Here is a 128,158-nt window from a genome sequence, read left to right on the forward strand (position 1 = left end):
ACATTTTTTAAAAAGAGAAATTAAAGTTTATTCAAAAAGTAGAAAAAAAAACCAAAATTTATATGATATAGTAAAACAGTACTAAGAAATGTAAAGCAATACATGCCTATATAAAAATATTTTAAAATTTCAAAAACAGTCTGACATTGCAACTGGAGGACCTAGGATAACAGGAACAGACTAATTTGAGTATTATTAGAGATAGAGAAGTGATAAATATCAGAATATATAAGTGAAATATTAAAAATGTTAAAATATTGATTAATGAAGCAATATAGTGCTTTATAAAAAAGATAAGCAAAACCACAGCAAGAGAGGGAGAGAGAATATAAATACAGTCAGAGATCAAAAGGAAACATTACAACAGACACTACAAAAATGTGAATAATTTTCTGGGGATGTAGCTCAGTGGTGCAGTGCCTTCCAGGCAAGGGCAAGGTCCTGAGTTCCATCCCTGGTAAGTTACTCTTTTTCTTCTATTTCCATGCTTTCATGTGGTGTGTCAGTTTTCTGTCACTGTAAAAAAAATGCCTGAGAAAAATAACTTCAAAAGAAGAAATATTTATGGGGGCCCTCAGTCTCAGAGGTTTCAGTCCATAGCTGCTTTGTTCCATAGTTTCTTCACCTGCGGTTGGACATAGTCCAAAGAGGACGCAGGGCGTAGTGGAGCAAAACTACTGGCTTCATAGCAGCCAGGGTGCAGAGAGGAGAGCTAAAAAACATTTTTAATCACACCTCATAATCTGGATCTCAAACTAAGGTGCTGTAAACCCCATTGCCAAATACTATGTTTTGGGGGTACATGTGTTTTTCTCGGGGTTTTTCATTGGAGCCGCTGCCCTCATCCTTTTCCCTGTTTTGCATCTTTCCCTGCCAGGCTGTGTTTGTTTATCAGGGAAGCCTTTTGATTTGCCGCCAGAATTTCTTCACCTTCACAGACAGCCACTGTGCTCACAGCCATGAATAGGTCAGGGAGGAACATTCCGACTGCTCAGGCTTAAAACAACGCTGAGATCTACAAGTGAAGGAAATTAAACTAACAGAAGCCGAGCGAGAGCTGAGCGGCCTGTCAGACACCTGGAAAGGACTGCAAGTTCTGACTTTCCAGGGGGTGTGGGGGGACCCACAGTCAGGGGCACTGCCTGCCTTCCATTGGTCCGTCAGGGACCCCCGAAGGACCTCCCCTGCCCCTGCTCCTCCTGTGAGGCCCTCTTCACGACCTTGGAGCTGGTGAAAATCGCCCTTTCTAGATGGCGGCACACAGTGTGGGACAGAGGCGGCGTCCGTACTCAGGGTTCTGTGTTACTTCTCCAAAGAGGCCTCCTCTGCTCTCGTAATCCTGTCTAAACGAGGCTTCGCTTTTATACCCGAACTTCTTTCTTAGTGGACGTCTAAGGTTTTAGTCATGTTCATCCTTTTCCATGGCTCTTGACTGTTTTATCCCCCTTTGGAGTAAAATGTCCATCTGAGACCTCTGAGAAGCAGTCTCTAAATAACTTCTGAATTTTTAAGGTTTTTTCTTTAATTTAAAAAATTCTAAAGATTATTTGATACCAGGTACCAACTTAAAATACGAGATATTGTAAGTTTTAGAAATGAGGGTTTAAAATCACTTTCCTGACAGTTTCTAAAATGTTAATATGCTAAACAAAATAAGAAAAGTCTTGGTAAAAATTTGACTTTCATAGATATTTGATAACAGTAGTAGTGCATGTATGCATCATCTTTTTAGTGTACATAAATCAGATTGTATCCTCTGGATTGTCTGCTCCTTATATTTTTTGCTTTATCCTGTGTCTGGGAATTTTTCCATGTAAGCATCTACTGCCCACCTACCTGGTACATTGTATTGTATTTGTTATTTGTTTAACCTTGCTCATGCCGGTGGACACTGAGATTGTGTTCTAACCATCTTTCTAGTATTACGAACAACACAACCTGATATGCTTTCACAAAAAGGGGTTGTTATATTCCACCGATAAAACTAGAATTTCCAGTCAAAATATGTGTGTACTTTTAATAATGTGTAACTTTGCCCTTGTGTTTCTTGACCTACAAAGTATTTGGGAGATTTTCAGACTTTCTATGGGAAGTAACTGATTAAAGATTCCAAACAAGATAAAGGACTGGAACCTAGAAGTGTCACTCAGCAGGAGAAGGTAAGGTGCGGTCTTAATGGAGGAAAGAATAGAATATAGGCAAACCTGCAACATGTATCCCCATTTAACTGTTGACTTACTGAACACAAACATGCCACACCTTTGATGGCTGTCTGTTGTGGCGCCTGCGGTGGATGTTTCCACGGAGGGAGTTGTCATGGGGGATAGGCAGGGCGCAGAGCGAGGCGGCACATTGTCAGTGGAGGCCTGACCTCGGCGAGGAGACTCTGTGATTCTGTTTTGTGCACACCGTGTCATTTCCTCTCTGAAGGCTTCCTGACCTGCTCCGGACTCGCTGTCCTGTGGAAACTGGCCCTTCACTGTTGTCAGAGGCAAGGTTTGGAACCTTGGCCGCGGCTCCTATGTTTATGGGGTGTTGCTGCTGTGGGGCCAGCTGTTGCCATGTGTTGACAGCTGACAAAATCTCACGCCTTTTTTTCTTTTTGTGATTGTAGGGCAGAAGTGAGATAAAATGTTTTCATTTCCCCACCCTGAAGTTATGCACGCCAGGCTATTGAGTTAGCAGGGTGGAGACGGGTGTTTTGCCCATCAGAATAAAAGGTTAAGAGTCATACTGGATTCCAAAATACTTCACATTGGTGTCAAGATCCAAAGGGAAGTAAGGTAAAAGTGGTTTTGATCAGTTACTGGTGTTTCTTTGGAAGTACTGGTGATTAAATCAGGATTCTTCTTTAGAGCAGAATTCTGCGATTCTTTGTGATTATGTAGGTCCCATTTTGACTTCCAGATGACAATAAAATCGGAAGGCTAGAGTACAGAGTTATCCAGTCTTTTCTCAATCAGATAAATGCTCAGACCCAGGGTCAAAGCTTGGGCTAAAAATAGTTAGCTGGATATATCACTTGTCTTTATAAAGGACCCCTCTACTTTAACACCTGTGAAAGAAAAAAGCCAAAATCCTGAAGATACAAGCTTGCCTTCTACATTCTTTTTCTGATTGTTGCAACACGTTCATGCATACATTTGAAGCAGCATCTGGTCAGTATCGTCAGCATCGCTGCCTGGGACTATTACACCTTCCGGTTGTTCTCCTGCAGGTTTCTGGTCTCCTGCAGTAGGCTAGAGGTTCTCCACCCTCCTGAGAGTACTGTCCTGACTTGGTGGCAGCGATTAAGCGGGTTTCGATTTAATAAACCAACCAGTCTTCTTCTGCAATCCTGATGGGGATTAGTGCTGTATCTGGGCTTCGCATGGAAGCGTTTGGCCCCAAAGCCTTGTACTGAGGACCACTGCAATTGCCCACTTGGTGTTCGGCGGCCAGGCACCTATTGAAAGATCTTAAAAATGATCAGCCAGGCCGGGCATGGTGGCACACGCCTGTCATCCCAGCACTCAGGAGGCTGAGGCAGGAGGATCTGTGAGTTGGAGATCAACCTGGGCTACATAGTGAATTCCAGGTCAGTCTCAGCTACATAGTGAGACCCTGTCTCAAAAAACAAAAACAAAAACAAAACAAAACAAAACAAGAAAAGTAATCAGCTTAAAATATATGTGCTCATTTAAAAACAAACAGTGCAGATTGTATAGATCTGTAATACGAAATAGGCTCCCCCTCCCCGTGGACGCACCCCCCAAACTGTGCGTTGCGCATTCGGGGACCACATGGCAAGTGACCAGTGGGAGGAAACAGGCTCCCCGCCCCGGGCAGTGGCCCCAGCTGATCAAGGCTGTGGTGTGGTTCCCCCGTTCCCTGCTGCATTAGAGCTGCGCGGCTGAAGAGAACAGAAATGCCCATGCCCCTTCCACGCCGCACCTTCTCCGTGCCTGTTCCGTCGGACCAAGAGTGGGCTGGGGGTGGAGGAGCCCCCCAGTGTCGTCCCAGCGAGAGCAGGCTCGCGCGCGCGTCGTCTCCTGCCCTCCGCAAGCAGTGGGCCCCCTCGGCTGGTCGGGGGCTCCAGCTGTAGAATAAGCTGATCGGAGCCTGCTGCTCTTCCGGGCAGCGGCCTCCCCCGCAGGCGTCCTCCGGTCTGTGCGGGCTGCCTCCCGTGGAGCCGGGTCGGCAGGAGACCAGCCTGGCGGAGCAGGTGTCGGAGTCGGGACACGAGGCCTGGGTAGCGTGGGGTCTGGAAGTGGCAGTGAGAGGCGGGCAGCGAGGGTGCGCCCCCCGGAGAATGAGTGAAGGCTAAAGCGGTCCCACATTGAGGGTATCCCAGATAAATAGCAGTAATAGCAACAAATCGCAGTAGAAAGTAAAAATAAACAATAACATTTACTGAGCACCTGTGTGCCGGAGGCTTGCCACTAACCGAATGCCTCACGTTGCTTATAAAATTCACAGAACTGGTGCGTCTATCGGCTATCACGGGCCGCGCGCGTTTCAGATGAAGAAGTACTTGCCCCGTCGTAAGACCAGCGAGGGATCGAGCTGTGGCCAGAGCTTCACAAGCACAGATTCTGCTTGGTGACTTTGACTCATTGGTAGTGGCTGGGGTGGTGGAGAACTCGGTCTAACCGGAAATGGGACAGCTTAGCCCAGCGATCCCAGGGCATGAGAAGCCCTGGGCTCCAGTGTAAGCTGCGTGCATGCTGGCTGCTTTGCAGTCTCAAGAGGTGACTTAGGGGAAGAGGATGTTTCCTCGTCTTCATGTACGAGATGTGATTGGGAGCCGTGGTGAATATTCAAAGTTTATGAAATGTGTTACTGTAGAAGAGGTGCTGCCGTCATCCTCCTTCAGAGCTCCTCCCCCATGCTGAGCACCTGTCCCTTCTTCCTGCCACTTTCTGAAGCAGTCCGGGAAGTGCTCTTTCAAGAGTGTCTTTAGCAGATGCCTTGCTGCCCCGGATCCGTTCAAACATTGAGTGGCCCTGGTCATTTTGACTGTGGGGAGAAGCCAGAAGTCACGTGGTGCCAGGTCTGGCAATGGGGGGATGAGGACACAGCCTAGTGTTTTTATGCGCTGCCTTCCTGTCAGATGGCACAAAAATGATAGGATAAATGTGTTTGAGTCTACGAGAAGTATTGTGAAGGGAATTATGGCACCATCTTTTCACTGTCATACTTTATTTAAGTCTAAACATTCAACTTTGTTTCAAACTGTGCAGTGGCTGCGATGCACCAGGGACAGGCAGTGGCTTCCCACCCATAACAGTCCTTCCCGCAGCTGAGCAGCCTCGCCCTGCAGCCACACTGAGACCCCACAGCAGTGCGCCTTTCCCCCAGACACACGGCCCAATGGCTGGCACTCATGGTGTCCCCAGAATGTGCCACTGTCCTCTATCCTGTCCTGAGTCAGCCCTCACTGTTCCGAGGCTCACACCCAGATATGGGACGAGAACGTGTGCTGCACGCTCATTGTCGGCATCACTGTGGGCGACCCTGGCCCCAGACCCTGAGTTCTGCATTCCTCTGATTGAGCTCCCACACCCTGACCCTCACTGTGTCTATTGGAGCCCATTCTCAATCAGCTCGTACTTACTTGGAGAGACATATGTCTGAATTTATGGAGTGCACTTTAAATGAACTGGTTAAGCATGGTCGGTGTGCCTCGAGAGGCACTTCCTGCAGAGCAAGACCTGACTACTAAGAATGTTTCCATTGGAATTGTTGGTAAAGACTTAGAGTTCGCAATCTATGGTGATGATGATGATGATGTGTATCCATTCCTGGAAGGTCTTGAAGAAAGACCACAGAGAAAGGCACAGCCTGCACAGCCTGCTGATGAACCAATGGAACATTAATAAGCCAGTCTCTATGTGTATCATCAAATGTGTAAGAATGCAGGAACACATACTGATGAGAGTAATCTAAACTGTGAACCAAAAGCTGCAGTGTCTTAGGAACTAGTCCACATGCTTTTTCCAACCAACCTCTCTGAAACCCTATAATGAATTGCATTTTTCTTTAAGGGGGACTGTATAATCAGGCTGTGAATGCTTGTTTTCCCCTCACTTTGATGACTCCCCACACTACTGCCATCGGTCAGAATTGGGGTATTGGTTTTAGTCACCCTAGCACTTAAAACCGTGCCGATAAATATTTAACAATTGAAATGACAAATTCTCTTGTTAATAGGTTAGAAATAGGGGGTGAGCTACAATGATTTTCTAGACCCGGAAGATGAACGGGGAATAACTGTTCCAAAGGTGCTTTGTGTGGATCTCCTCCAGTCCCTCACAGAGCTCACAGGGCAGCAGCAGTCATAGCAGAGAGCCAGTTCTCTGGACAGCATGGTTTCTGGGTATGGTGGTCTGGAACCACTGGAGAAGAGGCTCTATAAGATGTACTTGACAATTCAGAAAAATCATAGATCTGGGGTTAATGAGCAAAGGAGTATATTTTGGAAGTGTTTTATTTGTGGCTTTCCTTATTTTTGGTTTCTACAAATCATTGACACCTTCCTCACTGGTATATGAAAAGCATCTAACCAATGTAATAAGTAGTTCACCAGCTCTATCTAGGACTGGATGCATTTTATACCCACAGGGAATTTTTGCACAAAATTTTATTCAGATTTCTACTGAGAATTAGATATTGTGTGTTATGTCTGTCACAATGCTTTGAGCAGCATATAATAGCAAAATTCTAAATGGCTTATGTAGTAAGGAAGGTTTATTGTCTAAAAAGTAAGTGGTGTAGGCTGGGGATTTAGCTCAATGGAACCATGCCTGCCTTGCAAGCTCAAGGTCCTGAGTTCAATCCCCAGTACCAAAGAAAAAAAGTGATGATGTGGTGAGGTTGCTGAAAGATTGGTTCATTCATCAGCCCACACACTGTCAGCCATTTTGTTCCCCTTGAGTTGGCCGAGGATATTCCCTTGGGGTTGCAAGATGGCTGTTAGTTTTCAGACCATACACAGCGAAGGGCTCAGAAACCCCAAACCCCTAGCTGCCCTCTCATGTCACGTTGACAAAAATTGGTCATGTGCCCACCCTAAGAAATCACTGGTAAGGAAAATAGGAGTATTAAACTGGCCTGGATATTTAAGGTTTACTCATAACTAGAGATAAGATGAGTTTCCTTAGAATCAAGTTGGAAGAGCCTTAGGATTCTCTCAACATGAAGAAGGCAAAAGGACCTTGGCTCAAGAATGGGTAACTAACTGTATCTGCTTTGAATGCTCAGCAGAAACTCAACCTCCATCTTTCCATATTACGTTGCATATCAAATCAGAGTGTCCGTGGTGCAATATCTTAATTTTGTGATTTGGGCGACTTTTTACATTAAAATTTAGCCATAATCTAGTAAAGAAAATACAAAACAGGAAACTTGAATAAGAATGAAACATCTCTGTCATTCTGTTTTACCAGTGAAAGCCAACTCCCTGTCCCCAAGTTAGAACAACTGATTTACTGCAAAGGCTTAGGTCTTTCTGTGCTGCTCAGATGTGTGTCTCTGTGACAAATATCTGTGGTGAATCAACTTGTAAGGGAGAAATATTTAATTTGGCTCATGTTTCACTCCATGGTTTCTGGGCCTTGTTCCTTCGGGCCTGTGGTGGCACAGAACATCATGGCTGGCGTCCATGGTGGGATGCTCTGTTCAGCATGGTGGCTGGGAAGCAGAGAGAGGGAGAGACAGAGCCCTGAGATCCCTTTCACAGTCGCTCCCTCAGCGGCGCACCTTTCTTCCACTAGGCCCACTTTCCAAAGCTTCCGCCACCTCCCAGTAGCGCCTCAGACTGTCGACCAGGCGTGTACCACATGGCCTAGAGTTCCACTCAGGATCTGAATATAGCATTCCTCTAGAAGCCGTTCATTTCAGATAAGAAAGTAAAAAAGGAGTCAGCCTGGGAGTACACCACAGAACAAAAGCTCTACGCCCACAGAATATTTCATTTCAAAGGCTCTGAGGCGGAAAACTGAAAATATCCAGAAGGGCTGGAGTGGCTGGCACATGGTGAGTAGAAGGAACATGGCAAGGAGAGTGGAGACAGGTGAATTTGCAGGTCCTTCAGAGCCTTGCAGGTACTGGAAAGGAATTAGGGATTCCATTCTAGGAGGAGGGAAACCACTGAAGCATTAAACAGGGTCCACTGTAAGGTAACAATAACACTATATCGAAAAGGCAACAGTATTTCTTGTCTTTTCTTTTCTTTTTTTTGGTACCGGAGATCAAACTCAGAACCTCGCACTTGCCAGGCAGGTGATGTGCCACTGAGCTAAATCCCTGACCCTATAACATGTTCTACTTCATGTAGAACTCACGGTTTTAGAGAAGCTATTTACCAGAGTCCCAATTTAACAGACGGTTGCCAAGAAGTGAACTTCACCACTTTGATTCTATGCAAAGTTGACCAGTTGTTCTAGTTGGTAGACAGATTTCATGGACAGGTCAAGCTAGTGGACTGATTTATCTTAGGGAAACTCTTAAGGCATTTTAAATAAAAGAATGTCTCTGTGTTTTCTCTTTGAAGAGCAGAAGAAAGCTCCATTTCCCATCGGGGTGAGGCTGCCCCTTAACTCCGCCGTGGCTCACTCATTTATTTCTAAATGACTTCTAGAAGTGATGCTGCTTTGGGGCATTGAGAGGCTGAGCAGGCCCATCTCCAGCATGGTGCCAGCCAGCTCCTCCCGGGGCTCCGGTGGCTGGCGTTCTCTGGGCGCACACTCACGAGGTTCTCTCTGCAATGGGATCTGCGTGGGCCCATCGCTGAGTCCTTCACATTTCATTTGCATTACTGAGCCGACATGTTCTAGAGCGCTCTCGCTGTCTTAGCAGGAGATTGGGGGGGGGCTTGTATATAGTATAAGGTTTGCTTTTGGGGGAGTTCCCTTGTCACAGTATTTGTGGAGCCCCAAGCCTCTGGAGGCCAGTGTGTTGGGAGACAGCGTTGAGCAGTGTGAGTCCGTGGTTCTGGAGCGTGCTGAGGTGAACACTTCCGAGAGGAGGCTCTGGCAGGAGGTGGCGTAGAGCTAAGCCATAAGGACCTCTGCCTGGCCCAGTGAGACAGAGGGTACAGCATTCCGGAAGGGGTGAGAGTCCGGCTACAGGAGCCCAGTGCAAGGAAGGCGACAGCTGGCTTCAACAGGTGAATGGGTTTACAGGGAGGAGAGGAGAGCTATGGGCTTGGAGAGTGACTGGACAGAGGGCAGAACTGAGATGCTTCCGAGTGGGCAGCTCCCCGGTGAAGAGTTAAGGTGGAACACAAAGCTCACAGCCTGGTGGGTCTTGCCCTGGACCCGTGCCCCTCCTCGTGACCCCGTCCTGGTGAAGGGTGAGTGTGTCATGCGTGGTCTTCAGAACAAGGCACTGAGAACTGGGTTTCCTCTTGTTCACAGGTCACATGAAGATGGTTCAGTTAAATATGAATTACTGTGATTCTTCTGTGCCTGTTGCTGGCCGATGATCAAGCCCACTCTTCTAAGTGTGGTTAACACCGGAGGAGAAATGACTTCCCTAACCGTTGTTATCTTTTCTCTCTTTGACATGAAGTATTTTCGGTGCTCTTCGAACTGGTGCTTACATGGTGTACATTCTGATGACCAAAGGCCTGAAGCAGTCAGTGTGTGACCAGGGTTTCTACAACGGGCCCGTCAGCAAGTTCTGGGCGTACGCATTTGTGCTAAGCAAAGCGCCAGAGCTAGGTGAGTGTCTCCTCCCCGCTCCTCCCAACCACCACTCCGTGTTCATTTAAAAGTGCATGAAGCAGTAGCTTGCAGGTCTTACAGTGTTGGTTGCAGGAAGTTATAATTAATGCACTTAGGGTTTGCCCTCTCCTTTTCTCCCTCCCACCCTTATAAATAACTGTGCACTGTGGGTAATAACAGCAGAGTTTACAGAGCATGCTGATTTCCAAGCGCTGCCACAGATGCACTGCCGGGGTTTATAAAATGAACGCGGCCCTCTGCTAAGCTTCTTTAACAGCTGTGCTAATAGTAGAGCAACCCGGCTATTTCCAAGTCCTATGTCTAAGCCTGCTTTCACCCTTAGAGCTGAGATTCAGATCAGCAAATTGAGCTTTCGTTTCGGTGTCCTTGTGTTCTCATTATCAAAGGCTAATTGTGAGTTTCTGCACTGTTTAACCATCAGTGATGCTGGCCCTGAGGAAAGGCATTGTAGTTCACCTTCTCACAGTTAACATAAAGATTCTGACTGAATGTGCCTGTAGATTTCTAGGGATTTTCACAGCCAGTGCCACTGCAGGACATGATTCCCAACTGCTGTGTTTGTCAGCAGCCAGCTGCCTCCAGTAGCCAGCAGTTGGCTTGACAGTTGTCATCCCAGGTCAAAGTCAAGAGCAGAGGAGCAGCAGAAAACTTCTTCTAAAACCTCTAGTGGCTGAGTGTGGTGGCGTCCACTTATAGTCCAGAACTTGGGGGGCTGAGGGAGAGGCGCATCATGAGTTTGGAGGAGCTGGACTGCGTGGAGAGGTGCAAGGCTTTCCTGAGAGGGGACCGTGGGTGACTTGTGTGGGGCCATCACACGTGGCATCTTTGACAACAGTCTTGGATTAAAACGCACTAGTGCAGATTCATTTATCCAGTGAGTGTATTTATTTACATTAAACTCTGCCGTGGGCCAGACAATTCAGTGGCTGCTTTACCGACAAGAATTTTATAATGTGAATTGCTTTGGATTGGGCTTCCAGAAGCTATTTTATTGTTCTGAGACCAGTAGGCACAAAGTCTTAGGCTAGAGAAATAATTTTCAAACTTGGACATACAGACAGTTCTTCAAAAGCTGTGGGTGTGCTTTTAGGGATTAGCTAATTATCTGAGAATATTGTCATTTTGTATCGTCACTTGTAGATAAAAAAGAGATTTTTCTTGCTAGGCATATTTCTTTTATAGTGACCTGTTTTTAAAAAATCAGATTCATGCATTTTCTGAATCAGAATTCTTATTCTAAAAGTTGGTTTGAGAGAATGTGAGCTTACAATTCTTTTTTTTTTTTTTTTTAATCACTGAGTTTATTGGTACATTTTAGGTACACAGTACAGTTACATTCATCATTGGGATCTTGTACCTTTACATGCCAGGTCTTGGTTCTCACTTTTTCCCCGTCCCTAGTAAACTTACATTCTTCACACCTGGGGTTTTGTGACTTTTTCTCCAGATACCTACACCACTAAAATTTGAGACTTCTTCAGGTTTGGAACCTTGCCCCCTGCCTTTCTTTTATGCTATCTAATAAGTATCCTTACACAGAGGGAACCCCTCTCCAATCTTTTTGATCCTGGACTGGCTACAGATATTTGAATGTCATAAATGCATGGAAGTCGTGATTTCTCTTAAACGCCAACCCTGAACACTTTTTCACCTTTTACTATGTTCACCAAAATCTGTGTAAAGTCAGACATAATGCCTTATTTCTGGCCCTTAAGCCACAGTTGCAGAGAAATTGCCGAAGGCTTTTCTGGGTTGTGAGAGGATCCTTGGGCTGTGTTCTGTGCTCCACTCACTTGTATTCGAGGGACTTGAGATTAAAAACAGTCCTGCCTGGGCCAGGGATGTAGTCCAGTGGCACCGCACCTGCCTCTCAAGCACAAGGTCCTGAGTTCGATCCCTGGTACCAAAAGAAAGAAAAGAACAGTCCTGCCTGCCTGTCTGCCTGAAGTGAGCAGCTTCCCTTGCCCGATGGCCACTGCTGCCCTGTGCTCCAGATGAAGTCTGAGGTGCATTAGAATGGCGCACAGAGCTGGGGCCCCTGGAGGGAAACTGGTGGTGTAGGCCCTGCGGCTCAGGCTCTGCTTGGGCTGGTCCTGGGTGCCGAGCCTCCACTCACGGGTGTTCACTCAGTCCAGGGCGCCCCCACACTGCCCTCTGCCCAGGCCCATGCAGCTGTCTCGTCCCCTCGCCCAGGTCCACGGCTGGGGCCCCCAGCACTGGTTTGCACTGGCGCAGCCTCCGTCTCCTCCAGGCATGTTTGGCAGTGGTTTGCAGACGACCCAGTAAACTATCCCTTCTTAGCAGCACCGAGGTGCTGAGGCGGTAGCCTTGGGCAGAAATACTGGAAGAAAATACCCTTATCTCGACAGTTTTCGATGATGCTAGATTCTTTATGGGGGCATTTTCATGTCTTGAGTACCTTTTTACATTTAAAAATACGACGTGCAGTCCTCCAGATCATTGTAGAGCTCGAGATGCAGGGACCTTGTGGGGAGGTTGCTGAGCCGGAGCACCGGTCACGTTCACGTGGAGTCTCCACGGCCCGGCCCAGCCCTTGTCTTGTGCATGTTGCCTTGGGTGCCTCTGCATGCATTTGGGGGTACAATTCCTTCCCACTTTCTGGTTGCTACCATTTAATTTAAAAGAGACTTAACCATTTAAATTCCTCAGAACTGAGTTTTAGGTCCCAGGTTCTGCCTTTCAATGTTCTAAAATGCTGGACTCTCTTATACAATGCCAGAGAGAAAAGATCTTATGAGGAAAAAGGACACTTCTCCCCATATATGCAGCAATGAAACTGTGCTGTTTTCCCCCAAATCACACCCACAGTTGCACTAAACTCTTTTTAATTGCAGTAAAATGCATACGTTTACACCCTTGTGCAGCCGTCATACTTCCCGACTCCCCCAAGTGAAACTCTACCCCTTAAACTGTTCGCTCCGCTGGTGTTTCACTAAGCTCTTCACCAAATCAAGAAGGGGTCTGTTCCACAGAGAACAGAGAGCTTGCTTCAGTGACTTTCAGGACTGCTGTCTCCTAGAGCGAGGGGAGGAAGAGGGCCCCACTCTGCTTTGGTGCCTGCTATTGGGATGGCTTTAAAACCCGCTGAGACAGGTTTGCGGCAGGCGCTCCGGCGAACTGCCCAGCTGTCTGTGGCCTGCCACACTCTCAGGGTGGGCGCCCCACGTCTCCTGGTGGTCCCAAGTGCCTGGGAGGTCCTCATGCCCATGGGCGCCCTGCAGCTGCGGAGAGTCTGCATGACAGGTGCAGGCAGGAGGCACAGACCGGGAGGGGCGCTGCCACGTGTAGACCCCACACCCCACGGCAGCCACCTCAGGACTGGAAGCGGCTGGGTGCAGGTGACAGTGAGCGAGGTGTGGTGATCACGACCCAGGAGCTAGGTGAGCCCGTGACGCGACTGGACCCTCCCTTTGTGAGTCAGTCCTGTCTGTGCTTGGCCGGACTGTGTCCCTCGGTGCCAGCTGGATGGACCCTGGGCCAAGGGAGCGTGGTTGGCTGGCATCAGATGCACAGTCCTGGGATAGTTACATTGCTTCCGGCTGGCTATGGGCACCGACGGTCGTGCTGGGAGTGGTTTCTGCACACGAGCTTCCCAGCTGTAGCTCTCGGCTGTGGCCCGAGACCCAGACCCGGCCCCAGGAGCCAGGAGCGATCGGTCCCCTTCCCGGGGAACCACGTTCCTCTGAGCCGTCATCCCCGGAACAGGCCGTGTGGCTGCGGCGTCCCTGCTGGGAAGTGCTCCTCTTTGTCCTCCGTCCACCGCCTGGCACACTTGTTCCAAAACAGCCAAGTGGGTCCAGGTTAGTTCTGCCCTTGGGGTCTTAGGACACACCTTGTCTGTCCCCATGGCTGCAGCCCCGTGCCCACCCCAGGAAGGTGCAGAGCAGTGCTTGGCGCCAGACCTGCGAGTCCCACCTCCGTGCACAGAAGCCGTTCGTTCTTCACTATGCTCTTGAACAGAAGTGACGGTGGGGTTGAATTAAATCTAAAGGATTAGGCTGAAATGCTTTTTACTTTATGGCAAATAACTTTGTTACAACGTGTTGGAATATTGTACTGGATTTAGATTTTAGTTGATGCTCAGTCATAAAAGATCTCAATTATGAATGACTATATTTGTTTTGTTTTGTTTTTTGGTACCGGGGATTGAACTCGGGACCTTGCAGTTGTGAGGCAGGCAGGGTGCCACTGAGCTAAATCCCCAGCCCTCTGTATTTGTTTTGAACGTAAAATCTGACTCCTGCTTCTTCTTTCCACTGAGAACAAAGGTCGGCTGGAATTGCTGTGTGCATCTCCCCCGGCAGAGGGAAGGAGGCACAGAGCAGCATCACCTCAGAAATCCGGGGTCTTTGCTCAGTGCCTAGGTAGCCCGGTGAACTCTAGGAAGTAGACCCCAGGCCTCCTGGTGGAGGTTTTGGCCCTGAAATGTACACACAAGAATGACCATCATCATCTGGCTGTCAGCCTGCTGACATTTATAGACATAATAAAAACCAGGGCCCTCACAGGGAGAAGAGGGTTTCAGTGGATGTTTTAGAACAGGTACAGAACGGTAACAATTGATGGCTTTGCTAGTCTATCCTAAACAAATATGAAGTAATAATATTTAATAATTCAGGAGGGAACTGAACTAATAATCCCAGGGAATGGAGGGGCAGCCTGTGTTGACCATGCTCAGCGTCAGAACCGTAGCAGTCTTCCGGACCAGAGCTCTGCCCTTTCCTGGTGTCACAATTTGAGGCCGTCCACTAAGCAAGAGATGAGACAAGTACTAGCTCCCTTTGTGCTTAACCAGATGTCAGAGCAAGAAAAGGACCTTCTAGTTCTTGTTATGTGGAAAGTAGTCAAGTTTGAATTCACCAAGGAGGGCGAGGGAGGCTGGTTTTTCCTGTGCCTGCTACGAGAGATGGGAGCGAGCCGGAAGCGTTCACCTATGGGACGTGGTTTCCAGTGTCTCGTCCCTCTTTGTCTTCCCGGCTCACGGAATGGGTGAATTTGTTACTGGGCCTGTTCTGTGTCCATTTTTACATGGATATTCTGTATTTTTTAGAATCGAGGCAGAATATCCTTGCTGGCGTAAAAGCATCCACCTACCAGAGCACAACTCTAGTTTCTGTTATATACATTCCCAACCTCTGCTTCTTCACAGATGAGTTGTTAGGAAAGCTTTTGGTAGATCCTGGAGAGCTTTCTTACACTTAATTCCGCAGAACAAAAGCTGTTACTTTCTGTTTTTCCTCGCTTGGTTTGTTGACAGTGAGTCATTCCCCTACCTCTTCTCAGAAAATGTGCGCAGGATCATTTCTGTTCTCCCTTTTCCATCATTGTCTTCTGTTTGAATTTTGCTTTCTTACTGCCTAACTTTAAGAGCTTCAAATTTTCTGATATCCCAGAGGTACACATGTGAGGGGTGCACTTTGTCACGGACTGAAGGAAAGTTACAGTTCTACGACTCCGAGACAGAACATTTTGCCGGGCACTTGAATTCCTACTCTAGCCTGTTTAATTCATTTGATACATTCAAAATTGGGGCCAATTCCCCAGCCTTCATTTTTTTTTTTTTTATTTGGGGGGAGGCAAATTCTCCCTACAGTGCACGAACTGGCCTTAGACTTGTGATGGTCCTGCCTCAGCCCTCTGAGTAGGTGGGATTCACACCAGTCTTTGGACTGGTAAATGATCTGAGGCGTTTCCCAACCACTCTGGGTGATAACTTCCTGAGGTGTGCAGTTGAACTGAAAAGTGGGCAGTATCCCAAAAGTGACGTGCGTTGCTTGCTTACCATGTACGAAGAGAGCACATTGATTATCCTGTCAAATCTTCAGTGATCCAAGCCACTGTTGTTCATTATTCCCGTTTTATAAATGAGGAAACTAGAAAGCTACAAGGACAGGAGGCAGCTGACCCAAGGTCGGAGAGCAGGAAGCACCAGTGCAGCACTCTGGCCCTCTGCCGCCCCAGCTCCATCCGTCCCGCTCTGAGAACTGCTGTGTGACGGAGGCTCATCTGCCTTCTCTTCTCCCTTGTCCTGCAGGAGACACGATCTTCATCATTCTGAGGAAGCAGAAGCTGATCTTCCTACACTGGTACCACCACATCACTGTGCTCCTGTACTCCTGGTACTCCTACAAGGACATGGTGGCCGGAGGGGGTTGGTTTATGACCATGAACTACGGCGTGCACGCTGTCATGTACTCCTACTACGCCCTGCGGGCCGCGGGCTTCCGGGTGTCCCGAAAGTTCGCCATGTTCATCACCCTGTCCCAGATCACGCAGATGTTGATGGGCTGTGTCATTAACTACCTGGTCTTCTACTGGATGCAGCAGGACCAGTGTCACTCTCACTTCCAGAACATCTTCTGGTCCTCACTCATGTACCTCAGCTACCTTGTGCTCTTCTGCCATTTCTTCTTCGAGGCCTACATCGGCAAAATGAGGAAGAGCACCAAGGCTGAGTAGTGTGGAACTGAGGAGCAAGCCATAGCTCAGGGTCATCAAGAAAACTAACAGACAAAAGAACATGGCACAAGGAATCACACATGGTGCAGCTAAAACAAAACAAAACGGAACATAAGAGCAGACACAAACCCCGAGGCAGCTTAGGGATAATTAGGCCGACCTGACCCAGTAAGTTTATGATCCTTTGTGGGTGAGGACTCACTGAGGCGCCCCCGTCTCCAAGCACCGCTCTGGAAGACCCCACTCCCACCCCTTACCTGTCCGCTCTCTAAGACGAGCCACAGCGCGGAGAGCCGAGGCAGGAGATGCGGGAGGCAGGAACGGCTGTTAGCACTGCAGGACCACGTTTCTCTAAGGATGGAATTTCACTTTAAAGGCTGTGCGAACACATGCGTGCACACACACACTCACACACGATCCTTTCTAATCCCTTTCAACGCAAAATCAGAGCCAGTAGCAAAGACAGTGACGGAAGAGACACAGGGTCTGTATCTAGAACAATACTTCTGAAGAATTTCACGCCTGTTAAAAGGTTAGCTATTGGAGCTGTATGAGAGGTGTCTTAATCATTTTTTATTTCGTCTAGAAAATGGATTCATAAGTCCCCCTTGCCTCACAGGCTGGTGAGTCTGCCAAAACCACATGGGCTCCAGTACTTTTCCAGGGCAGTGGACACAGCCGGAGCATTCCTGTAACCCGCCTCTGACGTAAGATGGGAGGAGCATTGGTGTAATCACTCGTCCCAGACGTGCACAGAAGCGCACATGGAAGTGAGCAGGTGGAGGCTGCCTGAGGACCTGGACGGGACCACGCTGTCCTGGCACGCTCGGCCGCCTGGGCTGGGGAAGGCAAGCAGTGGGAGGGCACGCAGCAGACAGTACGTGCGCCCTGTCCTGTGCAACTTCACAGGCTCGCCATTCCTGATGCAGCCCCGTGGGACGTCTGTGTTTTCTGTATTTTTCTGAATTTCAAAAAGAAGTGTTTGTGTGTGTGTGTGTGTGTGTGTGTGTGTGTGTGTGTGTGCCCGCGTGCCCGCATGCAGCACCTGCCCCTCCCCAGCAGTGGAGAGACTGCAACCAACCCTCCCGGCCAGTCGGGCTGAAGACGGGGAAAGCCCGGTAGACCAGCCCTTCAAATTTTAAACCATATCAGACACCCATTCTTTGGCCAAATAAGAAGATTCCTTCCTGCTTCAAGTGAACTTCAAGAAAAATTTTAAAAAGGGACTTTTGCTCTGGAACTCAATCAATCGATTAAGAGCCATATTTTAAAAAAAACAAGCTAGATTATATTATCTATAATATTTCAGTCCTCCACAAGCCAAATAAATGTGTCAATGTTACTAGTATTTCAAAGAAGCAATTATGTAAAGTGTTCAGTGTGATACATAGTATTCTAATTGGGTAAGTAGGTTAATGATTAGGCAAATAGATGAAAAGACTACGGGCTTCTACTCTGCGTAGATCACACGTGCACACAGGTGGGGTTCAGTGAACCCCAGAGCCCAAATGCATAGGAACACATTTTCTGGCTAGCAGAAACTGTTTATCTTTATTTTGAGAGTGTACAACAAAAGGGATTTTTCAAATTATTTTTATATTTTAGCTTTCATTGTGCTGTCCTTCACGAAACACAGCGGCTCTGCTTTTCTGTCCAAGACGGCAAGAGCTTCATCAATATCTTGTTCATGTGTGGAATTTAAAAAATAAAGTTCTGTTCTGTGTGAACGGCTTGAGCCGTAAATAGTCCACGCAGACCGTGCAGTAACTCGAGAGGACAGGGACAGCTGTGGGAGGGCCGGTCACCTCCAGCCACACGGTCTGCATCGCAGTGCCCCCATGGGGTCCCACAGATGTGCTGTTACAGCGGCAAAGGCTGGACCTGACCTGCGGGTGAGTCCTGCTGCCACCATCAGATTCTTGGGGTGCAGAGTTCCTTTGAGTTTTATGGATCTCTGTTATTGCAATAAGCTTTCCCCCCTTATTTGTGGAAAATGAACAGAATAGTTAAAATGAAGAGAGGGCCATGTATCAGTTGGCTTGAGTTAATCGAGGGATCAGTTCGAGGCTCACCTGGTTGATTGAGTTTAATTATTCAATGCAGTGATTTCTCACAGTGTGCAGGTTAGAGCAGGGAGATCAGCATGAACCTGAAAAGACTCCAAAGTGATACTTCCAGGGCCGGGAGTGTAGTCAGTGGCACAGTACCTGCCCGGTAAAATGATGCTTGCAAAAAGCACTTTCATGCTTGTGTTCATTTGTAAAATGACTTAGAGTTGTGTTTACACATTGGATGTCTAATAGTTTTTAATTAGTTAACTATATCTGAAGGCATTTCCAATGTGTATCATGGGAGGAAGAAACAACATTTTTTTAAAAAAGTCTCGCATTGAAGGTTCTGTAACACAGTTTTTAACATCTTGGCTTCGCTGCTGTAATTATATGAAGATCGAGGCTGGCCCAGATCTGAGGCTGGCCCATGACCAATCTGAAACCTACCAGAAAGCTGACTGCCACACAGATCCCTGCTGTCGGGTAACATTCCAGAAAACCTTGGGCTGGCAGGTTTTTATAGCTGCCCCACTATGCCGCAATAGGTTGTCTTTCTATTAGAGATTTTCCATTGCATTCCAATCCCAGTAAGGTGAAAACATCATTCCTGGATCAAGTAAAATCCTTGATTTCCTATATACATAGATAGAAAATTTTGTGCACTGAGCTTAAACTGAAATGCATGAGTTTGCAAAGAAATTCAGTGAGAAATGCCCTCCTCACACTGCAGGGGGCTTTATCTGGACCATCCAGTGTTGCTTAGGAGAAAAGAACAACTGCTATTATTATTTATTTATTGTATTTATAGCCAATGCTGGGCCAAAGTACCAAATTGAAATCGTAGGTTAAGGTTACTATGCCAGGTAATTTATTCCCATTTTTTTCTAATCATACACACTACAGAAGTGAGGAATGGGGAGAACACACGCATATGTGTTGTGAGAAGAATGCTCTACCTGGAGAGGCCTGTTAGGGAATCCTTGTGGATTTCTGTTGAAGTGAATATAAGAACATGCACCTAGGAGAACACTTCTTGGAAGGAGGCGTCAGATTTGTTTTTTCGTCACATGGTGTCATAAAGCACCAAGCCGCGTACTGGGGTAGAAGGTTCCAAAAGTCTGGGCTCTTCCCAGACTGCAGAGTTCCTGGGAGAGGTGACATGCTCAGGTTGGTGGCACCATGTGTGTCCCAGTGAGTCAGCTGAACACACTCTGAGGGCTTTGTTTGCAGTTTGGACAATGATTCTTTAATGGCCTTGCTGGGATGGCCAAGCACAGAGTCCAGGGAGCTGCTAGGAGGGTGGAAAAAAACAAATGGGCTCGGCCTCCTCCCAGAGTTCTGAGCATTTGGGTCCCGTGATCATGGCCATGCTCATCGGCTTACACACTTACTTCCCTGGAAGAGTTTCCGTCCTGAAGAGTGACACTGAGTACACTGTGAGGCAGGCCTGGACTTTCCAGTAGGAAACGTACGTTTCTGCAGTCTTTCTGTCTTCGGTAATAAATATTTTGCTATTGACTTGGGATGACGGTAGAGCTCATTCCCACAGCTCCTCAGACGTCCTCTGTCCCCTTTATGTTTACAAACATCACCTGGTTCTTTGTGCCTCAGACTCATTGCCAGCAGGGAGGAACTTTGCTAAGAATGCCCCGGGGCATTTGACCTGTCCTGTGTGTGTGAAGGGACAGCTGAGGGTGCAAGGGTGGACAGCGAGTACGATGTGCTCAGTCTCAGCTGTGTAGTCCCATGGTGACAGCTGTGGCCACAGATACCTAGCTGAAGAGCCCAGATCCATGCACCGGAGGTGGTTCTTAAGATCACTGTCCTCCCCTCATTCTCTGGAAATCAGGGCTCCTGGAAGAGAGGGAAGCCCCTGGTCTCCTTGTGTTTGTTACCGACTGACAGCTGTTCTGGCAGTGTGGGGGACAGGGACAGCACACTCGGGTGTGGGAGGGCACAGAGCTGCACCTTGATTTCAGGTCAGGTAGGGAAGTCTCTCAGTCAGATCCCTATCACTTGAACTCCACACCAACAGCTGCACCGTCGTAACCTTCCAGAAGCAGCCGGTTCCATCACAGAAGCCAGTTCCCTGAATCGGGGTCCGATGACATGAGCAGCCCATTGCAAGGTCCTGACGTGTTGGAATTTAGGTGCTGCTGTTCTGCTGAAGTGTGGAGGCTCTTGGGACTTTTCCTCCCAGTGGACAGAAATGAAGCCTGCATAGGAAGTCAGGCAGTGCTTCCTGTCCTGTGGTCACGACCATTTCAGACTAGTCTGCTGTTCTGGGGGTGTCCAGGCTGCTTCCAGCACCCTGAGAACCGCCGGACTAGCGCCGAGGCCCCAAGTCTGTTCAGAGAGAGACCCGCCCAGCACAGCCTCGCAGAGCAGATCCCGGCTGTGTTGGAAATGTTATTTTCAAGTGCTTATCTCACAACATGAAAAGAAATATTTTTTTGGTGTATCAAGATTAAAAATAAAATCAGAACTTTTGATTTGAAATCAAATGGTGCCTCTGGCTTTTTTCATCACATATTCTGGGAGCTCCCACGGAGACACTCAGAGTGGCGGGCAGCTCGGACCCCTCGGGAGCATTGTGAAGTTCCTGTGCTCACCGCCTGCATGCACACAGACCTTTGGTGCCCTGGCAGGGATGACGTGGGCCACAAGCCTTAGAAGCAACTCAAGGAGTTGCCTGCACCTACTGGTCACATGCTCCCTGGTCCCAAAGTGATCTGGCTTCAGATCCAGCCAATACATCTGGTGGGGGCTTTTGAGGTTGGGGGGCTTACGTCACTCTCAGTGGCCCTTTGGAACCCCCAGACAGGCACCATAGTGCCTACCAAACCCAGGAACCCGGGGCATGGTTTCCCACAGCCAAGTGATATCTTTCTGCATCATCTGCAAATACTCTGTTAAGATGGAAATGTTTATTCCGTTTGCAATCTGCTTAACATTCACTCAGGGTAAAATGGGAGGGGGTCCATGCTGCACACAAAATATTTTTATTAACTGCAAAAAAGTGGGAGGAGGGGTCTAAGGCTTAGCAAGTGTTTCTGTTTTGGTGCTGAAGTCCCAGAAGCATACAAGTGACTGCCAGCTGTGTGGCCTCCGGTACATGTCTCAGGACTGAAGCTTCAGACGTGATTAAAACAGGCAAGGAAAACATGCAAACCCTTGTATCACAGTCTCACTTACAAAGATCCAAGGCCAAGAAGTATGTGGTGTGATTAAAAAGTAAGATGAATGTTTAAATTTTAAAAACATCATAGTGGAAGACATTGCTTGAATCTCTCCCCTACCCCAAAGGCTCCGCTCGCTGAGAACACACATCCTGCCCTTCTTGTCACTCTCCTAGGTCCTCTTGGGAGTGTCCTGTCCTGGCTGCCTTGATGTCACAAATCAGTTCAAAATGTTGACCTTTCATAGTCATTATGACTTTGGGGAAGAGCCAGAAGTCACGTGGCGCCAGAAGCAGCGGAAGGCTAGGTGTCAGCTGGAATGCAGCTTTCCGTGGGACAGCACTCAGCGGTGTTCACGGTGTTTTTCGTCACACCTTGTAGAACTACACGAGAGGTCTTTCAGAACTGCTTCAGAAAGTGGCAAAGGTGATGGGTTGAGTGCAGTCAGGCGATTTCTGAGGGGGATTAATGCTGTGTGTCTCACTGTAATGGTGTTTAGAGATTTAAAAATCCACTATTATTTTGATTGGTGAATTGAGGCCATTAACATTGATGATATGGGTTGATATCCTTGTCATGTTATTTTCCTGTTACTGGCTTTTTAATTTTTTTCTCTTCTCCCTTTAATTTCTTGCCTTGCCTGCTGGGTTTGCTCATGGAGTCATCCACTGTTATTGCGATCATGCCTCATATCATGCAGCAGCCTTCCCAGGAAAGAAAGCAGGAATAAGATCAGAATGCTGGCACTCCAGTGATGGCACTCTTGGCTGTTTGAGTTTTGTTTTTGTTTGGATTGTTTATTTATTTAATTTTGGTACCAGGCTCAAATTCAGGCCCTTGCACTTGTGAAGCAGGTGGCGGAACCACTGAGCTAAATCCCAGCCCTGGATATTTTTTTAGAATGAGTAAAGTTAATGGGGTGTCCTAAACCCATAATCAGAACAGACGCAGCAAGTCTCTTGTCAGACAGTTGAAATAACTAGCAGGGTTCCTCTCAGGTCTACCAGGAGCTGATTACATTCCAGGCCTCAGAGATCTAGGGCAGGATTCTGTAATTTCCAGACACCTCTTCCTAAACCGGTCTGGGAGACAAGTGAGCAAGATTTCCACTGTGTGTGTTACCCTTCAGCCCCCACAAAAATGACAGCTCAAATTCACCTGTGTGTAACATGTCACTGAGAGGTACAGGCACAGCGAGTGATGCCCTGAGACAGGCAGTTGGGCCCCACTGTGATCTGAAGGGGCCATTGTCTACCATCATTCTGTCTTGCTATAGTTTGGATCTGAGTGTGCCCCAGAGGCCCGTGGTTCCCCGCCCATGGCACTGGTGGGAGGCCCTTAGGTCACTGGGGGTTGGTCCTTGAAGGGCCTGTGAGAGCCTGGCCTGTTCTTTATGTGTGTTTCTTCTTAGCCTTGGGGTGAATGTTTTTGCTTCACCGTGAGCTCCTGTGGCCTCAGCACACATCCAAAGCAACGGGGCCAACCAGCCATGGACTGGTCCTTCCAAGACTGAGTCCAAACGAACCTTTGTCTTTATGAGTTGGTCGTCTCGGGTATTTGTTACAGTAGCAGAAAGCTGACTAAGACACCTTTTATAGTTTTATGTCTTTTTATACCCTCTGGTTTTCCTTGTTTTTCACTGAATAGTTGAAGGAAGGCCCCTTTGGAATTTTGCCACATTTACCCATGCATTGCAGAGTATGTAGTTATATGAAAAGGATCACCTACGTGCACACCAGCTGAAGAGTCCCCTCACGCTGCACGCCCCTTCCCTCTCCCTGCTGGATTTGGAATCTGGTGTTTTCAGCTCCCCAGGGTGGAAACTGTGTGCTACACTCAGGGCTTCACACACAGCGTCCTTTTCCATTGACTACACTAACTCTTTCGTGCTAGAGGGGGACTCTTGTCCTGAGTGTTTCTCTCCTGTTTTATTTATGAAAACTCCAGTGAGTGTTTCTTAAAGCAGCCAGTATCTACGAAAAGAAAGAAAACAGTGTTCATGGTGCCTGTGCTGAGCATAACGAGAAAACACCAGAACCCTTTGCAAGTGAGCACTTCCTCTCCAAACTCGAAGTGGCTCTAATTTCAGCTGAGTTTAAAATAATAAAATTGAAAGAACATAAATAAAAGCTCAGAACTTCCAGACTGACTCAGGCGGCCCAGCCAGCTCAGGTAGCCTGACTTTCCCGGGTGCCGCCAGCCTGTGGGGGGAGTTTTGACCTGGGCGCGGGACTCGTGCTGCACTGCCTGAGATCTGGCCAGGTCTTTGCATCTGTTTCTGGACATGGCCAGGAGAGAGGCCAGGCTCTGCAGCTGCACCCCACTGGTCCCTGAGATCCCTGTCACAGGACCAGGTCCAGCTGCTCCCACTTCTCAGGCTCATGTCCCTCTGCTCTGCGGTGGGTGACACACCTGTCCCTGGGAGACGCTCTGTGAAAGGCTGGCCCAACTCCACTAGGGACCCTGACTCATATCCAGGGCGAGGGACAGAGTGGGGTCTGTCTTCTCTGCCTCGTATGAGACAAGGCTCTTCCAGGCAGATGGGCTTCTGTGGCCACCACAGCAGTGCCCAGGCTGCCCGGCCGTAGTTGAGACCAGCAGGGATTGAGTTCCTTTTCTGGAAGCCCTGCTGTCCTGCAGGCTCCCCTCACCCACCCTCATCATAGGTGCAGACATCTTTGAGAACCACAGCTCAGCCCAGGCACCCAGTAACCTAGGCCAAGAGGTGGGACTCCAGCTGCAGGCTGGAGTCAAGCTCTGCCTGGCCCCACCAAGCTCCAGCCCTTGCCTGGTGCAGCCAGCCCTGTCAGACGTGCAGAACCTGAAAGCAGACCCAGGGAGCTTTGTACAGCTCTAGCGAGGATCAGACAGGGTCCTCTGGAGAGGTGTTCAGAGGCACTGACAGTCCGACTCCGAGTGGTCACCATAACAGTTGCTGATCTGGAAGAAGCTGAAGGTGTGCTTTTGGCACGGAGTCGGCACGACCGTGGCTCCCATCTGAGGACACAAGATTGGGAACGAAAATGGAATTCTTGGTGGCGGCTCCACACTGGATGTGTTAGGATGTGGCCGTGTAGGTGAGAGTGGGAATGGTACTGTATGAAAAGAAACGGAGGGGTTTGATTATCTGCTGCACTCAGAAGGGAAAATCCACATGGGCTTCAGAGAGGCCGGCGTTCTGCTCCGTGAGCATGGGAGGCGAGGCCGATGGCTGACAGATACTGGATAAGAAGGCCTGGCTCTAAGGCAGACCCTGGCCCTGGGCATCACAGTCACAGACCTGGCAAGAGGGGAGCCGCTGCACCCGCACCTGCCCAGAACCCTCCTCCTCCGAAGGACAAGGCCTGGCACTGGAAGGCAACTGTGGCAGCCCCTCGGGGTTCAAGGAGGCACCATGCAGAGCTCCCTATGTGTTTTTCTCCAATGTGTTGGCACCTACTTTGATAATAACTGCTATCATTCTGTCATATCTTCCATATACATTAAAATTGTTTTGCTTTTTTTCTCTCTCTTTTGGTACTGGGGATCAAACATTGGACCTTGCACTTGTGGAGCAGGAAGTGGCACCACTGAGCTAAATCCCTGGCCCTAAAATTATTTTGCTTTTTGAAAATGTGCTCTTCATCAACTAAGGCGATCTGGGCACCCAGAAGTGTCATTTATGTAGATGGTGTAGATAAGCCCTTGATTCTTTGTTTAAGTTACCAACTTGCGGGATATTAATTTGATGCTCCAGCTGCCTCTGGCAGTGGGAGGCTTGAGGGTTCCTTTCTTTCAGTCTCCCCTTTTCTCGCTGCTTATGGCCATGGATTTCTCTGGACCCAGGACGGCCGCTGATGCAGTTACTGTTCTTTGCAGTCCGCCCGGCCCCTCTGGCGGGGCGAGGCCTCCACACAGCGGCCGTGTTGCTCTCTCGTGTCGTGGGGCTCCTTGTCCTCGGCGCCGCACCGCAGCCCCGCCTCCCCTTCCGCTTTGCAGGCTCAGACCCCGAACCGACCATTTCCCAAGAAATGGCTTCTTTCCTTCCTTCCTTTTCTTCTTCATGTCTTTTTTTATTTTTTTCCTTTTTGGTGTTTTGAGAGAGGGTCTTGCTATGAACTCTGGGCATTCATCCTGCACTCTCCCTATTCAGTTCCTGCATGACCATTTGATCCCCATTTAACAAGCACACGTTTAACTGTGCAGAGCATTAGGTACGTGTAAACCTTAAGGCATCTAATCATGTTCTTTGACTGTTACAGAAGCTACTCAAGGCTTCAAAGAAATTGTACACAGACCCCCACGAGTGTCCTCCAATAATAATGACAGGTATTTAATTAAATTTCAGTTAAGTAATTAAAAAGAAGTGTTCTGATCGTAATTTTGATATTTCATCCACATAAAAACGTGTATGGGTTAACCAGAGAGATAATGCCTTAGCCAGCACAAATATTTGTTTATTTACTCAGTCAAGAAATACGTGCCTGGAAATCAGAGGCACACATATTTTTAACCTGTAGCTGAGATTTTAAATGAATTTCTACAATAAGAAACTTCTGGGGATTGCAGATCACTCACAGTTGAGCTGCTCCACAGTCAGAGGTTTGAGGATGCACCAGGAGCCATACACAGCCGGAGAGTGAGGTGGAGCAGCCTGTCTCCCCAGACGTCGTCCCCGGTCTGTGGCCCTTTGCAGTTGACGGTCCCTCCTGCCTTACTCTGCTTTGTGCTGGGTCGTCAGGCTATGAATCCGCTTTCTTCTTTGTGGCTGCGGCTTGTTATTGTGGCCCCCGACCGGCCCCGCCACCTCCTTGCCCAGCGTCCTTTGTAGGAGAGTGAGCGGGGGCCAGAGGTGCTCTTCCCTAGGGCTCGGCGGCTGAAGAGCCCCAGAGGTTTCCAGGTGAGCACCTGTCGCCAGGCTGTTCCCTTGCACCGTTACTGTCCCAGGTTCATGGATCTCTCACTACTTCAGTGTGGAGCGCCTGCTGCGGAAGGGGCTCCGTCTCAGGAAGCCAGTGCTCTGGCCTCCCTGCGAGCCCTTCTCTCCCCCGTCCTGTGTGACCTGAGCCGGGGCCCGGCCCTATTCAGCCTCGCTGTCCTCATGATCTCTAAGGTCAACAGGACCCCTACTCTTCTCCCCGACTCTTCCCATGAATCGCATGGGCCAGAGGCAGCTGGACGTCAGGTCCCAGCTGCTTTCTTCGTTTGGCTCTTTGAGGCTGGTAGACTCAAAGGAAATTGAGTGGGGACTTCACGAAAGGTGAGCAAAGCAACAGTGAGTGAAGACCTACAGATCACCACCACCAACTTGACATTTCCAAGGTAGGTGGGCTGTGAAACATTTGATGGAATTCGTCAAAAAACAATCCAGTTCTTCATTGACTTTGCCGGGGTGCTGCCTGGCTTTGGAATACGTTGCATGAGGTGATCCCACCTTGCTCTTGGTTTTCCTGGAAGGTGTACAGAGAAGCAGCTCAGAGCATGTTCTCCGGAGTGGAACCAGAGATGCCTTCCTCTCCGGCTAACCTGCTGTGTGGCCATGGGCGACTTACTTGGCATCTCTTTGCCTCACTTTCTTTACCTGTTAAATAAGGTAAGAGCACTCTGCTCTTAAGTAGGTTTCCTCCACAGGCCTGCTGCCTTCTCCATGAACATTAGGAGCCACAATTCCTGACCCAAACTGAGAAAGTTCAGTTCCTCTCCCCCTACCTCCAGCCCCTTTGTCACCTACACCTAGAAGCCCGGGAGCCACTCCATCTGTCACTGCTGAGTGGCAGTGGGAGGGACAGTGACCTCCCCAAAGCATCTAAGAGAGAAGCCATAATGTCCGTGTATTTCTCAGATGCTCTCTTCCTCTGCGTACCTATCCAGCTGCACATCCACCGAGCCTGCGCTTGGCCACGATCGCTCTCCTGAGAGCTGTTCGAAGTCTCTGTCTCCTGGCAGAAGAAGCAATCTCCACTTCGCATTTCCTTCCCCTAAAAGGTCTCAACAACCATCTTGGTCTAAGAAATGTACATGAAAGCTGAAACATGTAAGCCCTTCCCCTTTGACAAGATACCTCAACTGCTGCCTCTTGACCACAGGCCTCTGTAGGATTTACTTCCAATGTTCATAACCAACGACTTGAACCAAGATCAACCATTTCCTGTCCCCGGGATACCTGCAAGGCTCATGATATTTACATCAGAAAAATGTAAAAATGAGTTCCCCTGAATGCAAAATTTCCCCAAATTCCTTCACATATGCTGAACATGGGGGGAAAAACTTTTACCTTCAAAAGGCACTTTTTTCCCTCTTTTCTAACTGAGGACCAGCCACAGAAGACTGCATCTATAAAAATATGCCCAAGACTTGCTTGCTTGTAAATTATAATTAGTCCAACAGATCACTCTGGAAGTTTCCCTGAAGCATTCAGAAAAACAATTCTAAGGTTCGTACATGAAATGATTGAGGACAAAGGATTTTTCTACACCAGCCTTTAGTTAATTCTGATTTGTGTGTTCAAGCATGTATTTCTGAACATTTAAAATAGTATATTGAATCTCAGCTTGCTGTAAGCAGGACACACTAGATTAATCTAGATTAATTCATCAGCTTGGAAATCCTTGCTTAGGTTATAGCTGACCAAAAAAAAAAAAAAAGAATTCTTACCTCAGAAGCCAACAGATGTTGCTCTTAAGCGAGCAGTGTTGGGTACCACCAGGCAGCCTTTAGCAGGGTGGCAAGAGAACAGTGCTACAAATAGGTCTTTATTAACAGCTTTTAATAAAGTCACTTGCATTCTCCTTTCCAATGAACAGGCTTCCTGCTTTCCACAGTTTAACATCAAGGAAAACAAGACCTTTTTTGGATTCAAAAACATCTCCGGTTTTACAAGCACCCCTGGAAAGAAACTTTCCTGTTGCGGGGCAGGCGCCCTGCCGGGTTCTGCTGGTCTCTCCAGGGACAGCTGCCACACCTGGGCTGAAAATGGCATCGCGGAGAGGGCTCAGCCTCTGCGAGGTGGGAGGGGCGGCCAGTGCTGACCACAAGTGCTTACTGACCAGGCCCAGCCCAAGTCCACCAGCTTCTGCTCTGGGTGATCCCCTGGGGCAGGCAGCAGTGTGCAGGGGAAACCCCCTGTTCAGTCGGCACACCAACCCCACCTCTGCCCTCCACGGTCCGCTCCTCTAGAAACCCAACTACAGCCAGTGCGGCCCCTGTCCGGAGCGGTGCCGAGGGGCCTGCAGGACGGCCAGGCACCTGCTGAAAGCCCCAGCCCTGGAAGACTGTGGGCTCTGGCGCCGGCACGCTGAGTGCAGAGGCCTTGCTGTGCCTGCAGTGAGCAGGGTGGACGGTGGGGACAGAGGAGCTGAAGGCCTGGGCACTGATGACCAGGGGGCAGCAACCGCGGATCAGGGCAGACAGCTTGAGGCCGAGCAGGAAGGCACCCTGCAACTTACCGTGTCCTCGCCTCTTGGCAGGGATCCAGGCAGGCACCCCCGATACCTCCCAGGCGTGCCTGCAAGGTGCCCCCCACTTCTCCAGGCCGCACAGGTCCACAGTGCCTGACCAGGGCCCTGACCCCCAGAGTGGGAGCCAGCCTGCTGCTGAAAGGGCTCCCTCGGGAGTCCCTCTGCTCTGTTCTGCCAACTTGGTGTGCTCGGGACTGTTTCTGGGTCCCAAACTGTCCAGGCAACAGGATTTACACAGACCCTGCTTTCCTGTTCTCCACAGAAGCTCCACTGCCTCTCACCCCTGCCCTGGAAGGTCCATGTTCGTGTCCTGCTACTCTCCCGGCCTTCTGCTTGGAAAGATCACTTTACACAATCATTTTGCCTTTTAAATTTTCCGAAGTGATTTCCTGCCTTTCATTTCTAATATTTCTATTCATGCACCCATTTCAACCTGGCCATTTGTTGCTATGTAATTTCTGTTTGACTTGCTCTCTCTTTTATTTATTCATTCATGTCCAAACTTCTGATTCTTCAGACTGTCCTCCAGGACACCTGTGATTACCTGCTGTTTGTGTGTGAGACTGTAGTGATCAGTTATTTGTTGTATACTTATGAAATGGCACACGAGATAAGGAACGTGGAAACTCTCATGATCTCTTTTATTGGGAAACATCATTTCTACTAAAATTCTTATGTGCTATTAGCTCAGAGACTGTTTATTCACCAGTCACCTGGTGTAAATGCATTATTCCATGGTCTTCACATGACGCTGCGAGGGAGTCAATACCGTGTTTTGCAGTAAGAGAAAATGAGAAAAGGAGATCATACAACCCTGTATTCAGTGCAATGCACCCAGTAATGGCCAAGTCGGGAAATAATCTTTATTGAGTCCAGTCCCAAGCTCCTGCTCTAATTACCATGCAGTGTGTGCCTTAGAGACATTGGCTTATTCTGGAACAGACCCTCAAATCTCAGTAGTAGCTTAAGGCTTTAATGAAGTTTGGAAAGCCACCTACTTCACAAAGCAGTTGCACAGCTCTGGTTACTATTTTCCAACACATACACAGTACGTTTATAATATACTGGAATAAAGAAAATCACCAGCAACTTTCTTTTATATTCTGTCTTTACTGACCTGCTTTTCAGTTTTAACCCTAAATTCCTCAGCCTCCCTTTTTTTGTAATCAAAGCTACAAGGGGGCTGGGGATGTAGCTCAGTGGCACCGCGCCTGCCTCACAAGAGTAAGGTCCTGAGTTTGATCCTGAGTACCAAAAACATAAAACAAAAACTACAAGAGATAATGAAATGAACTCATGTATATAGAGAGCCGCTTAAGGGAACCATCATTTAGTTTTGTATAAAACGTGTCTCCCGTGAAACCTGTCAGTGAGGTGGCTCCGACAGCTTCCAGAGTCCGGTCTCCTGCTGTGGCTGACTCCACTCAGCCCAGCCCGGGGCCCCAGCCCACAGCTCCAGCTGCGCCTGCCTCAGCCTCTGTCCTCCTTCCTGCTCCATTCCAGTGCCTTTGGTTCGTCCCCGCAGAGCCACTCCGCGTCTCTGTGCCTTCAGCTTCTCCTGCTCACGGGCCGCCCCCCACTGCCAGCTCGTGTCGTGTTCAGGGAGTCTGTCCTGGCCCGGGAGTAAGGGTTGACTGCAGTGTCTCACACTTTAACGCGGCCCTGGAGCTCAGCATTCATCTCCCCAGGTGGACCGAGAGCCCTGTCAGGTGGCCGCGTTTCACAGCCGGTGCTCCATACAGGCCCTGCGACATAGAGGAGGCTCAGTGGTTTTTGACTGAGTTGAATATAAAAACTAATGAACAGGGGCAGCCCACTTTCCGGTCCCCCTTCTGTCTCTCTTAGAAGCTTTCTCTCCGTAAAACTGTCCTACTCTAAAACACAACAACAACGAAACTAATGAATAAACCAAGTGAGAGGAGAATGGCCCATGGCCGGAAAATGTCTGCAGACCTCACAGGTCAGTTTTGCTGCCTTTTACACACAGGAGGTGGGATCTGAACAACAGGTGTTTCCGAAGGCCCCGCCCACATCTCACAGGGTAGCGCTCTCTTCGCCACTGTCCTCATTTCTTAGAAATGAGATGTTTACCCTTTAAATAAATAGGCGTTTACATGTTTTTAGAAATGATTGCACAAAAGACATCAATCCCCCGCAGTCTGCCCCTCGGTTTGCACTCTCACACCGTCCCTCTTGCCGCTGTCTGGGCAGCTGTGGAACTTCCTCCTCGAGTGTATTTAGCTGTGGCTGCCTTGATGTCCTGGATAGATGCAGAACGCCGACCTTTCACAGTCATGGACTCTGGGAAGACACGGACCCCGTGAAAGGGGGGTGAGGGCACAGCGCGTGGTTTTCTTTTGACAGAGACAGCCATCGACTTCTGCTTCGCGAGGCTGGTTGTACAGTACAGTGGGGTTCAGCTCCGGTACAGTAAAGGCCCAAGGTCACGCACCCTTGGCAAGCACGCCAGTTCTGCTCTCAACCCTACAGCTGTGCCCTAATGAGTCCTGAACATTCCAACGTGTGGTGTATTTTCAGCCCCCCCTCCACAGCGTGCGCACACGCATGCACACACGCACACACGCGCACACGCACACACACACCTCGCTCCCCTGCCCACCCTAAGCCCCAAGCCCCTCGTCTTTGCCAAGCTTCTCTCGTCTCCATGCCGGGCCATGTGCACTTGGAAAGACAGCGTGGGGAAGAGCTCCTGCAGGGAGCTGAAGCCCTCGGGCTTAACCCGTGACACCTTTCAAGCACTGCCCATCATCCGGGAGCACGCGCAATCCCCTGAACCTCAACTCGCTCAGTGTCTGTAATTACTCCTGGAGACACATGAGACGTTCACAAGAATAAGTGCAATCACCCAGTTTTGCAACAGGAAGACACATTTAATGGTAATGTGATTAGGAAGTCGCTACAGATGTGGTAATCTTGAGCTTTGCTCCCCTGAAACCAGATAATTAAAAGGCCCCTTTTCAAGTGGCCAGAGCCAGCTGAAAGCAGGTGATGGTATCACTCGTGCAGGGGGCTTGGTCCAGGAGTAGGAGTGGGGCTGTTACCAGAGGTGCTAGGCAGAGTCCTGGGACCCGGCAGCACAGCGGGGGCAGACCGTGAGAGGAGGAGGAAGCCAGTCTGTCTGTCTCTGTGTCTCCTCCCACCAGGGCCCGGGCAACACCCGCGGGCAAGTCCCTGCTGCCCCCACCCCGTGCTCCTCTCAGCCCACAGGGCCAGTTGGGCCTAAACACGCACGACCTCTTCGGTTCCCACAGCCACTGTACTGTAAACTGATTGGCATCATTTCACTCCACACCCACCTCTGGGAGTTTCATAACCCTGGCTCTGCTGGTATCTCTGCGTAATGGGCGCCATCCACCTACGGAAGTTTCAGTGGAGCAAACGTTCACACAAACACTCTGAGCCCCTGGAACTTAATTCAGGGAAACTCTCTTGTGAAAAACAAAAACAAAAAAGTACCTCAATTATTTTTAAAAAAATGCGGTCATCAGGATTCTCAGTTATAAGGGGCAGAAACTGAACTCAAGTTGCAGTGAAGGAGTCCATGGCCAGGAAAGTCAGCACCACACAGCTGGGGCCAGCAGACAGTGGGAGCAGACGTCCTGCTCTTCCCCCCAGCCCTGCTCGCCACTGGGGGACGAAGGGTGACTCCCAGAAATGGCTGCATCGTGTCTTCTCGGCAAGGCAGCTCCTGCAGGAAGCAAGGGGTTGCTCTTTTCAGCAGCAACAGTTTGGCATCTTTATTCCGAAGGGATCAGGTGTTCACCTGTGGATCAGTCCACGGGAATAGAGGGATGGGGGCTGCTGATTGGCCACACCCAGGCCACGTAGCCAAGAGACAGGGTCAGAATCTGAACGACTATTGCCAAAAGACAGCAGCTGCTGAGGGGAGAGTGTCAGCAAGCCGGGCCCGTGCTGAGCAGCTGCAGGTCCTCTTGCTTTCTAGAGGGGTCCACTCCCCTGGTTCATTGTGCAGTTGGCTGTGTTGGTGCTGCCTAGTGCCCCTGTAACAGTGGTGGCTCCGAACCTGTGGCACACAGGCCACAGCTGGCACACAGAGCCCTGGGTCACCAGGAGCGCCTCTCCCAGCATCACCCCGGAGCAGGCACTTGGGCTTAGCAGCAGCGTTGGAGCTTCATGGTGACTAAGTGGGTTTGAGTTGCAGTCTGGGCACTGGGTCTCTACACGGTTCACCACCACTGCCCTACAGCAAGAATAAAGTAATTCGCCCCTGTGTGGTACACTCCTTCGGTGATTTGGCTTTTTGGTTGTTGTTTTGGGGGTTTGTGTGTATGGATGTTTATGTTTTTTGCAAAACTAGGGATTAAGCCTAGGGCCTTCACACTGAGCTACATCCCCAGACCTTTTCATTATTTTTCTAGATATGTTCTAAGTTGCTAAATTGCCCAAGCTGTGCTCAAACTTGCGATCCTCCCGCCTCAGCCTCCCAGGCAGGTGTCACCACACTGGGGCATCTCTCAGCGTCTCCTCATGTGCCCCTCATGAGTCCATATGAAGTAGATACTATTATTGTCCACACTGCATACACAAGGAAACTGAGGCGAACAGGGCAGGGCCGGTGAGCAGTGCATCCAAGGCTGCGGCCCACGGGCTGCCCAGGATGGCGGTTATCGGCCTGGCTGCCATTTTCTTTGTTTCAGGTCCACACAATTAAACTGGTCGGAGCGTGATCTCAAAGGCGGGGCTGGGGGCTGAAATCCTTTTCTCCCCAGGCCCACATGTGCCAAATGAAATGTGCAGGAGGCCGTGTCCTGGGATGAAGTCCCACCAGCATGGCCCCAAGTTGAGTCTTGGGCACCTAGAGCGCTGGTGACGGGAGGCCCTGCAGCCACCCACACAGCGCGCGGGGCTGTGCTGCACTTCTGTTCTGTAAATGCCATGCATTTTGTTGGTGGTGAGCGTTTCCCCAGAACCTGTGCTCGGTCCGCCTGGCTCACAAATCATTTTCTTTTTGCTTTGCTTTTAAGTCACATAAACACTGCCTGACATAACTGGTCTGAGGGATTTTCCTCCAAGTCACCGAACCCTCAGCTGAGAGCTCAGTGACTGTAGCGAGCGACGGTAATGAGAACATTTCTTCCGTATTTTCCCGTGTGCATTTTTTTCTTGATCCGAACAGAGAGCATGTGAAAAATGACCTCCTCTGTAAAAACTTTCTTCAAATCTCATACAGACAGAACACATTCACTAACTTTGCTGTATCCACACACTCCCTCAGTTATTACTGAGAGAAAATTACAATGAAAGTTTAAATTTTTAAAAATTTAATTACAGTAAAAGACACATGACTACGAATCCCCCGCAGAATCCTACTCCTTCTTTCAGACCCTCATCCCATGGTCCTCTCCGCTGCCTGCAGCAGCTCTGGAGTCCTCTTTCCTGAGGGTCTCTAGTTGCACTGTTGTGGCTGCCTTGATGTCCTAATTTGATCAAAACGTAGACCTTTTGGGATCATTTTCTCTTTGGGGAGGAGCCAGAGTCACACTGTGTCAGATCTGGTGAATGAGGTGGCTGAGAACACAGCATCATAGTTTTAGGAGCCGCCTTTTCATCAGACGGCACTCGGCAGCGCATTCACTGTGTTTTTGATCAAATGTTGTAAAGACACCGAAGAAGACTTTCAAAACTACTTCAGAAAGTGGCAGGAGCGATGCCATAAGAGTGTTCGAAGCAAGCGGGAATATTGTGAGGGGACTAATGGCAATGCGTCTTTTATTACAATAAATTTTATTTAAACTTTCACCGTGTATGGTATTTGGATCGTGTCATCGGCTTACCTGGTGTTTTAACTTCACCATAATTGATTCACCCTTTGCCTGACCGTGCAGTGACGGATTCGATGTGATAGTGATGTTTTTCTAAATGATATTAAAAACGAAATACCTGGAAAGTGCAAATGAAGTGTAATGAGGTGCCTCTGACACTGTCAAAATGAGTGACTTAGCCTGACCCCGAGGCATCCAGCCCTTCCCGGAATTACTGGCCAAAGTGCAACATGATGCAGTCATTTCAGGAAAAATTATTTGTGCCTCTCATAAAATTTTAAAATACACCTCTCCTAAGACCCAGTAGTCACAGTCACAGCTGACAAAGAAAATATATTTACACGAAAAGACTTGTACAAGAACATTCATAGAAGCTTTATTCCTAGGAGCTAAACACTGGAAACGGGCTGAGAACGTACAGAGGCTGGGCCGCCATCACACCCGGGAGGTACTCAGCGGAAAGAGGTGGGTCGCGGGCGTGAGGAATGGGGAGGGCGGGAGGTCGCTGAGTGGAAGCAGGCGTCCCCAAAGTGACCCTTGGGGCTCCACTCCCGTGCGGCTCGGCTCCGGAGCAGGCAAACCTGCGGTGGGAGGTCAGAGGCGAGGTGGGGCTGGGGCTGAAGAAGGGAGCCGGGAGCTCTTCTTGGGAGAGGACAGTATTCTGTAGTTTTGATAGGAGTTGGGCTTAAACAGTGCGTGTATCCATTTTGCCAAACTGAGTAAGTTCCTTATTGGAAAAAAGATCTATGAACAAATACTGAACTCTCATTAACGATTTCCGTGCTAAGAATTTGGGGGAAATGCTAGGTCATCTGCAGTGTGCTGTGAAATGCATTCAAAGTAGGATGGATTAAGGGCTGGATCCAAGGAGGAGGGAAGGTTGGATAAATGACAGAGCATAAAATGCCGACAGTGGAGTCTAGGGTGTTCGCTGTAAAATGCTTTCTGCTTGGCCGTATTTTGAAAATTCTCATAATAAAATGTTTCATCAAAAATAACCGCCTGCCCATTTCCACGCACTGTGGTACGGGGACCGCAAAATGCGTGCTGACCATCGGCGATGCCCTCCGCAGCTGCCGCGGACGCCTGCCTCTCTCCACACCTCCCTCGAGCTGCCAAAGAACCCTGTCCTGGCTCCACATAAGCCTAGGAAGCAGGAGGAAAATTTCGTGGTTTAGGGTTATGTCTGGCTCTCAGCTTTTCATGTCAAAAATCATACATTTTCTCCAGTTTGTCTCAGTTCCAAGCTTTTCTGCAACAAAGGCACAACGGACTGCCGTCTGTCAATGGGCTCTGCTCCTGTTTGGGAAAGTTGCTTAAGGAAAGAGAAAGGCTGGCTTTCTGGAGGCCTTGGTCATCACGCAAGTACGACTCTAATTTAAGGGCAGGGTGGGAAAAATCAAATCCAACATTTATGGAACTTGCGGTTTCCAAAGTGCTGCTCTGTGCCTGTAGCATGGGAGGCCGTTAATGTCCATGGAAAGGGTCCATCGTAGTTTGCTGTTACCGTGTGTTTGAATCTGGTGACAACCCAAATCCACAGTGATTTGCACCAAAGTATTTTTTTCTGACAAATGAGTGATTGTCAGTCATAAGATGTGACTATCCGTCCTAAATGGGGACAGACTGAGAAATCTAGGAAAAACAGAGCGAGCAATATAAAGCAAATTACAACAGCAGACTTGGAGCACAGACCGGATAAACAGAATGAAAAACCTCAGCAGTGGCAATTACTATCTTGGCCCAGGAAAAAATGCCCTAAAGACGAATATTTAGCAGTCTAGGAGATTTCGAACAGCTATCAGCATAGATTAAGTCTGTGGAAGAAAACACAAACTGGCACAGAAGCTTGTGACTTGCTATGGTATCCAAAAAATTCAATGCTCATCAAATACACAAATCTCTCTAATTAGCCAAATATAATTCGTATTCCTGGAACTCTAATTCAAATGCAAGCTTCCATTCTACAAACTATACCATTAAAATTAATAAATAGCTGCTTAGGGAAAACCCACCGTGTTGTTTGCGAGATCATCTGGCATCACATCTAAACAGAGTGGGAGTCAGGACTCTGTGTGCTTGGTGCTCTTCCGGTCACCTGTACAGCGGGTAGGATTTACCAACCACCTGGGGACTATCTACTTTCTGAAAAGCTAGTGATAATAAATTTAAATGTTTTTGAAAAATGAGAATGGTACAAAAAGAAAAATTATCAAGTGAATATTAAGATAAGAGAAATATCTGCTCCAAAACTGCCCGATAAGGGAATAAACCGAACTTCTGGGGCTTTACTAAATAGATACAAATGACGGATACTGTCGTTAAAACCAATAGAAAGGAAGACGAAGAAAAGCGCAGCGGTTCCCGCGGCTTCACACCCTCGGCCTTGACTTGCACCATCTGGCAAAAGCCGGACCTTGGGGAGCAGCGAGGAAGGATCGGATTGCCCCACGCACGGCCAGGCTCCCCCCAGCGCAGCGGCGCAGATCCTCATAGACTCGCGCAGGACTCGTCCTTTTGCTTTCCATGGGCTTTGCAACCCGATCTTTAAAGTGGCCGCCCGGAGCGTGAACTTCCCCAGTCATCTCTGGGAGCACTTGACTTTCTCTGCGTCCAGATCGAATCCACCCCCTGCGGCCGTGCCTCCTAAGGGGACGCAGTGAAGAGGTGGGAAGAAGCCAAGCGTTTGAGAAAATGGATGTGCCGGGATGCTGAGTACCGCGAGACCGCCTGCAACCCCACAAGGGGTCCAGTTAAAAAAAAAAAAACTAGGACCAGTTAAAAAACATCAGGAGCAACTCTAACAATCCACGGCACAGGCACAAGAGGTGCTGCAGGGTTCCTTCCAAAGCCTGTCCGCTAGCGCCGCTTCTCTCCCTTCCCCAGATGCCTCCCTGCCAGGGAGCCCCTCACTACACCCTGCTGCAAACACTCCCATCCCTAGAAACCATCCGCAAAGCCTTGGAGTCAGCTGGAAGCAGGAAAAGAGAACAGGAAAAGAGACCCGGGAGCAAAAGCACGACGCTGCCGTTGCTCCCCACGTTCTCAGCGCACCAAGGACATTGGCATCCTGCCTGGTATGTGCAGTGTGTTCTGTCTGGACTTCTGCGTGTCCCCGTAAATGTCAGAGGCACAACTTGGAAATGACAGTCACACACCAGAGGAAGGACCCTGAGCTCACCTAGAGGCCTGTGCAGAAGGCCCTGCGACCATTCTGAGCGCAGATCCCACCTCGGTGCAGGCCGCTGTGAGCCAAGTCCGGAGCTGGCACAGATAAAGGACCCAGGATGAAGTATTTCTTCTGCGGGGTGCTGAGAGCAAGGCTTTCCTTTCTTTCAAAGTTTCGCTGCCACGAGACAGCCGAATTCAAAACACAAAGACCTGTTTTAAGAGGATAATTCATATTTGGTTCTCTCTTCTGAAATATTGTGACAGGCACAAGGCTCACACAAACACTCGGTTAACTTCACAGTGTGGACGGGGGTTAGAGGAAAGCACAACCATGCCAGTCATGTTGGGAAATGGCCATCTTTCCCACCTCAAAGATAGCACTAGTGCAAGATGCACACATTTCGGTTTCCAGCATTTATGTAAAGCTGATTGATTGGGGTTTTTAGTGAGCCCCACTGTAGGCCTGTGTTAGCATCCTGAGCTATCCAGTCTACCCCAGCACTCACCAGAAGGACCAAGCCCGACGGCCATGTTCATGTCAAGCACACGTGTGCCCTGCCAGTGGCCAACCACCGGGGTCAACCTGGATCCAGGGTGAGCAAAGCCAAAGACTAAGCCGAGGGAATAAAGCTCCCTTTCCCAGAAACGGGAAATTGGAAAGTTGGAAACTGGATCAGATGCCCCTGATTCATTTACTACTCAAAGGTGATCCATACACCAGCAGCACAGCTAGGAATTGTTAAAAATCTTGATTCCCCGTGCTCAATACACTGAACCGTTATTTTAATTCTAATAAGATCATCCCTGCCCCATGATTCTGTGGACATTAAAGTCTGAGATACTGGGAAGAAAAATGAAAGGTTACAGAAAGTTCGGGGCAGACTGGAGCCCTGGTGAGCCAAAGTCACAGGAAAACATGAAATTCGTGGAAAGACCACTTTGCTTTGAGAAGAGGGAGGGCAGGGCAGCCCCTCAGAGACAAGAAGCCCCAGGACGAGGTGCTGAGGAAGCAGACCCAGCTCCGGTGAGGGCCCATGTTTACGTTCCTATCACTCCTCAGGGCCGCGAGCTCCAGTGGGTTTGGGGCTGATCTTTATGATGACCTTTGTGCATCATGTAATTTCTATCAAACTTTAAAAAGCCTGGAAAGTTCAGTGTAAAAGAGGAAATAAACTGTTTAAATAAAAAAGTTCCAAAGATTTGGACCATATCTGGAGTCTGGGGTTCGGTGAACTCCTCACTTTTCAGAGGATGCTGCCACCTTGGAACTGGACGCCATGACCCCTTTGCTGCAGTGTCTGAAGGGCAAGGAAGAACGGGCAGCAGAGGCAGGGAGAGCGTCGGGACTTTGGAAGAAGGCTCTCTGGAAACAGGCTTTGAAATAAGGGGGTGCTATCTGAAATATTTGAAGAAATGGCCAGAGCTGGCCCAGGGGATGGCTATGTAGCCCAGTGTAAGAAAGAATTTCCGCACAACTCCAGGGCACCTCAGCTGCCTTTGGAAGGACCAAGCTCCCTGTGCCTGCAAGGGCAAGCGAGCTGAAGTCAAAGGACCCTCTTCAGAAATGAGGGAGAGGAACCAGCCAGCTTCACGAGGTGGCCCTCAGAGTGGCTGCCTGAGACCTTAGAGCCTGGGCCAGCTTGGCAAAGTCTCCACTCTCTTCTGGACACCAGTGAGTAATGAAGTCCAGATTCTCCCATTGCCTTATGCTCCGAAAACTTTGATGATTTTACAAATATTTGAACAAGAAGATGGTAACAATTCTATGGAATAAAAGGTTGCTTGGAGCCCAAGAAAAATGGAAAGAAATCTAAGATTTTGGAATTAAAAGTGAACAAAGTCGGTCTGAGGTTTATACCATAGTAAAATGTTCTTCAAGGCTGGGAACCTCGAAGACAGATTGTGCAAGTTTCTGCTTCCTACCACCTGGGATCTTGGTTTTCTTTTTAAATTCCTCAAAGTCATCCCTCTTTGGCCACGAATACAGGAAGTACAGACAGCTTCAGTATAATTTCCATCTCAGCACAAACATATGCACTGCTCTGTGAATCTGCTTGCTTCATAATTTAGCAAACTGAAGAGATCCCATAAGGGTTTGAAAAAGCAGCCTTGAAAACTGAAAGTTATGGGGAACACCCGCCCCAATGCCAAAGGTCTGCTTAAATTAATGAAGAGGTAAAAATACAGATGACAGAAAATCAGACCAGCAAAATGTGAGTGCTCCTTTTCATCATAATTATGAAAACCAGTTTTATCATCCCCATCAAAGTAAGTTCTTACACAATTCCAAGTGCTGATTTTTAATGTATTCTATTTTACCCCTTGGGCTTATACAGCCCTTCTTTCCTTAGAGCTTGCTCTTCTTTTTCTTGTACTTCCCAAGCCCTCACCGCCCTCCCGCCCGCCCTGGGGCTGGCTGAACTGTGGGGAAGTCCCTGCCCACAAGTGTCTTGTGCCTCATTGCTCTGTGGACTGTGTGCAGCAGACGCAGCCCCAAACCAGTGAATGCAAGGAATGTGAATCATTCTGCTTGGGAGCCCATGAACTGCTCAGCAGAGCACAGGGATAACTTATTTGTGTGGCCTTTTTCTTTTTTTTTTCTGAGAAGAGAGCTCGTCTTCATTGTCCAGCCCCAAGAGCCGCACGGCCCCGTCCTTTGTAAAACATGAGGAGCACATGTTTCTGTTACCTCCCACCGCTCTGACAGACGTCAGATTCGTGAGTGAAGCCATTCAGAATATATATTTACAAGAGTTTGAGGGGATTACCGCCTGGCTGTGAGCATAAGGCATGTGTAACTGTAGCACATAAGATAAAAACCTCTCTAAGGACAAAGTGTCTATGTACATCTATCAACACACTACAAGAAGACGGATACAAATACGCCTAACAGCTCACTATTACTTCAGATATACATAGCAATAGTTCTCTGAGCAAAGTTCACAATAAACCAATACGGCTTATACTGTGTAGTACAGGAGCATCTGAGGTGCCTACAGACCGTTTGGTATACTTTAGTAATTCCCTCCTGAACTCTACAGGGCATCTCCAGCTGCCCTGAAGACTATGGGGAACGTAATCTACGGAAATAGCAGACGTCCACCTTCTAAGTCATGGGGAACTTGGTCCCAGAGGGGGACGAGTCCCGCCTCAGCCTCCCCAGGTGATTCTGCTCCGTCGCTCCCCCGGCCGCTGTTCTTCGTGAGGCCGACATCCTCGGGGCCCCAGGGTCCCAGGATGAGGGTGCGACCCTGGGTGGTAAGCCTGGATCTCCTCACACTCTGCTCAGGTCAGCCTGAGGTTCCAGTCCATGCAGCAGATGAACTGGGGAATCTTGTTGAGCGCAGAGGAAGAGCAGCTGTGTAGTTCAGGCTCCTGGCTGTCCTCCACCGTGCTGTAGGCCAGGCAGAGCGCCATGAAGGAGTGGGTCCTCCAGTGCTACCAGGGGAAGAGGCTGGCCTGGCTGAAGTAGGCGATGACCATGGCCAGGAGGCTCCTGTCAGAGCCCTTTGGGTTTACGTCCCAGGCCAGGAATCCTCTGATGTCAGGGTCCTCGAGCAGCCTGGTGAAGGCCTCATGGTGCTCAGGCAGCACCGAGAACACCCTTAGTCTTCCTCTTGAGGCCACAGGGCTTCTCCACAACACCTATGTGGGCCAGAGGCACAGGGCCTAGCAGTCACGATGGTACCTGCTGCCCTTTCCCACAGGCACAGGATCCTCCCTCCACCTCTTGGAGGTGGGAGCCTAATGTCTTGCGGGCTACATCCATGCGCCTGGAAAGCCCCTTCCTCATCCTTCTTAGCCCCCGGTGATCACTCCCTCCCCCACTCAGGCCCACAGGACTGAAGTGAGAGGCTGGGGTTTCCCCCAGGGCTGTCACAACCCCTAGGGACTCTCCTGCTCCATCTCTGATTCTGAATTTTCAAGTGAGGCATCCTTTTACTTCTTCTGGACAGGTCATGGAGGTGGGAAGAGGGGTGCTAGACTAGGGACCCCATTGAAGAGGCCCAGCAGGTCCTCCTGCAGCTCCTCCTCAGAACCTGAAGGCCCATCTCTCTCTGCTTCTGAGCACAGACCTGAGGCAGCAGGTGGGGCGGTAGCAGGAGGATGGAAGGCTGGGAGAGTCTCCAGCGGAAGCCAGGAAACAATGCCATCGGTAAAGGCGAAGACTGGAGCTGCTCCAAAGAAGCAGAAGTGAAAAGTGAGCCTGACTTCTTCCTTTCCCTCAATCCTCCTAGGGTGGAGATGAAGTGTAGTTTTACTTGTGCCTGTGGGGAATTACTGAAGACACAAGACCCACCCTGGGGCCTATACCTATAATCCAGCACTCAGGAGGATGAGGCAGGAGGATCACCTTGGGCCAACCTGGGCTTTGTAGTGAGTTGAAGGCCAGTCAGCCTGAGCCATGTACTGAGATGAAGGAAGTAAGGAAGGAAAGCAAGGAAAAGGCAAAGAAAAAAAGGAGACCCAGCCTAGATGTGTCTGACAGCAACCAGCGAGCTTCCTGCCTGCATGAAATAGAAGGGATAAAGAAGGAAGGTTAATTTCTGTTTTTCTGGAGCAGCTCCAGTCTTCACCCTCAACACGGGCATCATCTCCCGGCTTCCATCACGGACACTCAGTCTCCTGATATCGACTCCCAGGGGATGCAAAAGTGAGCTCCGGGCCTTCAACTGGATCCTTCGTATCTCCAGTGCACACAGCCCTTTTGCACCTTTCCACAACTAACAGTGTGGGCAGCCAATCCAAGCCAATCTGTTTGTCTGTTTGAGACAGGGCCTCACTATGTAGTTCCAACTGGATTTGAACTATGTAGCTCAGGCTGGCCTCAAACCTGTGGTAATCCTCCTGCCTCAGCCTCCAGAGCATGCTGGTTTCAAAAGTATGAGCCACCATGCCTGGCTAAGCCAATCTTGTAAATCTTTACATACATATATATCTTGCATTAAATCTGACAAATCTGATTGGGGCACTAGGAGTGACTCTAGAGAAGAACTGTAAAGATGGATTTTTTGAATGGCTTAGTGGTTCTTGTAGTTGGCTTTCTAATTTGGTGAGACCTACAGATGCCCTGGCCTTTCCTTCTGAGGTGATTATTAATTTGCCACCTTTAACCGTCTGAACTAGATCTGTGATTATATAGCAAAGTAGAACTAGGTAATGGTATGCAATACATAAGCCCTCGATGTGGTGACTTTACCTTAAGGGGAGAAGATTTAGAATGGATTAGGGGGGAAATAGAGAAATAGAAGAAGACATTAGAAGCACGGCCAAAGGACAAAGGGAGATCACACAAACTTTGGGAAACTGGTGAAGAAGACAGGAGGGAAAGAAAAAAATAAAAACAAGAACAGAACAACAAAGAAAGTAGAAACTGTGGTCACACTCACTTGTAAAAATAAGAAGAATCAAAATAAAAGAGAACAAGAACAGAAACCAAAAAAGAGGAAAAAAAGAAAAAGAAAAAGATGTCCAATTCAAGGCTTGTCTCTGCTGTCACTGGTAGAAGGCATAGGCAGACAGGTCCAGGTCCCTGTTGTTTAATCCCAGCACTGATGTAAGGTGGGTGCTGGGTAATCCCAGCCAGCCTGCACCTTTACTTCCACCGAAGTTCAGGCTGGTCTCTGGCTATGAGGCTGGGACCCGGGTTTGTCGAGTCTGCCATGGTCTGTGCGCCTCCTGCAGCTTGAAGTCTGATTCTTGACTTGGACTCGGCACCCTCACCGAAATACAGAGTCACTAGATGGAGCCGGTGTACAGCTGTTCCGAGTTCTGAGCTCAGCCGGTCCCTCTCCAAGATGGCTACCGGCCAATCGCCCTCTCCTGGGTGACATCTGAACCCTGATAACTCACCAGCTGCTGCAGTCCGCTCTGTCCACTGCTCCGTTCCACTGGTGTGCTTCCCCACGGAGGCCTCGGGGGTTACCAGTAGTCACCCCGTGTCTGCAGGTTTGACCTGCCCCTTCCACACCATGAGTCCGGACTCTGGAACAAAGCCCCACCCGCCTTGTCCGTCTTTTCCATTGACGTCTCTCTCTCTCTCTCAGCCCTCCCTGTGGACTTCAATTCTCCATTCAGATGCTTCCTGGGCCCCAGGAACCCACTTCCCTCCTTCTCCTCCTCAGTCTGCTGTATCCCAGTGTCAGGACACCAAGTCCTGGAGCTCTGCTGCTCACCACTCTGCCATCTCTCTCTTCCTTCCTTTGGCCTCTATGAGACTGTGAGAAATACCGATACAATAGTTTTTGGTGGGGACTCGTTAAAAACCCAGTGTAGATCCATTTGATCATTCTAATTCAACTTGTGATATGGAAGAAATGTAGTGACTTCATATATGATACTTTGGAATATTTTTGGCAGAGTGGGAAATATAGTGAGGCTTGCTGGTTGCTCTTTGCATGTCTGGACCTATTGTGTTCTTTTTGCTCTTCTTCTCACACATAGCACACAGCAAAGTGAAAATAATGTATGAGTAGTCGGCAGAGAGGCAGCTCTAACACCCCCAAGTACGAACACTGCCAGTCCTGAGAAGCCATGGGGCACTGGTCCTGAAAGCCTCGTCCGGTGCCAAAGATAAAGACTACCCAGTCGGTTTGCCAGTGACTCCCTTGCTTGGCATTATCATTTTACCACCTACATCTGCACCATCAGCAATATATTTGCTTTTATAAACCTTACATAAGAAATATAAAAGTTGCCTTTTTTTTCCTGTTTTAAACCAGATTAAACACTTTTCCAGTTTAACCCATTTTCATGTGTGTAGGCTTAACTTACTTTAATTACCATGCAGTATTCCACATTAAAATAGGCCTCCACATTTATTATTCAAGTCACCATTAATAAATATGTGTGTGGTTCCCAGTTCTGGATATTAGGAACTTTCTTCTTTACACATTGAGTTAACCAGGCATGAGAATTTTTCTAGGATGTCTATCTCAGATTAGAAAGCCTAGGGTGTAAAATCCGAACATGTTCGGCTGAACCAGGTAATACCAAAGTGTGTCAATTAGTACCCCACCAGCAGAGGGGAAGAGCATAGACAGTCCTTGTTCTTACTGAAACCTGGACATAGCTAACTTTAAAATTTTTGCCATTGGCTGGGTGTGAAGTGGCATCTCCTTGTGGCCTCATTTGGTGTTGTCCTGATGACTTGTGTATATTCATTATTCATTTATATCTACCATGAAAAAGATGACTGATAATTTGGTATTTATGTTTCTTCTTCTACTCATTTTTCTATTGTATTGTTTCTTTTGAAAAAAATCTTATAGTTTTATCTTCATTGTGGCATATTTTTAGGTGCAAAAGTTCCTGGCTTTTAATGATAATTTATTGATATTTTCATTTTCTTCCTTACCCCAAAGTTATTAAAATGCACTCAAATTCTTCGCAGAGGTTTACAGTTTTACCTCCTAAATCTAAATTTAAATTTGTATTTATGTACTACATGAAGAATCTGTTTCCTTCTTTACTGAATAGATAACCAGAGCCAGGGAGGTAGCTCAGTGGCACTGCACCTTCCTGGCAAGTGTAAGGTCCTGAGTTCAATTCCCAGTACCGAAACAAAACAAAGCAGAATAGATAACCAATCCTCTCAGCTGTATTTCTTAATAATGCACTTGTTCCATGGAATTATATTCCTCAATCCCCTTTCGAGATTCTCCATATGGGTCTTTTAAATTTTATTCATCTGTCTGTCCTGCAATAATGCCACACTTTGTAGTTACTATTGCTTTATAATAATTTCTGAAATCAGATAAATCAAGTCCTCCTATTTAATTCTTCACAAGTAACTTTCAGTTGTTCATATTCACTTGTATTTGCCTACATATTGGCTCTTTCAGTTGTTTTTCATCTTTTGCTATACTTTAATGATTCTGGTCAGGATCATTTTTACTTGTACCTGCAGAAAAATTCCATTCAGTATCTGTATTTGTGCAGATGCTTCACTGTTTTTAGGTTTTTATTATTAGTGTCTTTGTTTCACTTTCACTTTTGAATATTTTTGTTAAATGTAGAATTCTTGTTCTTTCAATATCTTAAACATATTATTTCTAGTTTTCTCTAGATTCATATCAATCAATCAGTAATTTCTTATTGTTGTACATTTGAAAGTAATATTGCTTATTTCTAACTGCCTTAGTATTTTTCTTCTTTTACCCATATTTATTGTTTGGTTTTAAAGCAGTTCTTAAAACTTGTCAATTTTTATTTTTAGTATTCTTACACATTATCTCTTCAAATACTGCCTTTACCCCCATTCTTTTGTTTTTCCTTTTAGAATTAAAAACACGTTAGAAGCAATTAAAATATATATTAGATTTGTCACATAATGATGTTTTTTCTGTATTTCCAATCCATTTTGTCTTTATGCCTCAATATAGATGTTTTCTAATGATCTATTTTCTAGTAATTTTTTCTTCAGCAGTGTTTAGTGTGATGTTGCCAATTATCTAAATTCTTAGTTTTAATTATTGTATTTTGCAGTTATTTTTAAAGTCTTAAATTTTAAAATGTGTGCTACTAGTGAGTAAACCCAAGGCCTTTGCACTAAGCTACACACCCTAGCCCTTTTTATTTTTGAGATAGAGTCTCAATAAATCACTAAGTTGCTCAAGAGAGAGTGCTGAAATTCTTTTGTTGTTGTTGTTTCTTTTGTTTGTTTGTTTGTTTGTTTTTTGAGACACGGTCTTACTATATAGTTGAGATTGACCTGGAACTCACTATGTAGCCCAGGCTGGTCTCAAACTCACAGCGACTGTCCTGCCTTAGCCCCCCGAGTGCTGGGATTATAGGTGTGTGCCACCATGCCTGGCTCTAAAATTATTTTTCTCACTCTTTAGTGTGTATTCCTCAATATGCACATCTAAATTATTTAGAAACCTATGTCTCATAAATTGGGTAAATGGCTCTCCAACAGGCCTGCTTTTCTGACCTGCTTTAAATTTATTTCTCTTATTCTTTTGGCTAATTGTTTTCTTCCCCTGCATTGCCTGGTAATTTTTAATGGAATGCCAGATGTTGTGTGTAAAACTTTGGAGAAAGCCAGGTGTGGTGGTGCATGCCTATAATCCCAGCACTTGGGAGGCTGAGGCAGGAGGTTTTCCTCAAGTTTGAGGCCAGCCTGGACCACACAGTGAGTTCAAGACCAGCCTGAACTACCCAGAAAGACTCTGTCTCTTAAAGCAAACAAAACAAAACAAAATAAGCTTTGGAGAAATAATCAGAGATTCTGAATGATATTATATTCCTCCAGAAGGGATTCACTTTTGCTGGCAGCAAAATTAAATTAGAGCCAGATCAACTTAATCCTATTTTGGAATGTGTTAATTGCATCTATGTCTCATTGTGAGGACAAGACCATCTCCATACAGCTTGCTTAGGGTGTAGCTCTTCAAAGATCTTATGTGAAAGCTTGGCTAAATTTGCAAGGTTACTCGTCTTCTGCAGGAAATAAATTCTAAATGTTGTCTCCTGGCCATGCAGGATGTCAAAAGCTTTATACAGCTTCTCTTCCCTATTAGTGCAATTCTCTGCGCGTCCTTTTCACCTGTTGTTTACAGATTAGCAAATGCTTAAGGAGAAAAGTGATACAGATTCACCTCTGCAGTCTCAATTCTTTCTCACCGAGAACTTAGCCCCTCAAGTCGTCAGTGCCTTCGTAGCTATCTGATCTCTTCAAGCAGATTTTGTTTGTATTTATCAAATATTTCTAATTATTGTTAGCAGAGATTTTCTGATAAATGTAGACTTATACAACACATTTTTTCTGCCAAGTTTTAAAATTAAAAAGTAGGATCTTTATTAAAATATTAAATTTGTATCTCTGGGAAAAATTGACGACGTTATAGTATTGAGATTTCCTATTCATGAACATGGTATATCTTCTTTTAGGTGACCTAAAATGTCTTTTCGTTTTAAATTTTTTCTGTAATGGACTTGGACACATGATACGTTTATTCCTGGTTACTTCACATTTATATTACTATTATAACTGATACATTTCCACTACATTTTCTAGTCAGTATTACTGATATAATTATTTTGTGTTACTTCTTATAATTTATAACTATTTTGCATTTTCAGTAGGCACCCATAGCATCTGAAAATAATGAGAGTGTAATTTCTTTATTTTTACCCTTAAATATTTTAAATATCTACAGGATGAACTTCCGGAAAAACAATCACAGTCTACCTACTTGGCATAGTACAATGTACCGTGTGGTGTTTCCCTGGCTGGTAGTTACGGAAATCCTGCTGAGTTCCCAGGACAGAGCCCTGCTTCCAGCTGCCTGGGACTGAAGAGCTCATGCTGAAAAAATGCAGAGAAGGGTCTCTCACCTCAGGACTTCACCAGAAGAACAAAGTAAAAGAAGCACAGGAAAACACAGAACTGTGCCTGTCACAGCTACTTAGAGTGAATAGTTTTCACCCAGTTTGCTTATTTTCTTCGGATGGCATATGTTTAAGGATTTATTATGTGGCACCACTATCAACTACCATACAATAATAATTTATTCACATGAAAAGGGAATTAGTCAGAAATCAAAGCTAATAGGTAGAACTGAAACCATGTGGATTAAAATAATTCAGTTTAGTAAGATTCCTGATGTGTCCAAGAGAGGGCCAAAAGCTCATTTCATACGGAGTAAGTGGCATTTATTCAAGCAGAATTCAATCAAGCATTGTATATAATAAGACAATGAGAGTTAGGAAATAAAATATTTAGTCTGGAAAAATGTAAATAAGACATCTTATATGAAAATGCTCTTTTAAAACTTAGATTGGTTTTTTTTGTTTGTTTGTTTTGTTTTGTTTTTTTGAGAAAGGGTCTCACTACATAGTTGAGACTGACCTGGAACTCACATGTAGACCAGGCTAGTCTCAAACTCACAGCAATCCCTCCTACCTCACCCTGCCAAGTGCTGGGATTACAGGCATGTGCCACCACACTCGGCCCATAAATTTAAATATTTAAATAAAGGAGAACATCTCTGATGGAGATTTGAAGATGCAAAGAAGGAAGACATCTCTTCAGGTGATGTATTGAGTAAAGAACACAAAGTGAGTTTTGTCTCTAATCTGCCCAGAGAGCTGTCAAGGAAGTCTGGCCGAGGACTTAAAATGGCCTCAGTCTAGGGTATTGGTCACTAAAAAGCTCAAAGGAAATGGCTTCTCAGCTTCAAAGATAACAATATGTTTTGTTACTGTGGTTTCATTTATTTGGTTATCACTAAAAACCTAAAAGAGACACTGAAATACCAAAATGTAACACAAACCCTTAAGGCTTGAAAAATGCTCACTCTTGGAGGAAAGAGAATTTCACACTCAAGGAAAGAGAAATTAGGGGAAAATATCACTACTGTTTTTTCTGAGGTCGGTTCACTCATCAGAAAAAAAAGATGGGTCTTCTGATCTTCTGGATATCAACTGCAAATTAAAATAAAACTACCAAAACAATCAAAATTAGCTGAAAGAAAGGTGTCCCATGGAATGAATTAATTACCTAATAACCACAAACCTAAAGTCATCTAAGCTATCACCACACCTTTACCAAAATTTCTATCATGTACCCACTTGAAAACCTGTGCTTCAGTTCTTTTCCACTTGGATTTCTAGTATAACCAAAGCCCCAGGAGTTGAGGAGAAATGAAAGAGAAGGATAAGCAAAGGGTCTAGTTCATACCTAAACCGAACCACCCCAAGCCCCAAATGACTCAAACTCTGTATCAGGTGGGTTGGTTATCTGTAGTAACAATATTCTGGCTGCAAGGAAAATATTTACTTAGAATATTATGTGAAATTTCCTTTTACAAAGTTATACTTTTCAATTTTTTTAAAAAAGTAACAGTATGTTATGGTTTGTGTCTAGATGTTGCCAAAGCCTCGTGCAGAGGAGGTGGGACTCTTTCTCAGAGGAGGCTGAATCTGGAATGTGTGATGCTGGGGTTCAGGGCCTGTGGTTATTAAACCACTACCCATGAGTGATCGGCTTGGCCCCGCCCTCATCCGGGTAGTCTCGATGAGATAAAAGGGGCAGAAAGATGCTGGGAATGCTTGTTACCTCTGCTGCCTTGTGCAGGCCGTGTCGATCCTTCTCTGCCAGGCCTGTTTGCCATCCCCTCCTTGCAGCCAGCTTTCTATGGACTGAGCCTCTGTGAACTGTGAGCCACATAAACACCCTCCATGCCAACTTTTGGTGTTGGGCATTCTGTCTCAGCAAGGAGAGGAAAGTAACTAACACGCAGGACAAGCGTGGCAAGTCATGTTGGTTTAGCTCTAACACCCCCTTGGACTGTCCAAGTGTGCAATAAAATGTTGGCATTTATACTGACTTTATTTAAATAATTAGGTGAAACATTGTTATCCATAAGGAAAATAAATCAGGCGATTTATTTACAATCTCATATTTAAACATACGTGAAACTTCTGTGCAAACACACAAAGGAGAATTTACCACATTCCCTGTGAATGCTGAGAGAGAAGGGGCAATAATGACTAAGAAATACGAGGTTTAGGGAAATATTTTTAAAATTAAATGTTTTCATTTGAGGATTTTAAAATACACAAAAAAGTAATCTAATTTTGAAGAAATCGGGCTCTAGGTTACCATACTGTTTATCAATTTATCACAACTCTTTCAAAAAATTATGAGCATGAATGACCGCAGTGAAAAATCAAATGGCTACAAGGTGTTTCAGCAACAACTGTAATATTCCAACCAGTTTTTGAGACTGAGCTAAAAGTTCTCTTGATTCAGATGGAAGAAATTACTCTATCATTGGCCAAACCAGTGTGAATGCTTGCTTTAACCCCAGATTCTTCTGAGGCTGCAGCAAAAAAAACCCAAAAAAGCCCAAATCTCCCTGTACAACAAGCAGCGTGCAGAGCACAGCCGCCTCGTGCTGCCTCTGCGCTCATTGGAGGTTCTGCAGTGGGGGTGCTCGAAAGAAGAAATGAAGCACAGCTATGTGTCCCTCTCCGGCCACTGCATGGGTGATCACCCTTAGAGACTGCAGATCCAGAATCTGCAGCATTCTTCTAGTTTTGAGAGAAAAGACACTGTCCACTGCAGCTTGTTCTTGGCCTTCCTTCTAATTCCAGGTGTCACAGAGCTGGTGAGGTGGAGCTGGGCTCTTGGCTGGCATCATGGGTCAGCTGACTGGAGAGGTCCGGGCTCCTGAACCCCCACAGCGAGCGGCTTTGCCACATAGGAGGGGAGAGGAAAGCTTCGCTCCGTGACCTGGGGACCAGGTCCCTTACTGCTGGACAGTGGGACCCAGCAGCCTTGCTCCGTGCCCATTTCATATATGTGAGGCTCCTGTCTGCACCAAGTCAACTGAGCTGACCCTACAGAAACAGAATTTCCAGTAGTCACACTCATCACTAAGTCCCGCAAAGAGACTGATGATGGTGTCCACAGCACAAGCCTAAAAGAAGAGACACAAAAGGAACTGTTTCCTAAGCTATTCTGAACCGAGTTTTTAAAAACTGAGATAGTCTTGGTTGGCTGAGATGATTCCAAGAACTCTGTGACCCGACCTTGCTCTGGAGTGCTCTGTGCACTTCTGATGTCCCCACCTGGATCACAGACGATCTGGGAGCAGCTCTGGCTTTAAACGCACTGGTACTCCTTTCTCCCAGCATGGTCCTCTGCCCTTCGTGCCAGCTGACATGGGCAAAGGTCGACAGAGATGGCTTTGTGGATCTTCTGCTACAACTGTTTCCAAGGTTTTCCAGGAGCAGAGAAGGGACGGGCTCAGAGCTGAGGCTGACCTCAGCCTCCTTTTCGCTCTACCTCCTGGACCAATGTTTTGGAGTTCACAGCATTTAGAAGACAGCCAGATGTGATCCGAGAAGTACCACTGGTTACAGGGACTCAACGGAGTGGCCCCCAGAAAATGGATCAAATTATAATAGAGTGAACAAAAAAGCAGACATTCAAGCCGGGCACAGTGGTACACTCCAGGAGTCCCAGCCCTCGGGGGACTGAGGGAGGAGGAGCCCAAGTTCAAGGGCAGCCTGGACCACATAGTAAGACCTTGTCTCAAAAAAGTGGACATTTTAATCTATCCCGGAGAGGCAGGCTAACAATAATAAGTCCTAGTTTTTTTCTGAGTGTAAACACGTTCCCGTCAAATCACTGTTCTATTGATGGGCTGGAAGTTATACGTATCTCTATTAAAAGTACCTTTATTAAGAAAAAAGAATATGCTTTTAGCTGCTCAAGGAAAAGTAACTATAAGGTATCTTGTGACTTTCTAGTAGTGCCACCAGTAATACCAAAAACCCGAGCAACTTCTGAAAAATACTAAATTATTTATTTATTCAGGCAAGAGATAAGCTGTTATTTTAATGGTTTCTTTTGTTAGCAGAGGAACTGTTTTTATTGGCTTACAGATTCTCTACGCCTTTCCAAAGGATTATGACACAAAGCTTGTTCCAAAACCCCCTCCAGGCTGTAAAAAAGAACAGTCATGCCAGAGGCCCAAGCCCAAGAGATTTACTGTAATACAACTCCTGGAAAGTCTTCTATCAAAGGATATTTAACTCTATTTCTACCTGAGAAAGACTGAGTTCCCAAGCAGCCCGAGAACCTGGGTTGATTTTATGTTTCTTTGGTGGTGGTGGCCTGGCTGGACTTCACAGACAGCCTGGGATCTGGCTGAGGCCCAGCCCCTGTAAGGCATGAAACTCTGAAATCCCCAGGACAACCCCCAGATCAACCTATATCCACAGGAACACTTCCCACTAGAACAGGGACACGCTTTCTCAGAGCCACTTATAAACTCCATGTACAGAACTGTATCTATGTAAATCCCAGCCCCAAGAAAGACTTACTCCTCCTAATCAAAAAGAAGTTGCCAGTGTGTACTTGCTCAAAATGATCTAGCAGACTGCTTGCTGTATTACTAAAGTTCTGAGTGAACATGGTGTTAGGATTTAGATCAGAAATGTCCCCCGAAGTCTGTAGGGTTTTTGGAAGGTGGTGAGATCATGGGATTCCATACAAGACTTTGCTGGGTTAGTCCACTGATGAGGTTGGAGCTGTGTAGTTAGGGTTGAGGCCCAGTGGGAGGAGGTGGGTCGTCGTGGGGCCATGACCTGGAAGGGTGCATTCTTGTCCCTGGGCTCCTCCCTTCTTTCAACTCTGCTTTCTGGCTGCTGTGGGGTGAACAGCTTTCTTCCACTCTGCCATTTTTGCCTTGGTATCGGCCCACCATGGACTAAATTCTCTGAAACCATGAGCCAAAATACACCTCCCTTCGTCTAAGTTGTGGGTGTCCTGTATTTTGTCCCAGCATCAGGAAAATGACTTTACACATGGGGTCCTTATATATATAGAAATGCAGCTCAAATCTGTCTCTCCAATGCTCTGTGGCATTTCAGTACAGCCCAGCTGCCCACAAGCTTATACAGTTTTGTTTTTGTGGTGAGATGAAATTTCTCACTGGAAAACACTCAGGATCCAGATAAAAATAACCACTTACCAAGCTCCAGACAAGAAAACTGGCCAACATCTGCCATCTGACCACTCTTGCCAGGTGTAGAGTGACTCACAGTCCTGAAGTTTTGCTCTTCCTTTAGGACCACAAACTGCAGAAAAGAGAAGGGAGAGGAGGTATTGTTATAATTCACAAGTCATTTCAGTAAGCATTAACCATGGTCTGTGTTCATCCCACAGATGATGAAAGTTGGGAAAAAGCCTAATGAAAGATTCCATTTTCAATTAGAAATCTTAAGTTACTTTCTACTAAAGCAGTTAGGAAATGTGGGGGGAAGTACTGGGGGTCGAACTCAGGGACTTTGCAGTGAGCCACATACCCAAACCCCTTCTGCATTTTTCACTTTGCGATGGGTGTCACCAAGATGCTAAGTTGCCCAGGCTGGGCTTGAACGTGCTATCCTCCTGCCTCCCAGAGTGCTGGGCTTACAAGCATGGATCACCAGTCCTGGCTATTACCAATATTTTTTACTGCAGAATCTATTCTAATTCTAGACTCCTAACCCTGGGGCCATAGAGCCCTGGGTGCTGCCATTTTGCTATAAGCTGTGCAAGAACCCACTGAATATTCTGAGCACTGCCCGTTGGCCTGGCTGTAGCAGCATATGTATCTGCTGCAACTTTACACACACACACACACACACACACACACACACACACAGAGTGTATGTATAGTTCATTTAAATGTACTATCAACTTCTGAGTAATGTGAGGTCAAAAGTAAATACTAATAACTGATGGTGTGAGTACTATTCGATAGGGCCCATGAAATATTTTCTTGTGGATAAACAGCATCAGAACCAAAATTCTACAAGGGAGGCCCAGAAAACACCTCTCTTCAGTCAACAAAATGATTGCCTTGGTCACGGTTTGCACCGCTGTCCAAGGCTGCCATGGCGCTCGTGGTGCAGGCTGGGCAGTCGCTGGCCCACCTCAGGCCAGGTTAGGTATTAAAACAGGCCAGCAATAAAAGGCAAGAACAGAGGTGCCGCGTGTTCCAGGACGGAGCCCTCCCTGGTCGATCAGTAACCCAAGCAGGGCTGCCCCCAGCCAGGAGAGACCGCGCTCCACTGGCTCCCAACAGGGCCCAGTGCTCGGTAACAATGTGTGGAAAAGCAGTTAGGAAGGAAAAAGCCTCTCTGCCCACGCTTCCCACTGAGACAGGCACAGGAAGGGGAGATGCATGCGGGGATAACTAGGCAGAGGGACAGCTGCGTGGGAGTGGGAAGGCGACTCTCGGGAACACGCGTGCTCGTCTTCTCCTCTCCCAGTCACCAGTCACCAGTCTCTCCTCACTGACAGCCTCCCTGCGTACACACATTGCAGTCAGTACAGGTCCTGCTGGCCGGGGGCGCAGGCCCATCCTTTCCAGCTCAAATGAACTCTGCTCTGCCCGAAACACATGGGCTGCAGAGCTCTGGGCAGCTGATGGAACCAGAGTTGTTTCTGCTGCTTTTCTCCCAGTCTGGGTGGTCAGCCCTCCCCCACTGCCCCAGGATCTGCAGCAGCAGCTGGCGAGGGGACAGTTACCATGGCCGGGTGGACGCGGCCCAGCAGCCGGGCTTCCTGACACAGCTGCTGGCCAGCAGGCTGCTCAAGACAGCGGCCAGTGCCTTTGGTGTTTTTTAATGACACACAGATTGTGTTTCCTTCCTCCCCATTATTTAAAGGAGATGGGTTAAACTTGGAATCCAAAACCCACGTGAAATACCTCGCAGGCTGTCAAGTGCAACGTGGGGATTTAAAATCTAGCCACGAGGCTTCAGAGACCTGAGCACACTGGGTAGCTCGGTCCTCCCAGAGTCGCACACTTGGAGAATGCACAGGCTAACGGTGCTTAGAGCCTTTCCATGCTGCGCCCTTGTACCAAGAGGATGCTGAGGCCACGCAGAACTGAGAGGTGTGGCTGGGACTCACGTTTCTACTTCATGTCCATCCACATGCTCACACCTGAATGCCTGCGGCACTCACCTGTCAGGACAGGTGAACACCTGCACTCAGGAGAGCCAGTCTGGGAAGGGAGGTGAGGAGGAGCTGGAAACAGTGCGTGGAGTTTCACACACTGCCCTGGCCGCCGAGACCTTTTCCTAACAGCACTTCCCAAGGCTTCAGTCCTCACAGGGCCTGCCACCCATGCCATCCACCGTGAGTGACGCCAACAGCACACATGGACCAGCCAAGAGCACTAACAGCGTCCAGAGAGCCCATGCTGTCCCCGGCTGCACTCTAGTGCTTGGCACACTGGTCACTGCCCTGGGTGACCCATGAAGAATCTTGAATTTCAGTCCTACTATGCCCACTGGAAAGCACTTAGGTCTGGTGGATCATACACAGGATAGCCAGTCAATCTGACTCTGGGTTAAAACCTGGGCTTCAATTATAAGATGAATTAAACTTTCTGTATTTTTGTTAAATCTGGCAACCATATGCCAGGGATTTAGCTCAGTGGCACCACACCCACCTCACAAGCACAAGGTCCTGAGTTCGATCCCCGGTATCAAAAAAGAAAAAAAAAATCTGGCAGCCATGTTGTTACTAAAGTTTATGGACATAAACTATGTGTGGGAAAAGAAAAAGTAAGAAAACCAGAAGCATAATTTGGAGTTTTTAAGATACCCATCTGAAAAGAATCATTTAAAAATAGGGAAAAACATCATACAACACATTTAAAAACACCTGAGTTACAGGACACAGGTGCATGATGGAAAATAGCTGCCTACATTTCGGCGCCACTAACTGTGGTGCCATTTTAACCCAACAGACTCCCTAATGGAGGACACAGCTCCCCCATGTGCCACCCAGGACCTCCTGCTCGTGTGCTGTGGCTAACAGAGTCAGTACCCCGGCTGGGAGCTGTGACCAATTCCAGTCACTCTGGACTCTGTGAAGAATGACCAAAAAAAGAACCAGGATTCATGTCAAGCCCGTTCCTAGCTCCCTGTACTTCGGTCACATTACCCAAGGTTGGGGGCCGGCAGACACCCCAGCCTCGCCGTTGGCTGGTCGCGTACTGCTCACGTCTCCGTGCGACTCCTCATATGGATTCTTCGCGTTTTTCAGTGCCAGCTTCTTCATCCTGAGATTAAAGCCGAGATCTGAGACCATCTCAGAATAAAACAAAGCACTCAGCTCACCCACGGATGGTCGGGGACGACTATCTTAGCATAAACCCATCAGGAGCACAGTACACATGCAGTTAGACACAAATGTGGTGAATGTTGAACTGAAAAAGACACTGCCACGAGCCCTGACAGTCGTCCCACTCCCCTCAAACACACGCATCCCACTGTTCCTGCCACTTTTTAAAGCAGCTCCGGCAGTGCTCTTTCGTGAGTGTCTTTACGAGGTGCAATCAAAACTGCTGAGTCACGGGAGCTTGTTTGGCGGTTCCAGCAGAGGCGCACAGCTCCTCGTACCCCCCGAATGAGGCGGTCCTCCTCTATGGGGGTGGTCACACTCTTTGCCGAGTGCACAGCTTCAGGAGGGACGCACATGGAGCGGCAAGGGAGGAAGGGGACACCGCCGAGCCAGCCAGGTCAGCCAGAACAACCCTGGCGATCAGTGGGGCGACAGATGTCGCAGCCAGATCACCCTCACATCCCCAAATTGTTGAATTATGAATTGTTGAAGAGTGAATGCCAGCCAAGGGACAGGCAGGCTTGTAAAAACACGATGCTGTGTCCTCACCCACCTCAGTCACCAGTTCTGGCACTGTGGGACTTCTGGCTCTTCCCAAAGTCAAAATGACCACAAAAGGTCAACATTTTGAATCAATTCAGTACACTGAGGCAGCTACCACAGCACAATAAAGACACTCAGGAAAGAGAACTCCCAGAACTGCTGCAGAAAAGTGGCAAGAACTATGGGATAAGTGTGTTTGAACCAGGGACAGAGAGGAGTATTTTGAGGGGCATCCATGGTAATATGTTGTCCAGTGTAATACGTTTTTAAACTTTAAACAGTCACCGTATTTTTTAATCACACCATGAGCTGAAAATGTACAATCAGATTCTAGAGCTCCTGCTCTCAACCACTGCACTAGGATGCGTCAGGCCCTTGGGCAAGAGCAGCTTGCCTGACATATGGAATCTTCTAGAACATGAGACTGCTGGTCCGGGAGGGCCTCTGCAGTGTGGGTGAGTGAGGCTGAGTTTTATCTACAGGTGGCAGAGGGTGCACCACATAATGCCAGAGAACCTGGACCTATGAGGGAGGGCGTCTCAGGTTCTCAGCCATAAAATGATGCTTTGAGCCAAGTCCAGAAAGTCACCTTCAGCCCCTGAATTCTGTGACTCTCAGATGCAGTACAGCATGGGCCATGACAGCACACAGAATGTTTTGCAGTACTGATGGGGCACTGATCGTCCTACCCTTTAAGGAAACGGAAGGTGAGTGCTGCAGTGCCCGTAGGCAGAGCGTTAGTTCTTAAAAATCACGCGTGTGTTACTGACCCAGAGTTTTAAACTGTTAACGTTAAATTACTGAAGACACAAAACCGAAGGACTGCAGACTTCCTTCCCAGTTAGGGAAGGCAGCAATTTTCTTTACCAAAAGGTGATGTTTTGTGGACAATGAACTCAACCGAAGCTGTGAAAATTTGTGGCTCCGAGGCTGGGGGACGAGCCTGCGACTGCCCAGAGAATGTGGGGTAGAAAATCGCTGTGCTGTGACAGCCGCACCCTGCAGGCGTGGGAACCAAGCCGGAACAGACTTTGACGCCTGGAGCATGGACATCCTGGTCTTTTAGAAAAGCTGTTGCTCCATCTTTCAGTGTAGCAAGTGAAGAGATGAAGTTCAGCCCAAGGAGCCAGCTAAACCCTCCCCTGGCTGGGGCAGGCTGAGACAAGAGCCGAACACACGGATGGGTGGAGGGTCACCTGTAGCAGCGTGCCCCCCACAGCCCCAGCAGCAGTAGCACGACCAGCGCCACCACACAAACGGCCACCACCGTGATGTCCCGCTGCTGCCTATGGCCGGCGTGGCGCAGCTCCCACCATCGCAGGTCTCGGTGCTGGCAGCGCTCCCCGACGTAGCCAAGGACACAGCTGTGACGACACAGACAGAAGTCATGAGGAATCCTGGCCCGATGCTGGGTGTCCCGCAGCCTGGACTTCCACCCTGGCTGTCCGCCTGCTTGGGCAGGGCACCTGCACGCCACCTCTGGAGGGCACTGCAGCACGCGGATCGAGGCTCAGTTTCACCTGAGCCAAAGTCCTGGGAGCCCCTCTTAGAGCCAACACAAATAGTTCAGCCCTAAGCGAGAGTGCTGGGAATAAATGTTGGGCCAGACTGTGACAAGCACAGATCGAAGCAAAGAAGAACCCGAAGGCAGAGTCCTCCGCTGCACACTGGCAGTGAAAGGAGAACTCAGGTGGCTGAACAGGAAGCACAGCCGGGCCGCGGATGGGACACCCTCCCCTTTCTAAATCTCCACTGGCCCTGGAGAAGACTTGCCGACAGCGATGCATGAGAATTTGCCTGTTTTCTTCAAGGGGGAAAAACAATATGGGAGAAAAATGTGACCCTCAGTAACAAACGAGTTACTGTCCAATTTCAGACTGCTGCCAGAATTAGCGATGACCCATCCACAGTTCAACCTTCAAAGTGCTTTAAACAATGCTGCCATCTGCTGGGAATGCTCATTTCCAGGAGTGAATGGGACTCCTGCTAAACAACTGCACCCCAGTATTTACGAGAGCATCAGTTCGAAACACATCCGTTATGAGTCCCTTCTGTGGCTCTGGACCCAATGTCACCCACCCATGCTCCCACATCACCGAAAGGCTTCTGGGTGGAAAAACCCAGACAGAACTCCAGGAGGTCTGCATTCCAACCCTTGGCCCACTTTCACTGCCTCCAGAGCTGGGAAGCCACTTTCAGAGTCGGGAAAGAGAGGAAGCAGCCCTTAAGGACCCCGCGGGTCTGACATCATGCTAGGTAGGCAATTTCACTGCTGGGTTTTTTAAATACATATTTTGGGGTTTTTTCAGTACTGTGGGTGGAACTCAGGCCCTTCACATTGAGCTACATACCTAGCCTTATTTTTTTAATTAATTAATTATTTGTTTGTTTGTTTGTTTATCTTGAGGCACGGCCTCCCTAAGTCACCAAGTTGTCCAGGCTGGGCTCAAACTTGTGCTCCTCCTGCCTCAACCTCCCAGAGTGCTGGAATCACAGGCATGCACCACCATGCCTGGCTTACTCATTTTATTTTTGATGGCAGGTCCCCATTTACAGGTGAGAGGACAAGGCCACACAGCTAAGCAGTGACAAGTGTGAGTCAAGTGGTTCTCCCATGTTATTGCAGGTTTCCGGGGCACGGCCTCAGTTCTCACTGTCTGGGTCACAGCCAAGCAGCACCAAAGCCCAGCAGCCACTCTGAAACCACTGGTGTTAGCAGGCCCCATCTGAACCTCGGGGAGATTTGGGGTCTTGAGGAATGTGTCCCATGTCCTTGGCCCGGCTGCTGTGGTTACTAACTGGTTCTCCAGCCAGGTAAGTTTGAGCTTCCACAGCCAAATAATTTTAACACATTAGAGTCTAAGTAAGGCTAAACAGGGATTGGCAATGGGGCAATGTACACCATGGATCAAGCGTCCCTCAGAATGATGTGGCCTCATCGCCCTGACCTGAAGAAATGCTCTGGAGTGCAGGTCTGAGGGGGGCCCGCTGTAGCCGAGCTGGGATGGACCAGGACTCTGAGACCAGAGGTCTCACTGCCCCTCCAACTGGGGGCGGCCTGGGGCTGCTTTTCAGAGTTAATAAAACACAGGGTGAGGTCAGCAGGGCAGAAGGAGGGGCAGAAGAAGGGTGGAGTTCCTGATTAAAGCGCACTTGTGCTAAATGTACAACTCGACAGAGTTACGGTCCAGATGCCCGGATGCTGACAGGAGTTTCAGGCTGCTTCAGCCAAAGGCCCTCAGACACGAGCACTGCCTCTAGCACGTCCTTCTGTAGTAACTCCTGCCTGAAACGTTATCAGGGAAACAGGATATTTTCATCAGGATTCAGTGACAGAAAAGAAAAGCAGTGTGCTAAAGACCTCATCAATCTTTAACGATCGACACTGCAGATGAAAATCCTGTACCACTGGGCACTTAATCCCACTGTGCAAATCACCCACTAGAGTGTGAGAAGCTAAATCTCAAAGGAAAATAAACCATGAGGTAACATGTGGCCAGGACATTTGCTTCTGTAATTTTGTTATTTGCAGGATAAGAAACAATGAACCAATAAAAACAAGTTGATTCTTAATATTAAAGAATACTAATTATAAGGACAACTATTGTAAGTTATAGATTTATTTTAGGTTAGAATATTATCTGTAAATATGAAAATGAAAGCAAAATTCTATTTGAGTTGAGTCATTTTTGCTAAATTCATGACCACTTTTCCTGATGTCTGTCAGGTTGGTGTGATTTATAATGCAAGGCCTTTACCACCCTTGGTCAGAGTTCAGTGTCTTCCTCTACTAATGGAGACATTTCTGTTCATCACTGTTGATAAAAATCATGAAAGTCTCTAACCATACAGCATTTGTTCACAAGGAACCAAATATTTTATTGCCCTTCTTTAGGGACAGAGAAAATTATCAATGGGTCAGGAGTTGAATCAAGGGAGATGAATCTATCAGGTTCCTCATGGTGCTTTGAAAATATGGCAGTAATTAAAAGTAAAATCAGAACTAGATGCTGTGAGTGTGGGCTTTACTGAAGGCTCCACGGCAAAGGTTCTCCAAGTAAGCAGGGCCGCAGAGTGGTAAGAGTGACCGGCAGGTTCCCCTGAAACCTCCTGAAATCACTGTGACATGTTGCTTACTGTGAAGCCCTCCTGGAGGAGAAAAGGTGAGCAGAAAACAGCAGGTACACCCCCAGCAACTGTTATGAACAGGTACCTGAAGAAAAATGATTCTCCGGAAGTGGAAAAAAAAAACACGACTGGTTTCTTGTTTCTTTTGGTTTTTAATTTTAAAAATCAGAGGCAATCAGTCCGATGTGAATATGTACCACACTTTTGTAACTCTAGAAACATTTTTTGGATGCTCCGCATATTTGGCAGAAAATAAATCAAAGTTTTAAGAATTTCTCCATAAAATGTTTTTCATCCAGAATGAGAAATTTGATCCCCAGACTATACTAGAGGTAATACCAAGTTATTTAAGTAAAAAATCATCAGTTCCTTGGATTCATATTTCTCTCTGGTGCCCAGGGGAGGTGGTGAAGTTCAAGGTGCACACACACACGTACACATTTATGCATGAATGTTTCCCTAAGGAAAATCTCCTTCATATAAATTTTGCAAATCAGGAGGTTGAGGTGGGACGATGGAGACTTCAAGGCCAGCCTGGACTGCGTAGCAAGTCTGAGGTTTGCCTGGGCTGTATGGCATCACTGTGTCTCCAAAATCTTTTTCTTTTTTACCAAATTGGCTAAAAGTCATTGTTTTGGGTTATATTTAAAGGTCCCCCAAAAGCCTTGTGTGCACAGAGGTGGGACTTTTCAAAGCTGGCTGGATCTAGGGCATGTGACATTGCGATTAAGGGTGCATGGCACTAAATCACTCCACTGATTGGTTTAGCATCGTTCTGGGTGTGGGTAATGGCGACAGCCTCCCTGGATGTGGGTGGCACCACCCAAAAGTCTGGCAGTTGAGATGGGATTAAAGGGAAAGGGAGGCTCGCACTTGCTGCTTGTTGTCTCCTGCCTGCCCTGCCATGGACTGTTTCTTCTCTCCTGTTCCACCCTGCCTTGGAGTCAGCCAACTATGGACTGAAACCTCTACAAACTGGAAGCCAAAATAAGCCTTTCCTCCTTTAACTTGTACGTGTCAGTCATGAGAAAAGTAACCAAGACAGCCGTGGACCACAGCGTCATCTCGGCCATCAGAGAGCAGGGCTGACTTACTTGCACGCGTAGCTGTCGACTGGTTCCACATACATGCACACTCCGCCGTGGAGGCAGTACCCGTCGTGTGAGGGGGGACATCCTGGGTAGCCATTTCTGACCACATTGCTGGCATCTTCCCCAAAGGGAGGGGGTGAGGTAGAGTCTGGAACAATAAAAAGCCTCAGTGACTTGGGCGCCGATATCAGGACTGGCTTCTGTAAACAACGTGGGATCCAGCGTCCTTTTGTGACTACGACACCACGAAGAGGCTGCGATTATCTGACATGAGCCACACCGAGGCACACAAGAGAACGGCCAAGCCCGAGTCGCCAGATGGATTCCGTCACTGGTTGCATACAAAAGCCAAGTTGTCATCCAGGAGCACAGGAGCACACACTCACCAAGGGAAATGAGACGGAATCACCAAGGAGCTGGTGGCTCCGTGTGGCTTAGAGTCCCTGAAACACACAGCCAGCTCTCCCAGCAGCCCAGAATTCAGAAATTCCTCGAACTGAGGCCTTTCCAAAAGAATGAAAAGAATCATATCACAGTGATATATGCACACCTGTTTATAGCGGCACAGTTTGTAATAGCTAAAACTTGGAAACAGCCCATTTGCCCATCCGTTGGAAACTGGATAAAGAAGATGCAGTTTTCTATAAAATGGAATATTACTCAGCCATAAAGAATGACAAATTAGATTGATTCATAGGAAAATGGATACATATTGAGGATATACTCCTAAGTGAAATAAATAAGTCACACATGTGTAAATACCGAATAGTTTCTTTGGTGTGAAGAAACTATAATAGCACATAAGATCCTAATGATATAATTGACCATGTGAAATAGGAAGAAAGGGACTAAAGGTGAAGGGAAAGTGGGAAGGGTAGGGGAAAGGGAATAAGGGAAAAGAGAAAATGAAAAAATGGAAATAAAGTTTTTGTAAATGGGGAGGGGAGAAGGGGTTGAAGGGAGGGCAGAGACAAGGGGAAAAAATGAGAACCAAGACCTGTCATGCAAAGGTACAAGATCCCAGTGATGAATGTAACTGTGCTGTATCCCTAAAATGTACCAATAAACTCAGTGAGGAAAAAAATAAAATAAAAAATAAAAACTACTTCAGAGACTGGAGCGAAGCGACTCTAGAGGAATCGCTCCAAGAGCAGAGGAATGAGACATGGGAATGGTTCACGGCTCCGTAAGGGGAACAGCAGGGTGCAGACCAACTATATAAACAGCAGTTTTGCAATGCCTTGAAGAAGAGCAAATTATTTGAGAAAACAATTACATTTAAGACAGCAGAGCTTTCCTTTCTGCGGATGCTCCCTGCTGGCAGAGCCAAGAGGCAAGCAGCTGGCAGTGCTGGGACGGAGCCCACCTGGTCTCCAGGGCCCTGTGGAAGGCAGCTCCCCTTCGGGGTGCCAAGGACAGAAGATACTGCTCTTCGGGGGGAAGACTCGGGAAGCAGAGGGGTCCATCATGAGAGAAAGCAGAGAGCTAGCGGCTGACGCAGATGCCGAATGCTGACTGCCCTAATCCTGGCTTCTGTTTCTATCCTGTCGGCCCATCCTTGGCCACCTGACTGCGAGGCTGCCGGTGGGTCTCTGCGGCCTCCACGCACTGCCCACCATGGAAGCCACTGCCACACGGGAGAGCTGGACATGTGACTCCCACCCACGCCACACCACAGGTGGCTACAAGTGTCAGGCGCCCGCCATAGTTGAATAGAATACAAAACGCCTCAATTGTACACTGATTACATGTTAAATGTTAATATTTGAAACATTAGAAAAATGCAATATATTATTATTATTAAAAGCCCAGACATAAAACCGACCTCACTGGGCAAAAACCCTGGGTTTTTCCAGCAGCCCCAGAAATCAGCCTTACAAATGAAGATACTGGCCACAGGGTGGCACAGTGCCTGCCCCTGCACTGAATTATACTAAAAAGGATTTATGCCAGACGCTATTAAATTACGAAGGCCGGGGCCATTTTGCATTCTGAGGCCCAGCCTCCATCTGAGGAAAGTCAGCTCCAGCTGCCGGAACTGCAGCCCTGTGAGGGTCTGTAAGGCCCGGAAAGCCCGGGCAGGGGTGGCCGCCCCCCCACCCCCATGTCTGTACAGCCCACAGCTGTCTACTCATTCGTATCTTTGGGGAGCGAGGTGGGGCATGAGGAGGAGAGAGGTGACGAGGCCCAGCGTCCGGCGCCGCCTCAGCTCCCGCCGTGCCACACACTCTCGGCCTTGTGGGTTTCTGAGACTCGGTCACAGGTGTTGGAGCCTCGGCCACATGCCCACATGGGCGACAGAGACAGGGATTCTCCTCAGGCCTGGAAGGAAAAGAGACTCCCCAAACTGGAGACCGGCAAACCACCTCCAGGAAGACATGTAGCAGTTCGGATCGGAGAAAGAATCCAGCCACTGACATAAAGATGTCAAATACAACGTTTGCCTTTTCTACATAGATGTGAACGATATCTAAAGCCAACCTCTCTCTTCCAACTCCCCATCTTTTCCATTCTCACTGCTATCACCATACCCCGCGTAGGTCCTTCCTCCTTTTCTTTTCCCTTCCCTTCCCTTCTCCCTTCTTTTCTTTTCCCTTCCTTTCCGTTCTTCCGAGAAAAAGAGGAGCATCACTACACTCTGGTACCCCATGTCCCCTCCAAGCTGCAGGTAAACACCAGTCCCAGATGACTCCCAGAGACAGTAACCCCGACGAATCCTCATTGTGCCACTTGGCTGCCGGCTCTCTGCCGCCTCCAGCTGTGCTGTCCAACATGGCGGCCACAGTGGCATGGACAGCTGAGCACCGGAAATGTGTCTACTCCTTGCTGAGGTGCACTCTAAGCTCAGATACTCAACAGATTGTGAAGACTTCATAACAAAATATAAAATAGCTAGTAATTTTATACCAATCACATATTAAAATGCCAATATTTTAAATACATTAGAATAAGAAAATTATTAGATTTAATTGCATCTATTCCTTCCTTTTCGTAATGTGGCTAGAGTATTCAGGTCAGCCCTGGCTCAGAAGGGAAACCCCAGTGAGCGGCCCTTGGAGCAGAGTTCCTCCAGGTAACCCGAGCCTTCTGTCAAGGCCTGAATCATGTCCCTCCACTACTGAACAAGTCCCAGTGTGACCGTCTGTACCTGTGTCTGAACCTAGGGTCTGGGAGGAGCTAACTAAGGTTTCTAAGGCTAAGAAAGGTCAGAAGGGGGAGGCCCTAAGGCAACACAACAGGTGCCTTTAAAGAAGAGGAAGCAGCAGCAGAAGAACACACAGAGGAGAGGCAGAGTGAGAACTCAGCAACAAGGTGGCCATGTGCAAGCCGGAAGGAGACCCTTGGCCAGAACCAAACCAGATGCAACTTCATCTGGGACTTGCAGCTTCTAGTACTATGAGGAAGCAAATGTCTGTGTAGCAGCCATCCAGTCCACAGCACCCATTATGGCCTAAACCACAGAATCTACACATACGCTGTTCCCTTCAACCTCAATAAGACCAGATTTCTCTGTGCCTGGAATGCTCTCCAGCACTTCCTGTTCCCTCCTAATTAGCATTTACTCATTTCCTGTGCTCCAAAATGGCTGCTACTCCATGCATTCTTCCGCAATACCTCAGAGTGATACTTTTCTAGTTCCGAACTCCACCCCTCACCACAACTGTCTTCTTTTTGGTCACATTCTCCTCACACAAAGCAAGGGCTGGCTGCCTCATCCTGGTATTCCTACTACTGCTGGTTCTGCACCATTGTCATCCTAGGAACAATGATGTTCTTGTCACTCTGAGTTGCTGTCCCGAATGGTTCAAACTGACTCTTTTTAAATGGACTTCCTGCTATGATCTCAACGAGCCACCACCTTGAAGGAGAAGGAGAGAAACAGGAACAGGGCACTGGCACCCTGTGGCAAGTTCAACCCTGGGAAGAGGAAGGTTAGTCAGAGTCAGAATCCAGAGCCAGATGAGTTTCAACATTTGAGAAAGGAGAGCTTCTATTCAAAGGAAATTGAAGAGGAGGCCGGTCTAAATTATCTATGAGCCTGTTTAATTAGAGTGGTGACACTTTCCTGACCGACAGCCGAACATGTGCTTTGAAAAGTGCCTCGGACGTGTGTGGACTGCAAGGAGCTAATCTGACACAGGTCTGTGGAGAGCCACGGCTGATATTTCATCCTCAACATTTCAGGGGGAGAAGGTGCTGTCAGGTGAGGTTTTTACCAGCACGTCTTCCCCACTGTGAGAGATTTGTGTTTTCACAAGCAGAAAAGAAAACACCGGAGAAGACGTGGTAACTACCCGCGTTCAGACACCACTGCGTCGTGCCAGGCAGGGTGGCTGGGCCGCTCCCCTGGTGGCGACAGCGGGAGGGCAGCGCCCCCGGGTGAGCAGCCGGCACCCTCACCTGGAGCCTACAGAGGCGGCGGCTAGGAAAGACCTGGCTGCCACTCTGCGCCGCTCTCCCGGAGCCGCAGCCCTCTCCTCAGCACCCGCATCCTGGGGCCAAGCTCACTGACAGGGAAACGCTGTCCGGCAGTGGCGGCTCAGGAGCTCGCAGCCAGCGCGCGGTGACAGCGCCAGGCCGGAGCCTGCACCTAGGCCGAAGTGAGTCCGGCCCACAGGCTGCACACCGCGCAGACAGGGTGCTCCCCGCCTCCACACCCACAGGCGGTGCGATTCGCCCAGGTCGTCTCCGCCCTCCCCTCTCCTCCGGCTGTTCTCACCGAGACAGTGGAGCCCGTCTCCGCCATACCCGGCTGAGCACCGGCACACGTAGCCGCCCTCCGTGTTGATGCACTCGGAGGACGGGGAAGGGCAGGCAGTGCTGTCCGCCGCACATTCGTCCATGTCTGTGGGCAGAACGAGTAGCAGTGAGATATTTAGGCAACGCTGCTGTAAGCAGGAGCAGCAGGAAAGAAGATGCATGATCTTATATTAATCTGCAGCTGCTGCCTGGTACTGTTTGCAAATACACCGCACACCGTTTCTTGGTTGTGAAGTTCACTTCTTGACTAATTTGTATAGAGGTCCCACCTGTTGGAATATCCAAGTCTTAAATAACTATTTGGTGTTTTTCTTCAAAGAGTTCTCACCCGTCTGAACAGCTAAGTAAGTCACCTTGTGCCAGAGTGCAAGACCCTAAGGACTCTCTCTTTCCAAGACAGGCGTGTTGGGGCACACCTGGAATAGCAGCACTACAGGAAGCTGAGGGAGGAGGGTCACAACTCTGAGCCTACCAATCACTTATTTATAATTTTGAGGGTATCAAAATAAAACAGAAACCTACCCACAACGATCCACTTATAAATCCACTTGAATAAAATGTAGGCACTAATTTTCGGGGGGAAATGTTCTGTTTCCAAAGAAACTGGTGAACACACAAATTTTACTTGATTCAAAGTCGCTCTTCTAATTAAAAATTATTCCTTTTACTGCTAACTGCACAACTTTAACATAAACTATATGTTGACATATGTAAATATATGCCTTACATTTTCTATGCATGCCACTGTTATTATTATTAAGCTAACATCAAGTACTTTCTTTATACCTGCTGATTACATAAATCTTTCTGGAGATTTCACACTGCTAAGAGCAGAAAGACTGATTCTGGGTTCGTTTTTCAAATGTGCGCCCGGACCTGTACTCTTACCAGAACACAGTTCTCCATCCCCCGCAAACCCCTCCAAACACCGGCAGGCGGCGCCGTCTCCCTCCGGAACACACTGGGCGTGCGCGCCACAGACCGCCGGGGCGCACTCGTCCAGACCTGCGGAGGACAAAGCGAGAGGCCGAGGTCAGGGCCCTGCGAGGAGAGCGCACGCCCGGCCTGTCCTGGGAAGGCGTCCCCGGGAGACCCAGGATCCATCACAAGGGCCCCACGAGCTCTCAAGTTCAGACGTAACTGGTGTTCAAAGAGCCCTGTGTGAAGGCTTGTATAATTTTAAATTTTTTCAGGTCTGAACTACAAAACTGCTACAAATAAATAAACTCACGCTTCAAATGATTCATCAGCTACTCTACTTAACAATTCCCAACCACGGTGACCTAGGAAAGGAGCTGATCTCTCCCCCAGTGACACGCTAATGTGTGGCAAGTGGGTGTGGTCAGTACCGCGGCAAAGGGATTCAATCACGGGAGGATCTACCGTCCGTTCACTAACACGCTTCAGTGTGGTGACTGCACGTCACAATGCGTGTTTATGCCAAGATCCCTGCAGCGGCCTGCCAACCTCAGGCACTTGGACAAAGTCACCGAGAGTACCAGTCCAACGCTAATGCATCACCACGTTTCATCCTCCACTGACGTGCAAATGTCCCAGGGCAGAGAGTTACACGCTGAACCTTAAACTCCAGCAAGCTCTTCTCTGCTCTCTGCCTTTTCCCCTGTAACTCCTTACGGACAGAATCATTCTCCAAATGCCACCTCCCGCCTGCTCTTTGGAGATGAAGGACCCCACACAGGAGGATACCGTCTACTTCTGGGTGTGCCTGTGCCTGTGCGCGCAGAGATGAACAAGGCCCTGCACATGGTCCACAATCACAGAAGGGGAAGCGGTCTGCACGAACTGCACTGGCTTTGCTTGGTGAGGGAGCAGGACCCCTTCCCCGAGGAAACGCCTGCCTGCCTTGCGTGCGGGCTCCGCACCACCTCTCACTCAAGACTCTCGTGTGCTGGGTTCAGGACCACAAATTCCCCACTGGGTTCAGTATGGCTCTAGATGCCTGGATCCCAAACCGCAAGGCTGCCCAGAGCACAGCGTGGACAGCATCCAATTACTCAGGGCATTTTAAATGCCTGGCAGAATCACCCTGCATTAGAATGTGATTTGGGCCTTCTGGGTAATTTGCAAAGCCCGAGTTGGCTTGGCATGACGGAGAGCAGTGGACGTGCAGAGGCAGCGGTGGGTGACGGCCCAGACTCCCTGCCATGGGCCAGCCTGGAGGAAAGCTCACACCCACTCTCCTCTCACCGCAGGGGCAGATTTGCTAGGTCCCTCTCCCATGATGACTGTATGGGTCAGAGAAAAACTGACTTGAAAGATCTCAGGGAGTTTAGAAATATTGTGTACATTTAAGCAACGATGTTGAAGTGATAAGTGAGAATCAGCTTCCCTGGGCTGGGGATGTAGCTCAGGAGAGCAGGCACATAGCACACACCAGGCTCTGGGCTTGGGCCCTCACACTAGAAAGAAAAGAAGCAAAAAGGAAGGAAAAAGAAGAAAATCTGGCCTCTCACAAGAGAAGAGGTTCCAGAGCCTGTTACTAAAAATAAAATTCATTCAGAAGTCCTGCTATGCCCCAGGCCTTCCTGAGGACCAAAAACAGAGTGCTGAGGACAGCAAGAGGCCCTGCTGTGGCTGCAAGTGGGGAGCAGACAGGACTGCACCAGGCAGCACACAGGGCCAGGTCCAGGGAGGGCTCTCAGCAAGGTCATCTGACACAGGCCATGCCGAGGACCTGAGGGCTCCAGGAGCAGCCCACGTGCACTGGGGCGAGGCCCATAACATCTGCAGCACTGCAGAAAACCAAGCACTATAGATTTGAGGGGTGGAGGCGAAGGAGGCAAAGAGGCCTGAGTGAGAATTTTAATTTTGTTCTAAAATTGTAATGTGGATGTCTCAAACTTCTGTTAGTCTACTCTGTTGACATAAAATCTCACTCTGAAACATGAACAAGATCCAGTGGCCTAAGCCATCAGAACATTTCTCAGGCGGGGGCCAAACAGAGCTGAGCCCAGGCATGGATGAGGCTCCTGTCCTGCGCTGCTCCACCAGGTGGGCAGGGTCCTGGCCACCTCACCACTGCCTACACCACCGTGAGCTTCATTCGCTCGCTGTCACTCACCTGGGCCCCTGCATCCTTTGATGTTAGTCTCTGCACCTCCGGGATCACTGGACACTGCCAAGATTCCCTACCCCGCCAATGCTGATCAGTACTTTGCTCATCCCTGTCCCTCTTGGTATCCCCAGCACCCAGTACAGTGTATGCCCAATGAACTGCTAACTGAGCAATATTCCTAAAGTCATGAAGTTTCTCAGTACTTCTTATTTATCATGAATTAATATCTGGTTATAAGTTTTAAAAACTTTGGTCAAGGCATGAATTAACGAACCTCAGCCTTAATTTCTGCATCTGTAAAACGATGAGCTGCAAAAAGGATCGGAATAGAGAACATACTTAAAGTACATGCTTATGCTCCACACAAAAGCCAGGGATCATCCTCATTATCACTAAAGTATGCACCTCTTTATCTCTTATCAAAAGTCCCCCGGTCAGATGGGGTGTGAGGTCCCCAGAGTCCAGCACAGCTACAAAGCCATCTGCAAGCCACAGACAGCAGGGAGGCTCTTCCTTACATGTCCCAAAGGGGAGGTTTCGGGTTTTTACAGCTGCAAACATCCTGCTGACTTATAATGTCACTTGGTGAGACGGACAAACATAATGTTTCAAAGTCCAGCTGCAATGACGGAAGGGCAGAGACCTCGTGGGAGACAGGGTGGGCATCACAGAAGCTCTAGGGCTCAGCTGGAGACTCCGGGCCTCCTGCGTGATTACAGAACATAAAGTGGATACAGAACATGGGCAAACACGGAAGAAGGCTCCCTAAAGTTGTCCCATACTGTGCAGACTGTCTGAGCCTTTGAGGGGAAATGCTACCCCCCCAGAGGACAATTCTAAGCTGCGCTGGAAATGCACTTTCTATAGCAGCTGAAGAAGACTGTTGCTCGTCAATTGCTATCCACCTTGCACACTAGCGGCCACACGCTAGACGGCCAACGTGCCAGGTGCAGGGGAGACACTCTTCGATGTGTTCCGCCCTTGTTTTCACCTTCGCTTCCACACTATGCTGCGTGCGGTGCAGACTCTCAAGGGTGCAGCACAGACTCTCAAGGGTACAGCACGTGTGCAGCCTAAAGTGGAGGTGGAGAACCATTCAGGAGAGAAGAAGGACTTGTCTCACTAGCTTGTGTGATTTAGCCAACTTTAAGAGATGATCCAGTTTCTCACTGGTACAGTCGGCGGCGCCCCAGAGGGACTGGAGAGCCCACTGTCCATACCTGACACCATGATTTCGGCCACTAGTGTGTGCTGAGCTCCTGTGGCATTGTCTTCCGATGCCTCGGTCCCAGATAAGTTGTCCAGTGCTGTCACCTGCCTACTTTGATCGGCTTCACCACCTGTCAAGGCCAACACACTTGGCTAGTTCAGCTTTTCCTTTTTTTTTGGTTTTTTGTTGCAATGGCAGATTTTACACCACAATGAAGCAATGAAGGTGCAGTAAACTGCTGCCTGTCCACTTGTGGTATGGGACCCAGACAGAAAAGGGAACCCCCCCAAGGATGCACTTCAAGTGGCTGTGAACAGCCCTTCCCCAAGGCCAGCTTTGCCTCAGAGATCTCAACTGAAACAGCAGGCGACAGACTGAGCTCAGGTGGCCGTGGCTGCCTCCAGCAACCCCGCCTTACAGACGTCTGTACTACAACACTGCACTTCACATGATAGAGCTGGTTTTAGAAAACATACTTAAGTTATTGCTAGAAACGTGTTACGCTGACAGACGATGGATTTATCATTATAATCTTAGGAACCATGTTTTGAGTTTTCATTTTAAGTTTGAATTCATAAATTTTGGCAGATACAATCCATGTAAACAAAGACTCTCTGGGAGGGAACTGAATAATGTTTTCAGGGTAGAAAAGCAGCCTGACCCATGGATAGAGCAATCCATTTATTTCTTGCCAGTTTGTCGTCTAATATTTATACTAGGGCTTACTAGAGAAATATAAACTTTAAAAGTCCTTTTGATAAAATTGAAACTATCACTTGTATACAAGATTTCAAAAGCTGGCTCCATGTGTGCTAGGCAGCTCAGAAGGGAGGTGTGGGCTCTTCCAGCCACACCGCGCTGGCTCCCGGCTTCCCGCCTTCTCCCTGAAGTCATGTTCAGTTTGTAAAACAGCAGATCACAAGCCCTCTTGGGCTGATTTCCAAATGCATTTGATATTCCAAGTTTTTTTATAACCTTGCTTTTCCTATTAAGACCTGTCACGTGGGAGGGGAAGTGTACATTCCTACCCCTAAAAATGAAGACATAAAGCTTCTAAGCAAAGCATCTCTAAATAGCTCTGTGAGGTGATGAAACGCTAGTACTCATCTCCAAGCTTGGGCCAAGTCCACTATGAATGGAGAAGTTGGGCTGAGCGCTTTCGACTCTTTCCTTCCGGAAGTCCTGTCTAAGTTAATCTGTAGTAAGGAGCCCAGGAGCCCTCAGGAGGAGGAGGCACACCCACACCCTCCGCATTCCGTGGAGCAGGGGAGCTTTCAGTAACCACAGTGCGGGACGCCAGACCGGAAAGAGGGCCGTTCCTGCATTACCGGCCGACTTCAGGACCAGGCAGGCCTTCCCATCTGGGGCGCCCCGGAAACCTTCGAGACACCAACAATGCGCAGCGCCAAACCTCTCCTGGCAGATCCGTTCGCAGCCGCTGCCCCCAGGTGAGCAGGGGTCTGAACCTGGTGGGGACAAGAGTGGTTCAGGCGGCTGGAGGTGAGGGAGACACTGCCAGCCGGCTCCCAGGAGAGGACCCGGTCGGTCCCCAGGTCGCTGCCTCCCACCGGCGTCAGGCGCTGCGACCCCACGCCCTGACCATCCCCAGGCTGCCGCCCTGTGGGCAGAAGCAGCCCCCGCAAGCCCCTGAACCCTGCCCTTGGGGCTGTAACCCAGGACTGAAGTGGAAGTGAGAACGAGGCTCGCAGTATGAAGCGTCCAACACCCGACGGGGCTGGGGCCGAGGTGACCGCAAGGCCAGGCCCAGTCAGGGGTCCTCTGTGCAGACCGGCGAGAATCGCAAAGGCCCCTCCGCCCCGCTGCCTGCTGATTAGAAGCCGGGGTTCCAGCCCAGGGGGACGGGCAGCTCCGGTGTACCTGGTTTTGCCAGTGGGTGAACCACAACCAGCGAGGAGGGTCTCAGCACGCTGCCTCGCAGACGTACCCTGTTTCGGCCAGTCCTCTTGTTCACCCTCATTACCGCCGGCACTGCCCAGTCCGACAGCCACAGGTGGTCCCCGAACACAGCCAGGGCGAATGGGCGACCTGCAAGCAATTCACAGGCTCAGCACCCGCACTGCCTCTGCAAGAGCCTGAGGCTGGGCCTGCGACCTCATCCTCATGGGAGCCTGGGCCCTACAAGGTCCTTGCCGGGCAGCGAGACGGGAGCTGACTGCTTCAGTCCTGAGGACAGAGTCCAGGGCCTCTGTACGATGGTTCTTTGTGACAGGTCTCAAGTTGTCCAAGCTGGGCTCAAGCATGCATCCTCCTGCCTCAGCCTCCCAGACTGCTGGGCTTGAAGACGAGGCCAAGGTGGGACTGTTGTGTCCTGCGGTTATCTGCTGCTACTTGTAGGCTTGAGAAAGTTGTACTGCAGTCCTTGGCCTTAGGTTCCTCATCTTGTGAACAGACGTGACAAACAGCAGCCAGACTCGGGGCTGGGAAACGTGTCTAAAACCCGAGGTGACTGAGTGCTTTCTCAGGATTCTGGTCTCCACCCACAGAGCTCCCTGCATGAAACCCCTCCTCCCCTCTCTCCTGTCACCTCAGGGCTGTCCAGAGACGACGCCCCTCTTCCCCCCTCCTCTCCCTCTCTCTCTGCAGCACTACAGATAAACCCAGGGCCTTTGCACTGAGCTGCATCCCCAGCCCTTTTAATTTTCTTGAGACAGGATTTTGCTAACTCACTCAATTGTCTAGGCTGGATTTGAACTTGTGATCCTCCTGCCTCAGCCTCCCAGAGTGCTGGGATTACAGGTGTGTGCCACCATGTCTGGTTCCTCCCATCCTAATTCCCTCATCCCCTCGATTCTTCTAACTTCTTTTTGTTTCTTTCCTTCCCTCCCCTCATTTTTCCAGCTAAGTGGGCACTAAACCCAGGAGGTTCGGAACTAAGCCCCACTCCTCTCTGTATTTGGAGACAGGATACTGCTAAATCGCCCGGGCTGACACTGAGCTTGTGGCCCTCCTGCCTCAGCATCCCAAGCAGCTGGGATTACCAGAGTGCGCCACAGCACCTGGCTTATTCCTTCCTTTCTTAAAAGTGTTTTCAAAGTCATCTGTTAGCCACTGCCTCCATTTCATGGCTCCTTCCTCCACCTCTCCGGCCCTGAAACTGCTTTATGCGGCATTCACACATGTAACACACTGGGAGGTCCTCATGTGACCCCAAGCAGTCAGGCCAGACCCGAGGCCAGGCTTCCGCAGTGCCTGCAGGCCCTCTGGAGGGATCCAGCGGACTGGGGTGGATAGAGCTCTACCGGCCGCCAGCACGAGAGACTGGGCCGGAGTGGGGGCCGATCCCAGAACAGCGTCCAGTGAGGTTCCGCCCAGCCTCCGTGTCCCACGGGCATCCAGACACTTGGAGGGGTTCTCGCACACAGCCACCATCAGGCTGGGATGCCTCCAAAGCCTTGCATACTCGAAGGGCGCACACCCTGCTGAGGACCGACCCATGTGGGGTTCCCAGCTCAGGGGGCGTCTGGGCTAGGTCCACACGGGACCCCCTGCTCAGGGGACACCCGTGGGCATCTCAGCTCCCAGGCCCCATGTGAAACTTCCCGCCTAAGGACCCTCTCCCCTTTAAACTGTGCTGCTGGGTACTTAGACCTCAAGGGGAGAGCGACCGAGACAACTACCAATGTTTTTACTCTGCTAGAAACCCACAGCACAAAACCTATCACCCAACCCAACCACTTTCAAAGGCACAGTTCAGGAGTGTTACTATCTTCGCACATTCTTGCACAACCAATCTGGGGCTGTTTACCCTGCAAAGCTGAAACTCACACCCGTGAAGCCACTCCCATCTCCCTTTGTCCCCACCTGGCAGACACCACTCTGCTCTGTGTGAACCGAACTACTCCGGCTACCTCAAATATGTGGAATTTTACAGCGTCTTTACGTGGCTGGCTTATTCTACTGCGCATAATCCTCAAGGTCCACCCCTGTTGAAGTGTGTGTTAGAATTAGCTGTAGTGTTTCAGCAAACGCCTGTTCTAGCCACACCCCTCATTTTTTGTTCACCAAAGAGCCACAAATAATTGCATTTTTTACAGTAAGAATAAATTCATTCAACCTTTGCATGAAAAATCCTGAACTTGCGGTTGAGAAGCCATCATAGACACACACCAACAGATGGTGCTATAACTCAGACAATTTCAACAGAATTTCTTGACAAAGGTCTTCAACAGGAAGCTGCCTTAGTAAGAAGTTGCAGTAGCAGTTCAAATGGCTCACAAAATACCTACTACACTTTTACTTTCTACTTGGGGATTTTCAAATCCTCCTCTCTCCTCCTCTGTCAATGCTATAATGTTACATTGACTTGGACGGTATTTTTTACAATAACGTGTGTGTCCCCCACGAGGTTCCCCGACTTCACAGAGATCGTATTTGTTTTACTCGACACTGTGTCTCCACTTCTATAATGAGTGAAGTGCATGGAAGGACAAAGTCTCCAACTGCACACGAGCTTATCATTACAATGAAGCACAATTTTTAAAGAGCCTTAGAAATACAGGAAATTTAAATTATATTTATCTTGCCCTATTTAGGGTATCATACAAATCTGGAAATTTAGTTTCTAAAACTACAGAGAATGGGTAGGAAAAAAGCTTACATGGATTACTAGTTTGTTAGCTTCTTCTTAAATAAAAGAGACTGTGTTTTTTTTTTTTTAAATCTTCCCTGTCAGTTTCTAAATCCCCAAAATATCTCTGACACCTGCTTGGCTTCCGTCTGCTCTGTCCACCCTGCTGCCAGTTCTTCTGTGCCCACCACAGGGGTCTGTCCACACCCCACTGTAAGGGACTGCACTAGCCCAGGCCTTCATCAAGTGCCACCTGCACAACTGCCGCAGCCTCCTGGCTCACCAGGTGTCATCCTGAGAGTCCATCTTGTCACCCGCTCGCCTGCTCGAGCACATGCAGTGTCTCCTGAGTAAATGCAGATAAAGTCCAGTTGCCACGTCTGGATACTCTGGCTCAAAAGGCAACTTCTCACTTTTGATCTCCACCCATTTGCCACACGGTCCATTTCAAAAGCTGTCTGCAGGTTCCCTGAATCAAAATAAGTCTCCCACCACTTACACAATTTCAGATCACTTGTACTTCTCTTCTGCAAGATGCGTATGAAAATACATGATTCCCTGGGGCGAAATCTGAAAATACAGTAGGGCAGAAACTGCTCTGTTGTGGTTGGGCTTCCGCTGAGTGGGGTCACCAGACAGGGCTCAGCCAGCCCTCAGACTGCTCCCCACGGGGCTGGTGCTGTCAGTCCTCCAACCCCTCCCCTCCCAGAGGCAGACTCACAGGCGTGCACGCCCACACACCCCTGAAAACCCCAGTTGTTCATCTTTGCACGTTATCATTGGTATGCACAGATGCCTAAAAGTGGTATCACTCTTGCGAAATGATATTTCCTAAAACACAAGAAATGAGAACAGCAAACCCAACTTTTTATCCCTAAATACCGAAGGATTTAACATTTGCTTTCTGATCTCCTTTTTACTCAGGATTTGAATGATAAGGCAACCCTTGCAGCTCACCATTCCCAGGAGAAACCTGTCTGTCTCTGTTCCTTTCTCTGGATGTGGCCAAGTGTGCATGTGCGTGTGTGGGTGCGCACACGTGTGTCAGTGCATCTCATACGGGACACTCATCTACACTCGATCCAGATGAAGCCGCCCACCCCAAGGCCTCACCTACGTCATCCTGGGCCAGCCTCTGGCGCCTCGAGCCGTCCAGCCTGGCCATCTCCACCACAGAACGCTGGGCGTCGCACCAGTACAAAGTGTCCATCAGGAAGTCAACAGCGAGTCCGCTGGGCTCCACCAGCTCTGAGCTGGCCACAACCCACCGGCCGGAACCCTGCAGGGAGGCACTTTCCACTCGTGGATTCGTCCCCACCTCGGTCCAGAACAATCTCCTTCAATCAAGAAATCACACAATGAATAGCACTGTCCTGAAAAAGAAAAATCCTTCCATTCCTTCCTCATGGAAAATATCGCTGTAAATCACCTCGGCATATGCCAAGGTGGTACACTGAGGAATTTAAAGGAGAAAACAGCACTGCGTGTCGGACTAATCATTCTCAAAAGCAAAACAGTCAACTTTTCCATAGACGGCATGTTGGACAAGAAACGCTGAATGAAAGCTCAGACCATTAGATTTTAAAAAGGAATTTGTTTTCTAAAATGTAGCATATTACTAATCAAAAGTGTGCCTAAGTGAACAGTCTTAACCTAGCTGCAAATGCAGTGACTCCTGCTGGACTGTTCTGTCACCGGCATTAAAACCACAACCTGCGTGGAGGAGCACACCTGCCTGTTAGCTACTTTCCTAAATGCATTGAATTTCCTCAGCAAATTTTAAGTCCCATAAACCAGGTGAGTGAATGTTTTTTGAAGTTACTGTGGCTGAATATTTATTGGTCTGTTATAAGACATTTATGTTCTCACTGTTTTTATCACTTGGCTGGCTAAAAATCAATAATCAATTACTACCAATACATTATCTCCTATAGACAAGTTTCCATTGAAAATAAAGCAGAGTTGGTTTTTGTGTTTGCTTCTTAACAACTAGGAAGAAGTCCTTTGTTCTCCTTAATTCTTCAGTCCCCAAAGCAAAATGTGCTATGAATTCATGATGAATAGCACAGAACCTTAATTGTTCAGATTTCCTCTTGTCTATGTCTAGGGATAACGTGTCACTTGAAGTCATCCAATGGTTTTTCTAAATTGAGTTCTTAAGTCAAACGATCCATATATTCTTTTCTGCTCAATAAACAATGCCGATTTTTTAAAAACAGGTAGATTAATGTGCTTAGGTCTAATTAGTTAATGGTTTACAGCCCACTTCTTAAAAAAAAAAAAGAAACTGAATTTGTTTAAAATAAAAGGATATGTCAACAGAATTATTATACAGGAACAAAAGATCAAAAGGCATTAAAAAATGAGGAATGCATGCTACCACATCATTTTTGAAGGTCTGAACAAATCTCCTGGGTTGTCTTTGCTTTGGTCCCACCGACCAGCATCTCAAACATGAACTGTCACAGGGCCTCTGCAGAAAAGGGCCTTATTTTCTCAGATACCTACTTGGCCATTGGATGAACAGCAATTCCTCTTGGCTGAGAGATATTTTCCTTAATGATTATTTGTCGATGTTTTCCATTTAGATCACTCCCTTCAATGACAGACTTCCTAAAATGAATTTAAATTTAAATGAGAGGTTTACCAATTACTTTTCAGACAAAAATATTCCTTTTCCTTGTTCTTGATATGCAAAGGTAAGCATTCTAAACTTCTCACCCCCAACACACACACACACACACACACACACACACACACACACACACTGACAAGCCCACACATTCTACTGTTAAAACACTCTCTATTAGCATCTGAATATTTATGCTGAGCATTTAAAGTATGTGGTTTCAAGATAAGATAACAGGGGACTGTGTCTGTGGCTGGGCATGGACAAAGCCAGGATAATAGATACCGCATCTATTTCTTTGCACAATTACCAATTTCTTGCTGAAACCCAGGAAGCCAGGGGCTGGGAAGAGTCAGGCTTCTGGGTCTGTAGTAACAAGGCAGAGGGAGATGTTTGTTGGCTCCGATTTTCTTCCATATGATTCCAAGACACATGAGAGTATAGCAGTCTCTCTTTATCCATGGTATCAGTTACCTTTGTATGTGGAAATATTAAGTGGAAAATTCTAGTAGTAAACAATTCATTACTTTTAAACTGTGTACTGTTTTTTGTAGTGTGATGAAATCTTGAGCCTTCCTTACAGTTCCCACTGTCCTGCCTCACCCACCAATCACCCCTTGGTCTGGGGTATTCACACAGCATACTCCTCCCCGTAGTCGCTTAGTAGTAAGCCGTCTTGGTCATAAGACTGGCTGTCTCAGTGTAGCTGTCATAGTCCTTACGTTCTAGTAACCCTAATTTTACGTATATTAATGCCTCAGAACTCAAGAGTGGGGATGGGGGCAATAAGCCAAAGAGAAGCCACAAACCCCTTGAAAAGGCAGAAGTAGAAAGTTGTTATAACTGTTCTATTTCATTATTTGTTACGGTTGGTACTTTCTTATTGTGCCGACTTTGTAAAGTAAATTTCCTTATATCTAGGAATCAGCCCTATCCTTGGTTTTCCACATCCACTGGGGATTCTGGAAATATCCCCTGTGGCTAGGGGGAGACCAGTGTACTAAAATGTCATATACAGATATTTATATTAAAAATAACTTTTGGGTATCTGACAGGGTAGATAAGTCAAACTTTCTAGTTTTTCTATGTCTATGTCAAACAAATCTTTATTACCAAGCAAATATTTACTGAGAAATTATAGGGTGTCAGGGATTGGCCTCAACATTAGAGACACAATAGGACACAAAAACCTCATCTCTGTCCTTATAAAGCTCATACCTCAACAGGAACAGAGGAAGGCGAGCAGGAGGGGAGCAGACAGGAGAAGAGAGGATGCGATTGTCTCCGGGCACATGAAGGTGAGCACCAACAATGAGGAATCAAGGGCAAGTGCAACCCCGGGGCAGAGTGGGTACCCGGCTGGGCAGGGTCAGAGGAGGAGTCCGAGAAGTAATGACGAGCAGGACAGGGGGCAGGCAGGCGAGGTGGGGAGGTACCGAGCACCCAAGGGAGCACTCTGAAACGTGCAAGTTCAGAGTCCCAGGATCCAGAAAGAACGGGGGCGGGGGTGTCAGCAGTCACTGCGTTGAGAAAGCTGTGTGTGACTGTAAGGCAGAGAGCAAGGCAGGGGGAGGCAACAGTGCTGACAGCAAGCACAGGCTGCCAGGATGGAGAAGGCTAACGGACTCAGACGCTACACGAGAAGGCCGCAGCCCTGCCCCTGCAGGAGCTAACCAGGCTTCTGAGCAGCTCCGGGAGGCAGGGCCACAGGCCAGCACTCACCTTGTTTCTCCAGAGCAAACTGGACCTCATAACAACCTTGCATCCATTCAGCAAGCATCTGTCAAAGTCCAGCCGCCACTCCCTCACGGGCAATGAGGGCACGGGACAGGCCCAGCCAGGAGGGCCACAGAGCGGGCTGTAATCAGCTCCAAGCCTGAGATGTGAGGGAGACCTAGTCTCTAGCTGCCCATGAGGAAGGGGCTGGGGCACACCCGGAAGGCTCCTTACAGGAGGGACTGGAAAGGACACCTGGCTCGGGACCTGCTCCGGGTCAGGGCCACTCTGGAGATGGCCACTCAGGGCAGGGGCCAATCTGAAACCACATAAACTCCAGCACCAGTTTCCACTTTGATGGTCACAGCAAGGGAGGATAGACAACATAACAACTGGCAAGAAGGACACGGGAAAACTGTCTTTAAAACATTTGCAGCTTACAGTATTTTTCCCTTCCACACCATCCCCTCCTAAGTTGGTAAGCTGTAAACAGGTGAAGCGTATGCCTTTCTCCCAGAGTGGACCCTGGCCTATAAATGGGCTCTTGTCACAGACTCACAATTCCACGATCTCCTCCGATAGCTGCCAGCCCGACCACCACGCTCCTCTCTCACAGCCCACACTCTCTCCATGCAGATTTCTTCGCCTCTGCCTACAAAGCATTCTGTGCCCCTCACAGTCGTGCCCTGCCATCCTTTCTGTGATGTAAGTCAGAGAACCTGCAGCCCACCTCCTGGGTGAGGCAAGGTCCCCACCTCCTTGGGGACCTTCTCAGGCCCATCCTGTGACACTGGGGAGGGCTCTGCTGGGTGCAAGACTTCCTGAGCTACACGAAGGAGCTGCCAGAGGAAAACCCACCCACTTCCAGGTACGAAATATCCATGGGAGAGCAGTTTTCGTCATACCCCCAAAGAATGGGAAGACAGGTATCTTATATTTTACCTCTTGGTTCTTTTTCACCACGCAAATTGATGTTAGGAATCAGGATTCTTTTACACTAAATAACAGCACTGTCAGGGGCCTTCTCAACTGGCTTGCTTCCTCTGTGTCAGATATTCATTTAACTCTGTCTCTTCCTGGGCCAGCACAGGCTGTAACCTTCCTGTTGCTTCTTAGTTGACTAAAACTTACCATGTAATCTAATATCACAAGACTGGAATCTCAGTTATGTAAATCCGACTTCTAGCCGATGTCAAGGTTTTCACACTGTTACCACTGACGTCCAGGTGCGCGAGAGTTTGAGTCGGACCCTCCAGGACCCTGGGTGCTTTGTGCTCATCCCGAGGCACGGCCGCCACAGGTACTGTGGTGCCCTTAGTCAAACAGCGCCAAGACAAGAGGCACCTTGTGAACAGAGGGAAACCTGAGAAGACCCAGCATCCTTGGGGACCTCGCTGTCGTCCTGATCAATGAATGCTTGAAGTTCTCACAACAACCGTGTACAACTCTGGCTTTATGTACAGATCAACTCAGAGAAAGCCGTTACTGTGACTTACAATTATTACAACTGTATTGTAATAAGATTGTACTTCAACAAGATAGTGACGACCTCAATACAATTGTATTGCACTTCAATAAGATATTGAAGTTGACCTCAATATCTTACAGACTCTGGGTCAAACACAGTTTAAATCAGCCCTGATGCTGTGTGGCGCTGGGATTGAACCCAGGCCCAGGCTGCTAATCCCCTGCGCAGGGAGCTGCAGTGCACCCAGCCCATCGCTGAGAATACGGAGAGCTCAGGTGCCGGAAACAGTCCTGAGTTCAGTCCCAGGTCCACTACTTACAGACTGCTTGACCTTGGGAAAGTTATTTTACCTCTTTGATTTTCAAGTTTTTAAATCTTTAAATTAGAGAAAATAAAACTTACTTCTCTGGGATTCAATGGTACAAACATGAAGCTCTTAGAGCAGTACCTGGTGAATTACAGTTATTCAATAAATACCCAAATAATAAAGGAATGAGAAATAATTAAATGAAAAACTGAATGAAAATAAGCTGGACACAAGGGCTATTTCATCGACAGGGACACACTGTACCGCAGCATCCAGGACAAAGTTTCTGGAACACAGAAATCCTGCAGGTTTCTCCCCTTATTGGCACTGTTGTTTTCAGGGCGCGAACCCTATGAATTCTGCCTTCTTTTTTTTTTTTTTTTTTTTTTTGAGTTTATTGGTACATTTAGGGATACAGTACAGTTACATTCATTGTTGGGATCATGTACCTTTACATGGCAAGTCTTGATTCTCATTTTTTTCCCCTTACCTCTGCCCTCCCTTCACCCCCTCCTCCCCTCCCCATCTACAAACACTTTATTTTCATCTTTTCATTCTCTCACATTTTTTTCTTTTCCCTTTTTGTTCTTCCCCTACGTATCACACCTTCCCTACATCTTTAGCTCCTTTCCTCCCATTTCTAAATGTCAGTAATCTTATTAGAATCTTATGCATTGTTGCAGAATATTCACACCAGGGAAACTATTCGGTATTTACACATGTGGGACTTATTTATTTCACTTAGGAGTATATCTTCAATATGTATCCATTTTCCTATGAATGAATCTATTCTCTCGCTCTTTATGGCTGAGTAATATTCCATTTTATAGAAAAACCACAACTTCTTTATCCAGTTTCCGAATTCTGCCTTCTTTAACACAGCTGCAGGGGCTCCCGACGTCCCTGATGGTCACCATTTAACTTTCTCGCCTTCAGCAACCCTGAGAGGCTTCCCAAATGCACAGCCCCCCTCAAGTTATCCTGCCAGGGGCTCTGGGGAGCAAGGAAGCGGGCCCTTCTGCAGCACAGGCACAGACACCGCATCTCGGAGCCCATCCTGCCCCTCTGTGCCCTGCACAGCAGCCTCCTCCAGCCTGCAGGCCGGGTGTCCAGGGCCGGAACACTCGACTGCACTCTGGCTCTGTGGGTTCCCGCCCAAGGGAAAGCAGGCCACCTGGCCCTGTGCCCACCAGTGCTCCTCAGCAGGGGCCAGCCTGGGGGTCCTAGTTCAAAGGGCGCCCCTTGCACTAAGCTCATCTGAGCCTCACATTCTTTCCTGTAAGACGAAGGCGCTAGGCTGGCTGAGTCCTGAAGACCCTCCCAGCGATCCCTTTGGACAGGTGCCCCAAAGCATGTACAATTTTTCACGCACAGCCTTGTAACGCTCCTTTACTGCTGTTTGGACTGGGCGTGTGCACCGGCTCTCTGGAAGGGAAACTGCCTTATCTCCTCGGCCAAGCCCCAGCTCCTCTGTGCTCCCCTGTTACCTGGGGACAGCCTTCCCCTTGGAAGGCTCAATGAATGCTGACTGGATGGGTGCAGACAGGTTTGGGGCTTCTCTGCTAACAGCAGCCTAACCTGCAAAAGCACACACTACTTTCTTGGTCCTGGGAATCGTCCCTCAGACTCGGATCCCATCTCAACAAAAACAATGCGTCTCTTGGTGGCGTGGAGGAGTGGGGAAGTGCGGGTGGCTCAGAACTCCTCTCATCCAATCCTAGCCAAGCAGCCATGTACGCAGCGTAATTCTTCTGTGTTCAAACCACAGTGCAGCCAGTGACACTGCCTATTCACCACTGACGTGCCCTGCGGCTTCAGACTGGGAGGAGAAAACCTACCCTCTGTCTGTCCAGTAGACTCTACGGCCAATCCAGTCCACAGCAAGACCTTCGGGGACATCCACTGACTCCTCGATGAGCCTTTCTCGCTGGGACCCGTCCATGTTAGCCCTTTCTATCCACTTCAGGGCTGTGTGGGCGAAATATATCTAAAAGGAGAAGACAGACATTTCCGATCGGCTCACAAAAGCGCATGGATATATCAAAGGAGTGCAGGAAGTCTTCAGGCCATCCAGAGGAGCTGTGGAGAGCTTGGCCACAGAGACACACATCTCCAGCTGAGCCCCACCGTGCCGCTTCCAGGTGAGGACAGCCTTAAGCAAGTTACTCGCAGCCTCACAGCTTAGGTTTCCAGTGGTAGAAATGAGGATAGTGCACCCGGCCATCACAGTTCCTGGCTCATACCGCTACTGGTTGGCCATTTCTTACTCTCTGATCCCAGGTCAAGGACACAGACTTTGTTCTGCTTGAACCGCAGTGGCCTCCACAGTGAAACGGGGGAAGTTATTTGCAGTGAAGTAAGAGCCTCTCCTGGGCTATGTGCTGCACTGCCCAGCCCATGAGTACAGCACTGCAGAGCAAGGCAGGACACATGAGCTCCTCTCCATCTTGCTCCTTATTTGCTTCAGTCTTGGCCAAGTCACTCAGCCTCCATTTTTCCAATTACAAAAACGAAGTTAGCAGGTTTCAGATGTGAGAATTTCAGGGGAGTGTTAAAAAGTATGGAGTCAGCCTAATGATAACATTTGTGGAATGTTAACTGTGAGTGCATAAATATACATAGGAGGCGTGATCAAAAGTACCGTGGGTGACTGAATTTTAGAAATTTAATTTAAAAGGTACGTTGCCATGGATCTTCTTCACAATATTCCCCCTCACTTCGAACACACCTATCCCCTATCTTGCCACTTTCTGAAGCAGCTCTGCTAGTCCTCTTTCGTGAGTGTCTTTATGAGGTGTGACCAAAAATACAGGGAATGCTGCTGCTGAGAGCTGTCCAATGGCAAGGCAGGCTTGTAAACCACGACGCTGCATCCTCATGCACCGAATTCACCAGCTTCTAGCTCCTCCCAAAGTCACGATGACCACACGAGGTAAAGGTTTCGAGGTGACTCAGGGCACTGAGGCCGCCATGACAGTGCAAGTAAAGATAGCCATGAAAGAGGACTCCAGAGCTGCTGCAGGAAGTAGCAAGGAGGATGGGATGAGCATGTTCAAAGTGAAGGGGGACTATTCTGAAGGGAATTTATAGCAATGTGTCTTTTACTGTGGTGATTTTTTAAAAATTTAAACACACACTGTATACTTTAATTATACTTCATAAACCTGAATTGATGATGACAGTATTCATAAAATGGCAGCTCATTAAATAATGGGTTCTTTCTGGGCAAAGAGAAAAACTGTATTTCATAAATACAAACATGGGTACTTCTCTTACCAGAAAACTCTCCCCCAGGGCCACACTTCTGGACCTCCAATGTGCATGTGAGACCGGAGGGACCTCACTAAGATTCTGCAGAGGCTGGGGTGAGCTCAGGAGTCTGCAGCGCTAACAGCTCTGGGCTGTGCTGCGGCCGCTGGGCCAGGACCACAGTGCACCAACCAGCGAAGGAAAGCATTAGGGAAATGCAGAACAGCCTCCTGACTCACGTTCACCCTAGGTCTCCCCATTTGCTGGTTGGGAAAACACTGACTGCACAGGAAAAAAATCCAAGTTTTAGCAGTAGATGATTCTTGACTTGCTAACTGTTAATGTAATTGTTCTGTGGAGTTCAGAGACAAGGGAGAACTGTTGCTACTGTTCCAACTGTAAATCTTTTATTTGTAAGAATAGTTGTGTGTAGCTATGATTCCATAGCTATTAAACACAATTAACTTGCTTCACTGTGTCTCTCTCGGCCACTTACCAGACTGCTTCAAATCAGGAAAACACAGAAACACCAAGTTTAACATTCTACACATCAATGAATAATCTGGAGTAAGTAAGTAATTAAAGGAGGGAACTTATAACTATGTAAATTAATATTACAGGTGATTCATCTCCAAAGAAACTGCAACATCCTTCCTAACAGAAGGATTCCTTCCTAATGCCTTCACCTAGCACAAATACAACTATGAAATGAAACACCAACTGGCCAGCTGATTACAGTGGTAATTCAGAAATCTAAGTCTTATTTTAAAACATCACATAAAATTACTCTGTAGAAAATGTTATGGCTAAGACAGCCACTCCCAAGTGAACCATAAAACTTATAGTTCCTGATTTTCATGGTGAAGAGGTCACGGAGTCCCCACTCTCAATGACATAAATTAAAAGCAAATGACTAACGCACATTTCTCATGCCTGTCACTCCTCCCCTTCCTATCCAAAGCCCACTGATGAAATTCTGTCTATGCGCACAGCACCATGCCGGCCTCCCGTTCTCACCGCCAACAAGAAAACTGAACTGAGGCCTCCTCCATAATCATCCCAATAAGAAGAACCACAGCAAGGACCAGGGTAGGGTTAGGCAAGCAGGAGAGGCCTTGAAATGCTTCAAACGATGCTCCGGGACCTATGTTTGCCTCATCCGGGGTCTAACCATTCTCAGCTCAGCAGAGGATGCTCAGGCCATGCAGGCCACCTGCTGGGGTGAAACCCTCTGTTCTGCATCCCCACATCTGTTCAGGCCACAGAGCCTTACCTTGTTCTCCACTGGGTCGTGATCCAGGGCAAAGACCGTTCCCATCTGCTGGCTAAGCAGGATTCCGTAGTCTGTCCCATCAAAGTGCATGCGTCGGATGTCCTGAGAGTTGGCAAACAGCAAAAGCGGCTGTGGTCCTGTAACCAAATTTCAAAGATGGCAGCGTTTAGAACTCGCCTTAGAACCGGAGAAACACTTCTAACCTCCCCTTTCCTTCATTTCCGCAGTTCTGATTCTCTTCATTTGTCCCCAGCTCAATGTAGGCAAAGACAGGCAAGATGATTTCTTTCATGGGTGACCCAGGGCCAGAAGTTCATCATTAAAGTCGTCTCTCTAGGTGTCTGCTCTCAAAATACAGATTATTACACAAAGGGCTGCATGAAAGCGTCACAACCGAAGCCAGATGATGCAGGTCTGAATGCCGTGGTCTCTTGGTTCATACGTCTGAACTCATGTCTGATAAACAGCCTCTGAGCCTGGGCTTTTGGAGAGGGAGGCACGATTACATGAGTTTATAGTAAAACCCCCAGTCACCTCAGGACCCAGATTATGCTGTGCCAACAAGGCCTTCAAAAATGTGGGGTATTGGGGCCTAAGGAGAGCTATGCATGGTAATTATGTGGTCCTGGTTTCTCAGCACAACGAAACTTCAAGAGAGATTAAATCAATTTGGTGTAAATCTAAGATTTCCAAAGCTATTAAAGAACACAGATATAACATGAGATGGTAAAAAATAGCTGAAGCATACAGCTTCATATTACATTTTAACATGAAAAGGACAGGACTTGTTGAAGTATTACACTCATTGAAGAGATAAAAGTCAAGTTAATCAATGTATTTATTAAATACCTCTTAACTATGCTTTCTTTTTTCTTTATTTTTTTGAGACAGGGTCTTGCTATGTAATTCAGGCTTGCTTTGAGCTTACTATATAGCTTAGGCTGACCTCAAACTCATAGCGACCCTCCTGCCTCAGCCTTCCAAGTACAGAGATTACAGGCGTACAACACTACACCCGGCTTTTAACTATAGCTTTAAGATTATTCTGGCCATGCCTTTCTCATCTACTGAAAATGCCATATTTGATGTTATAGTAAATCTTTTGTGGATGCCAGTTAACTTAGAAACATTCCTCAAAAATATGGTTTTTATTGCTGTTATAATTACTCATATTATTCATATGGCTTATTCCTCATTTCTGAAAATTAAAAAATCAGACTTCCTACCAACAAGTGGAAGCAATTCAACATGCCATCATTATAAATGAGACATGTTTTCATGAGATTTCTTTTCAGGGAAACATTCCAGGCAACCACAGCACTGACCTGAAGCCACACAGCCCTTCTGGTCTAGCTGTAGGTCATACCCAGGAAAGCAGCCACACTCCCAGGACATGGGGCCAAGTGGGATGCAGAGCTGGCTACAGCCACCGTTGTCAGGTGACGAACAGCCTAGGAAAAGCAGATGTTTGGTAAGGTCGTCCTGTCATTCGAGATGTAATCATTTTCCATCAAAGTTTTATGGTGGACCTGTTCAATTTTAAAACCATCACCAGGATCATTCTTACTATGAAATCGAGTTGATTTTTCAGAGATTAGAGCAAAACGTCACAGTGCCCCTGCCCTGTAAGCCAAAATCGTGCATGTTGAGCTTTTTCATTCCACTGAGCTCAGGAACAAACACCCTTGTATGAGGCTGGAGAAATTCATTTTGATGAGTCAGAGGCAGTTCTGACTCCTCCTCGTGAGTGAAATATTTGTCTCTCTCACATTTAACAGCCTCTTGACTTCTTTGTTCATTTTCTTTGTGAAGATCTCAATTGGCTTTATTTTGATTCTAGATTTGGGGAACACTTCACCCCATAAAGTAAAATAAGCCCTCCCTTCTTTTCACTTTTTGAAAATTAAAGGATCAAAAGGCCCAAAATTCATCTGCTAATTGTGAGTTCCATCCAGACTTACATACGCTCAAGTCTCCATGAAGACAAAGTAGGTATTTATGGGGTACAAGCAATAGGCCAAGCACTCTTTACCCGCCACCTCCTTCAGGCCAGGTGGAAGGGTGGCAAGGCCACTTCGAGGCTAACTTGAAAGCTCTTGCTCAAAACCACTCCACCAGCTTTTTTAAAACAGAAGCCCAACTTACATCTGTAGGTTAATCTACTGAAGACATTAACTTTTAATGGGTAATACTAGAAACCTCTCTCCTTTGGCAATAAGATTGACTTTTGGGTGTCACTTAGAAAATACACATTTTCAAACCAACAAAAGGCAAATAAACTCACCACTACATGTCTTTCCATCCGTCTGAAGCATGGAGCCTTTGGGACAGAAACACAGGGGACCCTCGGATGTCAGGACACAGTCATGGCTGCATTTGGATGTATTGCTCGGACAGGAAACTAATTCTGATTAGTGAAGAACAAAGTTGAGATGCGTATTAGGTCAGGTTGGTGGAAATATACCACGATCAGCTGCTAATAAAATCTTGAAAAGAGGAGGTTAACTAAGGATCAAATATTGATAAAAAGCTATGGTAACAGATTAAAAAAGCGAAGAAAAACTCAAATCTAACAACGTTAAAGAACCTGATTTTGAAAATGTCTCTAGTTTCTTCTGAGTTTCCTTTATTTCAAATAAAAACTTTAGTTATTAGTCTTCAAAATTCCAAAATATTTTCAGTAGAACTTAAGCAAATGATTATTAAATTCATCTGTAAAACAAAACATATTTGTTGAAAAAAAAAAACTAAGAACATTCTGTGTTTGTGGTTAGATTTAAGAAGAGGAATGAGCGGTCCTTAACACATGTTAACATGTACGACAGACATATTTTAAATTCTCACAACTTTATGATAATAACATGTGATCATTAAAAAAGAGTAGGGAATGGATACAGGAATAGACAAGATAACAGAACATAATAGAAAGCTCCAATTAAAAAAACTCAGATATAAGAATGTACGTGTAAAGTATTACTTTAAACAAGTAGGCATGTGAAGGATCATGCAAAAATGGTATGGAAATAAATAATGATTTCAGGAAAAAATTAAATCCCTACCCTATACCATCCATCAAAATTAATTCCAAGGAAATCAAAGATGCAAATGTAAAACACGTGACATAAAAGTTCTAGAGGTTTTGAGAATCAAGTGAGACTGTACGTTTTGCTCTGCACATCGGGGGTCCCGTGACAGACGGACACCCTCCACCCTGTACGTCATATTTACCAAGAGGCGAGAACATGTATTAGGAGAGAATCAGTCATTCGTTCATTTCAGTGTGCCTGATGTGTTTCATAGCAGATATCTGGACTGACCTACTCTCCATCACCTTTAAAGTGGGACTAAGTACTGAACATGATTCTAAACATTCAGGTGTACTTATCCACGCTAGTACCGTCAACAGGATACCTGTCCGAAGGTACGTGAGTACATAACCCTGAACGTACACTGGGAATAGCCATATAAAGTGATCGAGTATTTTCTCTTTAATAAGTGGATTCCTCGTGCTGAATGCCCCCAGAGGCCAGGAAACAATGCCTAACTCAGGGTGGATATATCCTCTAGATGAAATTTCTTGTTAAAAGAATCAGGGCTCCTCAAAAAATTGCTGATTTCAAGTCTAGAATATAACAGGAACACAATGAGCCTGCAAAGTCTCACGAGGTACTGAGGAAAGTATCAAAAATACTTGGGTCAGAAGCCTGTTTGAAGAGGCTTCCGATGGCAAAGGGGAGAGAATTTGTTATCAGTGAGGATAACAACCACAACACACAAGTGTTTAAAATCTGAGATCATAAAGATACCTAATGAAAAACACCCACTTGCCACTTCTCAAAGATGTTAAGGAAGCAACCCTCTAAATAAAGAAAGAATCCAACATTTATCTGGCCTACACTGTGAGAATATGTTTGCAGTAAGTAAATAGTTAATGAGAGAGCATTCTCTTTAAAGAGGCATATGAATTGATAATTAATTCTAAAAAATAGAATTAGACTATTACCACTTGAAATGCTTGGTGATGATCACTTCTCAGCCTTTTGGCTAAGATCAAGTGAAACACTCGATGAGATAACCAATCTAGGGAATGACTGTTAGAAAGCTTTGTGCATGAATGCACACACTGACCAAGCAGCACTTGACAAATACACATGCCAGCACTCTCTCCACAGAAGTATAAGCACGTCAATGACGTGTTCTTGCCAAAAAATGTCAAAGCTGAATCTCATCAAGCTTGTGGATCCAACCAAAAGCTTTCAGAAAAGACAGAGGTGTGACTAGCAAAATCCAGAAGTTGAGAAACTCTACAGGGGAAGTAGTTAATTCAACAAATATTTGCCCAAGGAAAAAAAGAGGAGAGAAAAACCTATAGAATAAAAGTTGCATAAAATTAACACATAACACAGACAGTTTGCTTGAATACTTAAATCAACTATTTAAAAAACGTTTTAATAAGGGAAATTTGAAAACTGGCTAGGTAGTTGATGTGATTTAAAAATTATCAACTTTTGAGGTATAATAATAGTATTGTGGTCATACCTGAAAACTAACTGGATATTCAGTGATAGTAGAGAATGATACTTAGTGTTTTGGATATAATAACATATTATGACTGTTTTTTACCCTTTAGAGACACACAATGAAACATAGTGTGAACACGGAAATGGGGAATATATATATATTTGTATATTCCACCCAAATGTATACATGCTTCAGGAAAACAAAAACTTGTGTAAATATTTTAATACTAAGTTTATTGAAACATCATGAAATTGATACATTAACTTTGGCTTCTACAATTACAAGGGATGCTCAAAATAATTTCTAGACATTATTTTTCTTTTTCTGAGGTGTGTGTACAGTCTTTGGGAGGACTATGTATTTCAAAGCAGGAGGTTTTTAATATGTCTGTATTGGAGCCTAGTTATCCATATTTTTATTTATTTATTTTTGATACCGGGGATTGAACTTGGGTCATTGAGCTTGTGACTCAGGCGGCGGAATCACTGAGCCAAATTCCCGGCCCTCCATATTTTAAAAAGCAAACGAAAAACAAAATTTCAAGGTAATTCTGATGCGTACTTCTTACCGCAGACCACCAACCTAGATCACAGCCATCTTAGAAACACTGTTGAAAACGGATACAGGAAATAGTTGTGACTGCGACTTACGATGACATCGTTTCCCATCCTGAAGCAGAATGAATCCCGCAGGGCATGTGCAGTAATAGGATCCTGGAGTGTTTTCACACCCAAGAGTGCAGCCATGGTTCCAAAGGGCACACTCGTTGACATCTGCACAATGACAAGAGCACAGCATAGCCAGATGGTTATTTTTGAAGATAAACGCTGATCTCACCTATTAGTCCAGAGTAGGGTGCCTCACACTGATATAAGCTATAACTGACCATGGGAAGGCTGTATTTCCAATTCCCACAAAGAGAAGGAAGTTTTAATGGCCGCAGAAGTCACTTCTATTCTGCCGCAGTTTACACAGTACTCTCACAAATTTGCATACCAGAATTATCCTTTGATAAGAAAGTATTACTATAGGTCTATCCCTTGGAAAGCGATAATGTGCCATTTAAGTTAGGGACTCTTGGAAGCTCTGCACCAGCTCTGGCCATTTCCTGTCCAGCTAGACCTTTCTCAAGATGACTGAACAGGCGCCCTAGGTGTGAGCACACTGCCCAGCGGCTCCGTCACTGCCTTCGCCCACGGGCCCCACACAAGCAGCGGTCCATCCTTAATAGGCAGATGCTAGGTTAACTCGAGGACTCCCCCCAAGCTGTCCACCCCTAGATTTTCTGTCAACACTAAAGCACTTCACCTTCTAGGGGGAAAGGATGCCCTGCCCGCTTCATTAAATTGGGCCTGTCCTAGAGAGCCAGCTTCCCAAGGTTCCTAGATCTTTATGTGATGAGACGCAGAATCTAACGGTAGCTATGAAATCACTCCCCTAAAAAACTTGTCGTCTATCCTGAGATGCTGCACAAAGTCAAACACAAAGACATCTATGCCGTCCACTCCAAGCATCGGCGGCCTGTGAGAGTGTCCGATCTAGGAACTCCGGTCATAAAAAGGCCCGAAAGTATTATAAAGGATTTTAAACACGGAAGGAAAAAGTACTGTTCTCCTGGGAAAGACAAGTGGTTGGACTTGAGGTTGGCTGCCTTCCGGGGAGCTGGATGGCGACGGATACCTCCGGACGGCCCCAAAGGCCCTTGGCCCTGCCTCGGTGGAGCTCGCTTCCCTTGCCTCTCTGGGAGGCGCGCGCATTACCTTCGCAGGACTTCCGGTCTCGGCTCGGCGCGAAGCCCTCTGCGCATGCGCACGCGTGGGACGTGAGGTCATGATCGCACCGACCGTCATCGCAGTGTCCTCTCTTTGGATTGCAAAGCCCCCGCTCTAGAACAGAAGGGATTTACTCAGAGCGGAGATGCATCTTGACAGAGGGAAACGCACGATCCTGCCAGGGGTCCTACAAAGTCGAGTGGACCCACGCCGTTGGCTACCCCAGGGCCCCAGGCCGTCTCCTGATTGTGCCCGGGCGCCCGGGGCTGCGCAATCTGGTACAATTATTATTTAAAGAACATCATTTAGAGTTAATATAGATCCTTGTCTTACCCACAGATTTCTGAAATATGGGGGTGTGGGTTGTGAAATATCCCGGGGCAGTAACATTTGCTCAGGGAATGGGTGATTGGGTTGTTAGGTATAATCGGAAGGTTGCATTGTAATTATATTTACTCACTCTAAGTGGGTGCTGGGGTTAAGTTAACTACATTGAACAACAAACGGGCAACGTGGTACCTGTTTTTCTCAGCCCACATCCAGGGCTGAACTAATAAACTGGCAGATATATATTACTCTTTCCAGGAAGTTCTGCTCCTTCACATTATTTTCCAGTTACAGTAACAGGGCTTTGGTACAGTGCCGTGGAAATGCGAGAGAAGCTTCCCTCTGACGCACATGTGTAGAATGCAGCTGGACTTGGAGGCCAGGTGCTTGGCCAGAGGTTAGTTAAGGCCAAGGCAAAAGGCTGCGGTCCTGGAGCCCAAAGCCTGGCCCCTCTAGCACCTGTGTGTAAGAGTCCAGCCCAGGACCTGAGAGAGTAGATGCCAGAAGTACCCACTATGGTGAAGAACACGGGAAAAAACCAGCAAGTGTCTCTCTCATCTCTCCTACGGAGACGGCTCTTCCAGCCAACTTTATCTGTTTCCTCCAATTGTTATATACTGTCAAAAGGCAAAATTTCAACACATGCAGTTAAATGCCCTCCTCTGGCTTTTATTTGCCATCCACAAATCAAAACGGTTTCACCTAAAAATAGACATGTACTATGGCCATAGCAGAACAGCCTGTTTTTATAAAGTTGCTTGAGCAGAAACAAAGAAACAGTAATACAGACAGCGAATGGGTTACTAGAAGGTTGCTTTCCTAGTAAGGGTTAAGCAGAGAGGACTCCCTTGTGGCCGGGTACTGGCCTCTCTGGAGATTTGGCTGTGTTCTGACCCTGACCCCTCAGAAGGCCAGGTGAACAGCTCGGCTGAGGTTTGGTGATGGGAACCTTAGCACCAATGGCCCCTTTGTAGTTCAGACTGTTGGGGCCTGGTGCAGGGACTCAGGCTACGGCAGTGGCCTCTCATAAATTGGATTTAACATCACTGAACATTTTCTTTTGCATTAGAAATGACATGTTTATTTTTATACTTTGAAAAAGACATAATAAGAAACAAAAATACAAAAACCTCCAGGCACATCAGTATTTGCAACAGGGTATAGGATGATTTATGACATGTATATATGGGTATGTATATATACACCCATTAATGCAGAAGGGAAACAGTCTGTGGGAATCTCTGAGCATAAGCAGATTCTTGATGAAATACAAATAAGGTCTTTCAGGGTTTCTGCTGTATCCCATTTACAAAAGTCAACAAAGCAGGCTTCAGAATATGGCCCTTATTATTTAAGGAGGGCACTTTTGGTAATGATCCTGCTTCCTTAAGAATACCTACTTTACTCAGGTATTTTGTGAACTCTTCTTGCTAAGGAGTGTGCTGAATACAAGGCTCTCTGTGCCCCTGCGACAGGAAATGTGACAGTATAAAAGCAGGTGCAGATATTATGGCAAATTGGAATAAGTGTTCTGAAAATAAAATAAGCCAGGGGTGGTTAGAGAATAAACACTTCCTTGCTAATAACTGCAGTGTTTAGTAGAAGCATATGCCCCACTGAAAATATCCCTAGTGTGTATGTCTTGGTTAATTTCTTCATTGCTAAGACACAATAGGTGACATCTGCAAATTCAAGGAGGAAACGTTTATTTTGACTCATGTTTCATTCCATGGTCAGGGGCTCCCAGGCAGGGTGGCTTGGCACAGGGGCCTGGCAGAGGACAGCTGCTCACTTCAAGGCAGACAGGAAGCAGAGAGAGTGAAGGGAGGAGCCAGAAAGGGCGATACCTGCAGTGATCCTACACCTCTTCTGAGCATACTGTACCTCCTAACTAAGTACTGCCTCCAAGAACACAGGGCTTTGGGGAACACTTAGATCTAAACCGTAGCAGTGCATCCACAACCAGAGAATGTTATCCAGAGCCTGACTTGGTAACTCAGGGAAAGACTCAGAAATCAGCTGATTTACAAGATATGAACTGTGCTGGTGCTAGGAGTCTGCAGACCACACTGAGAAAGGCTGGCCTAAGCACCAGTGAGATAGTTCACCTTCGTCCAGTGACAAGTAACTCCTTTTGGCTCATCTGTGTTATTTCCTTAGTTACTTCCAATGTTTTTTCAGGTCTCTTGATAGATCAACCTAAAGAAAAAGATCAACCTAAAATCTGTTAAGATTTACAATGGATCATCTTTTGAATATTGATTAAAATGTTTCTTGTCTATGGTTTTATGTCAATTATGCATGTACAGTTTGCATTATTTTCATGTTTTTACATGTTTCATTTAATTTTTTTTCGGTACCAGGGATTGAACTCAGGTCCTTGCGCTTGCAAGGCAGGCATCCTAACCGCTGAGCTAAATCCCCAGCCCTTTGCATGTTTCATTTAAACTGTCAATATTTTATTCCATTTTTTTACAGTGCTGGGAACTGAACCCAGAGCCTCGTGCTTACTAGATAGGCACTATGCAGTAAGCTACATATAGCCCAACCTCAAAATTTTATTAGGCAAAACTAACAATGAAATAGCTCAAATTTTAAGAGTAAATGACTAAAATTAGAAACTTTTAAATTTATTGGGGACAAAATGAACTCACTTCAAATTGTTTTTTAAAAGCACATAATATTTTTTACTTTAATTTTTTTTAGCTTTGCATGTGAACAACCACAACAGAAATCCAGAATTGGATTTATTGTTCTCTTACCAGCAAAATTCTACCATTTTTTTCAGATAACAAAAAAAAAAAAATAGAGATTTTGCTTCCTATAAGTATCCTTATAAAAAATCTTTCCAAACCCAGCAAGATAGATAGATAATTCCAGGATTAAAAATCAGGAAAATTAAGTTCTGTGTTGGTTCTGCCTTTTATAACAAATCATTTTATCTCTTTGACCTTAATTCCTATTAATAATTAATTCCTAATTATTTCCTTAATTCCTTATTCTCTTTGAACTTTCCTAATCCATGAAATAAAATTGTGGAAGTAGATGTTCTCTGCTGTCTCTTCCCCATTTTAAAGTTCTAGGGTTCTAAACAGAATTCAGTGCTCAGAGCAAATTCCTCTAAATTTCTCCCCCTGATGATTCCCAAACCCTAATTATGGCACATGATCAGTAACAGAAAAAAAAAAAGTTTCTAGGACATAGGGAATGGCCTGTATCTTCCTGTATATCCTGTTGTTGTAGTTCCTGTGCCTGTCTGCTACCTCCTACCTGGCCTTGTGTGTGTTCTAATCCTCACCATCACCATCAGCATCAATATGACATACAGCTTTTCCCATTAATCACTCCTCTGCACTGGATAAGGCATGTACCCTGTTTTTAGCCCCAATATCCTCTGGCATGGTGCCTTTCACGTCACAAGTGTCCAGCAAACACCTGGAATCTATGCGGAGGAGAATCTGTGATCAGGCCACCTGCACCCTTACTTGGCTCCCCTTGAATCTGAAGTCAACCTTAGAGCTCAGACAGACTGTCAGGCCATGCCAGCCCAGGACTGCCTGCACCCATGTGCTGCTGATGGTCTCAGTGACGCTTAACAGCACGCACCACTCTCCAGTCACCATCACAAGTAGGCAGAAGACCACTCTCCTCTGTGTGGCTATGCTGAAAGTGGGATCCAAATTCAGACACCAAGGGCTTCAAAAGTCATTTTAGGAAGTCAAAAAACACAGGATTGAGGGTTATATTTTTGTTTAATCTACTTACTCTTCTGCTGTTCTTTAGCTTCAAAATAGGCCAAAGCTAGCACTTGTAATGCTGCTGCTGACCTCGGATAACACCCTTCTCGGAGCCTGGCACAGGGGCTTAATTACCTTGGAGCTCAGTTAAAGCTCCTAATCCTGGAGTTCCCTGCCCACACCACTGTGCATTCAGGCTCTTCTTGCAGATCACACAGGCACTCCAGAGCTTTCCTGCAGCCCAGCATGTCTACGGTTGTAAGGAAATATTTGGCACCTCAAATATTTAGTGCAAACAATAAAAATTTGAGTAATGCTGTATAAGACATTTACATTATCAGATTTAACTTTCATAACAAGCCCTTGGGCTCTGCAGAGCAAGTATTAGTTTTCATTTTACAGATTAGGAAATTATGTCTTATTGAGGATCACATGGGCTATAAGGGGTACAACCAGAACTCAACCCCAGCCCCCCAACTGCGGCTATCTCTGTACCATACACATATATGTGTGTGGAATACGTGTTGTATTATTCTTCCATGTGTATATTCAAGTGTGTTATAGATGTGCACATATAAGTATTACTCTGGATTTTAAGGAATTTCTATGAAAAACCCAATTACATTTTTGTCTATTATTTTTCTTATTAATGAATTCTCAATAATGAACTACCTTAACTTTCTCAAAAAAATGTTCTAACATGCACAGATTAGAAGTTTGTTCTTCCCTGTTAATAGATGTACAGGAAAGGAAATATAAGAATGGTCATTCTGTGCTATTAGAATTCATAATTACAAATTTTTAAAAAATAATTCATCTTGCCAGAATTCAACTACTTGCTACTCTTATCCATCTGAACTCCTTTAAGAATCAAAGAGAAAACAAACTGACAACCTCTAAACAGCTTAAAAAATAAATGATTCTTATCCTTAAGAAGATCCCTTCAAGCCCGCTCAGTCTCTTACTGATTTACACACCCACTTCTGGCAAAGTCTTCCACTCAATACATGACAGAAAACATAAAATGTCACACTTCTACCTGGAAATTCCTCCTCAGTGAAATCATATATTTGATGTAGAAATGTTTTTATATAAGAATTCTGGCTAGTGCACAAGCAATGAGAGAATGCCATCCCTATGAGCTCCTAATTTTAAAAAATGGCTCAAAGCAATGATAATCAAGGGCTTCTAAAGCCATTAAACGAAAGGCTGATGGGAAACTTTAGAGTTGAAGAACTCAGGGGTTTATTCCTGAACCATGGGTCATCTTGAACATCACAAAAAGAGCAGCCCCTGCGTGCCTCCAAAGATGGTACAGTAGGAAGCAAAGTGCCACCTGCAGTGGCACTCACACAGCATTCTGGGAAACTTCCTTCTGACCAGGCTTCTGGACCTACACTACCAGTGTATGAGAAAGACAGAAGGCAAGCACACATGTTAAATGACATGGTGGAGATAAAATCTGAAAAATCCAGAAAGTGGAAAATTCTACAGGTCAGATGATCTGACTCCTTGAGCAAATAAAAGGCCTCAGGTTAGAAAACAAACAGAGGCCCCATAGGGAGGCATGTGGGAACCAGCAAGGTGTGACAGAAAGCACCGAGAAAGGAGCCCTAAGGATGGTAACCAAAACTCCAAACACTGAAAGGCCTTTCAAGTGGCAGCCCTGTGGTGTCAGGGCAAACTGCGTTACAAACCAGCTCCACCAGAACCAGTGTCCTGCGACACGTAGCCTTGCAAACGGGGCTGTGATCACTGAGCAAAGGTAACTATAAATGATGTCAGAAGCATGCAGAGATCCATATTTTGCCAAAATTTCTATAAAAATAGTTTTGTGTCTTTACATGTATCATTTAAAATTTTATGAAAATTCATCTTTCCTATATGATTATTTTCCTGGGGCCTCCAAATAACTAACATCTTGCAGTAGCCTCTCCAGAAATGAGAAAATCGGAATGAATGAGTGACATGCTACCTCCAGTATTAGCTTTATACTTATCATTGCTAGAAAGAGTTACATTTCTAGGTGGAAGCAATTAACCTTTATGAGCTAACAGAATTACAGAAATTGAAAAATATTTTTTGTACAAAATGAGTATAAAGTCTTTTATACAGAGCTGATGATAGGAACCAAATATTCCTCAAGGCATATGCTTCTTAAAACTCCTTTGTAAGCTTAAAGCAGGACTCTACATTTTAAAAATACAAAAGAGTAAAAAAATTGGACCTTTCACAAAATAGTATTTGTTAGCAGTAAACTAATTGCAAAATCTCTAGAATTGAACTTGAGATGTTGTTAAGCATGTACACTGGGCTGAGGTGCACACAATAGTATAAGTGTCAGGGCAGCTAGGAGTCAGGGCAGCTGACGGATAGGTTTCATTATGCCAGCAAAATTTTGAGGTCAATTCTATGTACTTAGACAGGGAGAGAGAGAGACAGACAGACAGACTGAGACCAGAAGAAACAGATTGTTTTTTGCATTTCTGAAATTAACAGAAAAGAAAGATAAGATTTTTAGCTTTGTCTTCTTACAAATTGAAGTTTTTAACCACCAAGAGAGTGATATGCCAAATGACAGGTTTTCCCAAAACAAGACAAATCAGCTCTGAAATGACAGGTACAGTGAAAGTCTAGATAGGGAGGCAGCACAGTGTCTGTCTACAGGGACTCAAGCCTCAAGTTCATCACAGCGTGACCTTGAACAAGCTACGTGAGATCAGTGAACTTCGGATTTTTTTAACCTATAAAATGGTGCTAATAATCACATCAAATGCACAGTGTTGTTATGAGGCTGAGCTGAGCTAATGCAGGGAAAGCCAGAGTGGGAAATTCTGCACAAACTCAATACCATGACTATTCTAGCAGTCGGGAAGGCAATGTTCTTAGATACTGCAGATCATTGAAACTGGTTCTTTATGATATATTTTGGAGGCAAGAATGCCAAAGGATGTTTTTTCTTTTTTCTTTTTTCAACTTCTATTTATTGAAGTCTTCTCGACCCTAAGAAAGGCCTGGAAAGCTGTAATCCCTGTCTTCACAGGACCAAGGACATTTAGGGAGACAGACAGTTGTGTCTCAGTGTGCTAGGTTCCATGTGAGTGAGGATTCTCCAAGAATACAGTCTCTGGACCTTAAGTGGGTCAGGGAAGCTGTTCCTGAAGAAGGGAACATGGGGCTCCTTCTCAAAGGATGAGAAAAAGGCCACTGAAAGAAGGAAGAGCATCTTGAGCCTGCTGCCAGGCCTGGAAGGCACAGGAAGCCTGCTGAGGAGGAAATCAAATCTCCGAGATGGCTGGGACAGCGAGTGACACAGTGAGGTGACACAGACATGAGCAGAGGGCTTTATGAGCGGCTGCAGGGACTGCACTGCAGTTACTGTTTGGAGCCTGGCAGAGGGTGACGGTCTCCTCGCCAAGGCTTCTCGCCCTGCAGCACAGGTAATGGAGGCAGAGTAGCAGCCGAAGGGCAGTGGGGAGCGACGGCTGCAGGGAAGGCACACATGGCCAGATGATAGAACCGTCAGGACCTGGAGACCGGTTTCAGGGGGCGGGGTGCCAGAGAAGAAGGCACAGGCGACTCCCAGGCTCTTGTCTCAGGGGATGAGGTGGCTCATGGCGGCACTTGCTGAGCCAGGGACCCTGGAGGGGAGGGGAGAGTTGGCAGGTCAGTTACTCCCTTTGAGCCCAAAGCACTTACAAGAAATACAAGTGGAGATGCCCAGAAAGCAGGTGAATACAAGGGCCTCTCTTGGATAATGAGACTCTCACTGCCGATCCAGGACTCCTGCAGGCCTCTGATGGACTCACCATAGGACTCTGGGCTAGGAGGGTGCAAACACCAAGAGATGCTACCCAGAGGAAAGATCAGCACTGTCAGATGGCCAGAAAACACTCTGGGGGTAAAAACTGTGGCTCTGCGCCTTTGACTTGGGGTTCAGCAGTCAAAGCATGAAGCTCCTCTAAAATCAGCCAGGGGGAATCCAAGGACTCACATAAACCAACAGATCTGTCTACCTCAAAATGCTCTATGTGTCTGCCCTATAAACTGCACATTTGTCTTGGGTGGACATGGTCTTCATGATGCTGCTCCTTTTGCAAAGCCCTAATGTTTTAAGTCAGTGTTCACTGTGGCTTCATTGTGCAGCAGATCTTTGTAGCTTAACACTCATTATGCCTCAAAGTCCCTTATTTTTGGTCTACAGCTTGAACAAAACAAAACAAAAAAAACGTCTATACCGCCTGCCTCACAAGCACAAGGTCCTAAGTTCAATCCCTGCTACAAAAAGAAAAAAAGGTATGGGCTAGAAATAATGGATTTCAGGTCACGTGGGCTGCCCAGGAAATGAAATAGAAAAATGCCACACACTGAATAGAGAGTAGTAAGGCACTTCATTGTAGAAATGGTTATGAAAAATTCTGCTTTAGAAAAAAAAGAAAAAGAAAATTTGTTTAAACAACTTAGCGATCCCAGCATCGCTAAATCACCTGACCTCAGAAGACACCTACCCCCATTCCATTAGATCCCACGGGACTACAATGTGTAGAACATGTTCTGATAAATAATATTCAGGCATTTTGCAAGGAGAAATAAGTTTATCAGTACCACTTTTGTTGAAGTACTCGTGTTTTATAACACAGATGAGATCAGTTGGGCTACAGGACTTCTTAGTTATCCCTCCTGAAGTAATGTTAGGGCTTCTGTCTGGATGTCCCCAGAGCCTCCTGTGCCCATAGTTGGGGCTTTGAGGAGGTGGCTTGGTCATGCAGTGTGATGCTCAGAGTGGATCCGCCCACTGAGCAGTGTACAGCTAATTGTGACACTGCAAATTGAAGCCTGCTTGGAGGAGGCAGCCGCTGGGCCCGGAAGGCTCTATCTCCCTCCTCTTCCCCGGATCTCTCTGCTTCCTGCCACCGTGCCATGCAGGCGTCCCGCTGCCGTGCCACTCTGTTTTGGAGCCAGTCAGTAATGGACTGAGATCTCTACACGTGGTGAGCCCAAATAAACTTCTCCTCCTCTAAATTGTGGGCGTTGAGTATTGTGGAGTATTGTGGCTGCGTCATGAGAAAAGGACTGAGACAAGGAGCTCCACTCCCAGAAGCCTTGTAAACACAAGTACTACTACACGTCTCGACACAGGAGCTGCTGCTGCAGACCTAGCATCCAGGAGAAACTTCCCGACCTCGACAGCGGCAAGCCATTCCATCAGAAGCACCGGGCACACTGCGAGCCTGGGCTACACACACCTCCCCAGGAGCAATTGCGCATGGCCATCTAATGCACAAATCAGATTCACAGACCCAAATCCCAGGTGAGCAAGATCTTGCTCTCTAACCCACCAAAGAAACTTGAATCCAACTAATGATGGCCAAAGTGACAATGCTCCTGTAGCCACAAGTCCTTTGTGCCTGGAGTGTGTAGGAAGTTCACCCAGCTGTCGGTAGCTACGGCCAGTCTCCAGTGCCTGCGACGTTCTAGATTCTGGGTGCGTCACGGGCTCTGCACCTCTCCGAGGACCCCGCTGAGTTCTGTTGCCATCGTGTTTGAGGCTGTGTTAGTGAATCACGATGTTTTCTTCTGAAATTTATGATTTAAATGTTTCTATTTAAATTCTCTTTGAATAGGGAAAGAGTAATAGTGAAGGATTCTGAAGACATGTTTATGGTAGAAAGAACATAAACGAAGAGGTTACTGATTAGGGATTTTTCCTTCACTAGCTGTATAACCCTAGGACACTCACTCTGTTTCTGTAGTTTTCCAGTTATAAAATGAGCACAATTATCCCTACCCTTTCGGTCCCACACTGTCGCCTACTGAGCCAATAAATTCGTGTGCATGAGAACACTTTGGAAACAGCAGGGTCACACACAAATACAAAAGAAGGTGGTGCTGTTGGCAGACATCGTACACGACCAGTGAGGACCTACAATTCCGTTGTATGGCAGTGAGCTGTATGTGACAGCAGCCAGAGTCAGGGAGGTACCCAGGGTCTATCAGACTCGCCGCCTTCATCTGTGGACTGTCCGGTTTTACAGCATTGCTACCAGGTTGTCTCAATTTAACACGGTACACCCCACAGCTGAGTTGTTTCCCACCGCTCATGCCACACAGCCCAACAACTGTACATTCAAGTAAATCGGGGTTTAGGCATAACTTGTATCAGCCGAGTAACTGCTTCGCCTGTTGGCATTTGTTATTCTTTGCAGCTCCTCGTGACCCGCATTAAAAGCATGGCTATTGCAGAAGTGGAAGGATAGTTCTGGCTAGGTTTTTAAAGAAACCAGATTTTGAAAACATTATACTGTGAGTTATCTGCCTGAGGATAAATAGAAAAGAAGAAGGGCACCTCCCTCTTGAGCCCAGCCTCCCTTCCCCAAGCGCGTGCCTGTTCTCCCAGCCAGCTCCACAGCTTTCTTTAGAAGCCACATCCACGGGGGTAGGCAGGCAGCTGTGCTAATCATAGCATGGACCTACAGCCCTCGCTGTCCTCCCTGTCACCGAACCCTAACGGACTCCAGCAGAAGAAGCAGAGTAACAAACAATTTCATCTCCCTTTCTGCATTTAGGAGGGTATTTGGGACAAAAGCAAATATATTTCATTAACCCTCCTGAAGTAAAACCTGAATGTACATCAAGGTGAGATGTCAGTGTAACTCCAGTAATGTGCCATGTGAGCCACATTGTGCAGCCTAACAAATATAAAAACATTTAAAAGCCTCAATTTAAAAAATTAGATGCTAAAGAACTCAAACAAAGAAGACTATACTTGAAAGAAGAAAGTTGGAGCTATGACTAGGTTTAGTAATTCATTCAAGTGATATTTATTGTCTGAAATTTATTTATTTTTAAATAAATATACCTACTGTGGTCAAAGATGAATAAACATAGCAGTCACGGTTTGTTTTATACACTGTAACAAGTTCAATGAAAGGCATACTGAGAGAAACACAAGAGGAGAGCCTGCTTTGATGGGGATCAGAAAAGGCCTGTCAGAGCACTCAAGCTCAGAACTGGAGAGAAACCAGGCTAAAAAAAAAAGAGCAATTGCAAAAGCCTAAAGTCTTGAGGAAGCTTGGCATGACTGAGGACCCGTAGGGAGAGGAAGTTAGTTAAATATTGACAGGACTGGCAGTATGCTGGAGTTCAACTTAAATACAAAGGAAAGCTTTCAAGGATTTTAGGCAGAGGAGTGAATGAATGAGATTTATTATTTGAAGTCAAGAGGGGAAAGCGGAAAGATCAACTGAGTGGTGGAAATAACAGGCCAGGCAGGAAAGGCTGGTTGCATGACAGGGCTGGTCTCAGGAGAGGAGAGAAGTGGGCGTTTGGTGTGTATTAAGGAGGCAGAATGGAGAGAATCTGGTCACAACTGGAAACCTGGAGTAAAGCAGTTGAAGAAATCAAGACCAGAATTTGCTGCCCCAAAACATGAAAGATTGTTGAGCTACAGACAATCCAGAGGAAGGAAATCAAGGAAAGCTCTCTGTCCTCCCTCTGTTTGCCTAAGACAGAACATGAGATTACAAAGACGGAAGATGTCCTGCCTTCCCTGCCTACCAGGCAGAGTGAAGACTAACCTTGAAGGCAACCCTAGGCCGTCCTTGGGTAGAGATGGTTCCAGGGGGACCCACACTGACAAGCTCCACTAATTGGCCTTTAGCAGCCACTTACTCGCCTTCACCTCAGAAGTCTCCAGTAAGGACTTATAGTCCTTCCTCTTTGTCTTGTCCCTTCTCTGAAAACATCCTGCTCTTTGTGGGAGATCCTGGAAACTGGATTCAGAGCCACCTTTTTGAGGTCTCCTCATTCCCTGGTTGTTTCCCTCGTGTTCATAGATTCCTACTTGTTTGTCTGTCTTTTCTTACAGGAGTCTGTTCCAAAAAAGAAGTTCTGAGGATTGAATAAACAATTACTTTTCCTTCCCTCCGACTCCTTGGTCTGGCTTGAGCGAGAAGATAGGCAGTGAAACGTGCCAGGCCTTGTGAGGTCCAGGGCGACTCACCAGAGTCCTGAGCACTGTCCTCTGGCTGGGGCTGCACAAGTGGATGCACCACTTTCAGCTCACCAGGAGGTGTGAGTGAGGGGTTGAGGTGAATTCTAACCATGTCCTTCCCGGTGCGTTTGTTGGCTATCCAAATTGCCTTCCTTTTCCATGTTGAGTAGAAGAGATGGTCACCAAAAAGGGACATTGCAAACAGATGGTGCCTGAAAAACAAGAAGAAAGAAAAAAGAAGCCCCATATGGCAGACTATTTGTTCCTGGAATTAGTAAAGTTTCACTTCCTTTCCATTTGTTGTATTAAATTCAGTCACCTACCTTTTTGGTTGATTCTCATGTAGGTTTGGAAACATTGTTTAAGTTTTCACTTATGTCATCATTATCTAAACTAACACAACCTAATTTCTAGCTCAGATTACTTCTCATTCTTTTGTTCGTCATCATGTTAGCACAATGAAAATGAGGGAGAAAATAGGAACAGGATAAGGCAGATTTCTGGCTTTATCGATGTCACACTTGGCCAATTTCTGCCTTTGACACAAGGTAGAAAGTCAGTTACTGGCACACTAGCAAGTCAGATGAAAGGTAGGCACTGCAGAGCGTGACAGCCTAACTCCAAGAAAAAAAAAAAAAAAAAAACAACTATGACCAATGTCTGAGAATGTATTATGTCAGATATTCCGCTATTTTTGTTTGCATTTCTTCACCTCATCTTCCCAGTAACTCCAAGAAACAGGTTCTATTATTGTTCTCACCTTCACAAAAACTAAGGATAAATTATGTTAGCCTTTGCAAAATCATTCCCCTAATAATTATTTGGTAAATCTGGAACTGGGACTCAAGTCTTTTGGATCACAAAATTCTACGTGCTACATTAATTACCACACCAGTGTAGTTGGTAAAGTAATTTATCACACACACTTCAAGGGACCATTGTGTTATTTTACACCGAAAGCAAAACTCACTGTGTTGGATATTTGCTGAGCTGGATAGAACCTCCATTATAATCACAGGAACAAATACAAGAATTACTTCCTTCTCTATTTTCCTGAATCCAAAAGAGACGTTTATTGAGCACATCCAGTGACATAGCTTTTACTTTCTCTGGTGTCACCAACAGAGTCTTCACTTCTACGCCACTGAGATCTGCTCTGTGAAGGCTGCCAGCTGCCTCTGAAGACCAAAATATAAACCTGTAGGCAGAGACATCACACAAACCCAAAACTTGATCAATGGAGAGTCACAGAAAGGACAGGCCCTTCCTGCACCCCAGCAGCCCCTACCTCCTGCACAGGAAGAGGTTGGCTATTTGAATGAAAATGCAATTCACCAAGTATGTATTGGCTATTATGGAAATTCCATGTGATTTCCAGGTAAAGGAATTATGCTTCTATTGCAAAAAAAAAAAAAAAATCATGGTAGTTATCCATGTTTTAGAAGGAGCCTTTCTGGGTTCAAACGCACGCAATGGTCCCAAGGTGCTGTCTTTTGTAGAGAACCTTAGTCTCAAGCGTGTGGTCCCTTTAACTTCAAAATGTTATGTTTCTAGGAATCTTCATTAGATTTGAGATTTATTTCAGTGTCTGAAAACTGCAGAATTTACCTTTCTACTGGATCAACTGCCATATTTGCGGGATGTTTTACGGTGCTTAAAAGAACACGGGAATTGTTTCCTTTCATATCTGTTACTGTAATGATTCCTTCCTGTTGATTTGACCAAATAACTTCTTCATTTATCCAATTTATTGCCATTCCAGAAACATTTTTCTCTATACTGCACACTTTCTGTAAAATCAAATTTTAAAGCTGTTATTAATATTTCCTCATTTACAACAAAATTATTCTATTGTAGAATAGAAAAAGCCTATTCTTTTAAGTACTTGACATTTTTATGTATTCCTAGGTTTTAATTCATCAGTGTTAACCCTCAACCACCACCACCCACATGACAATTAGTGGCATAGCATTTGTATCATGGCTCTGAAACTAAAACATTGTCCTAGACACTATGAAAAGTAGGCAGTCAACCATAATTATTAATTTCAACTATAGTGACTGTAGGATTTTGAAGCTGCCTTAAAATTAGTTTATTTGATTTCGCTTTTTAGTAGAATTGCCCAGGTCCGCACCTGAACATAATTCCAAGTTTTGCCAAACTCTAGCAAGTTTCCCTTGGCATTTGAGCATGGAGCTGTGTGGTGGGTGGATTTCTTTTAAGGCTGTCATTCTTCTCCCAGCCCTCCTCCTCCATCAGGCCTCTTCCTTTCTACAGAGCTCAGCAGTGAAAGCAGCAGCGCTCTTTTTGGGTTGTTCTGCATCTCAGACAAAGCAATCCAGCCAACCCATTTAAAAAACTGCTAGTGTATTTCATCATTATCTAAACTAATACAGCCTAATTTCTAGCTCAGATTACTTCTCATTCTTCTGTTAGTCATCATGTTAGCACAATGAAAATGAGGGCAAAAACAGGAACAGGATAAGGGCAGATTTCTAGTTTTATCTATGTCACACTTGGCTCATTTCTGCCTTTGACACAAGGTAGAAAGTCAGTTACTGGCACCCTGGCAAGTCAGATGAAAGGTAGGCACTGTGCAGAACACGACAGCCTAACTTCCAGATATTATTAGTCCTCCCAGATAAATTGTTTGTATTTTAACATTTGCCCTTTATAAACAATATTTTAACTCAAAGGAGGAAATACAGTGGTGGACTTCCAGGCAGCAGGCCTGTCTTTTCCTAATGGCATAAATTCACAGCTGTTCACACTTTTTCTTGTCTGTGACAGGAAGCCCTGCAGATTCTCAGCCTCCAGATTCTGGACGCACTCTACCAGGTGGCTGGAGAATAATGAGTAGCCATACTTAAAAGTGAGATTAGCAAGTATTACAGATGTGATAAAACAGATTAGCACCTAATTGAAGCTTTGAGGGATAATTGGGGGAGGAAGATTGTGTTGAGAAGAAAACAGTAGGCCCTGCTTCGGAGTAAATGCTTTGGGTTGTGCTGATCACATGCTGACTGTAATCCTCTCCAAAGGAGGGTGAGAACATTCCTCCTGGGGCTCGTTTAAGAGTTCTACCCGTGGAAAAGCAAGATTAAGGATCCTTTGTACATACTTGAAGTACAATACTTTGTATCTGTCATCTCCCTTATTTTCTATTCCATAGTACAAACACTTTGAAGATTAAAAAGGAAAAAATGTTGTTCCTAAATGTCAGGTGATTTTTCCCCTACATGACAGAGACTTTTCTAGAGAGAAACCCTGTTTTCTCCGGCTCAGCACTGACACTTTGGGCCGGACCATTCTTCATCAGGGGCTGCCCTACATAGTGTAGGGTGTAGAAAGCCCCATGACCTCCACCCATTTCATGTCCTCCCATCTCAGCTGTGACGACCACAGATGTCTTCAGACATTGCCAAATGTCAGCCCTACCCCTGAAGGAGAGGGGCACAAAACACCCTCCAGTTGAGAACCACTGGGGTAGAAAAAAGTCCTGCCGATAATCTGTTTCAATCATAACTGCCCTAATAACTTAGATATGTTCAACGTTACATTCGTGTCCTCATGTTCTCCTTTTGAGGGCTTAGCATACCAGTCTGTGCACCTCCTCAATACTACAGCACCATAAGTACAGACTAAACCCCTACATGTGGCAGAAAACCATGTGGCTGTAATGTGTTTTCAGTTGTCTGTACATCGCGTTGGTCAGCCTGCGCCTAAATCCCTCAAATACCATGGGTAATGGTCCTTTACCTCTTGCCTTGACCCGTTCAGAAAAACTCTCTGCAGAAGTTGTGTTTCTAAGTCTACCCAGTAGATTCTTTCCTCCTTGTAATGAAAATCCATGATCACTGAGACACCAGCATCCACCACCAGTTGCTCATGATTGGTTCCTTCTGGGTCAATCCTAAAGATGCTGTTTCCATGGCAGAAAATTAAGAAGGGTGCAGGACCTGAGGAGGAAGACAGAAACCAAAGCGTATTGTCTTCAGTGACATTTTATCTGATGGAGACAGAACGCTGCACTCTGCCACCGGCTCAAGCAAAGTTAGTATTTAATTCCAATAGTAAAAATTATTGCATGGCGAATAAAGAGTTCCCGTAGATGCTCACAGTTAATTTTCTTGTTTGTTTTTGTTTTGTTGTTGTTGTTTTGGGTACCAGGGATCGAACTCAGGTCCCTGCACTTGCGAGGCAGGCCACTGAACCGCTGAGCGAAATCCCCGGCCCTCACAGTTAATTTTGTAAAGCATCTTCTCCATAAATTGACTGTAAAAAATGAGCATTGCCAAATTATGAAAATGAACTACTTCAAGATAAAGATACTTTTTCCTCTAAAATTCCTTTTTACATTAAAAAAAAAGCCACAGACTGTGTCCTATTATGGAAAGGGTCTCTTTGAGTGTTAGTTTTAATCGCATCAATTAGAAGTAAATTTACAGATATGACTTTGGAAATAGCCTTTCTCCCCCAGCCTTTCCTTATAACTTGAGCCATCCAGGTGGTGACATGGGACGTGGTAGGAGCTGGGGGCTCGTGTGGAAGTGGGGAAAGTTGAATGCCATTCCTTACGTTGGGAAATGCTTTGACCTGCTTATTAGCATTGTCATAGAAAATATAGGATGCTCAGCTCAATTAAAAGTGCATATACAGGCTGAGCGTCCCTGATCTGAAATCCAAAATTCTCAAAAATCTAAAACTTTTGAGCCCTACACGAGGCCACAAGAGAGAAATTCCACACTTGACCCCACGTGCCAAGTAGCAGTCAAAACAAAGGTGTAAAAATATTGTTTGATAATTGTTTTCAGGCTGTTTGTATAAGGCACATGTAAAAAACATAAGTGAGTTTGTGTTTAGATGTGAGTCCCAGCCCCAAAATTTCCATATATATATGCAAATATTCTAAATCCCAACATAAAATGATCCAAAAATCACTCCGTCCTGAGCATTTCAGATGAAGGATATTCAAACTGTACATTGTTCGGGACTTACAATAAAAAATTATTTTCTCTTTACCTAAAATTCAAATTTAACCAACACAGGGTTTTTATTTGCTAAATCTTGGTGCTGGATTTCCCTGGGCTCCTTGGTGTCACAGGGCCTTGCTCTGAACCCTCACGCTCTACCTGGCCCTGTCCTAGCCTAGGCTGTGGACACCTACCCACCCTGACTCTCCAGTTCTCAGCACCCACTTGCGACCCTGCTCCCCTCTTTGGAAACGCAGCTCTAACGGCTGACTGACCCAAACCCAGCTTGCCGTGCCCGCTCCCAGATGACACCAGTTGGTGATCTATCGCCAGTACTGGGCTCACCTCCTTGGTCTCCTTGCAGCAGAAGGGAGGATCCTCCAGCCACTCTCCCTTTAGAAAACGATGAACCATTGGGCTGTGTTGGGGGAGTGGAGATTTCCAGCAAGTTCTAGCTTCCCTGCTGGGCTTACTCTATTCTGTTTGAATGCTAAACCTGAAACTTTAATGGGACTTCATAAATGCGTTTATTGTTCTAAGGATTAAACCAAATGGTAGATTAACATGTTCCTAAGGGATCATGTTCTAAAGTCAGACAGCATCAGCTCTGTGTTAGAGGATACACGAGAACGGAGGCAGCAGAGGCAGGAGCGCTGTGGAGTCGGGAGCAGTTCAAACAGGTGCCGCTGCAGACGGCCGTAGGAAAGCGCCCAGACCTTCCCCTATCTTTGTGTTGACACCAGTGCCCCACACAGCCCTCAGGGCCCACACTCCATGCCGCTGCCGTGGAAGCCCAGAGGCATCTTGAGAGAAATGGAAAGGCTGCTGGACCAGGGGCCAGGAGGCCTGGCTTCCTGTCCTGGTGGACAAGCCTCTGAACCTGTCCTCTGCAACTACTGATGAGAGAAAGGGAACCGTACCTGTGGGCGTTTTGGTGATCGTGGAGGACTTACGCACACGGAATTTGCCATTGCTTGTTCCCAAGATTTCACAACATAGGTTTGTGCTGCAGCTTCGACTTGGTCCCCGACACTGGGTGCTGGTGTCTAGAACCCCTTTCTTACTCGGTGAGGGGAGACCCTAGGAACGAGCATCCTAAGTGCACAGCTCCTCGTGTGGCCACAGTGACGCAGGCGTACGGCTTTATTCCAGGGAGTCCCTTTTGATAAGTGCCTCATGCCTTCTTTATAAACTTAATAAGTGTGCCCAACATGTAGTTGTTAACTTTCTAATGCATCAGTAAAACATTTCATTCATTTAGCAATATTACAAAGGAGCAGTTTTCAGGTTAAAAAAAAGGAAAAAGAAAAACAGGCAAAGGCATTCTGATTATTTTAATATTCCTCACCCCAGAACATAGTAAAATTCTTTGTACATAATAGGTCATCAAAACCTTTGAATAAAAAAAATTAATAAATAATAATTGTATTTTATTTGTCTGGGCTTTTACCGATAGGAACAAAGCCAAAGAATTTAATAAATCTATCAAGTTCAAAAAGAAGCGTCTATCCCATGGCAATTATTTTACAGACAACAGTAATAATGGTAACTACAAATTTTCACATCATGACGACATTTGTCCTCAATATGATGCCACGAACGAGACAAACCAAATATTAGTCAGTAAATCAAAGAGAAATCTGAAGAATATTTAGATCGATAAAACAAATTATAGAATTAATGTTTATAACTATTCAGAACAAATTCAAACAATTCTAAAAATGCTACAGCTATGATGAGTTAATAATGTATTTCATCCTCAGGTTTTACTTTCCAAGAATGAATGGGAGCATCGAGCTAAAAAGAAGAAATGGGAAGAGTTTCCCACAGCCCCACCGCTGCTTGGCAGCAAAGTTGGAAAGAGAACCGGGTGCTGCTCCCGCCCAGGGCCCTCTCAGCTCTTTCCTGTCTCCGTCTCACCGTCCCTGTGCGGAGACACCGCCATCTTCATTCTACTCAAGTAACTGATAAAACCTTGCTCATTTCCCCTATACTGCCAGTGTTGTTTTGCATAAACCAGGACCCTCTGTAGACATGAAATATAGTAGGATTTAAAACCAAACCCTTTGAGAACTGGGCTTGGTAAAATAATAGTCCTTACTCTGCACCATCGCTGGAGATGCCAAATAATTAAAGTTCTCTCAGCCCCATCCAGGTCTCCATAACAGCGGTGTGTGGTGCAGTCCTTCAGTGTCAGCACAGCATGCGTGTTTGAACAGAGAACAGCTTCCCTATGTGTCAAACCCTATAGCATTTGTTTTGGGTGCAGTTCAGTAAGAAGGAAGCTCGTAGAAAGTCAATATCATTTCTAAAGAACAAACCCAAAGACAGCAGTCAGGTCACAGCAAATCAATTGGTACTTCTGCTTTCTTAACCTAGGAATTAGAGGGACCATCAGGGATTACAAAGGTGTCCAGTGTTTGGAGCATATTAACGCCTTTCATTATTACCGCAAGAGCTGAGGCCTCCCTGGCAAAGACTGAGTGACAAACTGGCAGGCTGTGAGTGGAGCTGGCAGCAGAAACAGAACATTTCACAAGCCACAACCCTGCGCTCCCTCAGTCTGTGGGAATGGCCCACACAGTGAGTGAGTGAGTAGAGTCACTGACCCACAAGGCCTTGGGGCAAAGGCTCATGGGAGCTGGGTGACACAAATGGCACAAAATAGGTCCGCAAGAATCCTCATCTTCCCTCAGGCCCACACTGTCACGGCCCTCATCACCACGAATTTCTTGCCCAACTGTAGGAAAAGCACAAAGTCTCACAGGACAAAGGTGCAAATGGTCTTTCAAGATTCAGTGACACCATGAGAAAAGAGATTAGTTCCAAAGGGATGGACCAGCTGTGAGATGGCAGGCTGCCGTCTTCTCCCACAGTGATCAGCTCCCAAGGTGAGTCAGCTCCAGATAGCGGTCTCTGCCACTCCCCAGGGCGCCGACCAAATGATACCTCAGACTTTATGAAGGGCGGAGAGTTTTATTTCATGCTGAAAGACCAGCTCATCTCTTTTTATGATATGATTCTTAAAAGGATGCCAATTTATTTTGGGCAGGCAATCACAGCTTTCCTCTGTGCTTATTTATTACTATTAAGTTTCGAGGCAGGAGAGAAAAAGGCAGGTGACTCAGAAGTGATACACCCAGAATGTAAATAACTTAAAAAGCGGAACAAAAGAAAGATGGTAGGAAATAGGGAGGCAGACTTTGCGGGTTGGAAAGGGGTCTGGGAGTGGCATAACAATGGCCAAGATGCAATGTCACACGTACCGACTCCCCAAGATGACTATAATTATTATGCATCACAAACATTTACCAGCAGTAATAAGAAAGGAAGAGTATATCCAGAAAGAAGAACCGGAAGAATTGCATTTACGTCTTAACTCTAAAGAACGCTCTAGAGCTTGATTTTCTTTCCTGAAAACTCTGAATGGGGATTTTGCCACCAGAGACGCTCTAGCGACAGAAAGGGTCCCACAGAGCAGCAAACAACCCCTGTCCTCCTCAGCCACATCCACCTGCAGGCTGCAGAGGTTTACACCCAGGCCCTCAGAGAGTGACTGAGCTAAGGAGGTTCTGCACAATTAAACTTCTTTTTTCCAGGAGGAATTCTCAGAGTCTTTAATGTGCGATCAGTACATTTTTAGGGTTCCAAGAAGGTCGGTGCTGAATTCCATCAGAACAGTAATAGTACAGGTAAAATGCACTATTTCATTTAATCAAGTAACACTAGGAAGCAAACACTCTCCTCATCTCCCTTTTATAGAAGAAGACACTGGAGTTTAAAGCAGTTACTTGCCGTAGGTCACAAGACCAATGCAACTGAGTAGGGGCCCAAAGCTTGTCTTTCTCACAGTCTCCGATCCTGAATCCGGGCTGGCCTGCTGACTCGGAACCAAATGCACAAGGAACTCATAGCGTTCAGTGTCCTGTAGTTCAACTGCGTCCATAACCTTAGTAAATGCGCTCTTAAATACTACAGCTTTGAACACAAAAGTGAAAATGATTTTTTAAAAAGTGTTTTCAGATTCTGGACCCAATTTTATATTTCTTGCTTATCCTAATGGCTTCATAGTGTCACCAACTACATCCCAAGGCACATCCTGCCCTCTCTGTGATGTTCATCACCAATCACAGCAAGTATAAATTCATTTTCTAGACTGTCTTGTTAATTTCTCTTTTTCCCCTCATCTTTTGACAACTCTAAAGGGATCGATGCTGCTCTCACCCCTGTGGAGCCACCCAAGGGCCCCTCTGAGAACAGAGGGAGCTGTCAGCCACCTGGCCCTCTATGTTCTCTTGGGCGTGCAGTGATAGTGTTGTCTGCAGTCTTTAAATTTGTTGTAGGAAAGCCTTTAGGCACTCTGTTATTATATTTTGTAAGTATCACTTTTAAGAAAGCCAGATAATAGATGAACTGCAGCCCAACCCCATTCTGCCCCTGCACTGTGGGAGCTCCTCTCTGAACAGAGGCAGAGCACAGATGTGCAATGTCACCACGCTTGGTGCTGTTAAATAAATACCTACAGACTCGACTGGAATTAACCCATCAGTGTAAGTTACAGAAAAGGAAACCTCAGTCCTATTTTTAAAGCAGGACTTTCAAAGTGCTTTCAACATAGAAAACCACATATACAGTGTCTGCCAAAAGGATGTGTACACACTTCAAGAAAGGAAAAATGATATGATGCTTTTTCAACAGGCGATGTTACCCTCATAGGGGGGACCCTAGAGGACGTCATATATCACAGAAAACCCGCTGCACTGCCTGCTTTTAGAGAAGAGACTGAAAATGCCTGTGCAGTGATCTCAATGACCAAGGTCATCCAAGCAACAGCACACTGTACTAAAATATGTCTGGAAGTTCATGGCCACCATTCTGAGCACCTCTGTAATTGCAGAGGCCAAAGGTAACATGTATGAATCTCATGGTGTCTCAATACATGTAGTATTAAAATAATGATACAAGATTTTCTTTTCCTGAAGTGTGGATACATTTTTTTTGGCAGACTCTGTATATAAGTTGTTTGAGACAGTGACAGGTCTTGAGAAATCCTCCTGCCTCAGCCACCCAAGTGCTGGGATTACAAGCATGCAGCATTGAGCCAAGCTTGAGAATCAGCTATATTAAGAAGCTTTCCTTAAGCCAACTTAAAATGATTAATACTTTTCGGTAGGGAAAACCAATAAAGTCATTACATTGGTGACTCTGAACAACACATTTGAGGAGGTGCCTGGGCCTCGTGATTTTGCAGAAAGAGCCTGGGGTCCTGAGCTGGGTGATTTTCCCTACCGGAGCTCAGCCTCTCATGTGCAGCTCAAGGCGGGACCTTGAAGGCCTTTCTAATACAGTGCTTATCAATTCCATTTCTATTCTGCCAGCATTCGATAGTTTCCATGTTTGTGGCACTTTTATAAAGAGGCTTCAGCTTGTGGTCAATGCCTAAATCAATGGTATTAATCTTAACCTCGGCTTGATGTGAAATGTTGCCTTCTCTCTACTTCTCCAAACTTCAAATATTAAATCAATAATGTGTCATTCTGAGCTCTCCAAAAGGAAATAAAACAACCCCGTAAACCAAACAGCGTCCTGAGTGACATTAGACACTCTCTACACAGAAAGAAGTCTAAAAAATCAGTCAGTTGATGAACAGTCCAGAAAATGTATTGGAGGTACAAGATTTGACATGAGTCTTGTTTGTATTTAACACAGTTACTTTGTTCTTTTGGTGTCTTTAAATAACGTTCAGCAAATTGCAAAGCTACACACATAAATATTTACCTACCTAAATGTTCTGAGTGTTTCTAGACAAATAGACTAAAGAAAACTAGCAGTGTTGAAGTCATGTTTCCTGGCTCCAGTTTCACTGTTCTCACCAACCCCACTCCGGTCAATGCTAATTTCTGATCCCTAGGTGTGCTTATTGCTGTAAAAATATACAGAAAAATATTTACATACTTTTCCTGGTATGCAAAGACATGTGTGACAGATGGCAACATATTTAGGAAAAATTAACTACCTGGGGATTTTGTGCCATATTTTACCATCAAGGATAATAACAAATCACAAGGAGCATCCTGGTAAGATGATTGTTAGGGCTTGGCTCATCCCAGGAAAGCAGAACTTCAACTTACTCTAATCATTGTAGGAAATTTGAAGGACATGTATTAGAAAAATTACAAAAAGCAGAGGCATTATCTGATGTACCTTGGCTTAGTGTTTGACTAGCAGCCAATTAGTCCTAACTCAGGACATAACAGGCAAGATTCTGAGCAGTCTATGTGGACTAATTCACTTAGTCTTCAGAGCAATCCAATCAGACTTCACCAGCATCCAAGGCTGACACCTGCCATGGTGGGCCAGGTGCCACACATGACTAAGGAAGAGAGGGGGTCCTCTGTGTGGTGCAAAGGAAGTGTGGCCCTGGAGCCACCTGCCCAGGACGGCCCCTTGCAAACCAATCCACTTCTGTGACCACCGACTGGAACCCACTCTCCTTCGGATGCACCTGTGTTTCATTGTTTCCTGGATATTTCCTGGGGATTTCCTATGCACCAAGACAGACATGCACAGGCTGCTTATAGCTTTGTTTAGGAAGATATCAATATTGAAAGCGGTCACCTGTCATCCTCCTGTGGGCATAGTTTGGCACTTTCTAAATGCTTTGAGAGTCTACATGGAAACTTTTCTTTACATATTTTGTATTCTCCTCTCACATGAAAACTTTGCCGCGATTGGAATAATGTGAATAGGATAACCAGGGGATGTAAAAGTTTCAGTATATTTTTTCAAATTTGTTTTCCAAAATATGATGATGCTTTTGATCTTCAGATCATTTGGAGCATTAAGGTTCTAAGTAATATTGCGTGAATCTGAAAGGCATACATTCCCTTACTGAGTGAATTAGCATCAAGGAAAACTACCTTGGCAGTTTCCTTGTACACCAAGGAGAGGTTAATTCCTTTAATGTGAGAATTATACAGTAAACAATTCTGTGTGCCCTGGAGGGAGCGAGGAGAGAGGAGGGAGAGAACGCCAGCCAGTCAGTGGTCTCTTCTCCTCTAGGCCCATTCGTAAACCTCCTAACAGGAAGCAGCCTCTGCTATGGGTCAGCACGTGTAGATCATGACAATGTTGAGTTTGTTTCCATCTTTGACCTGTTTACACAAGGATGGCGTCTTTGAAAGTCTATTTCAAGGTTTGGAAATTTCACCTAGAATTTCTGAGCTGACGCACCATGTGCTGGAGAGCAAGGCCTCAGCCAGGATGCTACTAGGACTCTGTATCCTAGCAACCAGCTAGCCAATACATTGATAGTTGCACCCCATGAATGAAATCCACTTAGTGCACAAAGCTTTGCAGATAGGGTGGTGCTCTTCTGAATGCAGGAGAGGCAGCAATTTCCTGGAGGGCCCTTTCCATCCTGTCACTTGCAGGGGCTTTACACTCAATCAGTGCACACCAATAGTGGGCTAGGTCTCAGGTGCCAGTTCTAGCACTGGAAACCACACATAACAAAACTAACATTTTGTTTGCTAGCAGCTCTCGGATTGCTCAAATTTGGAATAATAACTGAAGCTAAACTATGCCCGCTTCATGGAACATAGCAATTTCTGGAAAACTGCAGTTCCTTCTCCTTGGAAGCCAGCATCGAATATTCAACACAACACCGGCTGCAGCCCCAGAAGGAGGGTATCATTAGCTCTATCTCACAGTACGGAAAATGAAGCACAATGTTCACAAGCCGCAGGACCGAGGTTTGAACCCAGGCAGACTGCGATTCTCCCACACTTATCCTCTTTTCCATTAAGGGGAATTGAAGTCCAAAACCACTCAGTATTTGGGGGTTAGCTGCAGTCACGGGAGTACCTCAAAGGCCACTCTGCCATTTCTGCAGTCAGATTTTAAAAGGACAAAAATAACTTTGGCATAACTCTGGCTGAAAACAAGACTCGAAATTACTAGGAATTACTGGGTTTGCACCGGCGTTGGGGTCCGTGTTTCACTGCTCAGCTGCCTGACTCCGCACCTCCTGCAGCCAGCCCCGAGGCTCCACTTCTTCCTTGACTTCATTTACCAAGAGCGCTCATAAAAGTGACACAGCTTGAGACGCCAGACAGGAACAGCTCCTTTTCCACTGGCCTTTGTCCTCCAAGGCAAATAGACCTTGCAAGTTCGGAGGCCACTTGCCAGCAATTTTCTTCATGCTCTCCTCACTGTCTTTAGCTTCAACAGAAGCCAAGCAAACACTCGGTTTCAGCGCAGGAGGACGAAGAACCCCAAGAACACCGGATTCCCTGTGGGCGCCCAGCCCCTCTAGAGAGGGAACACACGAAGAACGACCTGGCCTCACTCACCTGGCTCTCGTGAGACCACAGGGCGTCCTCCCGCCGGTCGGGCCTGGCTGCCTGGTGGCCTCTGTTTCAGGGCCAGGGCCAGGGCCAGGCAGGTGCAGGTGGGGGAGGGGAAGGCAGATGAAGCCACCAATCTATTTAGAGGAGAGGGAAATGCTACCCTCGGAAATGCAGGGCCACAGGGTGTGGCCGGGCAGTTGCCAGCCAACATGGGACACAGCGTAATGCAGGGGCTGAGAACCGTGACTGGAGAGAGATGAGCCAGCAAGGAGCCAGGTCCCTGAGCGACCCAGACGCAGCACACTGCAGAGCCTGCGTCACCTCACCGCGCTGATGAAGCCGAGAGACAGCGCCCGGCATAGGGGTCGGCGCTCTGCGCTAGGGCCGTCTCCGCAGCAGTCCCGAAAGCCGGGGTTATTTCCCCGCGGTCCGCATGGTAACTCAGCTCTGAAGAGGGCAGCGTGAGCGAAGCCAGGTGGGTTTGCTCACAGCCGGCCTCCCTCCCACCCCATGGCAAACCCCCGAATCTGCCTCTACCCCGAGCTTCAGGTTGGTTTGGGGCGGGCTTCAGCAAAGGCACTCGTGGGGCAAGGAGCTCGAGGCTCTGGTCATTTCCTGAGACCCTAGAACTATGCATAAAATGTTTTCCTTTCTTTTCTGATGGTAGCAAAGTTTTATTGAAGGTAGGGAAAGAAACGCATTCTGCAGAGCAAGTTTGGGCCAAGTAAAAGCAGGAAAAGAAGTTCACCCTGCAGCACGAGGGCGGCCACCGTCGCGGGAGAGCACGCTGCCCTGAAATGCTATTTCTGCGATTTGTCCCCTTTCTGGGGACCTGGGTTCTTCTTTCCCAGCCCTGGCTTCCCGCGTGGTTCCCACCGCCACCGACCACATCAGCTTCTCAGGGAAATTCACCCATCCCAAGACACCCAGTCCACCTGACTGAACTGTGACCTCTGCCTCCAACATCGGGTACAAGGTTCATGGCGTCATTTTCTGTCTTTTGTCAATGCACCCCCCGCCTTTGGTGTTACCCCTGGGACCAGGGAAGGGCTCCCCACTCATTCAGCAAGATGTTGCTCAGTGTACATGGCAGTGTAATCGGACGTGGGAGGATTCACATTCGGTCCCTCCTTCAGTCCCTAGCACAAGCCTGTGTGGCGATGGCCCTGGCCCCTGAGCAACAGCCCCTGCTGTCTCTTGCGTGACCTCTCAGATTCCCTCTCCTGTGTGCTGTCTTCTGGAGTGACTGCTGCATTGTCCTCGACCCCTCCCTCTGGAAGCCAGACACCATGTGTAAAGAGCAGGGCAGGGAAGCCGGCTGTGTTTGTGCCCTGGGACGGATGGAAGTGGCTGCCTGGCCTCCTACAAGGGAGGGAGACTCGAATCCACTGCAAGAGACAGAATGCTTTTCAGGCAAGAGTCAGGCAGGATGATGACCTGCGTTCAGGGAAATTCCCATTTTCCCTCAGTTAAAGACCCTTTTTGCAGGCGAGGGGCCGTGGTTCATTTACCCATTATCATTTCTTACCAGCTCTCAGTTGCAACACAGCTGTTACTAAGAACGCAAGAGCTTCAGAGTTTCAGAAACAGCTCTGAGCTTGACCCTGGTTAATTTTCATAAGGATAGAATCACCTTTGCTCACCTTTCCCTTCTGCTTTTTTACTGATTCGTAGCAACTTCTGAATTCTTACCCTGAAGTAATTAGGAGTCTTTTTTCACCTTTCTAGCTTAAACAGAGACAGTTTCAGAAACAACAAGCACAGCCACAGCCCCATGTTTCCCCGTGTCCAAAGTGAAGCTGATCAGTGACAGGGTGGCTACCCCTGTTAGAGCAGAGAGAGGCTTCCCTGAAAAGAACTGCTCAACTCACTGAAAATGAGATTTCCTCTCACACACAGAGCAGTTGAGAACCACGAAGTTTTATACTCGGCAGCAAATTAGCTCTAACAGTCAGTAAGGAAATCATCAAAAAATAAGCAAATACACACCCAGAGATAAACCGGAGAAGCAAAAATGAGAGCAAAGCAAATGCCCCGTGCCTGGAGGTGCGGGCGCCTTTGAACCTGGTCACTTACCCATGCAGGCGGGAGTCCCATGGCTCGGGAGGGGGCCTTCGGGACAGCTCCGGTGCTGCTGTGCTGCGACCCTAACAAAACCGAACTTAAAAACCACGGGCAGCAGCAGGCCATGCAGCAGCATAGTCTCCATGGCTTATACCCTCAAATCACAAGAAGTCGCTTTGGTGCGAGCATAGGGCAGGCCGGGCGACCAGGCCCCCGCACATCTCCCACCCTTGCCCTCCAGGGACTGCTTTGCCTTAGCAGAGTCTCCGAATGCAGCTTGAAAATGCTCCAGAAAAGATTTCTTTATCTATGTCTTGTTGGAAGCCAGCAAGAAATACCTGACGTCCATGTGACAGCCTTCACAGAGTTTAACAGACACTACTGCCTCGAGGGGCCCACAGCTGCCTCGCTGTGAGAGGCGAGATCTGGGCGAACAGGGAAAGGAGAGAGTTGGTGGAGAGTGAGAACCCCCACCTGGGATGAGGCTGGAGATTATTCCCCAGACTCAGCTCCTCCTTTTGGGAAGCAGGATGACTCCCCTTTCCCTTTTAAAGCCCGCTGGCTCCTCCTCCTCCTCCCTTTAGCGACACTTGAGCGAGCTTCTATTTGCAAATGCCAGAGTGGCCAGTTCCACGGGACAGGAAAGCAAGCCAGCTGCCGGAGGAGATAACTGCTGTGCACCCTAAGTGTTTCGGGTGGACCTGGGAAAAAGCAGCTAATGCAGGCGCCTGCTGGTCACGGGCTGTGACTTAACATAGTGAGGGACACAGGCACAATTTCACCAGTGTAAAGGGATGGTGGGCAGCACTGCTGATAATTAGGGTTTGTAAGACTGGATCATGTCGTGTGCATGAGCAGAGCACACAGTCTGCCACCCACACACACACACACACACACACACACACACACACACACTTTCTGGGAGCTTCGTTTTCTCCTCCCTCCTGTGGATTTTATGGCGGAATTTGGAAGGTTATTGTTTCCAAATCAGAGGGAAATCCCTGGAGCCAAATGAAGAGAGACAGTGAGCACAGACACCTCCTCTTTCAGCACGAGTGGAGCCAGCAGCGCAGGGACAGAGGTGCATTGTTATCAGAGAGCCACGGCCTCGCTGGAAAAAATAAGCAGCCTGTGCCAAAGCTGGGGTCACGGGGGGGCAGCTGGCTGCAGCTCCTTTCCCTGTCATCCATGCTGTTTCTTGGAGTTAGGATAGAAGAAATAGAGACAGGTAGAGAGGACACAGGAAAATCAGAATTTTAAAACTACTTTTTTATTAAAAGCTGAAGTTTTGGACACAAAAGTTATTCAAGGCTTTTTGTCTTCCAGGAAACTCAAACAGTCCCCAAGAGTCCTGAAGGTACACTGAGCCTGTAGACTTGGCTCTGGCCTGCTGCTTCTCAGCTGAAATTATACTTCCTCCCTCAGACCTGGGCCTCCAGGGGGCATCACAGGAGGGGGCAGCAGGCCTCAGCTTCAGACGCAGGTAAACTGTCTGCGACCTGACAGGAGGTAGGAACTCACGTATGGGAGACCCAGAAGCCCCAGTGCCCACCCAGCACCCCTCTCTCTCCCGAGGGCCCGCACTCTAATTCTTTTTTTTTTTTTTTTTTTTTTTTTTTTTTTGAGACAGGGTCTCACTATGTAGCCCAGGTTGTTCCTGAACTCACAGTGATCTTCCTGCCTCAGTCTCCCGAGTGCTGGGATTACAGGTGTGTGCCACCACGCCTGACTCCTCACTATTTCTTTGTGTCCTTTAAATTCTGCCATAAAAATCCCTTTATGCCTCTAGCTGATGTGTCCTGAGGTTCTTTCCCCCATGGGAGTCAGGAGCCTGTGCATCCTAAGGGGAGGTGGGTTGGGGACCTCCTGGTGCCCTGTGCCATGACCTCTTCGGTGTCAGGGACAGGCTTGAGGCTGGATCGCCCACTGCCCAGCTCCTGCACTGCTCTCATCTTGTACCAGCCCACCCCGCCCTCCAGGATCGTCCTTAGGCTCTGAGCAGCCAGCGGAGCCTTCGTTCGCCCCAGCGTGGACTTGCCGTGGAAATTCCTGCCACTTCACTCCATCCTGGAATAAGACTTTCATCGAGGTAGAATTCCGAGCACTAGTCCAAGGGTAGGTCAATCAACAGCCACGAAAGTCACAGCCGCACTAGCGGGCGCTCGTGAGAGGAGAACAGAGCAGACAACTCCAGGGCCTCTGCGCCCGTCTAACTGGCCCCCGATTATTTCTCAAACACAGCAGCTGAGTCACGATTTCTCCCACTGCGGCTGCCCTGCCAGCAGCTCTGAGCCCGATGGGGAGAAGCAGAGCCCGAAGGGCTGCAGAGTCACTCGTGGTGTGGGGAAGTCCACTGCTTCGCCCCGGCCTGGACACACCTCCCCCGCCCTCATGGGGCCACAGGGCCACGGAAGCCTGGCTGTGTCTGCTGCCGAGGACCACGGTGAGCGGCCATGAGAACAGGGCAGGAACTGTTTCCTGCACCCTCACAGCTGCAGGCACTGAGGTGGATGGGGCCGCCGGCCCGTGTGTGGGAGAAGCAGACACCAGCGTCAGGAGCAGCTCTGGAGGCGTCTGAGTGTCAGCGGCAGCGGTGGCCAGCGAGAAGAGAGGCTGTCGGGAGGTGTGCGCTAAGTCTTCAGGTGAAAAGTTCTGCCTTCTCCCGCTGACACGTCACCATCCTCAGTCACTCCGGCTAGGAATCAGCGCTGCGGACAGACTGCACCCCAGGAGCCAGGCACATCGCAGCAGACACTAGCTCACATGACCTCTACTCCCCAGCACCACCGGGCCAGGGGAATGAGCACTGTTACACCGCCCACTTCCCAAATGAGAGTGCTGACAGCCACAAAGCTGGGTGACTGTCCAAGATCACACACACTGAGGGGCCCGGAGCTGTGCCTGTGGTCATCGCTGGACTCCCTCGGGCAGCGCCACTGCCCCAGTGAAAGGCTCGTGCAGGTGACAAGGCAGTCATGCTTTGGTAGAAGCGAGTGTCAGCGCTTCACCTGAGAACGGGCATGCGGGCTGTGCGTGGCCGCCTCCACTGATGACCACACGCCTGCCAGGGCAGAGATGGAGAGGTTTCTTCGGTGTTTCAGAAAATTAGTTGGCACCTATCTGATATTCTGTGTGACTTGTTTGTGTCAGAAAGGTACGTGGAGGTAAAGGAAAGTGAGTTGGAAGGCTGCGGCCATGAGAGTTAGCCATGTAGGGCAAATCGTAGTTTATGAGATAAGAACAGCAGGTGTAGCGTCATGCTGAAAAGGAGAGGAGCGACTGCCTCAGCATTTGTGTGAATGCGCAGAAAGCTCTTCATAAACCTGCCCGAGAATCCTTCACAGAAGCTTCATCCATAACCGCCAAAAGCTGCAAGGAACCGAGATGTCCTTCTCTAGACAAGCGGATGAACAAGCTCTACGCTAACATACACCGGGCTACACCGTGAACAGAACCCCAGGGTGCCCAGGACCGAATGCGACCCTCGTGTGACCCGGGGCCTTCAGCGGACAGCAGCACATCGGCATCAGTGCACTGATGATATGAAGGGAGTCACCTCAGCGAGATGTGGACAAGATGGGGGATGGAGGGGCAGTGAAGGCAGCAATGGGAGCTCTCTGCCTTCCCTACTCAGTCTTCTGCACCCCGAACCCCGTTCTTAGAAAGTAGCCCATTGGTTAAAATAAGTAAAAACCAAAAGGAGAGGGGTAACTATCCAGTTAAAATTCCACATATTAAATAACACTGTGTTCCTGCCTGATGCATCAGATTTTTGAAAGCTCTTGGTAGACAAGAGGAATCCTGTCACATTCATTTCCCAGCTAAGTCTCCCCTCAAACACCTAGAAAACGTCCCCAGACTATGTTCCAAACAAGCCTCCAGTAGCAGGGTACCTAAAAGGAAGGGCATAACAACCCACAATATGGGACTGACAGTTCTATGAAGGAACACCAAAATTTAAATCTAACAGAGCAAGCTGCTCATTTGAAGTCGCGCCATGCTAATTTACGCAATCTCACCCGGCTTCCTTCGTCCTCCCCCAACCTATTTTAGCTTTGAAAAATGTCAAGATTCGGGGAAAGATCTCTGGCTCCTCTGTCACGCACAGTACAAGCGCTCCCTTGACCTTCAATCCTACTGAATCTATGGGAAGCGCAGTATGGAACTCAATCACCGGAAGTCCTGAAAAGAGGAAAGATGCTCTAACCTAAGTGTACTTGAACTGTATTTGCTGCAAACGGTGGAAAACGCAAACCATCCTGTCAGCTCTTCATTTGGTTATATTTATAAAACTATGAATTGGTATCTTTTCCTCTTCTTCTACCTCCAAGAAAATAATAATGGGTGAAAATAATAATGGCTTGCCACAATTGAAAAAGAGGTAAAAAATTAGAAAGACTCGGTGGTGGAGAGAAAATATATGCATAAGCGATATATCTGTAAGTTTAAAAATAAATAAACAGAGAAGCAAAGTTTATTGTAATTACCCAGACAGACCTCCAATAGAGGTACGTTTAAAAAATTTTTATCAAAGTAAACTTTACAGAAAGTGAACAGAGCTTAGCAGGACAACCTGACGGAATTTGATAAATGTACACACTTAGCCAATCCAAATACGGATTGTTCCTCCTAGCGCCCAAATTTCCTAGTCCTTCCATTGGCCAATCACACCCGTGGGCAACCATGTTTCAGCTCCCCCCACCCACTCGTTTCGGATCCCCGCGCCGCGTATGCTGGCAGTCATATTGTGTGCTCTGCTCCGCGCCTGGCTCCCTCCGATGAACATTATGCTGTCGAGAGCCGCCTGGCTCGCGTGCGCAGTGGTCTTCGTGTTCCTACTGCCGGGACTTACTGTTTATGTGAACAGATCCTGGTTTATCCATCATGTTGTTGATGGGCCTTTACGCTATTTCCAGCCTTGGCTCAGAGAACATTTTCACTTCTTTTCAATTAATGCCTAATCCTGATCCGTAGGGTAGGTATATATTTAACCTGGTTCGTAGGAGACTGCCAAACATTCTTTCAAAGAGGCTATTCCGTTTTGTTCGCTCCCCAGCAGTGCATGTGAGCTCCGGCTGCTCCACAAGCTCACCCGCTTTCGGTGTCTGTCTTTCCCTTCCGCACTCTCTGTGCCTGTGACATAAATATCACACTGCACATTTAATGCACCTTCTCCTGATACCCAAGGTGCTGGCCAGCTTTTCACGTTACATGATCTTTTATGTATCCTCTTTTCTGAGACATGATTGCATTATGTGTGGTCTCTCGCTCTATACACACACACACACACACACACACACACACACTCCATTGCACGAAAGGTTAAAAAGTTAATATCTTGCTCCAGTGTCTACCACTTATGAAGGTGGATGTGGTAACCAAAGCCCACATCTCTCTGAAGACTCTATATGGCGATGGCGAACTTATGGTGAGCCTGTTATTTTTCTTTTTAAGACAGAAGACGTTAATGCGTGAGTTGTTTTTTCTAAACCGCTAAAGCCTCAGTGTTCAGGTTTAATTGCAGTGTTGGCGCTTCATGATAAATGCGTGGGTTTGGGCTGCAGCTTGGGTGCTCATCTATCTCTAAGAGGTTCGCTCGCTGAACTACAGCCTATGCTAACCGCACCCTGAAAGGTTTCATTTGCTTTCCTGACGATGCTCGGACAAGCACACGCATGCACCCATGCCTGTCCCTGAAACCATGGTGCCAACAGGAAATGTGTGTCTTCCCATCCGTTCTGCTACTCTGCCAACTTCTTTGATATCTTCCCTACACTGAAAATTCTACCTGTAAAATCTGCCTGGCTGCGGCTGGATGCCATGACCTGAGATGCAAATTAGCCATAAAGATGAGCCTATGGCCAGGAAGAAAAGGAGGCAGCCATTAATTCAGTAAACAGCAGCCTGGTCTCCAGGGAAGTTTGAATCCATACTCAGAATGGGAAAATCCAATAGAAATTCAGAAAACAACTCCAAGAGTGAATGCAGATGAGTTTCTTAATATTGGAACAAATTTTACATGGAGATAGTGTTTTCCAAATTTTACTTGGAGACTTTTAACTATATCAGAGAAAGAAGGGCCAAAGGGTTTTAGCCACCTTTGCTGATTCTAGCAGCTATCTTGGGGCAATATTTTAAATTCCAGATCTGCAAACTGAGGTAGCTCACCTGATCTGAATCTGTGTCATCATGTTCTGTCCTGGTCACCTGAGACTGTAACGTTCCTGAGTGTCCTTAAGTTATTCTTAGCCTTTCCGTGAATGTTCATGGTTCTGCCAAACCAAGAAGAGCAAAATAATGCAATTCTGTCATTTTGCAGATGCAACTTCTTGTGTTGCTTTATTAGCAGGAAAATTACATTGTTTCTGGGAGTAATAACTAGCTGTAATTTGTTTCTTGTTTGTGACAGGATCTCGCTGTGCAGCCCAAGCTGGCCTCCAATTCCTGATCCTCCTGCCTCAGCTTCCCAAGTGAATAATATTAATTCTTTCTTTTTAATTTTTTTTATTTTTTTGAGACATGGTCTTACTCTGTAGTCCAGGCTATCCCTGAGCTCAGTATGCGGCCCAGGCTGGCCTCGAACTCAGGGCAATTCTCCTGCCACAGCCTCCCAAGTGCTGGGATTGCAGGGGTGCGCCCCCACGCCCAGCCATTCTTGAGCCTTCAAATGCCAGAGGTTATGAAATGAAATGAAGCACAATGTTTGAATGCAGAATTGAACTTACAGCTTCAGCCTCCTTCCCTTGCATTCTGTGACACAAGGAACCGGAATCACCAGACCTGAAGCTTGGGCCATAGCCCATCCAAAATGTGACCTCAGCAGAGGCGACCTGCTTTACCATTACGGCCAGAATGAGCAGGACCAAAGACCGTCACCACCCAGCTTGTTTACTGCGTGCCAGACTTTGGCACCATACCTAGATAACATGTGAGGAAGCAATAGATTTTGTTTCTCGCTGGTTGGAAAATAGTTAGTTTAATATAACACAGATGTTGATCTTGTATCAAAATAAGTCTGACCTTTAAAAGCAAACTTGCATTTAGTAAAACCCTTTCAGCGAGCAATTTGGCAATACTTTAAAGCCATAAAAATATTTATAGGTGTTGACTATTAAGTCTCACTCCTGACAGTTTCTCCCTGAAGGAATAAACTCTCCATTAAAAAAAGGAGTATGTATTGTAATACTACGCAGTTGATCTTGTATCAAAATAAGTCTGACCTTTAAAAGCAAACTTGCATTTAGTAAAACCCTTTCAGCGAGCAATTTGGCAATACTTTAAAGCCATAAAAATATTTATAGGTGTTGACTATTAAGTCTCACTCCTGACAGTTTCTCCCTGAAGGAATAAACTCTCCATTAAAAAAAGGAGTATGTATTGTAATACTACGCACATGATAGTCATTAAAGGGGAAATGTTTGCCACAACATTAACAGAAAACACAAAATCTTAACTTCTCTATGATTATAGTTTTTGGGGGTTTTTTGTTATTGTTGTTGTGTTTTGTTTATTTGGTACTGGGGATTGAACTCAGGAAGGACCTTGCACTTTTGAGGCAGGCAGTGGCACCACTGGGCTAAATCCCCACCACAGTATTATTTTATATAGAGACAAGAAATGGGAAAATGGGAATAGTTATTTGACTAGGTAGTCAGATTATGAACTTTTCCTTTTGAGTTAAGCTGTTTTTGTTTTCATTTTTATTAGTACATGTTTATATTACATACATTTATTGTACATTCTATAATTAAAACATACATTACATTATAATCTATGATTAACAGGCATCTGCTCGGGCTGGGGATTTAGCTTAGTGGTACCTCCACCTGCCTTGCAAGCACAAGGTCCTGAGTTCGATCCCTGGTACCAAAAAAAAAAAAAAAAAAAAA

At 46.9% G+C, this 128,158-nt stretch overlaps 2 protein-coding genes and 1 long non-coding RNA gene across 9 annotated transcripts in view; 2 read left to right on the forward strand and 1 right to left on the reverse strand.

Annotated features, from left to right (window-relative positions):
- Positions 1-20,235, forward strand: part of Elovl6 (ELOVL fatty acid elongase 6) — a 52,091-nt gene extending 31,856 nt beyond the window's left edge. The window contains exons 4-5 of the mRNA XM_010641599.2: positions 9,553-9,704; positions 15,784-20,235. Coding sequence (XP_010639901.1) covers positions 9,553-9,704; positions 15,784-16,208 — 577 coding nt within the window. The 3' untranslated portion in view covers positions 16,209-20,235. The remainder of the gene's footprint in view (positions 1-9,552; positions 9,705-15,783) is intronic.
- A 17,624-nt stretch (positions 20,236-37,859) lies between these two features.
- Egf (epidermal growth factor) lies at positions 37,860-120,790 on the reverse strand. 7 transcript variants are annotated; one of them, XM_010641512.2, is made up of 23 exons: positions 120,282-120,790; positions 108,641-108,840; positions 106,490-106,671; positions 105,852-106,079; positions 104,891-105,093; positions 92,813-92,938; positions 91,703-91,825; positions 88,816-88,938; positions 87,857-87,982; positions 86,532-86,668; positions 83,848-83,996; positions 78,398-78,502; positions 77,003-77,226; positions 73,180-73,347; positions 72,630-72,767; positions 71,312-71,431; positions 67,904-68,020; positions 66,975-67,100; positions 62,258-62,402; positions 58,232-58,399; positions 56,313-56,430; positions 53,341-53,446; positions 37,860-38,059 (listed from the first exon to the last, which is right to left on the reverse strand). In XM_010641512.2, exons 1-23 carry the CDS (start codon positions 120,412-120,414, stop codon positions 37,860-37,862), a joined length of 3,465 nt encoding a protein of 1,154 aa, XP_010639814.1. In that variant the 5' UTR covers positions 120,415-120,790. The 7 variants fall into 7 exon arrangements, with proteins under 7 accessions (XP_010639814.1, XP_010639816.1, XP_010639817.1 ...); XM_010641514.3 differs by lacking the exon at positions 37,860-38,059 and adding an exon at positions 48,125-48,161; XM_010641515.3 differs by lacking the exon at positions 37,860-38,059 and adding an exon at positions 50,465-51,199 and having other exon boundaries at positions 120,608-120,790.
- LOC117283339 lies at positions 59,515-80,343 on the forward strand. The gene is made up of 3 exons (XR_004514297.1): positions 59,515-59,849; positions 76,814-77,686; positions 79,745-80,343. It is a non-coding gene; the product is annotated as an uncharacterized LOC117283339 (long non-coding RNA).
- Positions 120,791-128,158: the final 7,368 nt, after the last annotated feature.

Source organism: Fukomys damarensis, unplaced genomic scaffold (assembly GCF_012274545.1).
Source record: "Fukomys damarensis isolate Sample0158 unplaced genomic scaffold, DMR_v1.0_HiC HiC_scaffold_25, whole genome shotgun sequence".
NCBI lineage: Eukaryota > Metazoa > Chordata > Mammalia > Rodentia > Bathyergidae > Fukomys > Fukomys damarensis.

Coding starts and splice junctions, on each gene's coding strand:
- Egf (XM_010641510.3), bottom strand. CDS start 120,414: ATGGAGACTATGCTGCTGCATGGCCTGCTGCTGCCCGTGGTTTTTAAG. Junction 67,101..67,903: donor GGATGGAGAACTGTGTTCTG/GTAAGAGTACAG, acceptor TTCTGCCCACAG/ACATGGACGAATGTGCGGCG. Junction 56,431..58,231: donor TGGGGGGCACGCTGCTACAG/GTGACCCTCCAC, acceptor CTTTAATCTCAG/GATGAAGAAGCTGGCACTGA.